The following is a 107,020-nucleotide window of genomic DNA, read 5'->3' on the forward strand; positions in this document are numbered from 1 at the left end:
TACAGACAAGCAACCAGACTGTAATGAAAAAAACCAAAACATGAAATAAATTGAGATTCATTCCAAGTATCTAGTATGGCGTTCTGCACCCTGAAAATGCAGTACCAATAAAATTGAATTTATTAGGTGTTTACTATATGTCAAGCACTGTACTAAGCACTGGTAAAATATGAAATAATCAGGACTAGACAGAGTCCCCTTTCCACGAGGTCCTAACAGTGTAAATAGGAGGGAAAACGTATTTAATCCCCTTTTTATAGATGATGAAATTGAGTCACAGAGCATTTGGGTGACCTTTCCGAGGTCACACAGCAGGCAAGTACTGGAGGCGGGATTAAAATTCAAGTCCTCTGACTCCAATGCCTATACTATTTGCACTAATCTTGATGATTCAGAAAACCCCTCCCAGGTGATGATAGAGCAGTGAACCTTCCCTATGATGATGATGATGGTAATTGTTAAGTGCTTATTATGTGCCAAGCATTGTTCTAAGTGCTGGTGTAGATACAAGATCCACAGGTTGTCCCACATGGGGCTCACAGTCTTCATCCCCATTTTACAGATGAGGTGACTGAGGCACAGAGAAGTCAAGTGACTTGCCCAAAGTCACACAGCTGATAAGTGGCAGAGGTGGCATCTCTGACTCCCAAGCCCGGGCTCTTTCCACTGACCCAAGCTTCTTCTATTGGGCTGTTGATTCCTCAAGGACAACAGCATGACTTCGAGAAAAGAGGACAGGCTTGGGAGTCAGAGGTCGTGGGTTCTAATCCCCAGTTCTGCCATTTTTCAGTTGTATGACTTTGGGCAAGTCACTTAACTTCTCTGTGCCTCAGTTAGCTCATCTGTAAAATGGGGATTAAGACTGTGAGCCCCACGTGGGACAACATAATTACCTTGTATCTACCTCAGGACTTGGAACAGTGATTGGCTGTTAGTAAGAGCTTAACAAACACTATCATCATTATTATTATTATTATTATTATTATTATTATTATTATTACTTTCATTGTACTTTCCCAAGCAGCTAGAACAGAACTCTATTCAACTAATAATAATTATTATTATGATATTGGTTAAACGCTTACTATGTGCCAAGCACTGTTCTAAGTGCTGGGGTGGATACAAGGTAATGAGATTGTCCCACATGAGGCTCACAGTTTTAATCCCCATTTTACAGATGCGGTAACTGAGGCCCAGAGAAATTAAGGGGCTTGCCCAAGGTCACATAGCAGACAAGTGACAGTGCTGGGATTAGAACCCGTTTGCTCTGACTCCCAAGCCCGTGCTCTTTCCACTAAGCCACACTGCTTCCCATGAGTACTACTCTTACTAATAATAATTATGACTTGGAACTGTAATTATGGCAATTATTAAGTACTTGCTTAATAATGCTAAAAAATAATGGTATTTGTTAAACCCTTAGTCAGTGCCAAGTACTATTAATCTGCCAAGCGCTTAATACAGTGTTCTGCCCAACCTAGAGGCTAAATAATTACCACTGATGGATCAACTCAATACAGTGTTCTGCCCAACCTAGAGGCTAAATAAATACCACTGATGGATCAACTCAATACAGTGTTCTGCCCAACCTAGAGGCTAAATAAATACCACTGATGGATCAACTGGGTGAGGGTAAGTAACCAATTACACTTGATCGAGTCCTGGCAACTAATGAGGTCAGGATGGGGAAGGGGCGTGGGGTCCCTCCCTGCCACGCCCACTCCACCATCCCAGGACCGGCAGAGGTTGGGTTTTTTTTTTTTAGGTGGTTTTGTTTTTAAGGGGTGGGCGGGGGCGTTTCGGGGCAGTCCTGGGGGTGGTGGAGGTTACTTGCTGGCCAGTCTGAGGCAGGCATTCATTCAGTCGTATTTACTGAGCGTTTACGGTGTGCTGAGCACTGTACTAAGCGCTTGGAAAGGACAATTCGAGGCCCCCACCTCCGGCCTCCGCAGGGCCCGCATCGAGTCCTCACCTGTTCCCGGCAGCTTCGTCTGCAACAGCAGCAGCAGCAGCAGCAGCGGCGACAGTCGCGACAGGTCGCCAGCGGAGGCCGTCATTTTGGGCAGCTTGAAAATGTACTGCGTAGAGCTCCCGGCCGGCATGGAGTCGGAGCATTCATTCGTCCATTCATTCATTCATCCATCCATCCATCCATCCAGTCATCTTGAGTGAGCGCTTACTAAGTGGACTAAGCGCTTGGTTAGTACAATTGGGCAACAAAAAAAGACCATCCCCGCCCAACAACGGACTCACAGTCTAGAAGGGGCGGGGAGCGGGAAACGGGCAACAGAACAGAACAATTCGACAGGCACCAATAGCATCCCTAAATATAAATAGAATTGTAGATATTTAGGGCAGGCCTAAAAGAGGTGGGGGGGTCTCCCTCCCTCTGCTCTACCCCCTTCCCCTCCCCTCCGCACTTGTGTATATTTGTATATATTATTTATTACTCTGTTAATGATGTGTATTTATCTACGATTCTATTTATTTTGATGGTATTGATGCCTGACTACTTGTTTTGTTTGGCCGGCGGTCTCCCCCTTTAAAGCTATGAGCCCGTTGTTGGGTAGGGATTGTCTGTGGTGGTGAATTGTCCATTCCAAGCGCTTAGGACAGTGCTCTGCACATAGTAATCGCCCAATAAATATGATTGAATGAATAAATAATATAAATAATGTTGGTATTTGTTAAGCAGAGCACTGTTCTAAGCGCTGGGGGAGATACAGGGTAATCAGGTTACCCCACATGAGGCTCACAGTCTAGGGAAGCAGCATAGCCCAGTGGAAAGAGCCTGGGCTTCGGAGTCAGAGGTCATGAGTTCGACTCCTTCCTCTGCCACTTGTCAGCTGTGTGACTGTGGGCAAGTCACTTCCCTGTGCCTAAGTTACCTCATGTGTACAATGGGGATTAACTGTGAGCCTCACGTGGGACAACCTGATTACCCTGTATCTACCCCAGCGCTTAGAACAGTGCTCTGCACATAGTAGGTGCTTAACAAATACCAACATTATTATTATTATTATTATTAATCCCCATTTTACAGATGAGGTAACTGAGGCACAGAGAATGAATGAAGCAGGGTAAGCAGTGGTGGAGGGGAAAGGGGTGAGGACCCGGGAGAGGCTCAAAACGGTGCGAGGCCCTCAGAAAAATATTCCCGGCCTCCGGAATGAACTTTCTGACTATCCTGGATCAGAAAGAAAAAATTCCTGCTCCGGAATTAACTGTCTCTTGGCGCCGGAATTAAATATTTCTAGGGTCCGGAATGAACTATTCCTGGGCTCTGGAATAAAATATTTCCGGGCTTAGGGATGAAAGGTTGCTGGGCTCTGGAATAAATATTTTTAGGGTCCGGAATGAACTATTCCTGGGCTCGGGAATAAAATATTCCTGGGCTTCGGGATGAAAGGTCGCAGGGCTTAGGAATTAAATATTTCTGGGCCTCTGAATGAACTATTCCTGGGCTCCGGGATGAAATATTCCTGGCTGCAGGGACGAGGAAGCAGAAAGAGATAAGGGATAGACACAGGACCTTCCCGCAGAGAGCCAGACTGGGGCTGTGGGGCAAAAAGACCCCCGAAAGATGAAGAAATAACAACATGGTTTAGTGGAAAGAGCATGGGTTTGGGAGTCAGAGGACGTGGGTTCTAATCCCAACTCCGCCACTTGTCACCTGTGTGACCTTAACTTCCCTTTGACTCAGTTACCTCATCTATAAAATGGTGGTTAGGACTGTGAGCCCCACGTGGGACAACCTGATTACCTTGTGTCTACCCCAGAGCTTAGAACAGGGCTTGACACATAGCACTTAATGAAAACCATAATTACTAAGAGGAGGAGCATGGCCTAGTGGCTCAAGCACGGGCTTGGGAGTCAGAGGTCGTGTCCCGGATCTGCTCTTTGCTGTGTGACCTTGGGCAAGTCACTTAACTTCTCTGTTCCTCAGTTATCTCATCTGTAAAATGGGGATGGAGACTGTGAGCCCCATGTGGGACAATCTGATGACCTTTTATTTACCCCAGCGCTTAGAACAGTCCTTGGCATATAACAAGCACTTAAATACCTGTTGTCCACAAGAACCGACCGACGGGCAGCCAGGCCTGTGGAACCTGAGAGAACAAGAGTGACTCCATTTTAGTGAATCCAGGACTTCCTTCCATTTTATGATCCTCTCCAGTTTGTGAAATTGTCGACCCCCAGACAAGAAAAATAACCACAACATTCTTTTAACTCCCATGTCAAGAATCCGTGATCATTTCATGTCGTTAACCCTGACTGCAGCTACTAATTGTCGACTGCACATCTGCTTATCTCCGGAAAATAGGAACTGAACCCAGGAACTGATGGCGAACTCCCCCATTCCTCCCTTCCTCACTGAGTGGCTGTATGCTTCAATAAAGGCAATGTTCTGAGTGAGGCTCGGGGCCACACGCCATTCGTATCCCACTGGGCTGAACGGACGTGTAGCCACTTTCCTCCTTTCTTCTCTATCACCACCTGGGGTAATCGAACCCTATGATGGGAATTGCCGATCTTCACTCTGACACTTTCAGGTTATTTTTCGAGGACAATACCATAATTAGTATTATGGAGCCTCGGTGTGGGTTGGTGCTGAAGCTGGAGTAGAGTTGGCAGACCGGGAGTGCCACAGATCCCCAAACCAAGAATAGGGGATGGAGGTAAGGGGTGTGGGACGGGGGCAAGGGGGTGACGGAGGGAGCATCCTCTGTGTACAGTGCTCTGCACAAAGTTAGCCCTCGATAAATTCCTTCTCCGTGTCTCTCACCGGCTATTCCTCTGCCTCCCACCTTCTGATAGTGGAAGTTCCTCAAAGCTCAGTTCTGGATCCCCTTTTACTCCATCTACACCCACTCCCTTAGAGAACTCATTTGCTCCCGTGGCTTCAGCTACCATCTCTACACAGATGATTCCCAATTTATCTCTCCAGCCCTGACCTTTCTCCTTCTCTGCAGTCTCACATCTCCTCCTGCCTTCAAAGCATCCCTATTTGGATGTTCCACCTATGCCTCAAACTAAACATGTCCAAAAAAGAATTCCTTATCTTCCATGTATGCCCATTCCTCCGTGGTCTCCAGTGGTTGCCCGTCCATCTATGCATCAAATAGAGGCATCTTGCCATCAGCTTTAAAAAACTCAATCATCTTGCTCCCTCCAACCTCACCTGGCTACTCTCCAACTACAACCCAGCCCACACACTTCACTCCTCAAAACCAACCTTCTCACCGTACCTCTAACTCGTCTATCTCACTCCCGACCCCTTGCCCGTGTCTTGCCTCTGGCCTGAAACGCCCTCCCCTATCACATCCAACAGATAATTTCTCTCCCTGCCTCTAAAGCCTTATTGAAGGTACATCTACAAGTGGTCTTCCCTGACTAAACCCTTCTTTCCAACTTCTCCCACGCCCTTCTGTGTCGCCCCAACTTGCTCCTTTTATTAATTCCCCCCATCCCAGCCCTACAGCTCTTATCAGTGGAAAGAGCATGGGCTTTGGAGTCAGAGGTCATGAGTTCGAATGCCAGCTCTGCCACTTGTCAGCTGTGTGACTGTGGGCAAGTCACTTCACTTCTCTGTGCCTCAGTTACCTCATCTGTAAAATGGGGATTAAGACTGTGAGCCCCACATGGGACAACCTGATTCCCCTGTGTCTACCCCAGTGCTTAGAACAGTGCTCTGCACATAGTAAGTGCTTAACAAATACCAACATTATTATCATTACATATCTGTAATTTTATTTATTTGTATTAATTTCTGTCTCCCCCTCCAGGCTTTAAACTCATTATGCGCAGGGAATATGTCTGTTATATTGTTCTCTTGTACTCTCCCACCCACTTACTATAGATCTTGAGACAATAAACATGATTGATTGATTGATTGATTGATTGATTAAAGTTTTCCTGCCTTTGAAGCCCTTCTAAAATTACATCTCCTCAAAGAAGCCTTCCTTGACCAAAGCCTCATTTCCCTTTCTCACCCTCCCTTCTTTGTCATCTATGCACTTTCATCTGTATCCACTAAGCACTTTATATTCACCCCACCCTCTAAACACTTGATAGTCACTCCACCCTGTAAACACCCTCAAAGCTACAGCATCTATATATATATAACCTTACACTCTGTCATTTCCCATGTAAGTAATTTATTTTAATGTCTGTTTCTCCCTGTTGACTGTAAGATCCTTGAGGGCAGGGATCCTGTCTACCAAACCTACTATATCATACTATCCTAACCACTTACTACAGTGCTGTACATACAGTAAGCACTCAATAAATACCATCAATTGATTGTGTGGTATCCAACATTTTCTATGAGAGGGAGTGCTAGACCATCCTCCAAAAAGCACACCCAACTTCTTGGATTGTTTTATCATACCTCTATTGAAGCCGCCTGAAGGGTTGCCAGAGTGAAGTCTTGGAATGCATTAATTTATCAACATCAAGGCAGTGCTCATCACAAATCACACTCCTTGTGGGCAGGAAGCAATCTACCAACTCATAGTTTTTGAGAAGAGTGTGGCCTGGCAGATAGAAGCACCAATTTGGGTATCAGAAGGACCTGGATTCTAATCTGTTGTGTAACCTTGGGCAAGACACTTCACTTCTCTGTTCCTCAGTTACTTCATCTGTAAAATGGGGATTAAGAGTGTGACCCCAATGCGGGACTGGGACTGTGTCCAAGCTGATTAGTTTGTAACTACCCCAATGCTTAACAGTGCCCAGCGCAAAGTACTTAGCAAATACCATAAAAAAACTCATACAGTACATTCCCAAACGCTTAGTAAAATACTCAACACCCAGTAAGCACTCAATAAATACCATTGATTGATTCACTGTTTGGCCACAGAATGCAATGCACCAGCAACTGTTCTATGGTGAAATGGAAGGCAAGAAGGGCAGAAGAGATGTTTGTTTCAAAAAAAATAATCAGGCCTAGATTCAAATAGTGTGAGAAGCAAGCAAACTGGTGGGGCACCTAGACCATCCTGGGGTAGAACATTCAAAAGACAAATTGCTCTTCTTAAGTAAAGGCCTCTATGGAATCAAATTCCAAGAAGCAGTCTAGAAAGCAGTGTCAGGAGCAGAGAAGCGGCGTGGCTCGGTGGAAAGAGCCCGGGCTTGGGAGTCAGAGTTCATGAGTTTGAATCCCGGCTCTGTCACTTGTCAGCTGTGCGACTGTGGGCAAGTCACTTCACTTCTCTGGGCCTCAGTTACCTCATCTGTAAAATGGGGATGAAGACTGTGAGCGTCACGTGGGACAACCTGATTACCCTGTATCTACCCCAGCGCTTAGATCAGTGCTCGGCACATAGTAAGCGCTTAACAAATACCAACATTATTATTATTATAAATGGCAAAAATAGCATGGCAAGGTACTACCTTTTCTTCTAATATGCAATAGACTGTTAGTTACATGCACACCACAGGACTGGCAGTCAGGGTACCTGGGTTCGCAAACCAACTCCTCCACTTTCCTGCTCTATGACCTTGGATGAGTCATATTCTTCCCTCTGCCTCAGTTTCCTCATCTGTCAAAAGGTTATTACAGATTACTTTTCTCTCTCCTGCTTAGACTGTGAGCCTCTAATGGATCAGAGACTGTTTCCATTCTGGTTGTCCTGTATCTATCCCAGCTCTTAAGAACAGTTTTTGTCACATAGTAGGTTCTTATCAAATACCTCAAAAAATGATAATTTTTATCATCACTGCTATCATTATTACAGCCACATCATGATGGATTACCATCTAATTTTCATAAGTCATCAAATTTAAGGGACAACTATTTATAATTTTCTTTCTCTATACACACACCAATGAAGCAGTCAGATCAAAAATACCCCCAAAAAACACCTCCTAGCTTCTCCCACCAAAAGAAAAATCCAACAGTCCCCCACATCCTGTGTGGTAGACCAGAGAAGGGAAACCCAGCTCCATCAGAAATGAAACACAAGGAAATTATTTGAAAATATAGCTATTTATTATTAGCCACATCCCAGTAGATTCTGCATCCCTTCAATTATTCAGGTGATGTAATCGTTTTCCTTATTCCATAATATGCGATACAGTGATATAATGAGGGGAGAAATGGGAATTTGGAATCCAAACTGGACTTGATGAAGAAGACATCCAGTCCTCAAGTGAAGATGAATGAGTGCTTCAAGAAGTGGATTCAGCTACCATTAGAATCATGTACCAATAGGTACATGTCCCTACCTTGTAGTAGTAGTAGTAGTAATCGCATTTATTGAGTATCTACTGAGTACAATGCATTGATCAAAGTGCTTGGCAAGTGCAAAACAGAGAGGTGACACGATCCCTGCCCACAAAGGGCTTACACAGTAATGGGAGGCTAGAGCCATGATTCTAGACTGTAGTTAGAGATTAACTGGTATAAATGTATAAAATACATTTTCCTCATTTTGAAGCGGCATGGCCTACTGGACAGACCCCAGACTTGGGGGTCAGGAGAACTTGGGTTCTAATCCTGTCTCTGTCACTTGTCTTTTCTGTAACCTTGGGTAAGTCACTTCACTTCTCTGTGCCTCAGTTACCTCATCTGTAAAATGGGGATGAAGACTGTGAGCCCTACGTAAGACAGGGACTGTGTCCAATCAGATCACCTAGCATAGTGCCTGCCACATAATAAGCGCTTAACAAATACCACAATTATTATTTAAGATTCAGAAAGAATCTCCCTAATACTTTATGTCCTTCTCAGAGAAGTTGTGCGGATGTTCTAGTTGGATGACCCAAACAATGATAGTGCCCTTCCTGCTCATCCTGCTCTGGTCTGTTAGTCTGAGCTGGGAAATGAAGGACTGCATAAGTATCTTGGGGCTCTATTATCGATGGTCCTTTATTCCTTACTTCTTCAACTTCTTCATAGATGGTTAGGCATCTTTGTGGATGACTTTGCGTACTATGTTGTTCCACACTCAGAACCTAGATTAAAACACAAGAATTCAAGTGAGAATCAAGTTCCTCTGGCTCCAATGTAAAAGGGAAATAAGAACATATAAAGTGCCATTATTCATTAATTCATTCGTATTTATTGAGCTCTTACTATGTGCAGAGCACTGTACTAAGTGTTTGGAGTGTGCAATTCGGCAACAGACAGAGACAATCTCTGCCCAACAGTTGGGCTCACAGTTTAAACGGGGGAGACAGACAACAGAACAAAACAAGTAGTCTGGCATCAGTATCATCAAGATAAATAGAATATATATACATATAGACATATGCACATCATAAACAAAATAAAGTAATACATAATATTTAGAGAAGCAGCGTGGCTCAGTGGAAAGAGCACGGGCTTGGGAGTCAGAGGTCATGAGTTTGAATCCCAGCTCTGCCACTTGTCAGCTGTGTGACTGTGGGCAAGTCACTTAACTTCTCTGTGCCTCAGTTACCTCATCTGTACAATGGGGATTAACTGTGAGCCTCACATGAGACAACCTGATTACCCTGTATCTACCCCAGCGCTTAGAACAGTGTTTGGCACATAATAAGTGCTTAACAAATACCAACACTAATATATACAAATATGCACAAGTACTGCAGGGAGGGGAAGGGCGAAGAGCAGAGGGAGGGAGAAGGGGGAATGGGGAGGGAAGGAGGAGCAGAGGGAAAGGGAGTGTTCAGACCACGATTCTCTTCTCTGAGAATAATAATAATAATAATGATAATAATAATAATGATAGTGGTGTTTGTTCAGCATTTGCTATGTACCAAGCAGTAAACTAACTATTTGGGTACTACAAGATTATCCGGTCCCACATGAGACTCACAGTCTAACTAGGTGAAGCAATGTTGCTTCTGAGAAGCCATGTGACTTAGTGGAAAGAACATGGGCCTGGGAGTCAGAGGACCTGGTTTCTAATCCCAACTTGCCTGCAGTGTGACCCTGGGTAAACCATTTAAATTCTCTGTGCTCCAGATTCCTCATCTGTAAAATGGGGATTCAATACCTGTTCTCCCTCCTGTTTAGACTGTGAGACCTATTATCATCATCACCATCATCAACGGCATTTACTGAATGTTTACTATGTGCAGAGCATGTGGGACAGGGACTGTGTCCGACCTGAATGACTTATATCTGCCCCACTGCTTATAACAGTTATTGACACCGAGTAAGTGCTTAACAAATACCATTTAAAAATACCTATGTTTACATTTGATTCCACTGTTACATATGTTTATGTTTGGTTCCACTGCAAGCTCTTTGTGAGCAAGGAACATATTTTCTATTCTGTATTTCCCCAGCACATAGTTGAGTGCATCACACCACTAGGCAATGAGTAGATTTTGCTATTACTACTATAATAATGGTATTTGTTAAGCGCGTCTTATGTCCCAAGCACTGTTCTAAGCACTGAGGTAGATACAAGGTAATCCGATTGTCCTACGTGGGGCTCACAGACTTAATCCCCATTTTACAGATGAGGAAGCAGGCACAGAGAAGTTAAGTAACTTGCCCAAAGTCACACAGCAGACAAGTGGCGGAGCCAGAATTAGAACCCACGACCTCTGACCCCCAAGCTCGTGCTCTTGCCACTAAGTGACTACTATACTTTTGGATGAATTTTTTCCTATGGTGGTCAAATTATACTTTAAAAGTGAAAGAGCTGCAGACATTCCTTCCCCTGAGAATGTGTGACGGATCACAGACGCCTCTCCGTGGGCAATGGTTCATCCAGGATTCTTCCCTTTGTTTTCCATTTCTGATCTTTCAAAATGGGAAACGTCTTTTAAAATGGCGAATACAACCTGCCTTTAGCTTTATTTATGCAACACCATGCAGCCTTTTCCTGTTTTGACCACAGAGCAGATTAAAGCAGACAGAAATATGTGCAGTACCTGTTTTATCAGGTGTTCATCAAAAGTTCTTGAAAATGGTCTTAATGACTAACTATCTTTCCCCAAGTGGGTGGTGGGGAGGCCCACGATCTTGTTCAAATAGACATACCTACAGTATAATTATATTTTGCATATGAAGGGGGCATTTTTGATAGCAAGATGCTATCACAAATGCATATTCTGCTGAAAAAAAAAGATGCCTGTGTCTCTTAAGCCACAGACTCGAGGGTCTAAAGAGAACTTCTAAAGAGCTGCACTGAACTACACAGCCTGAGCCTGTTCCCTGAGAGGATCACAGTTCCCTGGCAACATCAAAAAGCTTTGAGCTCCAAGCCCTGGCAAACCAGGTGGGTTAATGAAGCTGGGTGGAAGGGAAGCACAGAAAACAAACAGAGTGGAAAGCAAACTTCTCACAAATTACCTATCTGTAATTTATTTTAGTGGCCATCTTCCCTGCAGGATTGTAAACTCCTCAAGGGATCATATCTCCCAACTCTGTAGTACTCTCTTAATAACAATAATAATAATAATTGTGGTATTTGTTAAGCACTTACTATGTGCCAGGCACTGTTCTAAGTGCTGGGGTAGATACAGGATAATTTGGTTGAACATAGCCCGTGTGCTGCATAGGGATCACAGTCTTAATCCCTATTTTAAAGATGAGGTAACTGAGGTATAGAGAAGTTAAGTGACTTGCCCAAGATCACAGAAGAGACAAGTGGCAGAGCTGGGATTAGAACCCAAGCCTTTCTGACTCCCAGGCCCGTGTTCTTTCCACTAGGCCAAGCTGCACACAATAAGTGCTCAATAAATAGGATTGATTGATTTAAAAGCATTGATTTGGAATTTGGAAGTTTCCTCATCTCCTTGTTAATCCTTGGTTTTCTAGGGAACTGCTGCAGGCAAGGCAGAGATTGGTTTAAGAGCAGAAGAAGCAGTGTTGCCTAGTGGAAAGAGCACAGGCCTGGGATTCAGAAGATCTGGGTTCTAATCCCAGTTCTACCACTTTCTTGTTGAATGAACTTGGGCAAGTCACTTAACTTCTCTGTATCTCAATTCTCTCATCTATAAAATGGAGATTCAATACCTAACTTCCCTCCTTCTTAGACTATGAGCCCCATGTGGAACAGGTACTGTATCCAACCTGATTAAATTAGTAGATCTAGCCCAGTGTTTAGTACAGTTCTTGTTCTAGAGTAAGTGCTTAACAAATGCCATTATTACTATCATTATTGTTGTTATTATTATATAAGTCTGATGGTTTGTTCTTTATTCAGATACATAATACCATGCCCAAAACATCATTTTGTCTTACCCTTCCTTGTTCACTTTTCCTTTCCCTCTGAGGTTGAAATACGCATCCTGGGTAAATGTATACAGAAAAGAGATTGTAAAAGTTCAGTGTTTGGCTGATTATGACAAAGTCTCTGCCCTGGGAAAGATTAGAGAGTTTGGGGGTAGAGGGAGGGGGATGGAGAACAGTAGGTAAAATGGGGAGGCTTTGAAGTCACCACCTGCCCAGAATTACCTTCTCCCTATGCCTCGATCTTGTCTATCTCATGCTCGCCCACATCTTGCTTCTGGCTTGGAAAGCTCTCTCCCTCCTCAAATCTGATAAACAGTTACTCTTGCCCACCTTCAAAGCCTTACTGAAGGCACATCTCCTACAAAAGGCCTTCCCTGACTAATCTCCCCTCTCCTTTTCTTCCACTCCCTTCTGTGTCGCAGTCCCTTCTGTGTCGCACTGACATGCTCTTTTAGTTCATCCCCCTCCCAGCTCCACAGCACTTATGTACATATCTGTAATTTATTTATTTGTATTAGTGTCTATCTCCCCTCATCTAGGCTGTAAGCTTGTTTTGGGCAGAAAATGTGTCTACTGCTGTATAGTACCTTTCCAAGCACTTAGTACAGTGTTCTGCACATAGTAAGTGCTTAATAAATATGACTGAATGAATGATTGAATGAATCCTCCTTTTACGGAGGAGAGGTTCCTAGAATGTATTTACCTGACCAGTACAGCAACTGTATCCTGCCATTTCTGAATGTTTTCCAAAATTTCAGCAACCCTTTCCAGCCATTTCTTTTCCAACCTGGCCCAAATATCAACCCCAGCCTCATTCCAGCACTAGTTTAATTTATTTATTTATTTTTCCCCTCAAAATACATAATACTAAACTCTCAAGAGGAGCAGACGCAGGAAGATAGAAGGTTAAATGGGGCACCCCTCACCTTCCACTGCTCTCACCTTGGCCAGTTGTATCTACCCTGCATAAGCCTTTTGTAGGTGAGATAAGCTTCACAACCCTCTTGCTTTGGTTTATTTATTGCTTAGCTTAATAGATGGATAGGATGACCGAATCTCATGAATAGGCCAGGATGGTCACAGTTTTTTCTCTAATCAGTTGTTGAAAACATATACAAATGCCATGTCTCTGCTACATTCTATCCACATCATGCCCATAGACTTCATTCAGTCAAATTTATTGAGCACTTACTGTGTGCAGAGCACTGTACTAAGTGCTTGGAAGAGTACGATACAATAATAAACAGACACATTCCCTGTCCATAACGAGTTTACAGTCAAGAATGCTGCAGCATGGGCTAAAAAAGCCACAGCTGTCCTGACTCCATCGCTGAGTGACCGAGAATCTCAGTAACGGCTCTGCCTCTTGTCCGCTGTGAGACCTTGGGCAAATACTTCACTTCTCTGTGCCTCAGTGACTTCATCTGTAAAATGGGGATTAGGACTGAAAGTGCAATGTGGGACATGGATTATATCCAACCTCATCAGCTTGAACCTACCCCAGCACTTACTACATTGCCTGGCAGAAAGTGAGTGTTTAATAAATACCATAAATTTATGATAGAGAGCAACCTCAAAATAAGATAATGATGACAATAATAATGTTTGTGAAGCACTTACTATTTGTCAAGCTAAGTGCTGGGGTACTAAGTGCTGGGGTAGATACAAGATAGCAAGGTCCCATCTGGGGCTCACTTTCTAAGTATGAGGGAGAACAGGTATTGAAATTCCATTTTGCAGATTGGGGAACTGAAACACAGAGAAACCGACTTGACCAAGGTCACACAGCAGACAAGTGACAGAGCCAGGATTAGAACCCAGGTCTTCTGAAATCCAGGGCTGTGCTTTTTCCACTAGGCCATGCTGCCTAGTAGGCAGTGCATTCCTTTATTCCTTTTTTTGGGTGGAGGAAAATAAATTTTAACTACACTGTTTAGGAGTTGTCAACGGTTCCTGTTTTATTCTAGGGAATTGCTTCAGATCCCCCTCACGCCTAGAAGGGAAATTAAAAAGCAATGTCTCTCAATCCATGCTTTGAGAATGCTATTATTCATCCCTTCCAGATTCAAGTGGAGGATCAAGATAAATATCCCTTAGCTTGGAGACGAGTCATCCTATTTATCAAATGCTATACAAATATCTGCATTGTCTCTAAGTAAAAGTATAGAGTTCAGATTGGCTCACCCGTTTGCCATTTGTACCAGAAAAGCAGGAGCAGGATGAGAAAGATGAAACCACAGCAACTCCCAGAAATATAGATTATCAGCTCTATAAATGGAAGAAAAAGGTTTTGAATGATATACAAATAATCAGATTTCAGAAATGCCAATGTTCACCCACCTAAGATGATAAACATCGTAGTTGATCTGTGACAAAAGCATCTGCTCTAAAATCAATCAGTGGCATTTAATCAGTGGTATTTATTGAGCACTTTCTGTGTGCAGAGCACTGCACTTAAAAATTTGTAAATAGCAGCCAGAGACTTCTCCGTCTCCCTTATCAGCCAGGCAACTTTGAACCCCTTGGGGACCTCTGAAAAAAATGTGAAGGCAGCAGCTGTGTTTGTGTTAGAACTTATAATTATGGCTCCCTATTTATGCCTTCCACTTCCTCTAAAATGAACAGTCTCAGAATTCAGTAGCAACTGGTTTTGTGGCCTCAGAGACAGCTCAGTGTTCTCAGTGATCCCTCCCTATCACTCTGTGCCTGAACTTTTATAGTTTATAACAGGTTTGGACCCTCTGGCCGTAATTCTTGCAGTGAGATTTGTTTCACTGTTGTGACTTGGGTCTCTTGGGGACCTCAGAGAGACAATGTAAAATGTGGATGAGAAAATCTGGAGACCTCTCACCCCAAGGACCCATGGCAGCCAAGCATTTCAGCTCCCTTACCCCATCGTTCAAGTTGTTTTCCTTAAGGGCCAAACACTGAACCAGCCAAATGGCCCTGGCAACTGGCCCAACCAACATCCAGCCAGCAGTGTATCCCTGAATAGAAGGGGGAGCTGCTACTAGTGTTTGCCTATTCACCTCCGTATCAAACAAAATCTCCTCACCATTGTCTTTAAAGCACATATCACCTCACCCCCTCCTACCTCACCTCGGCTTCTTTCCTTCTACAACCCAGCCCCGCACACTTGGCTCCTCTGATGCTGCTAACCTTCTCATTGTGCCTAGATCTGACCTGTCTCACCACCAACCCCTGGTCCATATCCTACCTCTGTCCTGGAATTCCCTCCCTCCTCAAATCTGCCAATTACTCTCCCCTGATTCAAAGCCTTCCTGAAGGCACATCTCCTCCAAGAGGCCTTCCCAGACTAAGCTCCACTTTTTCTCATTTTCCACTCCCTTCTTCCCTGACTTACTCCCTTTTCTCTCCCCCCTTCTCTGTCCCATAGCATTTATATATATATATATATCTGTAATTTATTTATATTAATGTTTATTTGTATTGATGTATGTTTCTCCCTTCTAGACTATGAGCTCGCTGTGGGAAGGGATTGTCTCTCTTTATTGCTGTATTGTACTTTCCCAAGCACTTAGTACAGTGCTTTACACATAGTAAGTGCTCAGTAAATACGATTGAATGAATACTAGTGTTCCCCAGCTGAGTGCAGTGGGATCACTCCAAGCCAGGGGTTTGCAACTTTTGCATCCAGAGCTGTTTCTGGCTCTTCTTGGGGCTAAATGTGGCTCTCAAGCAGGACCTGAGGCTAAGGGACTCCTCTGCTGGATCTCCTATAATGTGCGGTGTTGCTTCCATGAGCACCAGCCACCATTCATCTAAAATCCATGACAGATGGTGCAGTTCCGATGGCTCCAACTAGCCCAGCACTGCTGGGCCAAAGAATGGAAGGAGGGCAGAGGGAGTCAGCCTCAAGCAGCTCAACCATGACCCTCTCTCTCAGGTGAGGTAGTTGGGCACTGACCCCAGAAGGCCACAGATCTGGACCCTCACATAAGAGGCTCCCCAGGAGGGCTTCTACTAGTACTGGCCTGACACATGACCCTTCACCTTACCACTGTTCCTCTTTTCTCACCTTTTCTCCACTCCCCTGCTCTTTCTAGTTTTGATCTTCTCTTTCCTCCCATCCCTGTCTCTTTTCTTCTCCTCTCTGCTCTTTCTTCTTCCCTCCCATCCCTTCTCCCTTCCCTCCTTTTCTCTTCCTCTCCCCCCCTCACTATCCCATTAACACTGGTAGCAACAGCTGATGCTATAATGAAGCTACATGACTTAATGACACCATCACATTGTGTCATTCTCAGTGTGATGTGATAGAGTCACATGTCAAGTGGAGGAACTAAAGGTTTCATGGCTCTTCACGCACCAACTGCTCAAAATTTTCTTTTCATTTCTCTCTTCTTCAGAAAAACGTTATGGAAACTCTGGTATAAGGTGATTGAAGACTTCAGATTATTCCTCTTATTCAAAAGGTAGATTTGATACTGATAAAAAGGAATATGAGTCATTTGGAAGTAAGGGAAAAGGGACTTAATGAACTGTCTAGAGTGACTATCTCTGTTGGTTTTTTTTATGGTCTTAAGTGCTTACTATGTGCCAGGCACTGTACTAAACACTGGGGTAGATACAAGGTAATCAGGTTGGATATAGTCCATGTCTCACATGGGGCTCAAAGTCTTCCCAAATCTACACCACCCCCCAAGCCTTTATCTCTCTTCTTCTCTACGGTTTCACATTTCTCCCTGCCTTCAGGACATCTCTACTTGGATGTCCCACCGACATCTAAAACTTAGCATGTCCAAAACAGAACTCCTCACCTTCCCATCCACATCCTGTCTTCCCCTGTCTTTCCCCTCACTGTTGACAGCATCGCTATCCTCCCTCTCTCCCAAGTCCATAATCTTGGCATCATCCTCGACTTGTAGCTCAGTAGAAAGAGCATGGGCTTGGGAGTCCGAGGTCATGGGTTCGAATCCTGGCTCCGCTGCTTTTAAGCTGTGTGACTGTGGGCAAGTCATTTAACTTCTTTGTGCCTCAGTTACCTCACCTGTAAAATGGTGATTAAGACTGTGAGCCTCATGTGGGACAACCTGATTACCCTGTATCTACCCCAGCGCTTAGAACAGTGCTCTGCACATAGTAAGTACTTAACAAATACCAACATTATTATTATTATTATTATTAATCAATCCCCATTTTACAGATAAGGGAACTGAGGTACAGGGCAGTAAAATGACTTGCCCAAAGTCACAGAGCTGACAAGCGGTGAAGCTGGGGTTAGAACCCAGGTCCTTCTGATTTCCCAGGCCCGTGTTCTATCCACTAAGACCATGCTGCTTTTTTTCCACCTTTTAGCAGTTTTCTATTTTCCCTTTTACACTCTGGAAAATTACAACACAATTCTTAGTATGTTGTAATCATTATTTAAAGTTGAAAGAAACACTGATTATATCAGGTCTCAGTTGCAAGTTGCACCTGTTACAGTAACTTACAGTGACAATAAAGTCAAAGAAATAACCTAGTCCTTAGGCATCAGCTCACTGTTTTAGAGATTTAGAGAACAAAAGAACTGACAAAGCCACCTCCTCACCCCACAAAAAAAGTTAACTTTCTTTCCATGGTCTTCAAAATGCCTTAGTGTGGCCTGGTGGAAAGAGGATGGGCCTGATAGTCAGAGGACTTGGGTTCTAAACCTGGCTCTACCATTTGCTTGTTGTTTGATCTTGGGCAAGTCACTTAATTTCTCTTTGCCACAATTCCTCAGCTGCAAAATGGAGATTAAAGTACCTGTTCTCACTCTCCCTTCAAATAGGAGCCCCATATGGGAACGGGACTGTGTCTGACATGATTACCTTATAGGTATTCAGTGCTTAGTTCAGCACTTGGCATATAAAAAAGGCTCAACAAATACCATTATGCTTATTAAGGCCATAATTCTCTGATCTCGGACAAAACTCTTGTTTCATATTCCCAATCCCAACTTTAAAAAAAAATGGTATTTGTTAAGGGCTTACTATGTGCCAGGTACTGTACTAAACGTTAGGACAGATACAAGTTAATCAGGTTAGACTCAGTCCATATCCCAAACAGGACTCACAGTTTTAATTACCATTTTACAAAAGTAGTTACTGAGGCCCAGGGAAGTGAAGTGACTTGCCTAAGGTCACACAGCAGACAAGTGGTGTGCCAGGACTAGAATCTAGGTTCTTTTGCCTCATAGGCTCATGCTCTTTCCACTAGGCTATGCTGCTTCTGGTGCTTTTCATGCTGCTTCTCATTCTGCACCTTCAGAATGAAATGGCAGCTTCATTAGTAAGAAGGCATAGAAACTTTCTGATAGTGAAAAGATGTCTACGTTGAAATCTGTGAAAACCCCTCTCCATCAGAAAGCTATATTGTTACTATAGCTACATAGCTATAGTTCCCCACAGGTTTGGACACTCTGGTCCTAATTCTTCCAGTGAGGCTCGTTTCACTGAGTGAGGCTCTCTAGTTGTAGTTGTAGTTCAACTCTTAGGAAACTGCTCTGCACACAGTAAGCACTCAATAAATACCACTGATTGACTGATTGACTGTCGATTCACTGAGTTTCAGAAAATAATAATAACTGTGATATTTGTTCAGGAGCAGGGAATTGTTTGCATTGGTCAAAGAGGGACAGAACCAGTTTTGTCCCATATATACTACATCTATTTTCTCTGCCAGGATTCAAATACACATTGCAAATTCCCTATTGTTAAGGGTTTTGGGGACGTCTCGACCCCTCAGAACACACCCCCCCTTCCCCTCTCACCCCCCAGTTATTCCGTACTTGTACTGATAGTATGGATAGAAGGTTCCGATGTTGGTTCACTTTTTTTGCAGAAAACAGAGTCAGTCATGGACAGTATGATATTTTCAGTCTTCGTCACTCCGCTGGCTGAGACACTGTAGATTCCACTATCGTTGATTGTCAGGTTACACAGGAGCAGAGAAAAATCCTCAATGAAAAAGTTCACTCGGCCTTGGTACTTGGGACCACTGACAAAATTTGTACTTGCACAATAGTTGAGAGCAGCCCTGAACAAACAGTTCTTACCTGTAAAGGAGGCCACTGTTTCATTCCCATTGAAATACCATTTAATAGTCAGAGTAGAAGGAAGTAATTTCCTGAATTCTAAAGAAAGGGGCAGATGGACAGACTGACCGATGGTTCCATTCAGTGAAACCAAAGAGATTTCAATGAAAAAAAACTGGAAGGAACCTGCAATAAAGAAACAGTGCACTGAATGAATCATTCTCCCTGTGGCAAAACTTTACAAATCCTCATTTCTCTTAAATGTTCCCACACATTTCACAAATGTGAGTCCAAAGATTTGCATAGCATTACGTTGAACCCGGAATTCCATTAGGTTAGAGAAGTAAAAGTCTACTTGACTTTCCTTCCAGACTGCTCTCCCTGCTGCACTATCAGCAGCAATGGTATTTATTGAGCACTTATTGTGTGCAGAGCACTGTACTAAGTGCTTGGGACAGTGCAATACAACAGAGTTAGTAGACATGTCCCTGACCACAACAAGCTTGTGGTCTATAGACTGATAAGAACCTGAACACTTGTTCTGTGCCTTTCACTTCCAAGGGATTTTAAAGACACCAACTATTTAGGTCCCACAGGTTTCCTGAAAGGTGAATGTCGCTTTGGTTGTGAAACTGAGGAAACCAACTCTCAGTGTGGCCTATTTCTACTGTTCTTTCCAGAGTTCACTGGGCACAGGACTGCACACACCTGAGAGCAAAGGGCACAAATCTGAGGAGCACCAAAGTTACAGAATTGTGTAGGCAAACGATGCAGGGTTGTAGGACATGAATCTGGTTCAGCATCTTTGGGCTGGCTCAATGGCCTCAGTTTTCCCTTCCATGTACTTAAAAATGGATTTGTGAGGCCTCGTGAAAGGACTTTTTCTCCTTTGAGACCTCTGAACTCAAAGGAGAAAAAAACACCTTTCATTCCTTCCAACCTCTTCACGTTAGAACTTGAGGTGAGAAAAAAGGAAGTGAGGTGGTTTATTTCAACTGCAGAAGTAAGGAAGTGTGAACATCACCAAGATCTGCCCTTTCCTCTCCATCCAAACTGCTACCTTGTTGGTACAATCTCTCATCGTATCTCAACTGGATTACTGCATCAGTCTCCTTTCTGATCTCCCATTTTCCTGTCTCTCCCCGCTTCAGTCTATACTGCACTCTGCTGCCCAGATTATCTTTCTACAGAAACGTATCCCCTTGATTCTATAACCCCTTGATTCTATTTATTGCTATTGTTCTTGTCTGTCTCCCCTGATTAGATTGTAAGCCCATCAAAGGGCAGGGACTGTCTCTATCTGTTACCGATTTGTACATTCCAAGCGCTTAGTACAGTGCTCTGCACATAGTAAGCGCTCAATAAATACTATTGAATGAATGAATGAATGAATGATTTAGCCATAGACCCAAATTTAACCCCTCTCCTTCATTTCCCACTAAAACCTGATGGGGATGGCTTTTAGGGACTTCTGAAAAGTAGCAGGAAGCAGTCTGGTGTAGTGGACAGAGCACACGCCCGGGAATCAGAAGGTCATGAGTTTTTATCCTGGCTCTGCCACTTGTCTGTTGTGTGGCCTTGGGAAAGTCACTTCACTTCTCTGGGCCTTAGTTATCTCATTTGTGAAATGGGGATTAAGACTGTGAGCTCATGCTCACAGGGACTGTGTCCAACCTGATTTTGTTTGTATCCACCAGCACTTACTATAGTGCCTGGCACATTGAAAGTGCTTAACAAATACTACAACTATTGCTATTATTATTGTTAGGTCAGTGTCTTGTCTCATCCCCGCCCGCTTCAAGTACTGCAAATCCCACATTCGGTGCAGTGTTACAGAGGATGGTTCACACTCTCTATGTGAGTAAAAATTTCCTCAGTTTGAAAGAAGCTTTTAGATATACTCATACAACTATTGGTCAGCACATATGCCATTATCAACAAAATGTGCAGTGTACAGAAAAGGAGTAATCAGTGGTTTTTATTGAGCATTTAGGGGGTGCAGAATACTGTACTAAGATCTTGGGAGAGTACTCTATAACAGAGTTGGTAGACAAATTCCCTGCATATAATGAGCTCTAGAGGGAGATTTGACTGTTGTCCTCAGGAAACTTGCAGTTTAAAAGGGGAGAACCTAGACAGAAATTGATCAATATAACTTAAAGTGAGGCTACATATAAATTTTTAGACACAAATGAATAAAGTGATGAGTATCATAAACAGATAAATGCATGATAGAAGAGGTTATTGATACAGTGGTATGACTGGGGGTGTATTGGATTAAATCAGAATACTTCCTGGAAGAGGTGGATTTTCTGGACATTGATGGAGGGAATGGTCATGGTGTGGCAGAGGGAGGAAGAGGTTTCAGGGAAAGGAAATGAATGGGGTTAGCCAGAGATTGGAAGTGGGAAGATTGAATGGAGAATATACTAGGAGGTTTGCTTCAGAGAAACAAAGAACTGAAATTGAGCTGCAGCAGAGAAATACCACAGGGGAAGGTGATGGTGATGAGCAGCCTTGAGGGTGAATTTTAACTCATCTGTCTAGTCATTGTACACTATAAATGACTTATAGGAATCCTTCAGTCTAGCTGAGGGCAAGAGAGTTGGAAAAGTACAGAACACTATTAAGGATTTGGATAATTTTAGCAGCAGACAGGAAGAGCTGGAATAGCAGGGGAGAGGAGAGAGTAGTAGTTAAAGTGGATATATGGTTCTACAGACATCAGTAACCACCCCCACCCACCCCCGCCCCAGACTATAAGCTCACTGTGGGCAGGGAATGTGCCTGTTCATTGTTCTATTGTACTCTCCCAAGTGCTTAGTACAGCACTCTGCAAACAGTAAGTGCTCAATAAATATGATTGAAAGAATGAATAAACTAGTTCTTGGTTGTATAAAGTCAATATTGCATCCCAAATATCCAAGTAAGACAATATGGTAGTGGATGTGAACTGAATTGAAAATGCAGATTATTGACTGGTGAAAGATACTCCTTAAAGTATGGAATGTTTAAAATTAACAATGTGTTCATGATTGGGAACCATTTTTTACAAGTTTAACTTGTTTATCTCTAAAAGATAACACTTTAAAGATTGCAATACTACTAAACATAGCAGATAAAGAGGCTGTTTAATTATTCAATAGTTTTAATCCATCAAAACCTTGAAAAAAATTTCAGGAATAGCAAAAGGACAATAAGATGATCAAAAGATTCAGATTGGCCAGGGAGTGTGTCTACCATCTCTGTTATATTTCTATATTGTACTCTTCCAAGCACTTAGCAGAGAGCTCTGCTTGCAGTAAGCACTCAGTAAATACCATTGCTTGATTGATTCAATCATTAATTGAAGATAGCTAACAAAATATGACATTTAGGTCTTCTACCAGTTTTGAATGTAAATTAAAGTTGTAGTTATGGAATTCCAGAAAAAAATCACTTGAAGTTAAATAGTGATTAGAAAAAGGAGGGCAGGCATGTATGGTTATTGACAAATTACAGCAAGATCAATGGAAACTATAGAGTGGAAGAGACAATTTTGGATCTATAAAGTCAAACATGATGGGCAAAGTAAAAGCAAATGTAAATAATTTGAACTGGTTTATAAAACTAATACTAAATGAAGCTAGGGTTTATATTGAACCCAACTGTCCAAGAAAACCAAAGATTCACAGTATTAAAAATTAAACTAGAATTATTTGACTAAGAGAATATATAGATTCCCCTATTATATTTTAAATTCCTTAAGAACAAGGACTGTGTCTTTTACTTCTATTATACGCTCCAAAGCACTTAGTACTTCACTTGCAGCAGATGTTTGATTAATTACATTGATTGATTGAGATAATTTTCCCACTCTTGGTTTTTGTAATATAGCAGCACAATTTTTTACAAATTTGCACAATAGGAATAGTGCAACCATTTGAGGGATATGGTTGAGTTTAACACTTGGATTAAATAAGAGTGACTAGCTGTCACAGGAAGGTAGTGTATTTTGTAGAAAATCATCTGATTTAAATTTAAGGTTAGGAAAAAGCACATTTCAGTCATATATGCTTTAAAGGATGTGCCTAACTTTAAAGGCAAAATCAAAATAGAAACATAATAAACTTAAAATGTAAGGAATAATACAGACTAATAAATGACACTCATAACTAGCACATATATTAGTGATGGTGAAAAAATGCATTGTTTAGATCGTTTTGGAAACCCCAAAACTGAATAAGTGTATTAAAAGGAGACTTTTTCCTATTTCTAGAAGAGATGAAAGTTTTGGTCTAATGGACAGAGCCAAATTTTTTTTCCATTCTGGTAAGTACCATTAACAGAATCTAGTTATCAGGTTCAGTCAATATATCGACTGGAAAGTGTCTCTTTTAGAAAGTTACCTTTGGGGAAGTTTTTCATAAAGAAGTGCAACAAACACTTGAGGAAGTAGACAATACATTAGCATATGTTTATGACGTGTTGCTTAGAAGGGCGTAAAAGAATATGATAGAAAATTTGAATTGACCCTGATTAAAATATGCAAAGTGGGAATGAAACAGACTGAAAGAATGCAAATTTAGAAATTTCAGGGTTAACAAAAGGACAATAAGATGATTGAAAGATTTAGATTGTGTAGGGAATATGTTTAGATCAAAAGATATTCAGGAAGGAAGCTGTTCAGAGATCATGTAAAAATAGACTCAGTAATTCACTCATATTTTCTGCGCACTTATTGTTGGCAGAGCACTGTACTAAGCTCTTGGGTGAGTACAATACTACAATAAAGAGACAAATTCCCTGCCTGCGATGAGCTTACAGTCTAGAGGAGTGAGCTTAGATCAAAACAGAATATCAGTGATTACAAACATGACTATTGCAAAAAACAAAGAATGAGTTGAAGAAAACATTAGTTATGTTTAACTCTGTTGGAAAGTAAATTCCAAATCTGATTTAAAAGACCAGACACTTAAAATCTTTGCTAAGAAACCTGTGCCGTAGTGGTGGGAGACATATAAAAAAAAAAACAGTTTTACAGATTAAAATTGTTGATTTTAAGAATGCCAACTCTAAGGTATTTAATGCTAATAAAGGTCACAATTTTTTCAGAAGCAGTGCCCAAGCAGAAATATGGTTCAGAATAGAGAGACCAATTACATGTACCTCTAAGTCTATGGTAATATCAAAGTGTCTTTATGTTTAAATAGAAAATGCTATCATATGGTATACATGTTTAATAATAATGATGGTGTTTGTTAAGCGCTTACTATGTGTCAAGCACCGTTCTAAGTACTGGGGTAGATACAAGATCATCAGGTTGGACACAGTCCCTGTCCCACATTACCGTTTTACAGTTTTAATCTCCATTTTACAGATGAGTTAACTGAGACACAGAGAAGTTAAGTGACTTGCCCAAAGTCACACATCAAACGTGGCAGAGCCAGGGTTAGAACCCACATTTTCTGACTCTCAGGCCCAAGCTCTTATCCACTTATCCATGCTACGTCCTACTCAGTTGCATATTTAATTGCTTATTTTGATTATCCCAACACTTCCTAGTGTTCTGCTACAGTAAGCAATCATTAAATATCACTGACTGATGGACTGATACTCCAGTTATAAATAGCTTTATGTTTGTCTCTCCTTTTAGAGGGTGAGCAGAAAAACATGTCACTTGTTTATGTTCTTCTGAGGAACAATGGGCATTAAAACAATCAATCAGTTTTTTCTCTCCTACTTATCCACTCCCTTCTCCCTCTACACCCCCAGGTCGCACCCTCCATTCCTCTCAAGTTTATCTACTCGGGGTGCCTCATCCTCATTTCTCTTTCCTGAACTCTTGCTTATTCCCTTCCTCCTAGCTGAAACTACTTCCCCCTTAATAATTGACAGACCACAACTCTCCCCAACTTCAAAGTCCTTCTAAAATCACATCTCCTCCAGGAGGTCTTCCCAGAGTAATTTCTAATCTCCCCCATGTTATATCCTTTTATTGCCTACTTGAGTCCCTTCAGGTACTGGATCTACACCTGTACTAGCCATGTCAGAAAGGGGGCCACCAAAGGTGCTACCTTATTTGGAGAAGAATATCAACATGGAATGAGGTACAAGATCAAATGAGACTTCAGACAAGCCAAAAAAAAAAAAAGAAGAAGCCTGGTACCTGCTGATTAAATGAAGATTAACTTGGGCCTCCTGGCCTGCAAAATGAGAATGGTACTTCTAAGCATGTTTGTATGCTGAGGCATCAACGATCAAATTGTACATCTGGTAATACTTCTCATTTAAAAATGTAACACTGATAGGAATTCTACCTCTACTCTTTTTTTTTAGAAAAAGATGGGATAGTCCATGGGAGGGGCAGTAGAGTGGATATGAATGAGTTATTAGATTGAACATATAAATTAAGGAGTTATATATAAATATGCAGGTATATTTCTTACATATATCCTTAGTGTGTGAGACTAATCACTCCTCCTGCTCAAGTTACAGGAGAAATTAATATCATCCAGAGACCCTTGAGTAACTTACTCCTGTTGACTGCTTATTCTGTACATACTCTGGTTGTCTCCCTTTTTCCTGAGCACCTTGTGAAAAAATCCAACAGCTACCTCTGACACTAGGCAATGCCTAGTAGAAAATGGATGGGCCTGGGAGTCAGAGGACTTGAGTTCTAATCTTGGCTCCACCACTTGTCAGTTGTATGACCTTGGGAAAGTTACTTACCTTCTCTGTGCCTCAGTTATCTCATCTGTAAAATGAGGGTTAAGATTGTGAGCCCCAGGAGGAACATCGACTGTGTCCAACATGATTAGCTTGTATCTGCCTAGTACATAGTAAACCCTGAGCAACTAGGATTAAAAAAAAAATTGGATACTTTCTAGGATGCTTTCAGGGGCCATCTTTGAACCAGGTGCAAGAACCAAGGGTATCCACTTTCAATTCGCAAAACAGGGTTCTTTCCTGATGGAAGACTTCAAAAAGTTTTAACATTATAATATTCATGCTTGTAGCAACTGTTTTTCTGTCAGAATGAGTTCTCTCATATTCTGTTCTGAGGTAGCCTCAAAGCTTCAGTAATGGTTTTGACTACTTTAGAAATGTATGGACAATTGGGATTGAGGTAGCATGGGGATACATGAGGCACTGAAAAATCAAAATTAATGAAAAATAAAATAATTATAATATATTTTTGTATTTTGGAAAAGATTGATCATAAAAAAGAGCAATTTTGTTGTTGTTGTTGTTGTTCTCATTTACTTAAAATATTCCACCATAAATTACTCATAATTTCCATGTCAGCAAATCTCCCTCTAGACTGTAAACTCATGGGCAGGGAATGGGTCTGTTATATTGTTACCTTGTACTCTTGCAAGTGCTTAGTACAGTGCTCTGCACACAGTAAGTGCTCAATAAATACGATTGATTGATTGATTGGGTGGAGATCCTTGTTGGGAGGGAAATAGAATGATCAGCAGGCTGTATGTTGCAGAGAGTCTGGACCTTCACTGAATGAAACTGCTGGTGAAATGATTACAACACTTCGTAGGGGACTATGGAAATTGTCTAGCACTCTAATGCACGTTTAGGAAGAGCTCTGCTCCAATCAATCAATGGTATTTATTGAGCACTTACTGTGTGCAGAATACTATACTAACCACTTGGGAGAGTCCAATACAACAAAGTTGAGTCCTGCCCCATCAATCAACAATGGCATTTGGTGAGAACTTTCTGTGCAGAGCACTGTACTAACCTCTTGAGATAGTACAATACAACTGAGTTGATAGACACATTCCCTGCCCACGATGAGCTTACAGTCTAGAGGGCTTAGTACAGGGCTCTGCTTGCAGTAAACACTCAATAAATATGATTGATTGGTATTCAAGGGCACCCTCTAACATTACTAATGCAATGCAATAATATTAGGCACTAATGCTACATAACTATCTGTTTTAGGAAAGTTCCCTGCATCACATTACAGAATACTGAAAAGCCTCAGTCATGATTATAATCATCATCATCATCATAATTAACACCAACAGGATGTCTGTATTTTCTTTGGGATCTAATAAACATTAGTGTTCACTTATAAAACCACAAAAAAACATTCGGTACACTATTTGCCACCTAGCACTGTATCTAACTCTCTGGTGCTAAAACTAAAGGCAAAACATTTAAGGCAAAGTTACAGTGGGACAAACAAAACTGAATGTTTTAAATAGATTAATTCAACACATTCTTTTTTTTGAAGAATATTTTAAAGTGATGGTTAAAATACAGAAATGACTGTCTTTAAAACTTCTTGGTTCAAAATCTAGTGATCCAAGTCTCTATTCCTTCGCCCACACTTACCGAGGAACAGGAGGAGAGAGGAGAAGCTCAGGCTGCTGGGAGAAAACTCCATGTCTCACAGCTTTCTTGGTTGTGAGAAATTCTAATGCCCTCTTGATACCACTGCATCTATCTGAAAGGTCTTCTCACCTCAGAAGCTGAACTTCATCCTGTCATTATTGCTCTGATCTGACATCGCAAGTCCTATGAGTCACACCACTACCCTCTCTGTAGAGTTAAAATCAGCCAATCCTTTGGTTCATCTGAAAAGGGCACATATAGAACTTCAACTTATCAGGGTGAAGTTGAGCAGCTCATTCTGAGAGATCAAGGTAGTTCTTTGCTGCTTTTTATTAAGAGATCTAGGCAGAGGACAATTGCCTCTCTTCACGGTTTCTCTTCCTCTCTAAACCCCTCTTTCCATTCCACCCTCTCTTCCCTTTCAATCTCTATCTCTGTTTCCTTCCCGCTCTTCACTGCTCACATTTTGTCCTTCTCCAAAGGATGTAGAATTTTTGATGGAGTGCCTGGGAAACACTCAGAAAAAAATCCTTCTACAGCAGCTTACTAACTGTGCTGCAATCTCATCTCTCTCTCCATTGACCCCTTGCTCATCTCCTCCCTCCTGCCTAGCATTCCCTCCCCCTTCACATCTGACAGACCACCACTCTCCCCTTCTTTAAAGACCTACTAAAATCATATCCCTTTCACTGACTGATTGAAGAAGCCTCCCTGAGTAACCTCTAATTTCCCTCCCCTATTCATTCTGATACAGTAGTCGAGGTGGGAAATGATGGGTCAGCGTGATAGTGATTTGGATAGAGAAGAAAGGAGGATCTGCAGATGTGAGGAAAGAACCAATAGGATTCTGTGACAGATAAATCAATGTAATTTACTGATTGTGTGGGTGGAATGAGAGGGATGAGTCAAGGATAATGCTGAGGTTACAGGCTTGAGATAGGGAGATGGTGGCTTTGTCGACAGTCATGGGAAGATTTCTGAGAGGACAGGGTTTGGGTGGGAAGATGAGGAGTTCTGTTTTGGATATACGTTTGAGAAAAGAGAATGAAAATGGAAACAAAGAAAGCTCCTCAGGTCTTGGAGAAAGTAGGAGAGGTTGGGATAAATGAGGGAAGGAGAGGCACAGCCAGGTTACCAACAGTGGCTAATCTTAGTGCAGGACCACAGCAAATTGCCTAGTGGATAGAGTGCAGGCCTGGGAGTCAGAAGGTCATGGGTTCTAATCCTGACTGCCACTTGTCTGCTGTGTGACCTTGGGCAAGTCGTTTAACTTCTCGGTGACTCAGTTCCCTCACCCATAAATTGGGATTAAGATTGCAAGCCCTATGTGGGACAGGGACTATGTCCAACCCAATTATCTCATATCTACCCCAGTGCTTAAAACAGGTGCCTGGCACATAATAAGCGCTTAACAAATACCATAATTATTATTAGAAGCAACATGGCTTAGTGGAAAGAGCACAGGCTCAGGAGTCAGAGGATGAGGGTTGTAGCCCCAGCTCTGCCACTTGCTTGCTGTGAGACCTTGGGTAAGCCACTTAACTACTCTGTACCTTGTTTAACTCTCTATAAAATGGGGATAATAATAATAATAGTGTTGGTATTTAAGCCCTTATTATGTGCCAAACGCTGTTTTAAACACTGGGGTAGATGCAAGGTAATCGGGCTGTCCCATGTGGGCTCACAGTCTTCATCCCCATTAATTGATGTGGTAACTGAGGCACAGAGAAGATAAGTGACTTGCCCAAGGTCACACAGCTGACAAGTGGTGGAGTCAGTATTAGAACCCATGATCTCTGACTCTCAAGCCCGTGCTCTTTCCACTAAGCCAAGCTGTTTAGACTATGAGCCCACGTGGGACAACCTAATAACCTTGTATCTACCCCAGTGTTTAGAACAGTGCTTGGCACATAGTAAGCACTTAACAAATGCCATCATCATTATTTTTATTTCTGAAAGGATATCAGGGGGTGTAGTGCTTTCAGGTGTGTCAGTAGCCACCCAGCCTCCACTAGTGGAGCAGAACAGGGAATGCTTTAGGAGGGGAGTGGGCTTTCTCATAGTAGACCAGGCTCAGATCCCCTCTTCTTCAATTGGGAATGTCACAATCCAGTTGGATAGCAATGTTCTCAAAGAGGAGTGGGAAGGAGAAGGTTTTTTAGTATTTGGTAAGTGCTTACTATTTGCTAGTTGCTGTACTAAGAGCTGAGATCAATACATGATAATCAGGTTGGACACAGTCCATGTCCCACATGGAGCTCAAAGAATAAATCCCCATTTTACAGAGGGGTAACTGAGGCATAAAGAAGTGTAGTGACTTGCCCAAGGTCACACAGGAGACAAGTGGTAGAGCCAGAATTGGAACCCAGGTCCTTCTGACTCTTGGGCTTATACTTTATTATTATTATTATCATTATTATTATTATGGTATTTAAGCACTTATTATGTGTCAAGCACTATTCTAAATGCTGGGGTAGATACAAGGTAATCAGGTTGTCCCACAAAGGGCTCAGAGTCTTAATCCCCATTTATCTTCTAGGCTAAACTGCTTCACATGCGACTGAGGGGCTAGACAGGACGCTTTTATGTTAGCACCATGAATCCTTTATAAACAAACTGGAGAGAAAGGGGATGGGGTGGGAGGTTAGGGAGGCACCGTAATGCTGAGGTCCAGCTCTGTGGAGAATCGCTGCAGCAGACACTTGGAAGTTTGGGCCTCTTAGAGCAGCACCTTGAGTCAAAACGGTTTAGGTAATCCATAAACTACACTGGCAGCAGAGTAATACTTTAGAAAGTGCAATTGTGGGAAAATATGGGCGTTTCCCAGGAACTGGCTGTGAAACTGCAGATGTCATTTTATGGGAATCACAGAAGCAAAAGCTGGTTGTTGGGCAGGGATTGCCTCTATCTGTTGTCGAATTGTACATTCCAAGTGCTTAGTACAGTGTTCTTTCTGCACATAGTAAGAGCTCAATAAATATGATTGAACTGATTTTTTAAAACTAAACTAAAATGAACTTAAACTAAACTAAAATGAATTTAAAAAACTAAAATGAACTGATTTTTTAAAATTTGAAAATAGTATAATATTTACCTGGAATTTTTTTATATTGTACCCTCCCAAGCACTTAATATAGCGCTCTGCACATGGTAAGTACTCAATAAATAGGATTCACTGACTAACTCCAGTATCCCAAGCAGACACCAACTTGGCCTGCTTAGTGCCAGAAGCCCTAGCATTCAAGCTGCCACCGCTGTCAAGATCGCCAAGTTTTTCCAAATCCCTGACGTCCTTTGGGAAAGGAAACCACTCTTCTCCCCAGGTTGGCATAAGGAGGCTGGCATAGAAGTGCCCAGTCCAGGCTCCTTGGGTTGACTCTGCCCTAGGTGCCAAACAATGCCAAGCCTCCAACAGACCTCTGGGCATCAATCAATCCATAATAATGTTGGTATTTCTTAAGCGCTTACTATTTGCACAGCACTGTTCTAAGCGCTGGGGTAGATACAGGGTAATCAGGTTGTCCCACGTGAGGCTCACAGTTAATCCCCATTTTACAGATGAGGTAACAGGCCCAGAGAAGTTAAGTGACTTGCCCACAGTCACCCAGCTGACAAGTGGCAGAGCCGGGAGTCGAACCCATGACCTCTGACTCCGAAGCCCAGGCTCTTTCCACTGAGCCACGCTGCTTCCCATTGAGTGCTTACCATGTGCAGAGCACTTTACTATAAGCACTTGGAAGAGTACAGTGCAACAGAGTTTACAGAAATGAATCCTGCCTTGAATGAGCTTGCAGTCTACCGAAACATCCCAGAAAAGGAGTCTAGTTGACTGTGAGACTAGTGTTCCCAGCTAAAGGGCAGTGAGCTCCTGGTGACCTAGTTATTCTGCCTATGAAGCATTAAACTCTCACTTCCTTCAACCGCCAAATTGAGGCAGGAGTGCAGGTGGCTGATGGGGAAGTGCCAGGGGTTAGGGGGAGGGAGAGAAGGAATTAACCACCTCACCTCCACTCCAGGTTGACATTTCCTGATTTAGGATTTTTTATTTTAATAAGATATTGTAATCATCCATCTTGTTTGAAAAAAAAACTATTAACAATGGAATTCAACTCTGGGTGTCTGTGTGGCTGGAAAGGCCTATATAGAACCCACAGTTCTGACCACAAGGTGCACAAAATTATACTGCCCTTTAATGTACTGCTGTGTTTGTGCATTCCATGTTGTTTTCCCTTTTGCCACCTTGTTTTGTGGTCTTCCCAACGTTTTTGCCCCCAGAGAGCTGCTCCTTTATTGGTGGCAATGTGTTCTGTTGGTCAGCCCGCAGCAAATTGCCAATTTTCAGCTGAGGGCAAATTATTCTCAGGCTTTCCTTAAGAGGCTTGTCTGCCCTCCTTGCTTATCAATCTCCCTGTTTCACTTGACTCTGTCACCACTATAGAGCAGCTGTTTTGGTATCTGTCATCCATTGTCCTCACATGTCCAACCTGGTGAATCTTTATTTTTTTTTAAGAAAGACAGCAAGAAACATGCATTTAGCTTATCATTATGGGGCTGAGGTGCTTTAGATTTGGTTATTAACGATTTATCAATCAAACAAGGGTATTTATTGTGCACTGTACTAAGCACTTGGGAGAATACATTGCAACAGAGTTGGTAGACATGTTTTACCTTTCTTTCATTCTTTATTTTGAAAAACTTTAGAGCCAAGAAAATTATTTCCACTAAATCAATCAATGGTATCTATTGAGCACTTCCTATGTGCAGAGAACTGTACTAAGTGCTTCTCCCCAGTCACCCCTACCACCACCTCTGTCATTATCATAACTATTATTTCTGACTATAATAAATGCCTGTAATGTGCAAATCCCTGTTCCTTATGCTGAGATAGTCACCCAAAATTCACTTGAGGCATGATCACTTGCTCACAAGGGGCTCACAAGCTAACCTTGAGGTATGAGGAGTTTCTTAAACATTAAGAAAGGAAGGAAGACGTGGGGGTTCTGGGGAAGTGAAGCTGGAGAAATAACCATAATGTGAAAAAAAAAAAGAGAGAAGGTATCTTCGGAGACCCCAAGCAGTAAGAACTGACATTCTGCACTGTCAGTTGAGTCAACCACCAATCTTCAGCATCACATAGCAACCGCAGACCTACTTTAGGTAGCTTAACTCCTCAGTTCAGCTTCCGGAGAGTACATATGTTGTGTGGGTGTGAGAGGAAGACATAGTTGGCTCCAGGCACTGCAGGTAACAGGACTCCAGGGTAGCTTTATGTGCAGGTTTTGTGGAAAGTACTCTCAGTTACTTAAATAACTGTTAGTTTTGGAAATCATTTCTGATCAACCAGGCTTGCATCCTGCAACATGTCTCATCCCAAACGGCAGTGATATTATCAATCAAACATAATAATACACATGCAGAGGGAAGGAGGAGAGCAGGCTTTGTTCTTACTCACATGTTCCTGGGTTGGGGAGAGGATGAGAGACTGCAAGTGAGAGCTGAATGGTATGTATACATGACATGAAGCAGATGTGGAGGAGCAGGGAGTATGGGAAAGGGCAGGGAAGAGTGGGAAGCTTGGTGCTAGAGAAGTAAGAGAGTCCATGCCAATCTAGAATTTTATACTCCCTGATGACACGCTAAGGTGCAGGGCTGGGTTGATGGATTGGTGCATGTTGCACTTTGAGTCATTAATCAGGTGAAATCCTTCAAGACAAGAAACAGAGTGGGAAGAGCTTGGGCCCAGACAGAAGAGGACCTGGATTCTAACCACAGCTATACCACTTACTTGCTGTGTGAACTTGGGCAAATCACCTCACTTCTCTGTTCTTCAGTTTCCTCATCTACAAAATGGACATTCAATACCTATTCTCCCTCCTACTTAGACTGTGCCCCTGTGTGGGACCTAATGATCTCTTTTCTACCCTAGCACTTAGGACAGTGCTGGGGACACAATAAGGGCTTAACAGATAGAAAATACAGATAAAATAATATTGGCTCCTGATTGACTGCCTTCATAGAGAAGCAGAGCAGCTTAGTGGAAAGAGCACAGGCTTTGGAGTCAGAGGTCATGGGTTCTAATCCTGGCTCCACCACTTATCAGCTGTGTGAATTTGGGCAAGTCACTTAACTTCTCTGTGCCTCAGTTACCTCATCTGTAAAATGGGGATGAAGACTGTGATCCCCATTTGGGACAACCGGATTACCTTGTATCTATCCCAGAGTTTAGAACAGTGTAAGCAGTGTAAACTTTGTAACCAGTAAACAGTGTAAACCTCTTGTGCAAATCCCACTTCCAGCCCTTACCCCTATGGTACCCATGGGGCAAAGGCAAAAGGCAAAATCGGGCGAACTAACATTATTGACAGACAACTTCAGGTCAGCAACACTATTGCAAGCCAATAGTGCATTTGGTGAAACCCTTGCACTACCAGACTGTGAGCTCATCTCTAGACTGTGAGCTTGTTATGGGCAGAAACGTGTCCGTTTGTTGTTATATTGTATTCTCCCAAGTGCTTAGTACAGTGCTTTGCACAGAGTAAGCACTCAATAAATACAATTGAATGAATGAATGCTTCTTTCACTGGATGATTCCTTGCTATTTATTGAGCACTTACTGTGTGCAGAGCATTGTGCTTAGGTTATGTAAGGGGTTCTAAGATATAGCCTGGAGAGGAAGAAAAAGACATGCAACAAATGAAAATGAATTGGCTCCCTTGGTTGTGAGCTAAGAGGATACACCTTGGTCACAGAAAGCTTTCACTGGAGGGATTTTTTTGAGTCCCTTTAGCCAGACAGAGGCGGTGGCTTGTTCTATAGCTCCATCTACTGGGATAGAAGGGCTACCGCACTTACCGGTAATAAAATAGGGATTTTTCATATTTAAAAAAAGAAATGTGGAAAAACAGTATGGGCTAGAGGAAAGAACATGGGCCTAGAAATCAGAGGACCTAAATTCTAATCCCAGATCCTCCACATACCTGCTGTGTGACTCTGGGTAAGTCACTTACTTTTGCTATGTCTCAGTACCCTCATCTGCAAAATGGGAATTTGATACTAGTCTCCCTCCTACTTGGACATATAAATTTTAAATAGCAAGAATTTCTCTGGTATTCTTTTGTGGTTACTACAAAATGATATAAGTGATTAAACCAATGTTCAAACTCCTAGCTGTCTGTTGACAGTGTTAAGGAGAACTTGTTTAACTTAGTTTCTCAAACTTCAGGGTTAGTCCAAAATTTAGTAATATGGGTAAAGGCTTTATATTAAAACAAGAAGAATGACGACATTCACCTTAAAGTCTCATCCTTATATCAATCTTGTGTACACAAAAAGTTACCACAGGGACTAGTTATTCAAGGAAAGCTCAGAATGGAGAGAAGGGAAATCTCTCAGAAAAAAAAGATTACCTTGCATTGAAAATTTGAGTATTCCAAATATCACAGTTCAAAATACATGCCTGTTTTACTGATGACAATGAAGATATTGGTGATTCATCCTGTAAATGCACTAAATTGACTTTCTGACTAGCAGAATTTGGGTGTGATTCATAGTAATTTGAATCTATTTTGCCAGTGCAAATGTTGAGAAAATATTAACAAAACCTTAAAAAATGTAAAATGGGAGGGCCCTTTTTTTTTTTTTTGCAGAGGACATAGCAAGGAGCAGGTGGAGCCTTGACTCTAATTTGTCAAAGAAGATCCCAAAATAGAAATCCTCTTTCTTCTTTACTTTAGTCTTCTTTGATGTGGTTTTTAAATATTCATCCTAATTATCCTCACTCTCTACCGCCTTCATTTACCATGTCATTTGTAAAGGAAATAGTGGCAGAGTTGATTTGCTAAATGACTTTAGCAAAAAATGGAACTGAATTTTTCACAGACTGGTGCTGAAGTTACAATACTCTTGTAGGCCAGGAAAATTTGAAGGGTTGGAAGAGAAGCGATCAGTACAGGTTCCAACAAATGATGTAGAGTCATAGTGTGGAATCCATTATCTGTTGGCAGGAATTAAAATGATGATTTGGTGGTGATGGGAGAATTGGAGAGGAGAGGATTTTTTTTTTCAATATGGCTGAGTATTTTGTATGTGAGAGTGGGATCAATCAATAAATGGTGTTTATTGAGCACTTGGGTGTAGAGCACTGTACTAAGAACTGGGGAGAGTACAAGAAAACAGAATTAATGGATACATTCCCTGCCCATAACAAGGGGAGGGTGGCTATGAGTTGAGTGGGGTACTATGAGAGTTTGGCTTATGTCTTCGGCTTTTTGGAAGGGCCTAGGTAGACGGTATCCCCTGTTGGGAGACCCAAACCCCACACACTCACTCTTTCCATGTACTCCAAAACAGCAGCTTTGTCAATTAATCTATCAATCATATTTACTAAGTGCTTATTGTGTGCAGAACACTACACTAAGCACTAGGAGAGTGCAATATAATTGAGTTGGTAGACAGGTTCCCTGCCCACAACGAGTTTACAGTCTAGAAGGGGAGGCAGACATTAATATAAATAAATTATGGATATGTTCATAAGTGCCGTGGAGTTGAGGGAGCGTAGAACAAAGAGATGCAAATCCAAGTGAATGGGTGATCTTCGGAATATCCCTTCAGCTCCCAGGAGAGGAGAAAGTCTGATAGCAGAACAGAGAACCTGAACTCCTGCTTAGTCTCCTGAATGCTCCAACCCCAAGGCCTTGACTAGGCTTCAACAATTGCAGATCATTTCCAATGCCAAAGGCCCTGATCCTGTTGTAATGTGAATGGGCAGGTGTCCATCCAATGGTTGGAATTCTGTGGACACAGAGCACCTAGGGTATTGAGGCACTTATCAGTTATATTCACACAGGACTGATGTTGGATGGTTATTCAAATGAGCCTGAGCAGAGACCTGGTTTCCCAAGGTTTGTACCAATTAGATCCCTGCTTTTCTTGGAGGTTCACCCCAGATCCACCTTCCCTCCCTCCATCCAACACTTCAACTCACTTCCCAGTCCTTTACCAGACCAACAGGAAATGGAAATCTGGGCTTGCTACCTGGATTTTTCCACTGTAATCCCACCCTTTTAGCAGGAGACCAAGTGGAGGATGTCAGATTTTCACATATTTACAGGCTCTTTGTTGTCCTTTCTGGGCAACTATCAGGCTGAAGACTTAATGATGGAGTTGTAATGGCCCTGGTGAGACAGGGATAGCTAAAAGAAATTACCAGCCAAGATATTCTGATGGTCTGGCCTCAGAACAATAAAACAGTTTCCAGCTATAAAAGATTATCAAACAAGTGCCTGGTGCTGGTACAAACATGATCAAATGCTTTCTTCAAACTGCAGAGACAGCAGCCCCACCACCTGTACTCCCCGCCTCCAGAAGGCCCCCCTTTCCTTCCGGTTCAATGTGAAACTCTCACGTCCTCCCTCTTCTGGCTTATAACAGTAACCAACCTGACCTGTCTTGCCTTCCATCTTAGCTGTATTCTGTTGTTCATGACTTCCTGCCACCTCGAGCTATTTAAGCGGAAGATAATGCTGCAGATGGATATCCCTGGACGTGCACAGAAACCTAAAAGAAACAGTCTAAAATGCCTTGAAGTCTACAGTCAAATGAAACAAAGGAAACTTGGAGGAGAAATTACCAGCTAAGCAATCATGACACGGCCCTCGCTGGGATCACAGGTGAGGTCTGTGTCAAGCCTTGGAGGATTCTAAGTAACCAGGAGGCAGGAGTTGGCCAGAGAGTGAGGAGTTGCTGCTGTTGGCAGGAGTCAGAATAGTGATTTGGTAATGGGTTGCTGTTTGGGCAATTGGAGAGAAGAGAATATTAATTACTATTATTATTTAAAAGAAGAATTTGTGTTCAACATGGCCAAGTATTTTGTATGAGCCGGTTGAGTAAGTAGGTTGATGACTGGGGGAAAGATTCTGAGGGCTTAGTTTATTGTTTTACAGCCAGATTGGAAAGGCCTAGGTGGATGGTATTTCCCTGCATTTCCTTGGTAAACACCCCCCCATTCTTTCTCTGCACCCTAAAGCAGTAATGTCTAGTGACCCTGGTGATCACTTAATCAATCAATAATATTTATTGAGTGCTTACTGTGTGCAGAACACTGGATTAGGCACTTGGGACATTACAGTAGAATTAGTAGACATGAACCCTGCCCTCAAGGTGCTTACAGTCTAGTCAGGGAGACAGTTTCTGAGAGGGGACAGCAGAGCTGGAGAACCTGGACTCCTGTTTAGACTCCTGAGTGCCCCAGCACAAACCCTTGGCAAGGCCTCAGCAACTATTGATCATCTCCAATGCCAGGGGTCCTTAGTAAGCTCTACCCCTGCTCTGGCCCTAGTGTGAATGGGTGACTGAGTGGGTGTCCATTAGAATTCTGTGGAGCACCAGGGGATTTAGCTATTATATTAATACAACAAAGAGGTCGGGAGGTTTGGAGGTTATTAAAATAGGTATAAAATACTGCTCTCCCTATGTCTTAGATTCTGAGTCCTAAGTGAGACAGGGACTGTGTCTGATCTGATTATTCTGTATCTATGACAGGGCATAGCCCGGTGCTTGGCACATAATAAGCACTTAATAAATACCATCATCATTATCATCAGAAACATGAACACTTCTCCTGAGCAGAAGTCAAATTACTGGGGAGAGAAGAGGCCGGAGGAGTTTGGGTGAAAAGTGGCAGGGGAAGTGAAATAAGACTCAATTGTGGGAAGCTCTTTTTAACCTCCTTAACCCATCTCCAATGTCCTCACCATCAAACATTCAATCAATTAATCCACTATATTGATTTAACGCCTACTGTGTGCAGAGTACTGTACTAAGTGCTTAAAAGGGATGACGCTTGCAGTCAAACAGTTGACAATCTAACAAGGGAGACAAATTTACAAATAGGGGATGAGTGAGTGCTTAAATAATAGAGTATATAAGTCAATATGTACAGAAGTGACCTGGGTGGTTGAAACAGTGTGGGTTAGTGGACAGAGCCCGGGCCTGGAAGTCAAAAGGACCAAGGTTGTAATTCTGGCTCTACTACATGTCTGCTGTGTGACCTTAGCCAAGTCACTTCACTACAGTTCACTTCAGTTACTTCATCTACAAAATGAGTATTAAGACTGTGAGCCCCACATGGGACAGGGACCATGTCCGACCCAATTACCCTGTATATACCCCAGTACTTGGCACATAGTAAGCACTTAACAAGTACCATAATTATTATTCAAGTGCTTAGGTGCCAAGGAGGGGCAGTAACACTGCTCACAGTTGACAGGACCCTTTCTTGTGCTGTCAGTAAAGAATTGATCCTACTTGTAGATCCTCCAGGGCCAGTTCTCACTGAGCCTTGCCAGGTCTACCATGGGGGTGCGATTTTCATAAAGAGGCATTTGGTTAGCTTACAAATTTGTCTGAGTAACATATCAGTCCTCACAAATGGCCCAGCCTCCATCCTGCCCTGGAAGTGATACAGAGAGGTGGATCCTAGAGGGAAATGAAAGACAGTCAAAAGGAGGGTAGTTTCCTAAGTGCTTAATACTGCGCTCTGCACACAGTAAGCACTCAATAAATACAACTGACTGACTGACGAGGCTTGGAACCCTTCCTTTCCCTTGGTGAAGTTAGGGTGATTATTAAAGCTCCACACTCAGTCTTGCACCTAGAGCAGCACAGAGAGCTGGCTTTGGGAGAGACAGGAAAAACATAGTCAAAACATGAAAAACACACGCAGCTTCCTATTAACTAATTCCTAATTAAAAATGAAAGAGTGTAATTTAAGTATTTTTAAAAGCTATTCGCCTGCCTACGCTTCTTTCCTCCACTCACCCCCACCTTCCATTTCACTGTCGGGCGGGGAGGGGATATCAGCTACTAATCAGACGCTTCCCAGGTCCAAGCCCAACTGACAACGCCCTGGCCTATATCTTGCTCCAAACTGTAATAATAATAATGTTGGTATTTGTTAAGCGCTTACTCTGTGCCAAGCACTGTTCTAAGCACTGGGGTAGATACAAGGTAATCAGGTTGTTCCACATAAGGCTCACTGTCTTCATCACCATTTTACAGATGAGATAACTGAGACACAGAGAAGTTAAATGACTTGTCCAGGGTCACACAGCTGACAAGCAGCGGAGCTGGGATTAGAACCCATGACCTCTGCCTCCCAAGCCCATGCTCTTTCCACTAAGCCAAGGTGGAAAGAGTAGCTGCTCCAGGAGAGATACGAAAGACACAGTCAAGAAGTTTTCCTCTGCCAGGAACCCGAGATGGTTGTGGATTGTGTCATGTGACTTTCAACTGAAAATTCTGCTGCCCTTCCCCAGTGCCACCCGATTGGAAGGTATGGTGACTTTCATTCATTTTATTCATCCATTCAATCGTATTTATTGAGAGCTTACTGTGTGCAAAGCACTGTTCTAAGCTCTTGGGATTGTACAATAAAAAGACATATTCCCTGCCCATGATGAGCTTACAGTCTAGAGGGGGAGCAGACAGAACTATAAATAAATAAATTAAAGATATGTACATAAGTGCTGTGGGGTTAGTATGGGGGGGGGGGATGAATAAAGAGAACAAGTCAGGATGACGCAGAAGGGAGTGGAAGAAGAGGAAAGGCGAGTTTAGTGGGGAAAGGCCTCTTGGAGGAGATGTGCCTTCAACAAGGCTTTGAAGGAGGGGAGAGTCTTTGCCTGTTGGATTTGAGGCGGGAGGGTGTACCAGGCCAGAGGAAGGACATGGGTGAGAGATCGACAGTGAGATAGAACAAGATCGAGGCACAGTGAAAAGGTTGGCATTAGAGGAGCTAAGTCTGCGGGCTGAGTTGTAGAAGGAGAGTAGCACGGTAAGGTAGGAGGGGGCAAGGTGATTGAAAGCTTTAAAGACAAGAGTGAATTTTGGTTAGATGTGAAGGTGGATGGGTAACCTCTGGAATTTCTTAAGGAGTGGAGAAATTTAATTGTAATTTAAGGTATGCAGACAGCCAATCAGAAGACATGATAAACAATCCTGAAGGATGTTCGCCTGATTAATGTTTCCAACAGGCAAAAATGTGCTACTATTTATCATGAATCTCTAAACTGTGAGCTCGTTGTGGGCAGGGAATGCGTCTGATATTATATTGTATTCTCCCAAGCTCTTTGGACAGTGCTTTGCACATATATTAAGCGCTCAATAAATATGATTATTAATAATAATAATGAAACCATCTCATTCCGTTCTGTACTGATACTACATGGATTAGCTCCACCCATTTCCTGTGTAACGGATCAACCCAAAACTGCCGGTTTTTTTCTTTCTTTCTGCTTTTCCTCTTTTCGAACTTCACACTGCTGGTATGGCTTCCTCTAAACACATGCTGTGAATTATTTCTAAAGGTAAGCCAAGGGCTTCATTTTACTCCTTGATCACTGTGGGTTCAGGTAGTTTATCTGGGGAATATGGGTGAAGCAATTTGAACATTTTTAAATATTTAAGCAGAAGTGCCCTCTGGGATGTAAAATTTTAAAGAGTTCAAAAAAACCCCCAACAAATTAATCTTCTCATCCCTTCCGTTAGTAAAAAAAATTATTTTCCATCAGTATTTGCAGGGAGAATCAGGGAGAGCAGAAAGCCCAAGTACAGACTTCTCAATGCCCAGCCCACATGTGGATTAATAGGACTGGCTACCTGCTGATCTCCTGTAGCTCACTGATTTAGGACCCTCCTCTGGAGGGGACATGATTTTTTTATTGTAGGGTTCATTTTGTGGTGGAGGAATTTACTGGACCCTAGTTACAAGGGAAGTCTCCTGGTATGGTCAAGGTGTGTACACCAGAGATGGATTACATTTTGCCCAGTACTGGAAAGTTACTGAGGAATGGACTGCTAGGAATTACTTTAATCTCAAAAGCCTAAGAGCAATTACTTATTTGCAAAAGTGCACGCAAGACTGAGGCAGTGAGGGCCACGTCAGGGAAGCAGCATGGCACAGTAGATAGAGCACGCGGCTGGAAATCAGAAGGACCTGCATTCTAATCCTGGCTCTGCCACGTGTCTGCTCTGATACCACTTCACTTCTCTGTGGCTCAGTTACCTCATCTGTAAAATGGGGATAAGAGTGTGAGCTCCATGTGGAACAGGGACTGTGTCCAACTTGATTAACTTGTAACCACCCCAGCACTTAAAACAGTGCTTGGCACATAGAAAGCAATATGGCCATGTCTTCGTTAGTTCACTTTAATTTTCAGAGATGGCACGGCCTTGGGAGTCAGAGGACATGGGTTCTAATCCCAGCTCCACCACTTGTCAGCTGTGTGACCTTGGGCAAGCCACTTGACTCCTCTGTGTCTGTTACCTCATCTGTAAAATGGGGATTAAGAGTCTGAGCCCCACATGGGACAACCTGATTACCTTGGATCTACCCCAGCACTTAAAACAATGCTTGGCAAATAGTTAGCACTTAACATATACCGTAATCATTATTATTATTTTCAGGCCTGTGATGAGGCTTAGGTTATTTTTAGAAAATTATCGGCCACATGTTCAGGCTTATTTTAGTATGTCCCAAAACTGATTCCCTCAGCCAAACACCTAAAATTGGAGGACATCAGAGATGCCAGAATATGTCCAAACCTGGTTCAAATGTGCTCTGTTCATTTCTATAGTTACTACTATTGTCGTTGTTTTTATTGTGATATTATAGAAATAATAACAATTGTGGTATTTGTAAAGGACTTACTTTGTGCCAAACACTGTATTAAGCACTGGGGAAGATACAAGATAATCAGGTCAGACATATTTCTTGCCCCAAATGGGGCACAAAGTTTAAGTGAAGAGGGAAAGCATTTTGCAGATGAGGAAACAAGCCCAGTGAAATTAAGTGACTTACCCTAGGGCACACAGCAGGCAAACACTTAAATCTTTGTGCTGGCTTGACCAAGCAGCAAGCAAGTGCAAGCAGGACTCAAGATGCCCAGTAGCTCTCATTCATGCATAGCTGGTGTAGAACTCTTCAAGGATTCAGGTTTGTGGAAAAACATCCTGCCTGCAGCGATGCAGACAAAACTAGTTGTTCATTTGAAATGATTCTAGGATTTTGTCATTGTACCTTGGAAGAATAGATCATTTTCATTAAAAATGTGATTTTTCAAGCATAATTCCATTTTTTAATTACCCAAATCAGCAAAATAACTTTGACAATTCTCCCTCACTACACTTCTGAATATAATTGTATCATGTTTTATTTTTTCACCTGTGTAATTGAATCCTTACCTCCTAAGCACTTAGGTACTAACCCATCCCTTCTCCCCACAGAAATTATATACATAGCTTTATATTCTGTTGCTTTCCTATCTGTAATTTATTTTAATGCCTATTTACCCCACTAGACTGTAAGATAATTGAGAGCAGGGATCATGTCTACCTACTTTATCGTACTCTCCTGTTGTATTTAATATAGTCTCATGCACAAAGTAACAGATCAATGCATGCCATTGAATGATTGATTTCAGAATGCTTTGAAGCTGGGGAGAGCTGTGGTTTGGGAACTCCCTGACCTACGATCTTTCCATTAAACCACACTAACTCCTAAATGAGTCCAACAGTAAAATTAGCCATAAATCATTAAAAAAAAATAAAAATCAGCCAAACCTCCTACAACCCTCACTTGAACAAGCACATTACAAATGATACTCCTGAATGACAGCAAGGATCAGGCTTACTTATTTCACTGTACTTTTATAAGAGCTAACCCTAACAGTAACTCTAACCCTGTCTTCTGACCACAGTAATATAATAATAATAATTATGGTACTTGTTAAGTGTTTGCTATGTACCAAGCACTTTTCTAAGTGCTGGTGTAGATACAAATTAATCAGGTTAATTACAGTCTCTGTCCTACATGGGGCTCACAATCTCAATCCCCTGGGGTGGATCCAGGCAAATAGGGATGGATACAGTCCCTGTCCCATGTGGGGCTTACATTCTCAATCTCTATTCTTCAGATGAGGGAACTGAGGCACAGAGAAGTGAAGTGACTTACCCTAGGTCACATAACTGACTGGTTGCAGAGCTGGAATTAGAACTCAGTATCTTCTGACTCCCAGGCCCATACGGGATCCACTATACTATGCTGCTTAAAGCTGTAAATGTACATGCCATGCTGTAAATGCTCAATAAATAAATGAATATATTTATTGAGCCTTAACTGTGGGCTGAGAACTCTACTAAGAGCTTTGGAGAGTACAATACAGCATTGATTAATAGATTGATTTGTTTTTTTCTACCTGACAGAGATGAAAATGGAGAAAATGCCTGTCTGTGGCCGCATGCTTAGAGGCAATCCACAGGGCCACTGAGACTCAGGGAGAAAGCTATTCTCTTTAGGACCTGTGTATGATAAGACCGAGACTGGCTGTTGCTCTGAAAATACCAACAGTAGATTTTCATCCAAAAGAATATAGAACCTCACCCTATTTCCACCACCCACCCAACTTTTTTCCTAAATTGTGAGCTCCTGGAGGGCAGGAAACCATATCTATTTTTCATCATCTACCTCTCCCTGGTGCTTAGTACTTTGCGCATAGTAAATGCTCAACAAATCCTATTATTACTATTAATAATTATGGTACTCATTAAACACTTACTAATCCAAACACTGTTCTAAACTCTAATCAGGTTGGACACAGTTCCTGGCCAACAAAGGGCTTATAGTGTTCACCCCCCATTTTACAGATGAGGGAACTGAGGCCCAGAGAAATGAAGCGTCTTGCCCCAGGTTACACAGCAGATATGTGGCAAAGTAGGATTAGAATCCAAGTCCTTCTGACTTCCAGACCTGTGTTCTTTCCATTACGCCATGCTGCTTCTCTTCGACTACTACATGGTGTAGTGGATAGAGCACAGGCCTGGGAATCAGAAGGTCATGGGTCCTAATCCCAGCTCTGCCATATGCCTGCTCTGCGATCTTGGGGAAGTCACTTCACTTCTCTGGGCCTCAGTTCCCTCATCTGAAGAATAGGGATTGAGAGTGTAAGCCCCACATGGGACAGGGATTGAGTCCATCCCTATTTGCCTGTATCTGCCCCAGCGCTTAGTACAGTGCTTGCCACATAGTAAGCGCTTAACAAATACCATTATTATTATTATTACTCCTCCTCCTCCCTTATTCTCCTTCTTGAGTAGAGAAGACTCAGTGGTCAAGCCTCCATTTGCAAGAAGGAGGATGTTTCCTATTTTGCTCACCACAGACCACTGAGTTAGAGACCACTAACATCGAATCCAAAAGACCTCCTTCAGCCATCAAATTACAGCCTTTCATTTCTCTTCCAGATGCGCTGGCTAAAGCTGTGCCCGCTGCTGCTGCAATGCTTACAGAGGACACTTTATGGAAAAGGAGGCAGAGCCTCTGGGTGATGATCCCAATTATGTGTACGTATGACAGCCCTTAGGAATAAATTCCCAGAGCTTCCAGCTCTTGGTGTTGCAGGGTTTTGGTTGGGAGGCCGGGAGAGGAGGTAAGAGGAGGAAGAGGGAAGTGTTTTGGGATGGTGAGTGTGACCTGAGACAATTCCTTCCAGCACCAGGAAAGCTGTTAGGTAGAGACATAAGGGAGTAAGAGATTTCCAACTCAGTCTGATATGTCATTTTTCTTCAGTTCATACTAGAGGGGAAGGTCATCTTTAGTGATCCCAAATTCCTGCTTGGCAGGATAGAGGAAGGACAGTGCACATGAACAAATCTCCAGACTCCCTCTGTGTGCACCCTTCTACAATTCTACAATTCCCTGCATCATTTATTTGGAACTTTAGACAAGTGGCTTTCAAAGAATGAATGCAAATTCACCCTTACACTCAACTGAAACCTAAACTGTTAAATTTACTTTTTGCAAAAAGGTAGTGGGATCTGGCTTGTGCAGATCAATCAATGATATTTGTTGGGTGTTTACTGTGTGCCGAGTGACGTGCCCCAAAGGAGTGGATTTGTCCATGGGCACTTAGATCCGGGAGTGGAAGAATGAAACAGTGGGACCCATTGAGTTTTGCAGTGAAAACTATGGCTTTTGTTCGTAAACCTATGAAAGCTATAACTTTAATGCCTAAACCTACAAAAGCTATGGCTCCAGTGCACCAAACATTCACAATCCCCAAACAGAAGTTATTACATCCCCTAGGGTCTCACGAACAAAATTATTACATCTCTTTCATCTCACAAACAGTGTTTACCTTCTCTAGAGTCCCATGAACAAAGTTACTACATCCCCTAGGGTCCTACTGTCTCTCCCAGACATGGAACGGTTTGCAAACATGTACCGACCTCTATCTCAGATGGACAGGTCCTCAAACCCCTTTTCCTCTCTAGTATTCGGGGGGCCCTTTACGGTCCCTCAGATCGGGCATCCCTGGGTAAGCCGAGAACACTCCAGGCTGTCCCAGCCTCCCCTCTGGGTTGCAAGGAGAAGGAGTTTACCCAGATGCACATGGCTTTCATGGAGGGGATGGGTGTGGAAGCTGGGCATCTGCATTCCACTGATCAACCAGACAAGCATACTCTATCGCTGCCATATTTTGGAAAAGATTATCTGCTTGTATTGCGTGACACTGAGCTTCTTCGCGTGGGCCCTAATATATATAGAAACATTATGTGTAAATGGCAGGTGGGGAAGGTTTGGGGATTTTGAGTGAGATTCTTAGTCCCTCTTAAGTCCAATCTTGGGTCATATCTACATATAGTGGCCTTCTACCCACAAATTACAAGTCCTTTGTTGTACGAAACATTTCACCACACTTAACTAAGAGCATGTAGCAATTCCCGGAAACCATGAGATGGCAGGCCTCCGTGAAATGGAGTCAGTTTGGCTTGCTCTGGTCAGATGGCTCTAGGCCGGTCTCACGGCAGAGTACTGTACTAAGTGCTTAGGAAAGTACAGTACAATAGAATTGATAGATGTGATCCCTACCCATAAAAAGCTTACAGTCTACAGTGAGAGACAGACATTGAAGCAAATTACATGTAGCAGAAATAATAGGGAATAAGGATACGTATATAAGTACTCTGGGGCTGGGCTGAGTATCAAAGTGCTTAAGAGATATGCAGTCAAGTGTATGGTCAACACAGCATATAGGGAAACTCATTTGATTTTAGGCTGCCTGGGGGCTGGGACTGTGTCTTCTACTTCTTGTACATGCTATAGTTTTGCTTATTCTGCCAGGCACTAAGTGCTAGGGTAGACACAAAATAATCAGATTGGACACAGTCCATGTTCCGTAAGGACTCACAGTCTTAATCCCCATTTTAAAGATGAGGCAACTGAGACATGGAGAAGTTAAGTTAGTTGCCCAAGGTCACGCAGCAGACAAGTGGTGGAGCTGGGATTAGAACCCAGGTCCTCTGATTCCCAGGCCCATGCTCTATCCACTTCACTCACAGCAGATGCCCAACAAAATACTGATGATAATAAAGAATCTAGCACAGATAATTGCTCTCTCTTGCTTTAAAGCCTTATTCAAGGCATATCTCCTCCAAGAAGCCTTCCCTGACTAAGCCCTTCTCTCCTCTTCTCCCACTCCCTTCTGCGCTGTTCTTACTTGCTCCTTCATTCATCCTCCCTCCCATCCCCACAGTGCATATGTATATATCTGTATATATCTGTAATTGATTAATTAATTTGTATTATTGTCTGTCTCCCCTTTAGACTGTAAGCTCACTGTGGGCAGGAATGTGTCTGTTATATTGTACTCTCCCAAGCGCTTAATACCGTGCTTTGCCCACCGTAAGTGCTCAATGAGTACGACTGAATAAATGAACAGTGTTCTTGAGGATAACGGCTTATATCCCATTTTTAATAGGGTAAAGAGGAGGAAAAAACATCTCTTGTCTTTCTCTCCAATCTAGTGATATGGCAGATTTCCTATTGGCACACAGAGGCAATGAAAGATCAAGAGAGAAAGGTTGTCACTGTGGGTTCATCTGTGCCCCTTTCTGCACCACTAAGGACATCCTCCAGTCAACTCATCCAGTGGGAATTCATCGGCGACATCCCCCTCCAGGTCATCGTGGAGTACAGTAACACAACAGGCCGAATGACCGTCTACCCACCCTACAAAGGCCGAGTCCAGTTCAGTCCAGAGAATAGCTCCCTCTTGTTGATGAACGTGCAAGAGACTGACAGTGGCACCTACAAAGTGGTTTTCGATCTGAATGAAAAAGAAGCCAAGAAAACTCTACTGAAAGTCATCAGTAAGTGAATCAATAAGTGGTATTTATAGAGTGCTAATTATGTGCAGAACACTGTAGGAAGGGCAAAGGGCAGACTCAGAGCAGGGGCTGGAGGGTGGGATTAGCCCCACATGCCTTGGCAGCCTAAGCATTCATTCACTCAATTGTTTATTGTATTTATTGAGTACTTAATGTGTGCAGAGCACTGTACTAAGCACTTGGTAGAGTACAGTATAACAATAAACAGATACATTCCTTGCCCACAATGAGCTTACAGTCTAAACCCTGTGGATGGTGGCATCACCACAGCTGAAACAACTAATAATAATAATTTTGGTATTATTACCATTATTCCCATTATTATCAGCCAATGTTCTCTCTCTGAGTCAGTATCAAAAGTTTCCCGTGCTAGAGAAATAATACAAACAGGAAACAAGCATGGCCTAGTGAATAGAGCACGTCCTGGAAGTCAGAAAAACTTGGGTTTTAATCCTAACTCCACCACTTGTCTGCTGTGTGACCTTGGTTAAGTCACTTAACTTTTTTATGCCTCAGTTACCTCATCTGTAAAATGGGGACTTAGACTCTGAGCTCTGTGTGGGACAGGAACTGTGATCAATCTGACAAACTTGTATCTACCTCAGTGCTTAGTATAGTGTCTGGCACATAGAAAGCACTTGCCAAGTACCCTAAAAAAGTTTTTGCTCATTTCTGCAATATATACATTTTATATATATATATAAAAGCACACAAGCACTATGCTAAGTACTGGGGCATGTATCATGGGGCTCATAACATTAACTCTATGCAACTTTTCCCACTTCTTAGTTTTCTAAAATTCTCCCATGGTTTTCTTCCCCAATCTCTGGTGTCTGAGGATACTTCCCTAACTGTTGCCCACCATTCTCTCACCCTCTCTGATGTCACCTTGTCTGTCACCTGACATTAGCTGCTGTTTCTGTTCTGTCCCAGTTGGGCCATGGGGAGCTTGTTCCCTTATATGATAACTGATTCTGTTTCAGAACCCATTTCCAAACCCCAGATGAGGATCAACACCTCGCTCACAGGATCCGCTGCTAGACTATCCTGTGAAGTGGCAGAAGGCCAAGTGGATGCTGTTGTTTGGATGAAGGATGGGCAACCACTGCCGCCTGAGAAATGTTACCAACTTTCTGACAACCAGAGTGTTCTCTCTATTAAAAAACTTGAGAGATCAGACTGTGGGTCCTTTTCCTGCAATGTCAGCAATGAAATCCAGTGGCAGGAAGCTTCTCTAAATGTCTCTGTGCAAGGTAAATACTGAATTTTAGCAACTTCTTCTGCCGATTGACATCAGTTTGAATAGGTGCCTCGAGTACTAGCAACCTCCATGGCCTAGAGGAAAGAGCATAGGCCTGAGTCAGATAGGAAGCAGTGTGGCTTAGTGGAAAGAGCACGGGCTTGGGAGTTAGAGGACATGGGTTCTAATCCCGCTGTCTGCTGTGTGACCTTGGGCAAGCTGCCCAACTTCTCTGTGCCTCAGTTACCTCATCTGTAAAATGGGGATCAAAACTGTGAGTCCCACATGGGACAACCTGATTACCTTGCAACTACCCTAGTGCATAGAACAGTGCTGGGCACATAATAAGCGCTTAACAAATACCATAATAATAATAATAATGAAGAGAGGAGGGGACTGATCATTTCAGCACATAGAATAGTGCTTGGCACATAGTAAGCGCTTAAATGCCATCACTATTATTATAACCTGAGCTTCATCCTGACTCATACTTCTAATGGTTGAAGCACTTACTGTGTGCATTGTACAAAATATTAGGAAAGTACAAATGCAACAGGTATGATCCCTGCCCACAGGGAATTTACAGTCTACAGGGGAGACAGACATTAAAATGGATTAGGGATAGGGGAAGTAGTTGAGTCCGGAGACTCGAGTTCTAATACCGGCTTTACCATTTGTCTCCTGTGACCTTGGGCTATTCAGTGAACTTCTCTGTGTCTCAGTTTCCTAATCTGTAAAATGACACTATAACCACTAATACTAATAATAATAGTGGTATTTGTTAAGTGCTTGCTATGTGCCAAGCACTGTTCTAAATACTGGGGTACATATAAGGTAATCAGGATGTCCCATGTGGGGCTCACAGTCATAATCCCCATTTTACAGATGAGGTAACTGAGGCATAGAGAAGTTAAGTGTCTTGCCCAAAGTCACACAGCTGATAAGTGGCAGAGCTGGGCCATTCCTTTACACAGGTTCTCGGTCCTGAAGTCTCAGAGCTGAGGCTCATCCTGTATTCCTGACTGGAGACTCTCATCCATTATTCCCAACTGGAGACTCCATCATCCTTACTCTAGATACTGCAGCACTCTACCAAAAGTACATCAATGCAGAGGAAGAGGATTGTTCTAGCCATTGGCATTAACTGTGTAGGTTCAAAATTTGGAACAAGTACTCGTCTCCCTTTTTTTTGTGGAATTTGTTTAGCACTTACTGTGTGTTAAACACTGTTCTAAATGCTGAGGTAGGTACAAGTTAATCCGGTCGAACCGATTCCCTGTCACACATGGGGCTCATCGTCTAAGTAGGAGGAAGGACAGATGTCCTCATTTTACAGTTGAGAAAACAGGTGTATTGAGAAGTTGAAGTGACTTGCCCAGGGTCATACAACAAGCAATTGGCAGAGCTGGGATTAGAACCCAAGTCCTTCTGACTCCCTGGCTGGGCTATCTCCCCTTGGCCATGCTGCTTCTCCCTTTCCTCTTTTACCTCTTTTCTTGGTTTGTGGGTAGCAGATCCTCAGTGCCCAGTCTGGTCTGGTGAGTTCTAGACTCAGGGACAAAGGTGGGGACTCCAAGTCAGTTGGATCAACTGGACCTGGTCTAAAACATATCCCAGCACACAGAAAACAGCTATTACGGACCCCCGTAAGGGACAATCTGTAACCATTTGGTCTCCATAATCAATCAACCAATTAATTTCCATTCATTCATTTGTATTTATTGAGTGCTTACTATCTGCAGAGCACTGCCAAACGTATTTATTGAGTGCTTACTATTTGTAGAACACTGTAATAAGTGCTTGGGAGAGAACAGTATAACAGAATTAGCAAACACATTCCCTGTCCATAATGAGTTTACAGCCTAGAGGGGGAGACAGACAATATGAAGACGAATATTCTGAAATTATTATGAAATTAATTGATTAAATCACTGGTATTTGTTGAACACATTTCATTCTGAGCATGATTCTTGAGTCTTTGGACCCAGTGCAGGCTGCACAGACCTCCGAGGTCTGATGACTTGGCATGTAAGCTCCTCGTTGGAGAGAAACATGTCTATGAAATCTTTGACTTTGTACTCTCCCAAGCACTTAGTACAGTAATGGCTTGTTTTTTCTTTCCCATAATGTAGGTATCCCATCAAATTTTCAGTGGGCTCTGATATGTGCTGCTGTTGCCTTGGTAATTTTTGGATTCTCTGCCTCAGTTTTCCTTTTCCTCCTGTTTAAGCAGAAGCAACAAAGAAAAAGTAAGTGACATTTAAGTTACGCAATCTTGTTCAGGTTCCTTGGAACTGTCTGAGTCCCTTCTAACCTAACCTCCTTCTCTAACCCTAGTAGCCCAGTCCTACCTCTGAATAAGGCTTTTATTTTTTTATGGTGTTTGTTAAGCGCTTACTATGTGTTCTACACTGGTCTAAGCGTTGGGGTAGATAAATGTTTATCAGGTTGGACATGGTTCTTGTCCCATATGGGGCTCACAGTCTATGTAGGAGAATTCTTTTTGTCAGAGAATCTCCCCAAAGTTCCCCTCTAGTTATGCTACCCCTCCTGGAGGCTATGGAAGAAAGGCAGTTTCCTCCCTGGCAGGGGAGCAAGGTAAAGGTGTTACTTAGGCCAGTAACTCCAGGCTAGATGAGATGAGGAGCAAACAGTGAAACTCCCTGAGTGTTCTTCAACACTCAGTTCCCATTCTGAGAAGGTACCTGGCCTTGTGGATAGAGCATAGGCCTGGGAGTCAGAAGGACCTGGGTTCTAATCTTGACTCCACCACTGATCTAGCGTGTGACCTTATTAACAATAATAATAATAATAATGACATTTGTTAAGCACTTACTATGTGCAAAGCTCTGTTCTAAGCGCTGGAGAGGGTACAAGGTGATCAGGTTGTCCCACGTGAGGCTCACAGTCTTCATCCCCATTTTACAGATGAGGTAACTGAGGCACAGAGAAGTGAAGTGACTTGCCCATAGTCACACAGCTGACAAGTGGCAGAGCCGGTAGTCAAACCCATGACCTCTGACTCCGAAGCCTAGGCTCTTTCCACTGAGCCACACTTACTACTTGTCTACTGTGTGACCTTGAGCAAGCCAATTGTGCCTCAGTTATCCCATCTGTAAAATGGGAATTAAGACTGTGAGCTCCATGTGGGACAACCTGATTACCTTGTATCCACCCCAACACTTAGAACAGGGCTGGGCATATCGTAAGCACTTAATAAATACTGTAATTATTAAATAAATTATGGATATATACATAAGTGCTGTGGGCTGAGGGAGGGGTGAATAAAAGGAGCAAATAGGGCAATGAAGAAGGGAGTGGGAAAAGTGGAAATGAGCCCTTAGTCAGGGAAGGCCTTTTGCAGGAGATGTGTCTATTAAAGGTAGATATGTGCTTTGAAGGTGGGAAGAGTAACTGTCTTTCGGATATGATGAGGGAGGATGTTCCAGGGTAGAGACAAGACTTGGGTGAGAGGTCAGCAGCGAGATAGACGAGTTTGAAGTTCAATGAGTAGGTTGGCATTAGAGGAGTAAAGTGTGCGAGCTGAATTGTAGTAGAAGAGCAGCAAAGTGATGTAGGAAAGGACAAGGGGATTTGGGTAGTTTAAAGCTGATAGTAAGGAGCTTCTGTTGGTTGCGGAGGTGGATGGGCAACCACTGGAGGTTCTTGAGGAGTCAAGAAACATGGACTGAACCTTTTTGTAGAAAAATGATCTGGGCAGCAGAGTGAAGTATAGACTGGAGTGGGGAGTAGAGGAAGGATAGAGGATAAGTGCTTGGATTAACATGATAGCAGTTTGGATGGAGAGAAAGGGTCAGATTTTAGTGATGTTGTGAAGGTTGAACTGATAGGATTTAGAGACAGATTGAATATGTGAGTTGAATGAGAAAGACGAGTCCGGGATAATGCCAAGGTTGAAGGCTTGGAGATAGGAAAGATGGTGGTGCTGTCTACAATGATGGGAAAATCAAGCAGAGGTCAGGGTTTAGTTGTAAAGGTAAGGAGGTCTGTTTCTATTTCCTCTTCTTTGTCCCACCACAGCCCTCTTACCACCCCCCACCAAATTCTCTGTCTCTCCGCCTCTCCTACTCTTTCCCTTTCTTCTTTCTCCTAAGTTTCCTCTATCTGTCTTTTCCATTTTTCTCCCAATCCACTTTGAGCTCCTCCAAATACAGTCTACTTACACCTGTAGAAAAAATGTAAATTCAAAACACCTTCATTAGGCTCAATTTAACCATGAATCCACTTCATGCCCAGGACTATCTCAACATTTCCAAAATCACTGTCTCATATTTGTGTCAGCTTTTTGCGTCCAGTGATGTAACTGTCACTACTCTGTGGCCAAAATTTTCATGTCATGCTGGTATGTGTTAGTAGCTTATATCAGTACCCTTAACATTTTTCCTTCTCCTTCCAGCTCTTCCGATGACCTTGAATGCCACAGCATTTATTGGTGCGATCTTGTTTGTCATATCAATCTCTTTTAGTGTCAGAACCATCTATGACTTCCAAGGTGAGTATAGACTTGCTAATGACCAGAATCTCTTAACTGTTTCCCTTCAGTCAAAAAGAGCAATCAATCGCATTTATTGAGTGCTTCCTGCATGCAGAGAATTGTACTGTGTGCTTGGGAGAGTAGAATATAACAGAGTTGGTAAATACGTTCCCTGCATGCAGTGAGCATATGACGCACCAAGAAGGAGGGGTTTTGTCCCTGGGCACTTAGATTCAGGCACAGAGAAACAAATGGACAGGGAAAAACTATGATTTTAATGTGTAAACCTACGAAAAAGACTGACTTTCAAATATATAAACCTATGAAAAAGCCATGGATCCATTGCACAAAACATACCCAAACCTCAAACAAAAGATATTACATCCCCCAGGGTCCCACAGGCAAAGTTACTACATAACCAAACCTCAAACGGTAGCAGTTATGTCCCCTAGGGTCTCAGTGTCTCACCCCACCACAGGGCAGTTCGCAAGCATGCACCAACCTCTATCCCAGATAGACAGGACCTCAAACCCCTTTTCCTCTCAAGTACTAATTCCTTCATTCAATCGTATTTATTGTGTGCTTACTGCGTGCAGAGCACTGTACTAAGCACTTGGAAAGTACAATACAGGGAGAGACAATCCCTGCCCAACAATGGGCTCACAGTTTAAAGACTCTGCAGGTCCCTTATGGAGCCTCAGACTAGGAGTCCCCGGGTAAGCCAAGAACACTCCAGTCTGTCCTAGTCTCCCCTCCAGGTAGCAAGAAGCAGCAGCATGCCCAGGTGCATAAGGCTTTTATTGGGGGAATGTGGAAGTGGAAGCTGGGCATTTGTATTCCCCTGACCAACTGGGTGAGTAAACCATATCACTGCCATGTTTTGGAAAAAAGTATCTGCCTGTAACACATAACCTCAAGCTTCTACCACTTTGACTCTAACCTACATATTAACATTTTGTGGAAAAGGCAGGCAGAGAAGGTTTTGGGGAATTTGAGTGAGATGTCTAGTCCAGCGTGGCTCAGTGGAAAGAGCACGGGCTTTGGAGTCAGGGCTCATGAGTTAGAATCCCAGCTCTTCCACTTGTCGGCTGTGTGACTGTGGGCAAGTCACTTAACTTCTCTGTGCCTCAGTTCCCTCATCTGTAAAATGGGGATGAAGACTGTGAGCCCCACGTGGGACAACCTGATTCCCCTATGTCTACCCCAGCGCTTAGAACAGTGCTCGGCACATAGTAAGCGCTTAACAAATACCAACATTATTATTATTATTATGTCCCTGTAAAGTGCAACCTTGGGCCATGTTTGCAAGCTGTGGCCTCTAATTACAAGTCTTTCGTTACCCATACATAAACAAGTAAGAGCATGTAACAATTCCAGGATAACAGAGCAGATGGCAGGCCTTTTCAAAATGGAGTCGGTTTAGCTTGCTCTGGTCAGACGACTTTGGGAATATCTCAGTCCGGTCTCATTCTCTCTTTTCCCTGACACAGGACAAGGCTGCGCTGAGCTCTCTCACCTTACATTCAGCCTGGCCATTCCAGCTCTGATAACCTTTATTTTCTTCCTAGTCCTCTCTGTTGTGTGTAAGTATTATTTTGAAGTGTTCTATCTCAATTGATTATAATGAACCGGTGACCCTCACTGAACACCAAGACAAGGATGCAAAAGTCAGAACACTATAACGTGGTGCAAAAAGCAGACTAGTTGGCATAATAGTCTTTGAGGTCAAAGGGAAAAAAAGACATCTACAAGCATAAAGTTCTAAGAGAGAATCTATGTCCAGGGATTCCCAGCCCTGCTACTTGCCTGCTGAGAGACCTTGGGCAAGTCACTTATCTTCTCAGTGCCTCCGTTTCCTTTTCTGTGAAATGGAGATTCAATAACTGTTCTTCCTCCTCCTTCGATTGAGAGCCCCATATGTATCAGGGACTGTGTCGAATCTGATAAAGTTGTTTCTACTCCAGTGCTTAAAACAGTTCTTTGGCATTTTGTAAACCTTTAATAAATACTTCCGTTATTCTTATTACAATATAGTATAGCAAAATATATAGCAAAAAAAGAGGCGGCAGGTCCAGGTCAGAGGGGGAAAAAAAGCATGTAAAATTTGATTCAGTTCCATGGCCTAGTGAATAGAGCATGGATCTTGGAGTCAGAAGGTCCTGGGATCTAATCCCAGCTCTGCCACTTGTAACTTTAGGAAAGTCACTTCACTTCTTTGGGCCTCAGTTTCCTCATCTGTGAAATGGATTAAGACTATAAACCCAGAAGCAGTGTGGCTTAATGGAAAGAGCCTCATTTTAGGAGTCAGAGCATGTGGGTTCTAATCCTGCCTCCACCACTTGTCGCTGTGTGGCTTTGGTCAAGCTCCTTAACTTCTTTGTGTCTCAGTTAACTCATTTGTAAAATGGGGATTAAAACTGTGAGCCCCAAGTGGGACAACCTGATTACCTGTGTCTACCCCAGCACTTAGAATGTGCTTGGAACATAGTAAACACTTAACAAATACCATAATTATTAACATGGCTTGTATCTACCCCAGTATTTAGTATAGTAGTAAGAGCTCAACAAATGCCATAAAGTAAAAGTCATGAGTTCGAATCCCAGATCTGCCACTTGTCAGCTGTGTGACTGTGGGTAAGTCACTTAACTTCTCTGTGCCTCCGTTCCCTCATCTGTAAAATGGGGATGAAGACTGTGAGCCCCACGTGGGACAACCAAATTCCCCTGTGTCTACCCCAGGGCTTAGAACAGTGCTCTGCACATAGTAAGCGCTTAACAAATACCAACATTATTATTATTATTAAAATAAAAACAGAAACTGTGTAAACATGCAAGTGATTATAACCCTGTTTTGGAATAAGGCAAGGCATAAAAGTGGAATTTGGGAACTCCAATATTGCCATGTGTGTGTTCTGTCACCATGGGTGGAGTCAAAATATGTCAAAATTTGGGAGAGAGGAAGGGAGAGACTCCCAAAGTTGGGAGAAGGGGAATAGGGCTCCCCTTTGAGACACACACCCAGAGTTTGAGCATATCTTTTTTCCTTTTTTTAAATGGTTACTGCTAGGCACTGTATTAAGTCCTGAGGCAGATACAAGATCATCAGGTTGGACACAGTTCCTTCCCCACACAGGGGTCAAAATTTTAATCTCCATTTTATAGATGAGGTAATTGAGGCACAGAGAATTAATTAATTAAGTTAATTGACTTGCCCAAGGTCACACAGCAGATATGGGATTAGAACCCATGCCTTCTGACTTCCAGGCCTGTGCTTTTTACCCTAGGCCATGCTGATTCTCTAATTTTCATTTCATCTTCATTTCAAAGTACATCAACCTCTTGATGGCACCACTTGACTATTCCTGTTACATGATTCCTATGATAAAAAAGCCCAAAGAGGTACAACAACCCCATCCAAAATTAGACCATCATGGGGTGGCACTAGACCTCCAAACCCAGAAGGTTCTTCAAAACTATCATGACACTGTACGCCCCGGGGACTTGTTCATTGAGCAGATGCCCTGGAGGAGGGGAAAGGGGACGAATGAGAGACGCTGGTAGACATGGGCAGAAGATGTGTCTTGTGCATCTCTTACATCTCCCTAGCACTTTGTGCATTCTATAGGCACTCTATAAATACCATGACTGCTTGCCCTCCTCCAAATTTATCAAAATTCCCTACAAGATCCCACCAAATGAAATGTGGTCGGACCTAGAAAGAAGGGGAAAGAGAAGCAGAGAGTGGGATAGAGTAAGAATGACGGGAAAGAAAGATTTACCACCACCCCCTGGTCATCTGCTGCCTTCCCCAACAGGGCCAGAGCAAGCTCCACCTCTAGGGTTCAGAGTACAGCAGCAAAGATCTCACTGTCATGGCCCTGCTGGCAGCAGCTGAGGCTTTTGATAATTTAACTATAGCCATTCCAAGTGGTCCCAGAGATTTTCAGAATGTTGCGATTTACATCATGATGATTACACCAGAAACCACTGGGAATTGGACACTCCTGAGAAAGTCACTTAGAAAGAGAAGGCATTTAGCTCCTTCCTTAAAACCTCCATTTCCTGCTGTTCCTTTTAGGCAGCAGCCAAAACAGCTGTAGGCTCCCAGTTAAAATCCTCAAGGAAGCTTTTGGAGCAGGACCAAAATAATTTCCATCCCACCTTAAGCAGGACTTGTATCCTTTAAATAAGGGTTTCAATTGAACTATAGTTTACCTAAAGTCTAGAATACAGGGTGGGTGTATGAATTTTCAAGATGGTGAACTACAGCTCCAGCAAACAGGACAACAACTGGGTTTTATCCCCGCAGGATCTGACTGTGTCTGGAGGCTCCCTGCCACAGGGAGACTTCACTGCCTTTTCATTCATTCATTCATATTTATTGAGCGCATACTAAGTGCAGAGCACTGTGCTAAGGGCTTGGGAAAGTACAAGACAATAAATAGTGACATTACCTGCCCACAACTAGCTTAAAGCTCAGGTTAACCCCTAACCTTGTGCTTCCTTTTTTGAGTTGGAGAGCATCGTCCAGCTAATAACCTTTATTTATAGATTTCAGGAGGAAGAAAAGATCCATTTTGGAAAACCAGAAGACATGGAGCCACCATGTTCATGTTGGCATTCCAAATGACTCCAGTAATCAAGTCAAAGAAGTTGAGTTGAAAAATCTCAAAAGTAATCCTTAAGGGCACCACGTCAACTTTTGAAATAATGAGTATTATTGATGAAATCTTTGTCAATGTGATTTGTTTTTAAATAAAGTTTTTTTCACATCAACCCTTCCTTATATCATTAACTCTTTCACAACTGCTCAGCCAGAAGAGTTGCTCTTGAAGGAGATGGCATTGAATTGCTACATGAACTGGATGCAATAATTTTGTTAAAGGAGAAGTGAAACCTGTGGGATAGAATTTTTAAAATTAACTTATCGAGCTCCTTGTGGGCAGGAAACGTGTCTGCCAACTCTCCCAAGCACTTAGTATGATGTTCTGCACATAGAAAGTGCTCAATAAATACCACTGACTGATCGACTAAATGAATGAGTTTTATTTGTGTTGTGAAATTGAGGCACCTCACATATTGCATGTATTTTCTGGCAATGTTGATATGGTAGTAAACATATCTGCTATTTTAATATTTTCGCAAGTGTTGAGTGGTTGTGGATGTACACATTTTGATATTATATGAAATCCATTCATTTAAATATCATATGAAATGTGCAATATTGTCCTTCAAAAATGAATGAGACAATTAGTGCTCTCAAGTCAGATTGGTCTTCTGAAATATGATGCTTCAAATTGGAAAAATAATTGTAGATGGGGAATCATTCTTTTTCCCCCCAGGCTCTCACTCTCTCCATCTCCTTCGTGGCTTCTCTTTCTGTCACAGATTCCTGTCCCCACCCTTTCCAACAGAGGCCAGTGTTTCTATTAAGTATCAATTTCCTCATTTACACTAGCAAAATCCACTTTCTTTTCTATTTTGGAAGTCTGCTGACTGCCCAGTGATGGTCTGTTGGAGTCACATTTTCCATTCTTCAAGGGTCCAATTTAGCTCAGGGACTGTGAGTTGAGGAAGGGGACAAAGTCCAGAGAGGAAAAGACTTGGTGAGTATTAGTCTTTCCTCACTCCCCATCTCCTCCCTCCAAGCTAAAGCCGGTTTTGGAACGTTTTCTCCCCACGTTCAAACCCCTCCTAAAATTCCAAGACAACAAGCAGTTCCTGATTAATTTTCCATCGCTCTGAGCTCTATTACTCCTTCACCCTTCTCTAACGTTTATGACTTGAATAAAACTTTAAAGTGGAGGGGAGGGAGTAGTGGGCTGTCGGATATGGAGGGAGGAAGGGGTTCCAGGCCAGAGGCAGGAGTGGGCGAGATTGATAAAATCGCGGTATAGAGAGAAAGTTGGCGTTATGGGAGCGATGTGCGCGGGCTGTGGTGCAGGTGGAGACCGGCCCCGTGTCCGTGTTTCCCATCCCTTCCTCCTTGGCCTTGTCCCGCCGGTGAAGCTGTCCTGGAAGTCTCTGTGCCCATTGGCTTTGAAGGGGGATGGGTAGGGGGAGAATCCAGAGCTGGGCCAAAGGGGTGGCAATGGGCTGCAAGGAGCATAAGTGTTCGTGTAGAAGCAGCGTGGTCTCGTGGATAGAACACGGGCCTGGGAAGCAGAGGACCTGAATTCTAATTCCACCTCCGCCACCTGTCTGAGGTGTTAATTCACTTCTCTATGCCTCAGTTACCTCAAGTGAAAAATGAGGATTCAGTAGCTGTTCTCCCTCCTACTTAGACTGTGAGACCCTTGGGGGACTTCATGAGTTTGTATCTACCCCAGTGCTTAGTTTAATGCTTGACAGCAATTTCTTTTAACGGAATTCGTTAAATGCTTACTATGTGCCAGACACTAAGAGCTGGGGTAGCTACACTAATCAGGTTGGACACAGCTATGTCCACAATCTTAATCCCCATCTTACAAATGAGGTGAGGTACAGATAAATTAAGTGGCTTGATCAAGGTTTATTATTATTATTATTATTTGGGAGAAGAGGAGGTCGCAACTGATATCGTTGGGGGCGAGTTGAGAAATGTTTCTGGTCCTTTGGGATGTGATCAGTCAATCGTATTTATAGAGCTCTTACTATGGGCAGAGCAATGTGGCCTTTGAACACGTTGGTCTATTCACGACTGAAACTTCAGAAACTATAAAACAACATTGAATCCCACATTAAATGTGTGTTCCACCCCCTACCCCTCCGAAATAATAATACGGCGGTGGTGCACCCAACAGGTCTTTGTGATTCATGGAGATTCGGAAACCATGGGGACTTAGGGGAAGCCTCGTTGGCATTACGAACAAATGCATTCATTCAATCGTATTTATTGAGCGCTTACTGTGTGCAGAGCACTGTACTAAGCGCTTCGAAAGTACAATTCTGCAACAGAGACAATCCCTACTCAACAATGGGCTCACAGCCTAGAAAGGGGGTGACAGACAACAAAACAAGTAGACAGGCATCAATAGCATCCATATAAATAGAATTATAGATATATACACATTAATCAAATAGAATAATAAATACTACCTCATGTAGGTTAGAATTTATAAATTAAAAATATCTTACCAATTCAAATGAATTTGATTTGTGTTGTGAAACTCAGGCACTTTTTAACTTAACATATTTTATTGTAATACTGATATTAATTTAATGCATTAAACATTTAAATATCACTTGTATAGGTGTTGAGTAGTTGCGGATGCCCTCATTTTCAAATTTTCATTTCTTGTGGTATTTGTGAAATGCTTATTATATGTCAGTGCTGTTCTAAGCACTAGGGTAGATAGGAAATAATCAGGTTGGAGGCAGTCTCGGTCCCACAAAGGGCTCAGAGTCCAAGTCGGAGGGAAGAGGATTTAGTCCCCATTTTACAGATGAGGTAACTGAGACACAGAGAAATTGAGTGACTTGTGGGTCACTCAGCAGACAAGTGATGGAACCAGGTTTAAAACCCAGGCTCATGCTCTTTCCACTGGGCCACGCCGCTTCTCTATTCATTTCAAAATTACTTCCACACACTATATAGGGGTCTCTCTCGTTCACCCCACACATCCTATCCGTTACCAAGACCTGCCGGTTTCACCTCTACAATATCGCCAAGATCCGCCCTTTCCTCTCCACCCAAACGGCTACCTTACTATTACGGGCTCTCGTTATATCCCGGCTAGACTACCGTGTCAGCCTTCTCTCTGACCTCCCTTCCTCCTCTCTCGCCCCGCTCCGGTCTATTCTTCACTCCGCTGCCCGGCTCATCTTCCTGCAGAAACGATCTGGGCATGTCACTCCCCTTCTTAAACAACTCCAGTGGTTGCCTATCGACCTCCGCTCCAAACAAAAACTCCTCACTCTAGGCTTCAAGGCTCTCCATCACCTTGCCCCTTCCTACCTCTCCTCCCTTCTCTCTTTCTACCGCCCACCCCGCACCCTCCGCTCCTCCGCCGCCCACCTCCTCGCCGTCCCTCGGTCTTGCCTATCCCGCCGTCGACCCCCGGGCCACGTCCTCCCGCGGTCCCGGAACGCCCTCCCTCCTCACCTCCGCCAAATTGATTCTCTTTCCCTCTTCAAAACCCTACTTAAAACTCACCTCCTCCAAGAAGCCTTCCCAGACTGAGCTCCTCTTCTCCCTCTATTCCCTCTGCCATCCCCCCCTTTACCTCTCCGCAGCTAAACCCTCTTTTTCCCCTTTTCCCTCTGCTCCTCCCCCTCTCCCTTCCCATCCCCACAGCACTGTACTCGTCCGCTCAACTGTATATATTTTCGTTACCCTATTTATTTTGTTAATGAATTGTACATCGACTCGATTCTATTTAGTTGCCATTGTTTTTACGAGATGTTCTTCCCCTTGAGTCTATTTATTGCCATCGTTCTTGTCTGTCCGTCTCCCCCGATTAGACCGTAAGCCCGTCAAACGGCAGGGACTGTCTCTATCTGTTGCCGAGTTGTTCATCCCAAGCGCTTAGTACAGTGCTCTGCACATAGTAAGCGCTCAATAAATACTATTGAATGAATGAATGAATTTAAATATCATATGCAATACCCAATATTATCCTTGAAAAATGAGTGAGACAGTAGTGGTTTGAGATCACAATGCCCCTCCAAAATCTGGTGTTTCAGATTGGAAGAATAATCGCACATAGAAACGTACCTTTTAATCGACTCTGCCTCTCCATCTCCTTCTTGCCTCTTGTCTCTGTAACAAATACCCCTCCCCACCCTTGCAAATGGAAGCTTATCTGTTAAGGATCAACTGCTCCATTCACACCTGAAATTAACATTCTCTTCTTCAGTTGCCTCATTCACACTTGCAACCAACATTCTCTTCAATTGCCTCATTCACACTTGCAATCAACATTCTCGGCTTTTGAAAAACCTGATAGTCGTCCATTGATGGCCAGAGAGAGCTGCATTTTCCTCTTCTCCAAGGACCCAGCTTTGCTCAGGAACTGCGAGCTGAGAGAAGGGACAAAACCCAGGGAGGAAGAGATTTGGGGTGTTTTGGCCCTCCAAGCTAAATCTAATTTTGCATTTTTATAACTTTCTCTCCCACGTTCAAATCCCTCCGAAAATGCCACCCCAGCTCGTTGTGGGCAGGGATCGTGTCTGTTTAGTGTAACATTATACTCTCCCAAGCGCTTAGTCCAGTGTTTTGCAAACAGTCAGCGCTCAGTAAATATGACTGAATGAAAAAATGAACAAGATTATCCCAACTTTCCAGCACACTGAGCTGTCCGTTATTCATCACCCATCTCTTACACTTATGATAGTATTTACACCCACTTCAGCCTTCGTGAGCCAGGGGTTAGAGACAGGAGAACTCAAAGTGAAGTATCGTTAGACAAGGAGCTTGGGAAGGGAAAAGAATCCCAGCTAAGGAGTAGCGGGCAAAGGGAGCCAATATGCGCAGTGGGGACAGCTGGTGAAGGGCCTTCAAGGCAACTCTGAGTTGTTTGGTGGGGAGGAAAAAAGGCTTGTTTTGTTTTGCTATCTGTAGCCCGTTGTTGGGCAGGGATTGTCTCTATCTGGCGCCGAATTGTACATTCCAAGCGCTTAGTACAGTGCTCTGCACACAGTAATTGCTCAATAAATACGATTGAATGAATTAATGAATGAATAAAAGGGTCAACTTCCAGGGACATAGGTGCCAGCTTCTCATTTTGAGTGCAGGGATTTTACAGAGACTTATCAGCTGTGTGAATTTGGACGAATAATTTAACCTCTCTGTGCCTCAGGTACCTCATCTGTAAAATGGTGATTAAGACTGTGAGCCCCAAGTGGGACATCCTGCTTACCTTGTAATTACTGCAGCACTTAGAACGGTGCTTGGCACATACAAAGCGCTTAACAAATACCATCAAAAATTATTAGAACCGATTTAGGATAGTTTTCCAAGGCCCGATGGACCCAACATGGAGACGAATTTTCTTCCTGGCTATAGAAGATAGAAAGTTTGTGAGGGTCAATCATTGGGAGAGGGATAGAGTTACTGGGGAGCAAAGTTGAGAGGAATGGTTTATTTCAAGAGAATAAAAAACCAAGGGAAAATAAGTGGGGCAAAGGTGGTGGTGTGGATATTAATTCCTCTCTCTTTGAGGTTTTTCAGGGCCTAAGGACTTCAATATAGATGGCCAGGAGCCTCAAAACTCTGATCACCAACTAGGATCAAAGCCTGAACAATTTTTTTTATTATTATTGGTATTTGTTAAGTGCTTACTATGTACCAGTCACTGTATTAATTACTGGGGTAGATACAAGCTAATCAGGTTGGACACAGTCCATGCTCCACGTGTGGTTCACAGTATTAATCCCCATTTTCGAGGCCCAGATAAGTTACGTGACTTGCCCAAGGTCACATGGCAGCCATGTGGCAGAGTCAGGATTAGAACCCATGACCTTCTGACTCCCAGGTCCTTGCTCTATCCACTACTACAAGCTGCTTCTAGAAGTAGAAGTGGTGGCTCTCCCTCTCAATCCCTCCTAACTACCACATCAAGATTCATGGGCTCACAGCCACCCAAGCACTGTTAAACATATCATTTTGCCTACCTTATTATTTAAGCACTTAACTAGTAGCATATCCATCTGTTCCATTTTCACCTTTTTATCTGTAAAATTGTTTTATGTCCGTTTCCTATCATTCATTCGTGCCTCAGTGGAAAGAGCCCGGGCTTGGGAGTCAGAGGTCATGGGTTCGAATTCCGACTCTGCCACCTGTCAACTGTACGACTGTGGGCAAGTCACTTAACTTCTCTATGCCTCAGTTACCTCATCTGTAAAATGGGGATTAAGACTGTGAGCCTCACGTGGGACAATCTGATTACCCTGTATCTACCCCAGCGCTTAGAGCAGTGCTCTGCCCATAGGAAGCGCTTAACAAATACTAACATTATTATTCACTCAGTAGTATTTACTGAGCACTTAACTATGTGCAGAGCACTGGACTAAGCGCTTGGAATGTACAATTCGGCAACAGATAGAGACAATCCCTACTCAACGAAGGGCTCGCAGTCTAGAAGGGGGAGACAAACGACAAAACAAAGCAAAACAAGTAGACGGGCATCAGTAGCATCAGCATAAATATAGGTCATGTAGTGATAACTCACAAGGCACAAACACTCACACAAACACCCACCCACCCCACCTCCACCCTCACCGCCCCCGCAAGTGGCTAGTACAGTGCACCACAACAAACGGGTGCTCAATAAATGCTACTGCTACCAGAACATTCCCCCAAGTTCTCTCTTCAATCGGGCAGGAGAATTGTAGCATTTAGCGTAATAATAATAAAAAATAGTAATTATAGTATTTGTTAAGCACTTACTATGTGCCGGGCACTGTACTAAACGCGAGTCACTTCTCTGGACCTCTGTTCCCTCATCTTGAAAATAGGGATTAATGAGAAACAGCGTGGCTCAATGGAAAGAGCCCGGTCTTGGGAGTCAGAGGTCATGGGTCCTCAGCCCAGTTCCGCCACTTGTCAGCTGTGTGACTAACTTCTCCGGGCCTCAGTTACCTCATCTGTATCAATGTAAACTGCTTGAGAACCGGGATTGTGTCTTCTACCACTATTGTATTCTCCCAGGAATCAATCACTTTTTGAGTGGTTTCTCTGTGAGGAGTCGTTGGAAGAAATAAGTAAATATGATGATCCTCGCCCTCAAGGAGTTTATGCTCTAGCAGGGGTTTGAAGTTACACATCACAGATAATCCCTCCTCCTTGACTCGCCCCATTAAATTGTGAAAAGCACTTAGTACATTGGTCTACACACAATATGTGCTGAATACTACTGATTGATTTGACCTTGGTGAAGCAAGTGGGAAGGCAAGCATCGTGTGTGTGATCTGGGCAGCTAAAAAACGGCTCTGATTTTGAGCAGCAACTGAAGTGCCTCTTCTTTCTCTCCCCACCAGATGGCACTTGTTCTCGAGTTCTCGAGTAAAAACCGCCCTGTAAAAATTCCACACATGTTAGTAATGAGGTGATTATTATCTCCATCTTCAGTTTACAGTTATTAAGAAACCACACAATTGTAATTGATTTTACGAGCGAATGGCCACAAGAGGAAAATTCTCACCTCCTGAGTAGAAGATTTACTTTTGTATGTGTGTCTGGAGCCAAGAAATGAGTAACTAATCTGTTTGAGAAAAGAAAAAAAGCCTCTTTGTATCCAGCAGGTTTTAAAAATAGCCAAAGATGAGAACTTTAGATTGTGACTTCCATGAGAGGTATCTCTTTCTGAAGGGCACCTGCTTCTGACTGTCCCAGATAATAATAAACAATTAATAACTGTGGTATTTGCTAAGCGCTTGCTCTGTGCCAAGCACTGTACTAAGCACTGAGGTGGATACAAACAAATCGGGTTGGACACAGTCCCTTGTCCCACGTGGGACTCACAATCTCAATCCCCAGGTGGGGTTCACAATCTCCATCCCCATTTTAGAGATGAGGTTACTAAGGCACAGAGAAGTGAAGTAACTTGCCCAAGTTCACACAGCAGGCCTGTGGCAGAGCCAGAAATAGAGCCCATGACCTTCTGACTCCCAGCCCCTTGTTCTCTCCACTATGCCAAGCCTGTCTTCTTTGCCAGATTTTGGGGACTCAGACCAATTACAGGGAGCAATCAATGGAATTAATTGAACACTCGTTGTGTGAAGAGCACTATATTAAGCACTTGGAAGAGTATAATACAAAAGACTTGGTAGACGTATTTCCTGTCCACCAAGCGGTTGCTTCTATTTCCCATTATAAAAAAGTGAGAGGTACTGAGCACCTGCTCTCTTGCGAGCCATTTTATCACTGGTCTGAGCCCTAGAAGCCAGAAGTCAGAGGCAAAATGCTTAGCCATGTTCTCCTTGATACTGGACGTCTTTAATAATGTTGGTATTTGTTAAGCACTTACTATGTGCAGAGCACTGTTCTAAGTGCTGGGGGAGATACAGGGTCATCAGGTTGTCCCATGTGAGGCTCACAGTTAATCCCCATTTTACAGATGAAGTAACTGAGGCACAGAGAAGTTGTGACTTGCCCACAGTCACACAGAGATATTCCCCACACCTCATTTTGAAGAGAAGGCACACTGTGGGTGAGGAGTGGTGGGAGAGGTTGAAATGTAAGTGCTAGGATTTGGAGTTGAGCTGGTGAGTCCAGGGAGGCCAAAAATCTTCAGAGTCAATCCCTTTTCCACCCAGACAAGAGTTATAAGGGGAAAATCAGTTCCACTTCCAGCTGGGAAATGACTCTCCATTCTCCAGTGGTTGGGCCAGACAGATTTGGGCAATGTAAATTAAAAGGATGAAGAGCAGTTCCTGAATGATCTGGCCAGTAACCACCCTTGCACTTCTTGGGTCATGTAAAAATAGACATCTGTGTTGCCAATTTTGTCTCAAGAACTAATTGTTTAAATGTAAGAGCTGCTTAGTGTTTCCTGGGTCTTCTTGACACTGAGCTCTATTCTGTGCTTCTGGGGAGAATTGAGTTTATCTTAAAGGTAGGTGGAAGGCCTTTATTAAAGTCAACCAGTTACATCTCCCAAGTGGTGGGAAAGGGAGGGACGACAGGCTCTCGGCATCAATCTGGTTTCCGTTTAGCAGTGGGGAATACAGTCTGGAATCCAGACCCTCCTAATGCTTTTCCCAGAGTGCAGAGTTGCAATCTATTTTCTCTGCTTATACAGCCTAACTGTCTCACCAAGAGGGTCTTGTAAACCTTACTCAAAGCTAAGATGCTTAACAGGGTCATCCAAGTGGGGGATCTTATAGCCCAGCTGAGGGCTCGTAGGTCAACTGGGCTCCTTTATCTTTGAAACTCCTCCAATATGCAAACAATCGATGGTATTTAATAAGCGCTTACTGAGTTCTTGGGAAAGTACGATATAACAGAGTTGGTAGATCCATTTCCTGCCCACAGTGACATAACTAAGGGCCGGTATCCATTTGAACAGCCTGGATACGTCCCCATGGATCCAAAATGGATTAGTTTCACTACCCTAATCCATCCGATCTCAACAGGGAAGTTACCAGCTCACCATCTCAGTTCCCTTTGCAGGGAATTTCTTCCCACCTGCTTTGTTCTGCTCTTCCCACACCCTTCCCTCTCTTCTGACACCACCTCATGGCCACCCCTGCCTAGTCCATTTCCCAGACCAGTATCTCTTTGGCTCCAGTTCCTCTTTCCCCTCTACCACATCTGGCCCAGTTCTGAGACTTTCCTCACTCAAGGACCCTGAGGCCTCCCCTGGAACCTTAGGAAAGTGACTAGAGTGTCCACAATGGCCCTGATGCATTCCAGACAAGGAACTACATAAGCATTATGTTGGGCATGTGGCATAAAGGGATGACCTCAGGCTGCCTTTTTCCCCAAACAAATTTCAGAAAACTCTGAAACATTTCTTTGGGGTAAACTTTGACCCTCCCACCTCCACATTTGCTCCAGAGCATTCACGTTCCCCTCCCAGGTCTGGGTGAAGAGTCTGGGGGACAGAACCTGGTGGCAAGGGCTGCAATGGAGGGAGGCTCGGCACTGAAAATGTATAAATGGATGAAAAAGTGGCTGATTCTATTCCAAATCCAGACTCTTTAACATAAACCAGCTGACCAGCCACCCTAGTTGGGGTTGGTCAGCATCAAACTAGGCTTGGTTGACCCTAGCAATCCCATGTTTCAAGTAAGAGGGAGAAGTTGGGGGCATCATTACAGAATTGGTTGTAAATTCATTTCCATGGGGCAACTTTCCAAGAAGCTGTCTGTGTGTGGCTGCAGCTGGTACCAAACTTAGGTAGGCTGGGCCAGTACCTGGATTTCTGAGCCATTTTAAGCTTCATCCTGGGAAGACTGGGTTGTGTCTGCATCAACCCCAAATGGGATGTGGAAAAGATCTGCTCTCCCTGTGGCTCTGGGCTAGGGATAGCACAGGTTTGGATGAAAACTGTAGATTAAAGTGGATTTCTTAAGTCTTCCTCTGCTCCAGGCTTGCAGTCTCTCCCAGACCTGGACCAGATTTAGACCTGGATGAGGTGAGGCATGACTATTGATGTGCTGTTTAAGTGTTGGACTTTCCGCTGCTGCAGTGATTAAGACAGTAGGAATGGGAAAAAGGAAGGGGAGGCAAAGAAGGAGCTCCTTATGCACAGTGATCATGTCTGCTTACTCTACTGTAATCTATCAATTAATCTATCAATAGTATTGTACTCTCCCTAATAATAATAATAATGATGGTATTTGTTAAGCACTTACTATGTGCCAATCACTGTTCTAAGTGTTGGGGTAGATACAAGATAATCAGGTTGTCCCCTGTGGGGCTCACAGTCTTAATCCCCATTTTACAGATGAGGCAACTGAGGCCCAAAGTCACACAGCTGATAAGTGGCAGAGCCAGGATTAGGACTCACGACCTTTGACTCCCAAGCCCGTGGTCTTTCCACTAGGCGACGCTACTTCCTTAGTGCTTAGTATGGTGTTGTCAACACAGTAAGCACTCACTATATACCAGTGATTGATTGATTGAAGGTAGACTGAGATGCTAGAAAAGTGGGTTCGGGAAAGTGGAATTAATCGTTCCCTTCCTCCTAGTTGATATGTTCCCTGCCACTGACTCTTCATTCTCCTTCCAGCCCATCTTGTCTTCAGTGGGGCCGAAGCACTTTTGAAACTCAAGGATGGGAAGCGTCGTTCTCTCGTCCCTAACTCAGTCATTCCTCTGTTCATTCTCACAGACACTTTACTAGGAAAACAAGAGCCACTGAGCTATTGCTGGACAGGAGCAAAAGGCAGTGCAAGAAGGAGGCAAGAGCAGCAGTAGGGCTGACTCTAAGGTAGGGTCAAGTGGAGCAATCGCCTTTCATCTCATCACAATTGAGACTCTAAATAGCTGTCTCTGAACAGTGAAGTAGCCGGGGAGGGCAGGTCTCCAGGGTCTGCAGTTGCAAAGGGTATTCTGATCTTTTGCTCACATGCTTACTCCCATGTGGGGAAGCCCCCGTCTCAGTCAAGGAGATGCCAAGGGGAAGAGGTGATGGAAAGTAGGAATGAGGCGTGGGAGTCCACGTCTGTGATGGAGTCTCTTGTGAGCCCCACCCCGAATAATAATAATAATAATAATGATTGTGGTATTGGTTAAGCTCTTTCTATGTGCTAGGCAATGTACAGTGGTTAATACAATGCTCTGTGCACTGTAAGCACTTAATAAATACGATTGAATGAACGAATGAATCAATATAAGCAAGTAGGGTTGGACACAGTTCCTATCCTAAGTGGTGCTCACAGTCTCAATCCCCATTTTACAGATGAGGTAAATGAGGCACAGAGAAGTGAAGTCAAACTTGCCCAAAGTCACACACCAGACATGTGGCAGAGTCAGAATTAGAACCCATGACCTTCTGACTCCCAGGCCCGTGTTCTATCCACTACGCCACGCTGAACAATGTCAGTCTGGAAGCAAGGTGGATGAGAGATCTTAGGTTGGAATTTCTGGTCTTTAAATACCCCTGGGCAGTGGGCCTCTCTCTCAATATGTGGCCCTGGGGCCCCCTGATGGATAGCTCTGTTAGAAGAAGGATGATCGGGTGGAGAATCAGGATGGAAGGGGAACTGGGAGAAAGGGGATGATGAAGGAAGGAAACAGTAGGAGAGGAGGGAGTGGGAGGGCTGATGGTAATTGAGAGGAAGTGAGATGCAAGAATTCTGAGCCAAAGTCATGGAGATTGTAGCAAGGCAGAACCAACACTGAAATTAGCTCAAACAACAGATATCTATACTGCTCCACCAGTCACCTTATCAGTGCCTAACAGAAGAAATAGCTGGAATGCCCAGCTGATGCTGAAGCCCAGGCCGGAACTCACAAGTCGAGTTTAATGAAACTTCAACAAGAACATGAACTGCTCTTCGCCATCCTAACTCAGAAATACTCAAGATATGTATTAAAAAGCACTATTTCTTCCTCCTTTTTGGTAAGAAGACCTAAGAATTTCTTAGGGAGCTCACTTAAATATCTATCTTATTCTCTTTATATATATAATTTTCCATCCCCCTTTGTTTCTGATACATTAAATGGACACATCCCTCCAGTATCTGATTCTGGGTTGTTTTTCCCTTTTAACCATGTCAAGTTGCCCACCCCCAGAGGATCTGGAGATTAACTGTAATCCTTAGGGTTCCTAAGGATTCACCATGACTGTCCTTGTTTCCCATATGGGACAGTTTAGCCCCAGAATGGAAAGGGTCTGGGACCCCAGTTTGGGGCATAGATCTCCAAGTCTCCCAACAGCCTCTTTGATGTTTTGCCCACCAAGATGTTGGGTCAGTCTGAACTTGGACAGGAAATGGTCAGAAAAAATGACTCCTCCCAGGATAAACCCCCTACACAAGGTATCACTTCCTTTATATGAGAGGCTGCATCTAACTTTGGGGAGTGAAACTCAAATTAGAATGTAAGCTTCTTGTGGGCAAGGAATGTGTCATTTCATTCATCTGTGTTTCCCAACCATCTAGTACAGTATCCCACATCAATTGGGTGCTCAATAAATACTGGTTACTGCTACTACTACTAATCAATTCGTCATTTAGTACTATTCACTGAGCACTTACTGTGTGCAGAGCACTGTACTAAAAGCTTGGAAGAGCACAAAAGTGTAAGTAAAAACGATCCTTCGCCTTGAAAAGCTTATAATAATAATAATAATAATGGTATGTGTTAAGCACTTACTATGTGCCCAGCACTGTTCTAATCGCTGGAGTAGATACAAGGTAATCAGGTTGACCCATATGGGACTCTCAGTCTCAATCCCCATTTTACAGATGAGGTAACTGAGGCACAGAGAAGTTAAGTGGCTTGCCCAAGGTCACACAGCAGACAAATGGCAGAACTGAGATTAGAACCCACGTCCTCTGACTCCCAAGCCTGTGCTCTTTCCACTAAGCCACACTGGCTATGTTAGCTTTCAGCCTAATGGGGGAGACGCAACCCAGTATAAAGATATATACATAAGTTCTGTATGTGTGGGGTAATTCCTCAGTGCTTAGGAGGAAGATTAATACATTTTTAGATAATGCAATGGGTGGGGAGATGAGAGATTATCAAGGAAGGTGTTGGTATTTGTTAAGTGCTTACTACGTGCAGAGCACTGTTCTAAGCGCTGGGGTAGATACAGGGTAATCAGGTTGTCCCACATGAGGCTCACAGTCTTAATCCCCATTTTACCGATGAAGGAACTGAGGCACAGAGAAGTTAAGTGACTTGCCCACAGTCACACAGCTGACAAGTGACAGAGGCAGGATTCGAACCCATGACCTCTCCCAAGCCCATGCTCGTTCCACTGAGCCAAGCTGTTTCTCCAATAGTAGGAGATGTACTACTATTATGACATATGAAGGAAAGCACAAAGTAATCACTTGGAAATTTGCTGTCCGTTTTATTAGTTCTCATCCCAGTAACAACGAATACAACAAAACTTTCTACTGATTATATAATCTGAAAGCAAAGCACCAAAACCAGAAATAAATTAGACATAAAAGACAATTCTTAGCACTTCTGATTGCCAAGATAAATTATCAACTCTTTTTCCAGTAAATAACGTCACTGGCAAGTTCCCTAATTCACCCTACCCAAGAAATGATTACTTTCTTTAAATATATAGCATGTGGTTATCTCTATTTTAAACAAGGAATTATGAAACCAAACACCTATGTCCAATAATCGCTGATCTTAATGTTGCACATTTATCTTTAAATCTCACCACATCCCTGGAGAAATAGAGGCATTATTTAAATTAAATGGAAAAATGATAATTGGAAATAACCAATATCGTTGAAATGCTTTTAAGATTTTGTACCTTGGATTGGATATCCAGAACTTCAGATCAAACCATGTTCATAAAGCATGAATCAATCAATGGTATTTACTGAAAGTCTACCATGTGCAGAGCACTGTACTATGTGCTTGGATAATTACGCTGGTTTGCAGAGGCTTTCATTTCTCTGGTATCCTACTTAAGGCATATTAGGTAAGTTCCCAACTCACACAGGATGGCTTTGGGCCCTATACAACCAAGCAAATAATCCCAGTCCTTTCCCTCCAGAGTGTAGGGGCAAAGGAGGAGCTTAGGGGAGGCAGGAGAGAAAAAGCAAACTATGACTAGAATAATTTTAGTCTCTCTTAAAGTCAAAGTGTGGCTTCCACAGCTATAGAAAATATAGATTTTACCCTCCCTGATTTCACTCATCCTACCCTCACAAGTAATAATAATGATAGCATTTATTAAACATTGTGTGCAAACACTCTGTAAGATACAAAATAATCACACTGGACACAGGTGTCCCACACAGAGCTCAGGGAGAAAAAGGATTTTATCCTGATTTTACAAATAGAAAACTGAGGCACAGCAAGTGAAATGACCCACCCAAAGTCACACGACAGGCCAGTGGTAGAAACAAGAATAGAATTTAGGTCTCCAGACTCCCTGTCCTGGGCTCTTTCCCTTAGACAACACTGCCTCTCTTGCCTTTTTTAAAGGGACCCTCTCCACTTTTTCAGCCCCCAACACACAACTTCCAAACTCGTGGCTTAGAGGATAGACCAAGGACCTAGGATCCAGAAAGACCTGGGTTCTAATCCAGGCTCTGCCACTTGTCTGCTGGGCGACCTTGGGCAAGACATTTAACTTTTCCGTGCTACGGTTACCTCAACTGAAAATGAGAAGCCGTGTAAAAGAGTGTGAGCCCCATGTGGAACAGGGAAGGGATTAATTTGTACCTACCCCAGTACTTAGAACAGTACTTGGCACATATTAAGCACTTAACAAGTACCATAGTTATTATAAGACCTGTCCCTAAACCTCTGATAGTCCATGTTCAAGAGTATGTAAAGAATAAAAAATATAAAATGGTGGTGCCAGGAGGAGGAGTTGCTGTTCAATGTCCTCTGCCAAGGCTGTCCCAATCCTTCTCTCCCCCAGCAGTTTGGTTTTTTCCATTTACAAACTTCTGAGAATAATTTTGTAAGGCTCCACCTGACCAGCCTCGCCCTAGGAGTTCACATGTGTTCTGGAATTTTTGGACTTGTGATGGCATCCTTGGCCTGGATCTCACTTGGATTGGGAGTGGCCTGATTGACAGACTGTAAACTCTCTATACTGTAAACTCACTGTGGGCAGGGAATGTGTCTATCATATTGTACTTTCCCAAGCGCTTAGTAGAGTGCTCTGCACACAGAAAGCGCTCAATAAATACAATTGAATGAAAGAATGAATGACAGCTGATACCACCCTTCTCCTTTGCTCTAATCTGTTGTTTGTAAGGGTTTGCAATCTACATTTGTTCTCTGCCTAGTAGACTTTTTATCCTCTTTTCTTTGTGGGAGGAGCAGTTTCTCCCCTCCCACACCCCTGACTCCCCCAAGGACAGTTTCCCTTCATTCACTGCCCACTGGGTATCAATGGAATGGTCTTTTAAAGTTTGGAAAGAAAATAGCAATTGCTCTGCTTTCTGTGCACACAGTCATCTCTCTCTCTCTCACACACACACACACACACACTTTTCATATGAGTAGTTAGAGGAGAGTCTGTTCGGGTGAATATTAACACAGGTCTAGTGGAGCAGGTTAATGGATTAAGGTCTGTTGAGAGTTAAACTAAGACTAACCCATACATCCCTTCTGCAGCCATCTTCTCTGTTTGTTGCCAGGCATCTGTCTTCATCCTGTGCAGCTTTGGGCAAGAAACACATTTCCACAGACTGGAGACATACAGATTTAGCCAAAGAAATTCTAAGCCCTGCTCATCTTGAGGACAACTGTATTGACCGTGGCTGTGAGTATTCAACTGGCAGCTGGACTGTTGAATACAAAGTCAGTTGATCTGAAGTGGGAAGGTATTTCATCTGGTCTTCTCTAATTGTGTCATAAATTGCATCAGGTCCGGGTGGAAGGTTTTCTAGGCGGAGTTCTATGGGACTTGGTTCCTAGATTAAAACACAAAGCGGAAGTGGGCACCCAGTTCCTCTGAATTCATTTTTTTAGAGAAAGGGAAGGCCCTCCCCACCCTCTCTCACCCCAGAACTGAAAAGGATAGGGCAGTTGCGTGAGCTGTTTGGGTTTGATTCACATTCGCTGCTGAGCCTAAGGCCCACACTGGGCTATGGGGCCATAACGAGCTTTGAAACGTGAGGTCTGCATTAGAGGCTGAGGAATCTTCCCACATTCACTCCCAGAGGCACTGAGACACACAGGGGAATGTCAGGCAATGGAAGTGAAGTTGGATTGTTCAGGAGGACCAAGAACTAGGAAAGATTTGTCATGGCAAAGTCAGACAAGCATAAGAAAAAAGTGACAGAAACTCTTAGATCTGGAGATAGGTAGATACACTAAAGAATAACCCTTCCAGGACCAAGAGTAGTTATTTAGTGGATCTACCTACTTCCAAGTAGGACTATGTGAACCATCCTGGAGGAGAGGAAGGGGATTCTCCAAACCTTCTCCATAACCTATCCCAGTTAATAACCTTCACAAGCAGGACTTTTTCTCTTTCATCTAAACTAAACTCCTTAATCATTCGGTGTTTCTGTACTTGGGGAACATGGAGAAAAATTGAAGAGTGTTGGGCCCTATCACTTACTGGAAGACCATTATTAAAATTTTCCTCAGCCTACTCTTAGAGTCTAGTCATTTTATTTCCTTTTAACTTATCCTCAGAGATTTCCTTATAGATTTTATTTTCCAGTCCTTTTTCCTATTTCTGGTTCTCATTTATCTTCACCTTTTTGGTTCTTGAACTTCCACATCCAGGTTTATATATGGAGTTTAAAACAATTAAGGGTCTGACTGAGCTAAATGTGGTAAGAGAACTACTTCACAATGTTTAAAGTTAGTGTCCAGGATCCCATTTTATGTTGTAAAGTCAGTTCTTATAATTTTGTTCATGGCCCACTATGATCCCTAGATCTTTTCCAACTAAGAAGAAGAAGAATTGTGGCATTTGTTAAGCCCTTACTTTGTGCCGAGCACTGTATCAAGCACTGAAGTAAATGCAAGATAATCATGTGGAACACCATCCCTGTCCCTGTGAACCCCATTCTAACTAGGAAGAACAAGTATTGAATCCCCATTGTACTGATGAGGAAATAGAGACACAGAAAAATTAAATGACTTGCTCACAGTCACACAACAGGCAAGTAGAAGAGCCAGGATCAGAACCCAGGTCCTCTGACTCCCAGATCTTTCTGACTCCCAGATTCTTTCCACTAGGCCATGCTGCTCCTCCCATGATCAGTTCTCCCCATGATATAATTTTGCCTTTAATTTTCCCCAATGACTAGACTTGTACTGCTCCTGCTGACCTGTATTTGTTTTCTGATCATTTCTCCAAGGCCATTTTGAAACCTGATTCTATCCCCTAGTTACCGCCATCTGGTGACTTTTCAATCAGATCCAGATCCAGATTTGTGACTGGAAATATTAATAATCACAAAAATAATTGTGGTATTTCCTAAGTTCTCATTATGTGTCAAGCACTGGGTAAGATACAATATAAGCAGATGGGCCACAGTTCCTGTCTCACTGTTCCTCCTCCCTAAGGAGAAGGGAGAACTGGTATTCAATCCTCATTCTACAGATGAAGAAACTGAGTCATAGAGCCGTGAGATGGCTTGCCCAAGGTCACCCAGCAGGCAACTGGAGGAGTCAGCATTAGAACCTACATCTCTCAACTCACAGGTCCATGCTCCTTACAGTAGGCTGTGCTACTTCTCTTGTTCAATACACTGCTCAACATGTTTCAACCAACCTTTCTTGTTCTGACTCTTCAAATTGAAGAGATATTAACAACACTCTGGTCCCTTCAGTATTAGAATGTAAGATTTTCAAGGGTAGGGTCTGTGTCTTTTTACTTGAACTTTGCTCTCCCAAGAACCTAGAATAGTAGTAGTGTTCAGTAAATACTAGTGGCAGTATTTATTAAGTGCCTACTGTGTGCAAAACACTGCCAATAAGCACTGGGAAAGAACACACGGGTAGAAATTAGGCACAGTCCCTGGCCCTCGGGAGCTCATATTCAGAAAATTAAAAGTGGGGAAAGGGAACTGGCTACAGACCCATAAGGAAAAATGAAATAAAACACTAAGGCAGCAGAAAGACAGCCAAGATCGATAGGGTCTTTGGCTAGATGGGCAGAATTTCAGTTACCTTGCGGCTCAGAAGAGTCCACAGTTGCAAACACAGTCAGATGAATGTTTGCCAAATTTGCCATGGACTGATAGAGAAGCTCAAGCTCATGTTAAAATGCAAACATGTGGGATTGAGGAGAGCTATCATTCTACTTCTCTGAAGAACTCAGAGAGGAAGAGGTGGTAGCTGAGAGGCATGTCTGTAATGCCACTCCAAGTATCAGAGCTCAGATGGGGAGATGGGAAACAAGAGAATGCATGTTACTTCCCGAGAAAATCTTCAACCCAGACCCCTTTTAACCACTAACATCTCACTCAACTCCTAACCTCACTTCTTCCAATTAATATAGTATTTCTTCTCTTTGAGTAAACAACTGAAACCTGGGTGTTTGCTTTAAAATATGTATAATGCTTCGACCACAAGCTGTGGGTTTGCTGTGAACAGAGGCCACAAGCCCTGTTACATCAGCTGCTGTTTCTCAGGGGCAGTAAAAGAACAGGCCCCAGAGACCAAAACTCATCTTGCTGGGCAGAAGTGGGATTTTTATTTTTGTACTAGCAGCTTGTGGTCCCTCTTTTCAATTAAGCGGCAACTTCAAGACTGACCTCAGTGAACAAGAATACAGAACTGAACCCTGACATTAGCAGTACTTTGGTAATCCCTCACAGCCGGTTGAAGGTGATGATCAGTTTTGAAAGTCCTCTCTCCACCCCCCGTCACTGTTCTTTTCATGTGATTCTCTCCAAACCAAGCCATATCATTTGAGAGATTGAGCCATTTTCTCTTGGGTGTCTGGCTGAAAACACCCTCTTATTCAGGAACCAAAAGATTCCTTCTTTTACTCTTGCCTGTGCCATGCTTCCACCTCCAGCTTCCTCCATTCTCCACCCCAGTCGCCTCCTCATGGTGCTCCAGAAGCAAAAAAGAGGAAGAGGTGGCTTCCGGCCTTTGCCCCTGGGTTTGGGGAAAGTCCCTGAGGTGAATGCCCAGCTTGGCATTAACCCCACACTGTCACCTCAGGCTGCCCCAGTCCCTGATACTATGGCACACCTCGGGTATCCCAGGACAGGTCCAAGGTGGGCACTGGCTGAGGGTGAGGCTCAGGGTGTGGGCTATAGAATGAGCAGATCATGTAAACCTGCATGGCACCATGGATGAAATGACATGGTGTAGTGGATAGATCCCAGGCCTGGGAGGCAGAAGGTTATGGCTTCTAATCCCAGCTCCTCCACTTGTCTGCTGTGTGACCTTGGGCAAGTCACTTCACTTCTCTGGGCCTCAGTTACCTCATCTGTAAAATGGGGATAGAGACTGTGAGCCCCACATGGGACAGGGACTGTGTCCAACCCGATTTGCTTGAATCTGCCCCAGCACTTAGTTCAGTGCCTGTCACATAATAAATGCTTAACAAATACCATTATTATTATTATTAATAAACCAAAACTGCCCCTTCCTTCTTTCCGCTCCTTTCCATCCTCCCCCAGATGGAAAGTAGTAGCAGCAATGATTCTTGAGGGGTCACAAGGTAAAATGCACTGCACTAAGCATTTGGAAAAGTACAACAAGACATGTTCTCTGCTGGATGGGTGCCCTTAGTAAATGGAAGATATTTTGCTTTGAGAAGAGGACGATCTTATCTTTAACTCTATTGCACTTTCCCAAGTGCTTAGTAGGTGCACAGTAAAGGTCCACAATAAATACTTTTGACTGGTATCCGGGTGTGAGAACACAACATAAAGCCCTTGTCCTGAGTGCAAAATTGTACTGCTCCCAAATGCTTAGTAGAGTGCACCGCACACAGTAAGAGCTCAATAAATACCATTTATTGATTAAACCTATATCAGAGCTCAGATCTCATCTCTCAGGATATTAAAGTGAGGTTGTTCGATATGAGGAATTAGCTGACCATTTAGCTGGCTCAGAATAGAATCTAATTTGGCCTTCCAATCAATCAATCAACCAACGGTATGTATGCACTGTACCAAACTCTTGGGAGAGTACAAAGGCTCAATCAATGGAATTTACTGAATGCTTATGTATAGAGGATTGTACTAAATAACAATGTTGGTATTTGTTAAGTACTTACTATGTGCAGAGCGCTGTTCTAAGCACTGGGGTAGATACAGGGTAATCAGGTTGTCCCACATGAGGCTCACAGTTAATCCCCATTTTACAGATGAGGTAACTGAGGCACAGAGAAGTGAAGTGACTTGCCCACAGTCACACAGCTGACAAGTGGCAGAGACGGGCTTCGAACCCATGACCTCTGACTCCCAAGCCCAGGCTCTTTCCACTGAGCCACGCTGCTTCTCTATGCTTGGAAGAGTAGTCTCATCTTATTTTGGAAAATGAGTGGGTATGTTGAGACAATCGTCAGTATCCAACTACCACTAAATGTGAGAAACATATTGTGAGGGCTATATATTATGCTATAATAATAGTAATTGCATTTATTAAGTTCTTACTATGTGCTAGGCACTGTACTAAGAGCTGAGATGGATACAAACAAATCAGATTGGACACAGTCCCTGTCCCATGCTGGGCTCACGGTCTTAATCCCCTTTTTACAGATGAGGTAACTGAGGCCCTGAGAAGTGAAATGACTTGCCCAAGGTCATACAGCAGGCAAGTGGCCAAGCCGGTATTAGAACCTAGGACTTTCTGATTCCCAGGCCCATGCTCTATCCACTATGCCACGCTGTTTCTCTAATGATTTGTACTTATAAATCATATATCATAAATTTTTCATTTATATTAATGCCTGTCTCCCACCTCTAGACTGTAAGCTCATTGTAGGTAGGGAATGTGTCTACCAACTATATTGTATTATACTCTCCCAAATGCTTGGTACAGTGCTCTGCACACACTAAGGACTCAGTAAATATGATTGAATGAATGAATACCATAGAGAATGATGGAGATGGAGCAGTGAAAATGGTGCTAGGTATTGTGGGTAACAAATGCTACCAACTCTTTCATTCAATTCATTCAATAGTATTTATTAAGCGCTTACTATGTGCAGAGCACTGTACTAAGCGCTTGGCATGTACAATTCGGCAACAGATAGAGACAATCCCTGTCCATTGACGGGTTTACAGTCTAATCAGGGGAGACAGACAAAAACAATAGCAATAAATAGAATCAAGGGGTTGTACATCTCATTAACAAAATAAATAGGGTAATAAAAATATATACAAATGAGCAGACGAGCACAGTGCTGAGGGGAGGGGAAGGGAGAGGGGGAGGAGCAGAGGGAAAGCGGGGGAAACAGGGCTTATTGTATTGTACCTTCCCAAATTCTTAGTGCAGTGCTTTGCACACAGTAAGTGCTCAATAAATGACACTGACTGATTACCGTGCTGTAGAATGTGAACTTCCCATACCTACAATTGAAAAGGATTAATTATCAGTCACACTCACACATACAATGCATTCTCACTGCCAGGAGCATCTTTGTTCCTCCCCCAGAAGACCGCTATTTATTCACTACCACAAAGTGATAATTCAGAGTACCAGCAGGTCTTACCTTTCTTTGCTTTATTGTCTTAGTCTCCAATGCTAGCTTTGCACGAACTGTAGAAAGAACAAGCAAAAGATGAGTGATAGAGTGGCATACATAGAGTTGCACTGTCCAGATCTTCAGTTTATGTAGGCCACCTCAGATGACAGAGAAATTGTAGCTCAGTTATCCAAGTGTGTTGCCTATCTAGACTGGTCTGATCTTTGTACATTTTAGGTAATTGAGGGGACACTGTAGAATCACCTTGTTCTCACAGCGTTACTAACACCATTTAGCATTCTACATTTTCTTCCTGATTTTTATCACATATTGAGGTTCTGGGAAAAAATCTATTATACATTTGCCATTTATGATTCCTTGTCTCCCGCATCAGACTGAAGGCTCCTCAAGGGGCAGGGACTGTGTCTCTCACTTCTGCTGAAAATTCCCTAGGGTATGCTTTAGTAGGCATCCTTAAATTCTGTTGCATCTAGTGATAGGTGGTGCCGCCAGGGTCTACTCGGCCAGACTTCACAGGTTCTTGTACCTATTGTATTTATTATTAAATGTTAGGGGGTTGGATTGAGAAGTGGAGGTTCTGCTGACCTGAGAGCGCAGAGCTCTTTTTTTGTTGTTGTCTTTCTTACGGTATTTGTTAAGTGCTTACTTTATGCCAGGCACTGTATTAAGCACTGGGATATTAAGCAAGCTAATCAGGTTAGAGACAGTCAATGTCCTACATGGGGCTCACAGTCTTAATCCATATTTTTCAGATCAGGTAACAGAGGCACAGAGAAGTGAAGTGACTTGCTCAAGGTCACACAACAGGCAAGTGGCCAAGCCAGGATAAGAACCCAGGTCTTTCTGACTCCCAGTCTCATGCTCTATCCCCTAGGTCACACTGCTTCTCCAACCTGCTATATTGTTTTGCCCAGATGCAAATGGCTCCCTTACGACCAGCAGTTGGACATTCCTAGCAAACTCCTCTTAAGTTTCCCCTGCCTATTTGCTCCTAGCCACTGGAGGTGTTTCCGCCTTAAAACAGAGAACAAAGCCTGTGGATTTGGGGGGGGGGGGGGGTGATGGAGAGGAGAGAGGAATGGGTGATGACAAATGGGAGGAATCAGTAAATTGGCTCACCCTAGCAAAGACTCCATATCCTGATAGGGATCCAATGCCTTCTGGACCCAGAGGACAGGGTCTTAGGGAGGAACCTGTCTTCCCATGGCCAGCCAATTCAAATATCCCCAATTTTGGCCAGTTTCCTAGAGCTCCTTTTTCCCAGAGGAGACAGTGGAAGAAGGGGAAGAAAGGAATCTGCTGGGCCCTTTTAGTTGGCTTTCTTATGATCACAAGAGTCACAATTTGGGCACACAATTTGGGCAACCCATTTGGACATTCTCCTGTTGGATAATAATAAAAATAAAAGAATAATAATAATAACTGTGGTATTTGTTAACTGCTTACAATGTGCCAAACACTGTGGTAGATACAAGTCAATCAGGTCAGGCACAAGCACTCTCCCACATGGCATTCGCAGTCTAAATAGTCAAGAATAGGCTTTAATCCCCATTTTACAGGTGAGGAAACTGTGGCACAAAGTTAAGAGACTTGCCTAAGGTCACAGACCAGGCAAGTAGCAGACCTGAGATTAGAAACCAGGTCTTCTGACTCCCAGGACATGTTCTTTCCACTAGCCCACACACTCTGCTGTCCCCATATAAAGATCTTAATTTTTCAATTGTTTGCATAAAATAATAGCCTTCTATCAGTACCTCAACAATCATCATAATTATTTCTTAAAAAGAACTTAGGATGGCCAAATGGGGTTCTGTGTAACTACAACATATCAAAGAAGCTGGATTAGGGTCAGTCACCTCTATCTCACTATCCTGGGCCATCTGTCAAAGATTGCCCTGGTCTGCTTTTTTCTGAATGATTTAGGAAACATCAGAAACCCAGATGTCAGCACAACCCATTATGCTTCATCTCCATTTTTTATTTCATTTCTTTTCTCTTCATCATTAGCATCACTAGCATCATAGCTGTTATCCCATCATCTTTAGTGAAATCTACATGATCTTCCAGCATTTGCAGGGGTCATTGCAAAAAAATCAAAGACTGCTGATCCACTCACCTATGGGGCTTTGGGAGACCAACAGAAATAGCAGGAGAACGGAGAAGATGAAAATACAGCAGATCCCAACAATGAGACCCAAAGACAGGGCATTGTTTCCTAAGAAGAAAAAATTGTGCTCTTTGAATTCTTCATTTGGTGTATTTACTTTTCAAAAAGAAATATAGACATCCATATGTGCATGCATTCATATGGATACCCAATCAATAAATCAGTAGCATTTTCTAAGTCCTTACTGTTTGTAAAAGCATGGTACAAGACACTTTGGAGAGTGCAGGTGAAGTTCAAGACACATTCCTTGCCTTAGAGGAGCTTACAAGCTAATAGAAGAGATAGGCAGACACGAATTCACAAATGGTGGAAACAGGGGAGTAACTAGGATGCAATCGTGGAGGGAAGGAGAATGGAATAATGAGTGCTTACTATGTGCCAAGCACCATTCTAAACACTGGGGTAGGTACAAGGTAATCATTTTGTCCCTCATGGGGCTCACAGTCTTAATCCCCATTTTACAGATGAGGTAACTGAGGCACAGAGAAGGTAATTGACTTGCCCAAGGTCACACAGCAGACAAGTGGCAGAGGCAGGATTAGAACCCTCATCCTCTGACTCCTAAACCCGGGCTCTTTCCTCTAAACCAGGCTAATTTCCCAGAACACTGAGCTTTCTCACCCCTTCAGCCATCTTGAGAACATAAACTCATTTATAACCTTCTCAGCACTCAGGTTATGTGCATTCAATTATTTATTTTAACCACTCTAGTTGTAAGCATTTTAGCTATTTCCTATGTTAAAGTGTAAGCTCCCTGTAGACACTCTGTCACTTCTTTATTGTGTATTTCCCAAGCATATAGTACAGTGTATAGCATCAAGTGGACTCTAAATAAATTCTTTTACCACTAATACTTTTACTACCATTACTGCCCTTGAGCAACTCCAGACCACACAAAATGGAAGCTTCCTTGTCTTGACTGTTTCATATCTGAGTTCTCCCTATCCCTAGGTTTTAATTTTGAGGTGGTTCAGATGTTGAGCTTACTATCAACGATGTTAAAATAAACTGCATTTTAGGAGACTAGGTCTGTGACAGCTGCTTTTGTCTAAAGTCACTGAACACCCAGGAGAGAAAAGGAGAGAAAACAAGGGAGAGAGAGAGAGAGAGGGAGAGAGAATGTGAGAGAGACAAAGGAAAGAAAAAGAATGAAGGGAAGTTAGTTCCATTGCAAGGTAGAGAATTAAATAGATATATTACTGAAACCTCCTTTTCTCTCCAAAGTATGTTTATAGCAGGATTTTTTTTAGAATACCATTGAGATGCTACTTTTCCCCAATCCTGAATTAATGAACACTCTAGCAGGAGTGGGGATGCCAGGCTAATACAAGTGTTTCTGGGACACAGACAACTTTAACTGTGAATCACCAGTTCATAGAAATCCATTTGTTATCTAAAACAGGTTACTCTGATCTGTTGGTACTAGAGCAAGCACTATAGTAGTTTATTTAAGTGGCTTGGATGGAGAATCTCCGAAGTATAGTTAATAGTTCTTGAAACAGTGGTTTTAATGCCACTTTTAGTTCACTACCATCACCAGTAGCATTTATTGAGCACCTAAAGCAATCTGAATACTGAACTAAGCACATAGAAGCACTAAGCACTAAGCACATCCTCACCTCTGCCAAACTACTTCTCTTCCCCTCTTCAAAACCCTACTTAGAGCTCACCTCCTCCAAGAGGCCTTCCCAGACTGAGCTCTCCCTTTTCCCTCTGCTCTCTCTGCTCCTCTACCCCCCACCTCCCCTCAGCTAAGCCCTCTTTTCCCCCCTTTCCCTCTGCTCCTCCCCCTCTCCCTCCCCCGACCCAGCACTGTACTCGTCCAATCAACTGTATATATTTTCATTACCCTATTTATTTTGTTAATGAGATGTTCACCCCCTTGATTCTATTTATTGCTATTGTTTTTGTCTGTCTCCTCCGATTAGACTGTAAACCCGTCCAAGGGCAGGGACTGTCTCTATCTGTTACTGATTTGTACATTCCAAGCGCTTAGTACAGTGCTCTGCACATAGTAAGCGTTCAATAAATACTACTGAATGAATGAATGATAATAATAATAATAATAATGTTGGTATTTGTTAAGTGCTTACTATGTGCCAAGCACTGTTCTAAGCACTGGGGTAGACATAGGGGAATCAGGTTGTCCCATATGGGGCTCACAGTCTTAATCCCCATTTTACAGATGAGGGAACTGAGGCACAGAGAAGTTAAGTGACTTGCCCACAGTCACACAGCCGACAAGTGGCAGAGCTGGGATTCGAACTCGTGAGCCCTGACTCCAAAGCCCATGCTCTTTCCACTGAGCCACGCTGCTTCTCATGAATGAACATAGAAAGCATTCAAAAAAAGCAAAAGACATTATTATTGTTATATTTGTTAAGTGCTTACTATTTGTCACTAAGTGCTGTGGTAGATCCAAGAAGCAGCGTGGCCTAGTGGAAACAGCATGGGCTAGGGAGTCAAAAGGACTTGGGTTCTAATTCCGGCTCTGCCAACTGCTTGCCATATCATCTTGGGTGAGTCACTTACTTCTCTGTGCCTCAGTTTCCTCAACTACAAAATGGAGATTAAACACCTGTTCATTCAATTGTATTTCTTGAGCGTTTACTATGTGCAGAGCACTTTACTAAGCGCTTGGGATGTACAATTCTCCCTCATACTTGGATTGTGAGTCCCAAGCAGGACAAGGACTGTGTCCTACTTAATTAACTTGTACCTACTCCAGTGCTTAGAATAGTATTTGATAATAATTGCTTAACAAATACTATAAAAGAAAAAGATCAGGTCAGACATAGTCTGTGTCCCATATGGGGCTCACAGTTTAAGAAGAATGATCCCTATCCTTAAGAAGCTTTCACTCTAATAGCAGATACAAATTGCCAAATATACAATAAGTGAAAGATTGCAAAAGTAATTGGTTGTGGTATTTAAAAAGCACTTACTATGTGCCAAATACTGTGCTAAGCAATATAAATATATTAGAGCAGGCAAAGAGCCTTCCCCATGAGAAGCACACTGTCTAGATAAAGTTGGAAGACAAAGAGAATGGTAACAATAATGGATTGCAAACAACAAGCAAGAAGAGCCAACCAGTCAAGAGTACAAAATCAAGCAAATAAAAAATTGGATCTGAAAGATGGAAGTCCTCAAACTTCCTACTGTACTAGGTAAACAGTCCTTAGTTTAGATACAAATGATAAACAAAGACAAATACATAAAAAACAAATATATAAGCAGATATATATATGAATGCTCAGATGATTGATGAGACAGCATGACCAGGAGGTGGGGGGTTAGTCAAGGAATGCTTTGTCCACCTCTAGACTGTAAGCTCACTGTGAGCAGGGAATGTGAACGCTAATTCTGTTGTAGTGTGCTCTCCCAAGCACTTAGTATAATGCTCTGTGCATATTAAGTGCTCAATAAATATGACTGATTGGTTGATTTATTAATTTATCCAGAAGGTGAATTTTTAGGAGGAAAATGTTTTATCAACCATAGCCATTCAGGGTTTTTGTAGATGGGAGTGAAGTTCTTCGATCATGTAAAAATGAGAAAAGATTGAGGCTGAGAGGTTATAAAGGGGCTGCTCCTTCCAGTAACCCTGCTCGGGGGTGGGGTAGGGGATAGGGAGGGGAGTGGTATGGGCTTGAACCCAGGTGGTAGCAAGAGTAGAGAGGAAGGCGCAGATCTTTGAAATATTACAGACTAACAGAAATACTTGGTGTTGTCTGGAAAAGATTTGATCAAAGTATGGGAAGAATGTTATCTGTCAGTCAGTCAACTGTATTTATTGAGTGCTTACTGTGTGCAGAGTACTGTACTAAGCACATGGGAAGACTGTAATACAACAGTAAACAGATACATTCCCTGTTCATAATGAGCTACCTTGGCCCCAAGAAGGGCCCAGAGAAAGCAGCGTCTGGATTTACACCACTTAAGAAGTGAAAGGCAGCTCCCAGTTGCCTATCCCAGGCTTTCATCCCTGCCCCCTCCTCAAATGGGAACAGGAGCTCACCAATCCAGGCCCAACATTCCTGTGGAAGTGGATCTATAGGTGGGAGTGGAGCAGCTGATTCCCTATTGGGATGTGGGACTAGGACGGGATAACCCAGACTCACCACCCTGGAGCCAGACCTGCTGGATCTCAGCCCCTGTTGTCTTCAGGGGGAGGCTCTTTTTCTAATCTCTTCACAACCACACAGTCCTCGCCATATGATCCCCTCCCTCTCTTCCTTCCTCCCCTCAGCCATGTGAAGGGGCTGAGGAAACATCTGCAGTTGATTTGGGAAACCAGCCAATGGACAGTGGGCATTAAAAAGTGCTCAAAGTTGCATCTGCAAACTGCCCCCACCACCACATACACACACACACACACACACACACACACACACACACACCAGTTCATAGGCTCTCATGATGTAATGGATAGAACATGGGTCTGGGAGTTAGAAGGTCATAGGTTTTAATCCCATCTCCACCACTTGTCTGTTGTGTGACCCTGGGCAAGTCACTTCACTTCTCTCTGCCACAGTTACCTCATCTGTAAAATGAGGATTGAGACTGTGAGTCCCACATGGTATAGAGACTGTGCCCAACCCAATTTGCTTGTACTTACCCCAGTGCTTAGTACTGTCTGGCACACAGTAAGTGCTTAACAAATTTCACAATTATTATTATAATTTAAACCTTTCATTGAGCATATTTGGAAATAAAAAATAGTGCATCCAGCTAGATGGCAATCGACTTGGTGATAAGATTCTATTTACAAAATATGTAATCCAAATTAATCCAAAAATAAAAATGTTGGTATTTGTTAAGTGCTTACTATGTGCCGAGCACTGTTCTAAGCACTGGGGTAGACACAGTAATCAGGTTGTCCCACGTGAGGCTCACAGTCTTAATTCCCATTTTACAGATGAGGTAACTGAGGCACCAAGGAGTGAAGTGACTTGCCCAAAGTCACATAGCTGACAGGTGGCAGAGTGGGGATTAGAACCCATGACCTCTGTCTCCTAAACCTGTGCTCTTTCCACTGAGCCACGCTGCTTCTAGCAGGCAAAAATATATTGTATAAACTCTTCAAATGATATAATTTGGGAATAACTGACAGAATTCCAAGTCAGACTGACTGGGAGAAGTCAAAGATGACTCCAAGGTTTTGTTATTCTGGGACAGGGAGGATAGTGGGCTTGTCCACTATCAGAACAGTTAGGAAGAGAAGGAGGATTAGGAGGGAAGATGAAGATGAGGAGTTGAGATTTGGCTATTCAGTTGGTGATGTCTTGAAGTCAGGAGGAAATATGGAATTGTGAAGCAGTGATGGATAAGTACTGTAGATGTGGATTTGGTAAACATCTCCATTCAGAATATTTAGACAGTGGGTGAGATTAATTTATTTTCTCTATTCATAAATCAAATTTTGGACTTAAGATAGATTTATCTGCTGTTTCATGTTTAATTCTACTCTGTGCCTTTCTGCACTCAGAATTAGGGCTAAAGTTGTCAGATCTAGGGGCTCCTACTAGTGCAAGATTTAAATTGGGTTGTTTTTTCTCTTTCCTCCCCTCCCCCCAATTCAACCCAAAAGACAGACTCCTACTTCAGACAACCTTGTCTCCATGGTCTCAGTGGCTGTTTGGTCTTTCCAGCGCACCCCGACTCCCCATCCTCCCACTCACTGTGTACCTGTATTTCCAGATGGCTTGGATGTTGCACTCTCTGTGGTGGAAGCAAAGTCTATCACCATCAGTGTGATTACTCCGAAGTTATTTACTCCACTAATTGTTACATTGTAGACTCCACTGTCACTGAGTGTCAAATTGTGGAGGAGAAGAGAAGGGATTTTAGGGGACAAATTCACTCGGTGTTGGTGGCGAGGACCCTGAATGAACGACTCGTTTGCACAGTGGATGAGATTCCCCTCATCAGCACTGATGGAGCAGTTTCGGCCTGTGAAGGAGCCAAGTGTTTCATGCCCATTGAAAGTCCATTTAATAGTCAGAGGATCAGGAACTGGTGGCTTGAGTCGGAAGGGAAAGGGCAGACAGGTAGACTGACCAAATGTTTCATTGAGCGAAATCTGATAACTCTCAATGAGAAGCACCGTGGGTAATTCTGAAATAAAGAGAAGAACATCATCCAACAGTCTACACATGATAATTTTAAATATTGTGTTTGCTCACAGAATTATAACCAAAAATATTTTTGTTTGTTTGTTGCACGGGTGGGTCAAAGCACATGCTGTTTGTGAAGAGGGTTTTCAGGGCTGATGGAAATACCAAATAGCAAAATAATGTGAGACATGTAACACAAGTGAGGTCATGGACTACTGAGTTTTTCACCTTTTTCTAGACCAGAGTTTTAAGTCATTTAACCCTTATAATAATAATATGGTATTTGTTAAGCTCTTACTATGTGCCATGCACTGTACTAAGCACTGGGGTGGATATAAGCAAATTCCTTTGGACCCAGTTCCTGTCCCACATGGGACTCACAGTCTCAATCCCCATTTTACAGATGAGAAACAGAGTCACCTGCCCAAGGTCATACTGCAGACATGTGGTGGAACCGGCCTTAGAAGCCATGAACTTCTGACTCCCAAGCCCGTGCTTGATCCACTGTGCCATGCTGCTTCATCCTCCAAAAGTGAAGAAAACAATACAGTGGTTTTATCTAAGAGACTTCAACCAAGTTCAGATAGTGATATAAGATGTTTCAAATAATTACACTGGTTAAAAAGCTAAGAGCTGACTTTGGCTGTTGCAGTAATCATACCACTTTCAGAGTATTGGAATGTAAAATAATTCTGCACAATAAGCCCAATTGCTCTACAAGGTAAGCATCCCTCTGATTGGAGACAGTGATCATTTGGGGCATCTTCTGGGGTAGAAACTGGCAAGGATAATGCATTTTGCACCTATACATGTGGAATATTCATCCCATATCCAATCCATATTCATTAAGGGTCAAGAGATCCAACCTGACATGATCTGCCTTTCTGTTTATAATTTAGATTCCCAAGAAATGTAAGCAGCAGAAAAACTTTCTCAGGCTTCCAGAAGCCTTGATAGGTAGACCTAGAAGGTGTTAATTAAAGGCACAGCTCCTCCTAAAAGCCTTCCCCAACTAAGCCCTCATTTCCCCTACTCATTCGCCCTTCTTTGTCACCTTTGAACTTGGATCTGTACCCCTTAAGCATTTGATTTTCACCCCCCCCCCCCACCACCACCGGCGGACATGTCCCACAGCACTTATGTATATATCCTTATACTCTGCCATTTCCCCTTTCTGTACTTTATGTTAATGTTCATTCATTCAATAGTATTTACTGAGCGCTTACTATGTGCAGAGCACTGTACTAAGCACTTGGAATGTACAATTCGACAACAGAGACAATCCCTGCCCTGTCCCATCCTCTAGAATGGAAGCCCATTGTGGGCAGGGATCAAGTCTACCAACTCTATTTTCTCTCCCAAGCTCTCTCAGTACAGAGCTCTGCATACAATAAGTGCTCAATAATCATCATTGCCTGACAATTATGTGGCTGTCATAATTGTTAATGACTGAATTTGTCTTAAGGGATAAAGTCAAATCTCACATGGGAGATACTTGTCCTTCCTAAACTGAACCTCTCAGTTGTTCAGATTTCTTCCCAGGAGATATAAATTGATACTCCACCTGGTTTCTCCTCATTTTATTTCAGGTGAAGAGGTTCAGGTTTTGATGGCTGTCTTTTAAAGAATAATCACCACCCACTCTTTTCCAGCCCTCACCCTTCCTCACCCAGAAACTCCTATTACCTGCCTTGTCCTTTTACTGGGGGCATCACTGAGGCAAGTCAGGTCAACTGAAGGTATGCAAGTCTCTCATCTGGGGTGCTCTAATCATTGTCCCTCAGGAAAACAGGACGGAAGGTCCTCTAAGAGTCCCATGGCAAAGAGCATCCAATCACAGAATCGGACCCAGGCATCTCATCCCTTTCACTCCTTGATATGCTCATGAACTGAACCCCGAAACTTAGCTACAGCTAGCATGTGTAGTCCCTTTTCTCTGTCTCCCCTAGAATGCAGACATGGTCATAGGCGCCCTCTCTACAGGGGTGATGAGGGCAAAGACCCACACAGCTTTTTGAGCTGGACTTTCAGCATTGTGTTTTAATGTTTCATCGTTCCTGATGTGTCTGTATCCAATCCCTTCACCTCACTTAAACTCTTATACTGTGAGCTCCATGAGGGACAGGAATTCCCACCTGTGTGTTCTCTCCTGTCACTTAGTACAGTGTTTTGCTCACAGTAAGCACTTAATAAATAGTATAACTACCATTGCTCATCCTAGATCTCCGACATGAGAGAATCAAAATGGCCACTCTGAGACCTGTTAGCTCTTTGAAATCTGTTCACTCCAAGTCCTCAGTCCCCCTATAATTTTTTCGCCCCTCCTGATCACAATTCATTCATTCATTCATTCAATTTTATTTACTGAGCACTTACTGTGCACAGAGTGCTGTACTAAGTGCTTGGAAAGTACAATTCAGCAAGAGATAGAGACAATCCCTACCTAACAATGGGCTCACAGTCTAGAAGGTAGAGACAGACAACACAACAAAACAAAACAAGTAGTCAGGCATCAATAACAGATGAAGAGAATTATAGATATATACACATCATTAATAAAATAAATAGAATAATAAACATGTACAAATATACACAAGTGCTGTGGGGCAGGGAAGGGGGTAGAGCAGAGGGAAGGAGTGGGGGTGTTGGGGAGGGGAGGAGGAGCAGAGGAAAAGGGAGGCTCAGTTTGGGAAGGCCTCAATGAAAAGCTGTCCCTTATGAGCAGGAACATAATCAATCAATGATATTTATTGAATGCTTATGGCATGCCAAGCACTATACTAAGAGCTTAGTGCAATGAATAGGCAAGAAAAAAATGAAGCGAGCAGGATGCACAGAATGCATGGATTCTGAAACTCTGCTGTAGTCTCAAGCAGTATGGCACAATGGATAGAGCACGGACCTGGGTGTCAGAAAGTCATGGGTTCTAATCTGAACTCTGCCACTTATCTGCTGTGTGACCCTGGGCAAGTCACTTCACATTCAATAGTATTTATTGAGCACTTACTATGTGCACTTCTCTGAGCCTCAGTTACCTCATCTGTAAAATGGGGATTGAGACTGTGAGCCTCATGTGGGATAGTGACTGTCTCCAACTTGATTTGTTTGTTTCCACCCCAGAACTTAGTATAGTGCCTGGCACACAGTAAACACTTAACAAATCCATTCAATCATATTTATTGAGCACTTACTATGTGCAGAACACTGTACTAAGCGCTTGGAATGTACAATTCAGCGACAGATAAAGACCATCCCTGCCCAACAGCAGGCCCACAGTCTAAACGGGGGAGACAGACAACAAAACCAAACAAAACAAGTCAGGAGAGTGTGTGACTGTGACCTCCAGAACCAGAAAGAGAGGTAAATTAAAGCTAACAATAATCATATTCTGAGAATTAGCAGAAAGATCTGATCTGAGCTTGGGTGTCGCTTCCCTGACCCTGTTGCCACCTCTGCTTCTGCACCTCTCTCTGCCTTGACAGTGTTGCTGCTCTCCAACAATACCTGCCCCTACTCTCTCTGCGGCTGGATTCTCTCTTAAGGGGGAAGATTTTCTTTTGCTGTATATTTTCTGTCTCCAGCTCTTCTGCCTGTCCAACTTCCTCTTTCTTATCTTCGTCTTCATCAACAGTGTTTATTGAGCACTGACTATGCATAGCTCTACATTAGGCGTTTGGGAAACGTAAAGCCAAGTAAAAGATGCATCCCCTGCCTTTGAGAAGCTTCTTTATGATGTGCTGTAATCATCCTTTTCCCCACTGTTTTCCACCCACCTTTTCCCTCCAACTGTAAACTCCTTGCAGGCAAAGAACATGTCTACCAACTCAGTTGTATTGTTTTCTCTCAAGTGCTCAGTTCAATGCTCTGCACACAGTAAGCCTCAGTAGACACATTTGATTGATTTATTGATTTGTCCCTGTTCCAGTTTCTAGTCACATGACCACCTCCAAGGCATGTCCAAGGCAACTGGAACACTACGGAAGCAACGTGGTCTAGTGGATACTGCATGGGGCAGCGAGTCAAGAGGATCTGGGTTCTAATTCCTACTCTGCCACTTGTCTGCTTGAGCAAGTCACTTAATTTTTCTGAGCCTCAGTTACCTCATCTGGAAAATGGGGATTAAGATACAGAGCCCCGTATGACACATGGACTGCATCCAACCTGATAAGCTTGTGGCTACCCTTGTGTTTAGTACAGTTCTTGGCACATAGTAAGCATTTAACAAATACCATTTAAATAAACTAGTTGGTAAACCATATTTAAAACTGCACGTTAGAAGCAATAGCTTAATCTCATTTAAAATTCTGAAAAATAAGAATTTTTTTACAGAATTTGTCAAGTGCCACTCATATTCTCCCAAATTCTTACAGTGCTCTGCATACAGAAAGGGTTCAGTAAATATGATTGATCTTTCTTCACCCTCCTTGCTATCACCTCTCTCATTTAAATAAATGGGGATATTAGCAAATTGGGTTGGACACAGTCCCTATCCCACATGGGGCTCACAGTCTTAATCTCCATTTTACACACGAGTTCACTGAGGCACAGAAAAGTTAGGCGACTTGCAAGAGATTATACAGCAGGCAAGTGGCAGAGCCAAGATCAGAACCCAGGTCCTTCTGACTCCCAAACCCATGCTCTGTCCACCAGGTCACACTGCTTTTCTACTACGGAAAGCAGATCCCTCCCCTCACCCCCATCCTCTGCTCTTTCCCCTTCACCTCCTCTAAGCACTGTGCTCATTTGTATATATTTTTTATTACCCCATTTATTTTGTTAATGAGGTGTATATCTCCTTGATTCTATTTATCTTAATGATGTTTTATTTTGTTCTGTTTTGCTTTGCTGTAGGTCTCCCCCATTTAGACTGTGAGCCCATCGCTGGGCAGGGATTGTCTCTATCTGTTGCCAAATTGTACATTCCAAGTGCTTAGTACAGTGTTCATAGTAAGTGCACATAGTAAGTGCTCAATTAATACTACTGAATGAATGTATCCAGACATCAATACCGGTCTAGGCCAGGCCAGGTCTACACAGTCTAGGCAAAGCTGAGTGAAATATCTATGTGTATAGCTTAGTCTGCCTGGATGGATATATTGTGACCTAAAATAGATTTCTAAGTCCCTGCATCAGCTGGCTTGGCTGTCTTCACAGCCTGAATTCCCTGAATGACCACAAACTCTCCTCTTCACTTTGGGGCCAGGTCCAAGGGTATATCAGTCCAACAATGGTATTTGCTGAGTGCTTACTGTGTGCAGAGCACTACACTAACTTTTAGGGAAAATACAGTGCAACAGAGTTGGTAGACATGGTCCTTTCCTACAAAGAGTTTACAGTCTATAGGGGGAGATGGGCAATAAAGTAGATTAGTGATAGTGGATATAGTACAATACATGGGGACTGAAGTAAAGATTTGGATAGTTTAGGTCAAACTCCATCCCTCCCCCCTTGATACTGAGCATCCCTCTCTGATTTGAAATATTCAGGTTGGCTGTGCACATTGGCAAAATTATTTGAATAATTACTCAACTTTCCATTTCACTGTGGCCTTGTATACAGCAGCAACGAATGCATTCTAATCATCAGCTCTGCCTAGAGGAACCTTTCAGAAACCGCCTTACCCTGTCCGGTGAAATTTAATTAGGGACATGCCCTTAGAACTCAACCAAGACTCCTATACTTACCACAGAGCCCTACACCCCAAAGAGAATCAGCCAACTAAATCAGAACCATGTTCATCTTGCACAATACTGGCAAGTAAACTCTTCATAATGAAACTCTACACATCTACTTAAAAAAGTCAGAGCTAACTAAATAATATTTTCATTGTAAGAATTTAAGCTTCTTTTTTCAGTACTAATTATGAAATAGCTCCAAATAGGTGACCATTAAAGGTAAAATTCCCAGGCCTCAATACTTTGGGGCTGAATTTAGCAGCTCCCACAGTTCGGAGGGCCTGGGCTCAGTCTATCCCCACACTTACCGAGAAATAGAAGGAGGAAGGCGAAGCTCCAGCCGCTGGAAGGAAGCTCCATGTCTCCCTGGGGCAGCAAGGGACGACAGCAGTTCAAGGCTTGGCCTTCATCGGTCCTTCTGGCAAAACTCTGACAGTGTCATTTCAACACCCTCAGGCCAACAAGGAGATGACTTGTTATCCTGTTGCTGACCCTAGTATCACAAGACGTATTTGTCACTGGCGGGCCTCTCTGTAAGCCTAAGTCATCTGCAGCTTCACTTCTCTGTTTGTAAGGTAATGGCCTTTGGGGAGCGGTAGGCAGGGCCTGCACCCTTCAGGAGGCTTGGAAGCTGTTGCTTAAAGAATGTGCTCTTGCTGTCTTTCTCTCTTTCTCTTTCTCTTTCCTTCCCCTCTCTCAGCTCCTCTTACTCAACCTCTCTCTCCCTCTCTTTCTCTCCAGCTCTCTTCCATAAGCCTCTCTTTCTTTCTCTCTCTCTCTGTCTCTCTCTCTTCCCTCATCCCTCTGCCTTCAACCTCTTTTTCTCTTTCTCCCTCCCCTCAACATCTCTTTCTCTCCAGCCCCTTGGCCTCAACCTCTCTTTCTCTTTCTCCCTTCAACAAGAATAGAAGAGAGGGACAGGTGAAGGAGGAGGGAAAGGGCAAGAAGAGGATTGGAAAAATATCAGCCAATGTGTCTGTTAATTCTGTTGCATTATAGTCTCCCAACCATGAAATATAGAGTGGTCTGCACATAGTAAGTGTGCATACTGATTGATTGATATCCAGATGAGGACAATGCCACCAATCTCAGAGCATTTGATGATACTATTCCTAGAGATGTTTGTTCCCACTGTGGTATAAGGGTGATCCAAAGGAGTTTTGGACTCCCCTGGAACTTAGAAATAAGGGGACCAATGAGCAGTTCTAACCATAAATGGTGCAATGATCCATGATGTTCACAAGGGGTCAGAAGCTCTTTTTTGAAGGGGGGACCCATCGATAACTGTTGAAAAGTTACCAAGACCCTTCTCCATATAGTGGGTGGTAAATATCTGCAATGCCTCACTTACAATGTTGGTTAGAGCAAAAATATAATAAGGTGCAAGGAGAATTTGGATTAAGTCATGGGTGAGAGGTCCATAATGGTTCCAGAAGGAACTAGGCACAAGGTACAGTGCTTGAAGCACAGAAAGCTCTCAATAAATGCCATTGGTTGAATGATTGAAAGTTTGGGATATAGAGGGAAAAGTTAGGGATGCTAGATGATCCATCTTTAAACATTAGAATGGAGGTGAAGGATCAATATCACAGAGAAGCAGCGTGGCTCAGTGGAAAGAGCACGGGCTTTGGAGTCAGAGGTCATGGGTTCAAATCCCGGCTCGGCCACTTGCCAGCTGTGTGACAGTGGGCAAGTCACTTCACTTCTCGGTGCCTCAGTTACCTCATCTGTAAAATGGGGATGAAGACTGTGAGCCCCACGTGGGACGACCTGATTCCCCTGTGTCTACCCCAGCGCTTAGAACAGTGCTCGGCACATAGTAAGCGCTTAACAAATACCAACATTATTTCCTCTAAACTGTAAACTCGTTGTGGCCAGGGAACATGTCTACCAACTCTGTTAATATTTTCCTCTCCCAAGCACTTAGTACATGTCTCTCCATATAGTAAGCACTCAAAAAATACAATTGATTGAATCCCAAACTATGTGGAGTATGTGCCTCCCTTTTAATAATAATAATAATAATAATAATGATAATAATAGTACTTGTTAAGTGCTTTACTCTATGCCAAACACTGTTCTAAGCCTGGGGGTAGATACAAGGTAAGTCAGTCCCTGACCCACATAGGGCTCACACTCTTCAATTCCATTTTTCTATGAGGTCACTGAGGCCCAGAAAAGTAAAGTGACTTGCCCAAGGTCACACACAGGCATGTGTCAGAGCTGGGATTAAAACCCATGACCTTCTGACCTCCAGGCCTGTGCTCTATCCACTGAGCCATGCTGCTTCTCTAACACCTTCTCCCTCTAATACCTCTCCTTCCCTGGACCTGATTTTTGGCAAACCCTGCCAGTTCCAGTATTGTTTCTAGCTCCAAAACAGAAGTCTCAATCAATCAGTCAATGGATGATGATATTTACTGAGTGCTTGCTGCGTGCAGAGCACGGTACTAAGGGCTTGGGAAAGTACATTACAACAAACTTAGTAGATGTAATCTCTGCGGCAGCTACAGGGGGAGTGTGAGAGAAGGAATGTGCTGTGTCAGAGTAGTAATAATTATTATGCTATTGACTGTGCAACTACTGGGATAGATACAAGATAATCAGTTGTGAATCCTAGTGGAAATAGCGCAGGATTGGAATTTAGGCGACCCAGATTTTAATCCTGGTTCCGCCTCTTACAAGCTGCATGACCTTGGGCAAGTCACTGAACTTCTCTGTGTCTCAATTTCGTCATTTGTAAAAATGGTGCTAATATGCTTATTGAAGGCATGTCTCCTCCAAGAAGCTTTCCCTGTCTAAACCCTCCTCTCCTCTTCTCCCACTCCCTTTTGTGCCACTCTTACTTGCTCCTTCATTCATCTTCCCTTCCAGCCCTACAGCACATAAATACATATCTGTATATATCTATGATTTATTTATTATCTATTTATTTATATTAATGCCTGTCTCCCCCTCTAGACTATGAAGTCATTGTGGGTAGGAATGTGTCTGTTGTTATACTGTACTCCCGCAAGTGTTTAGTACAGTGTTTGGCACACAGTGAGTACTCAATAAGTATGATTTAAGGAATGAAGGAAGGAAGGAATGAATGAATGAATGAATGAATGAATGAATGAATGAATGAATGAATGAATACCTGTTCTCCCTCTCTCTTAGACTATGAGCCCTACGTGGGATAAGGTCTGTGTCCAATATGATCATTATATTACCTATTCCAGGGCTTGGCACATACTAAATGTTTAACAAATATTTTTATTTTAAATATTACATTGAACATAATCCCTGTCCCACATGAAGCTCACAGAGAAAGCAGGTATTTAAGCCCCAATTTGTAGGTGAGGAAACTGAGGCTCAGAGAGGGGTTCAGTGGTTTACCAAAGCCACTCAGCAAGTCAGTGACTAAGCTGGAGATGGAACCTGTGTATCTGGACTCCCGATGCCATGCTCTTTCCAATTGGTCACACAACTTAGGTGAGTTACTAGTTGAGCCCCGAGTTTCCAAAACTACATGATTATCTTCTTATGTGGCCTAAAGGACGTTAGTGCACATGCTCCCCAACTCCCCATCATCAAGAAAGACCTCCTCCCTTCTCCTGGCCCTGCATTCATTCATTCAAGCATATTTATTAAGCACCTACTGTGTGCATAGCACTGTACTAAGCACTTTGGAAAGTACCATACAATAAACAGTGATATTCCCTGCCCACAGTGAGCTCACAGTCTAGAAAGGGGGGAGACTGTGAATAAATAAAATTATGGACATATACATAAATGCTGTGCGTCTGGGGGCGGGGAGGAAGGGCAAAGGAAGCATATCAGGGTGATGCAGAAGGGCGAGGGAGATGAGAAAAAGTGGGACTTACTCTGGGAAGGCCTCTTGGAAAAGTGCATGAACCCTGTGGGTGCTCAATTTATGGATAGTAATGATGATGATGATGGATATGGAAACCCAAACTCAAATAATGTTGTCTGATGGCAGGGAGGGTGCTGTATGAGCCAAACCAGAATTCTTGAATTCCTACTCCAGTAGCAAGCTGTCTCCAGCTCCCTGGACCCAGTGGAAGCCCCTCCTTGGAGCTTGGGAGATAAGCAAAAAGTTCTGTCCATTGAAAAGCAGTGTGGTCTAGTGGATAGAGTATGGACCTAGGAGCCAGAAAGAACTGGGTTCTAATCAGGGCTCTGCCACTTGTCTGCTGGGTGATCTATCAGGGCTCTGCCACTTGTCTGCTGGGTGATCTTGGGCAAATCACTTCACTTCTCTGGACCTCACTTACCTCATCTGCAAAATGGGGATTAAAACTGTTAGCCCCATGTGGGACAAGGACTGTGTGCAACCTGATTGCTATATTATACTTTCCAAGCTCTTACTTTGGTCCTCTGCACACAGTAAGCCCTCAGTAAATATGATTGAATGGATGAATGAATTAATTAATGTATATCTAACCCAGCCCTTAGTATCAGTGCCTGGCACATAGTAAGCACTTAACAAATGCCATTTTAAAAAAGCACAAAAGTCCTGCATTTTCTGTTTTTATATCACTGTGGTGGTTGAAGGAGCTGACAAGTATGCCCACCTAACAAGGTTCCTCATTGAGTGGCGTTGTTGGATGACAGGGGTGGGGGTGGGGGGGTAAAGGGGCATCCTAGAGTCCACCTGGAAGGGAAGACCAGTCACATGTTACCCAGAACCCCACAAGAAGCTGAAATTCAGTTCCTCTATTCTGTAAGCTCATTGTGGCCAGGGAATCTGTCTGTTATCTTTTACTCTCCCAAGCGCTTAGTACAGTGCTACACAGTAAGTGCTCAATAAATATGTTTGAAGGATTGATTGTACATCCTCATAGGTTTTCCATTCTCAGCTTCCCTACGGGGACAGGATCAATGCCAGGACAGAACTTCTGAGTCACAGAATAACTTCCCTGTGCAGGGAGGATGTGGAGAGATATTATCAGTTAGTCTCTCTGAGACCTTGCTGCCTGGGTCACAACTGCTACTACCTCATTCTGGAACTGAGGAGGAGTAGAGGAACTTCCCCCAGTAGCAGAACTTCTGTCTTTGGGGAGGAAGGGAAAGGATCAGAGGTTAGTATCCCACACCTCTCCTTTCGTCCCGACATGGCAAACGAAACATGCCAGGCAACTACCGGCCACAGTAGCTTTTTGGTTTCTACAAGCCGAGGAAGTCATTGAAAGAAAGAACAAGTTGGAAATAATATTTCTAAGGAACTTGTAACTACTTACCTGAGTGTACTGTACTGTTTTACTGTTGTTGTGAGAAGCAGCGTGGCTCAGTGGAAAGACCCCGGACTTGGGAGTCAGAGGTCATGGGTTCTAATCCTGACTCCGCCACTAGTCAGCTGTGTGATGTTGGGCAAGTCACTTCACTTTTCTGTGCCTCAGTTACCTCATCTGTAAAATGGGGATGAAGACTGTGAGTCCTACATGGGACAACCTGATGACCTTGTATATACCCCAGTGCTTAAAACAGTGCTTGACACATAGTAAGCGCTTAACAAATACCAACATCATTTATTATTATTTTCATGCCAAAGACTTTGAGAAAGAATGTGTACTTACACAACAATTTGTCAAGCACTAGTCAGTCAGTCTGTCAGTCAGTCGTATTTATTGAGCATTTACTATGAGCATTGTACTAAGTGCTTGGGAGAATACAATATAACAATATAAGGCACATTCCATGTCCACAGTGAGCTTACAGTCTAGAAAGACAGACATTTTATTTACAGATAAATAAAATTACAGAAATGTACATAAGTGCTGTGCGACTGGGATGGGCAATGAATAAAGAGTTAAGTCAGGATGATGCAGAAGAGAATGGAAGAAAAGTAAAAGAGGGCTTAGTCAGGGAAGGTCTCTTGGAGGAGATGTGGGAAGAGAGTAATTAACTCTTGAATATTAGGATGGAGGACGTTCCAGACCTGAGACAGGATGCAGGCAAAAGGTTGACGGCAAGATAGATGAGACTGAGGTAAAGTGAGAAGGTGGGCATTAGAGGAGTGAAGTGTATGGGCTGGATTGTAGTAGGAGAGTAGCAAGGTGAGATAGGAGGGAGCAAGGTGATTTAGTACTTTAAAACCAATGTCAAGGAGTTTTTGTTTGACAGGGAGGTGGATGGCCAACAACTGAATGTACCTGAGAAGTGGGGAAATATGGTTTGAACGATTTTGTAGAAAAATGATCCAGGCAGCAGAGTGAAGTAGGGACTGGAGTGAGGAGAGACTGGAGGCAGGGCGGTCAGCAAGGAGGCTGATACAGTAATCAAGGTGGGATAGCATCAATGCTTGGATTAAGCACTAATAATAATAATAATGTTGGTATTTGTTAAGCGCTTACTATGTGCGGAGCACTGTTCTAAGCGCTGGGGGAGACACAGGGGAATCAGGTTGTCCCACGTGGGGTTCACAGTCTTAATCCTCATTTTACAGATGAAGTAACTGAGGCCCAGAGAAGTGAAGTGACTTGCCCACAGTCACACAGCTGACAAATGGCAGAGCCGGGAGTCGAACCCATGACCTCTGACTCCGAAGCCCAGGCTCTTTCCACTAAACCACGCTGCTTCCCACTGGTGACTCCACCCAAGAAGAGTTAATCTTTAACACCAAGGACTTAATTCTAATTTCACATGACTACTGCATTAATAATGCTGGAAAAGATTAAGCCTTGGGGACTGGAGGAGAGGATAGGATGATAGGTCTCCTCTTGGCTCCTCCTGGCAGAATTATTCTCCCATCCCACTTATTATACTTATTAAGTGCTTACTATGGTCCAAGCAATGGGTTATACGCAAGATGATCACATTGGACAAATTCCTTGTCTCACATGGAACACCTTCTCCAATATGATCTCTCCACCCAGCCCTTCAGCTGCCCCAGGAATATTGGCAGGAGAAAGATCTAGACTGTAAGCTCATTGTGGGCAAGGGAATGTCACTATTGTTGTACTGTATTTTCCCAAGTGCTTAGTACAGTGCTCCTGCACATAGTAAACACTCAATAAATATGGTTGAATAATTCAATGACTCAAGGGTCTCTTAGGTTAGATGTGAACCCTCCTGGATTAGACAGGGGATCCCCTCTGACTTGACTTCACTTCCCTCATATTGAGGACAGAGATCACCTCCTACCCCACCACAAGACTAGACAGACATAGTTATATCTCATGAGCAAGATTGACTTTCCCCTCTCCTCCTGCTACTGCTTATTCGCTCTCCCCATTGAACATTGGAGAAGTGAGAAGGATGAGAATTTCATGAAGAAATAAATGATTAAAAATCACCGGGCAAGTGATCCAGTGGTTCTGTCTCTTTATTTCCATATTCTCCCTGACTTTTCTTGCTGAACACTCTCTTGGTCGGCCAGGGTGTCCACCAGCCTATTCCCTTCACACTTCATCTTTTCAGCTCCTCTCTCTGGCTACTAAATGACGTTTCAATGCCGGTGTGAACCTTTAGGTACCTTCTCTGGTGAGAATTCTTCTGCCAAGATGGATTGGACAGGTCTCAACCTCTAAAGGAGGACCAACCGAGCACTGAGACAGTGGAGATTCAACTTAGTACAGTGCTCTGCACACAGTAAGTGCTCAATAAATATGATTGAATTAATGACCCCCCCAAAACTCTGCTCTGAAGGGATCGACACTAGCACTTGTGAATTTTATTATGCTTTCCTTAGTATTTATGTGTTTGAGTGTGTATGTATATATGTTTAACTTATTTGATTGTGCTTAAAGTATTTTAATGTCTTTCTCTCTTTCCTATTACAGGGTAAACTCCTTTTGGACAGGGATCAGATCATTTCATTATCCAATACTTCCCAAACACCCACACCAAATGGATCCACAGTGAATGTTACCACTACTACTGCTATCAATCAGTTGTATTTAATCCATGTATATATCAAGTGCTTACTCTGTGCAAAGCACTATACTAAGTGCTTGGTACAGTACAATCCAACAGAGTTGGTAGATACATTCCCTGCCCTCAACAAGCTGATACTCTAGACAGATAGACATTGATATAAATAAATAATTTATAATATATAATTTATAGTTATGTACAGAGATAATTCATAATAATAATGATGGTATTTGTTCAGAGCTTATTATGAGCCAAGCACTGTTCAGAGCACTGGGGGAGATACAAGGTAATCAGGATGTCCCACTTGGGGCTCCCAGTCTTAATCCCCATTTTGCAGATGAGGTCACTGAGGCACAAGGCAGTTAAGTGACTTGCCCAAAGTCACACAGCTGATAAGTGGTGGAGGAGGAATTAGAACCCACAACCTCTAACTCCCAATCCAGTACTCTTTCCTCTAAGCCATGCTACTTCTCCAATTCATACATCTGTACATTTGTACTACTTACTAGTAGTACTTACTTGTATTATTATCCCTCCTACTACTCTAAGTGACTGTATAAATCTGGTCACAAGCCGGTGAATCTGGAGAGATCACACTCTCAGTGGTGGAATTCAACTTGGGGCAGGGGAAGTGCAGTATTACTTGAACCTCTTCTTCCCTAGTAATACTGGGCCTTTGACTCATTCATTCATTCATTCATTCATTCATTCTTTACAATAAGTGGGCACTAGTAACCCTGGGCCATACTCCTTTGCCACCTTACCCAACTGAGGGTTCCTGTTATACAGCATGTGTGCTTCAAAGCTATTTCAAAAGATGGGAAATTTCAGAAAATGCAGAAATGAAGTAACAGAATGAAGTAAAATTCTTTCTTTAAAAATACAATTATTTTATTCATGGTCCTGAGCTGGGGATGACTAGGAGATGGAAAGCTGAAATATTGGCTAGGGACTGAGCCCAGACAAATTTATGTCTTTTGCAAAAGCGCAAAGATCTTTTATATGGGCAGCAGCATGGTTTATAGGGAAAGGCCGTAGCTATGCGATGCGGAGGCTAGATGCTAATCCCAAATCTGCCACTGGCCTGCTGTGTTACCTTAGGCAAGACACTTAACTCCTCTGGGCTGTAATTCCCCTATTAAGTGGAGAGAAAATACCTGTTCTCCCTATCGCTTTGATTGCAGGACCTATATAGGACAGGGACTGTGTCCAAACTGATTGTCATGTATCTACCCCAACAGTTATTTAGCAAAGTACACAGTACCTAACGAAGCACCATGGCTCAGTGGAAAGAGCTCAGGCTTGGGAGTCAGAGGTCATCGGTTCGAATCCCGGATCTGCCACTTGTCAGCTGTGTGACTTTGGGCAAGCTCTGTGCCTCAGTTACCTCATCTGCAAAGTGGGGATTAAGACTGTGATCCTCATGTGGGACAACCTGATTAACCTGTATCTACCCCAGAGCTTAGAACCGTACTCCGCATATACTAAGCGCTTAACAAATACAACATTATTAGTAGTAGTAGGTAAAAATGAATGACTATGGTTGCAATAGTCATGGTATTTGTTAAGCATTTACTATGCATCAAGCACTATGCTAAGCAGTTAGGTAGATACAAGTTGATCAGGTCAGACATGTCTAACATGGGGCTCACGGTCTAAGAGGAAGAATATGAACTGAATCCCCATTTTACAGATGAAGAAACTGAGACACGGAGAAGTTAAGTAACTTCCTGCCACCCGTCGCCGGGGACAGGTTCTTTTGGAATCGGCACGGCGAGAGAGAGGCTGGGGACGGAAAACCTGAGTTCTGTATAGAATTTATTCCGCCGGGCGAATTGAATTAATTAATTATTTAGACATGACAATCGATCTTCCCTTTTGGGGGGAAATATGGTGTTACAGCTTCCCCTTTGGTAGGAATATGGTGTTAGAGCTTCCCTAACGGGAGGAATACACTAATATGCTACTCGCTTGTGGGCGGACAGCCGAGTCCACTTATGATTTACTCACAACATGGTGCTGCGGCTGGCTCCCGCCATGTGCTCGCCCCACCCAGGAGGAATCCACCTTTGCATTAAATACACTTACGTGTTAAACACTAATGAGTTACATACACATATGAGTTACATACACTTACGCGTTAAACCCAGTTATGCATTACCCACTTATGGTTACTGGCACTTGGTGAGGCGGCTAGCTCCCACCCTGTTCACGTCCCCCTGGGGAGACACCCACTTAGACATCAAATCCATTTTAAACGTTACACACCCATGGTGAAGCATCTGGCTTCCAACCCCACGAGCTCTCAGCGGGACAGGACACTCACCCATTCCACGGCTCCTCAGTCAGTGCAGGCAGAGCGGCCTTCTCACTCTCTGGACAGAGGCAACCTGCAGCCGGCTGCTGCAAATCCCATTCCTCTGCACAGGTTAGAGGCAGCAGGTATTTATCAACTGTGCCCTTAGGCCATTCCAGCTTCCGGCCTGAGTTTATCCAATCTCTGCCCTCCCCACTCCTCCATTCCTAATTTGATTGGCACGGGGGCACCTTCTGTATTCCCAACTTGGCCTGTCAATCTGGCAGTTTGGGTTGTGGAGGCGGTGTCCCACCCTCACTTCCGAGTTCCGCCTGCTGGCTCAGGAGGTCACGAGATAGCATTTGACCTTGAGATGGTCGGTACCCCAGGGTCACCTGGGACACTTGCTCAAGGTTCAAAGCAGGCAAACGTCAGAGCTGGTAGTTGCGCCCAGGTCTTCAGACTCCCAGACCTTTCTATCAACCAATCAATTGTATTTATTGAGTGCTCTTACTCTGTGCAGACTACTGTACTAAGTGCTCGTAAGAGTAGAATATAACGGAGATTACAATATAAAGACCTACACTCTTTCCACTAGGCTATGCCACTCTATAAGTAAAAGCGTAGTGAATGCTATCATAATAAAGTGCGACACAGAGAGGAAGTTGGTTTGTCAATTTCACCCCATTCTCTGGCTCTACATATTATGAAAAAGAGGTTGAATCCCTGGGATGACTTTCACTCTCAAACTTTTCATAATGCTGACATGTGTCTAAAGAATTTTGCAATTTCTCTTGGGGAAGATGCCACTTTAAAAAACAGAAACAGGCCTGCTTGTTTGACTCAACCCACGTCGTTATCACATTTATGGCAGGTGGTTTGTTGCTCTGAAATTCACAGAAAGAAAACTCTGGTGTAAACCAAATGAGGAAAGAGAGAGAGGAAACACCAACCTCTAGCTCAGACCCTGTTGTGCAATGGAGGTGGGTTGCTGCAAACGGGGTACCCTAAACACCCCAGAACTCCTTATCTTCCCTCCCAAACCTTGTCCTTCCCCTGAATTTCCATCACTGTAGATGGCACCACCATCTTTCCTATCTCACAAGCCCATAACCTTGGCATTTTCCTTGAATCTTCTCTCTCATTCAACCCACATATTCACTCATTAAATCCTATTGACTGGACCTTCACAACCTCGCTAAAATCCATACTTTCCTCTCCATCCAAACTGCTTCCACATTAATCCAAGCACTTATCCTATCCTGCCTTTATTACTGTATCAACCTCCTTGATGACCTCCTTGCCTCCTGTCTCTCCCCACTCTGCTGCCCGGATCGTTTTTCTACAGAAACGTTCAGGACAAGTTTCCCCACTCCTCAAAAACATCCAGTCATTGCCATCCACCTCTGCAGAAACTCCTTGCCATCAATTTTAAAGCAGTCAATCATCTTGCCCCCTCCTACCTACCTCACCTTGCTACTCTCCTCCTACAACCCAGCCCACACACTTCACTCTTCTAATGCTAACCTTTTCACTGAACCTCAATCTCATTTATCTCACAACCTACTTCTCGCCCACGTCCTGCCGCTGGCCTGGAACACCCCTCCCTCCTCACACACGAGAGACAATTAATCTCCCCACTTCAAGTCTTATTGAAGGCACCTCTTCTCTACACCTTCCCTGGCTAAGCCCTTTTTTCCTTTTCTTCCATTCACTTTTGCATCACCCTGACGTAACTCTTCATTCACCACCCCCAACAGTCCCACATCACTTATGTACATTTCTGTAATTTTTTTATATTAATGTCTGTCTCTCCCTCTGGCTGTAAGCTCACTCTAGGTAAAGAATGTGTTTTATATTGTTATATTGTAATCTCCCAAGCACTTAGTACAGTGCTATGTACACAGTAAGCTCTCAATAAATATGATTGACTGACTGACTTCAGGGAACTTCTTTTTCAGGCTTTTCTCAGGCTTCTTTTTCACTTCCTATATGGCTGAGTTAATTTTTCAAGTTCTCTGGGATATTCATCAATGGGAAAAAAGTAAACTCCCAGAATGTCCTAATGCTGGTCCTCTACAATTCATTCATTCATTCATTCATTCAATCGTATTTATTGAGCGCTTACTGTGTACAGAGCACTGTACTTAGCCCTTGGAAAGTATAATGCAACCTAATGAGGCAGGGAGGAGATGTCCATTGAAATAATGAGAATTGGCCCTGAGCAACTAAAGAAGGAGCTGTTTCCAGAACTAACTATCCTGGATTTCTCAGTAAATATGGAACTGATCTTCCATCCGCCCCCACATGTAGTAACCTTGGTTCACTTGTGCAACTGGATACTAATCCCAACTCGGCCACTGGACTGCTGAGTAACCTTAGGTAAATTGCTTAGCCTCTAGAGTCCCCCCAGAAAAGATGTGGGGAGGCTCTGAGCTAGAGTTGTGCTCTTGCATCTTTCTTTGCCTTTCAAAACTAAGGAAGATGGGAGATAAGGAAGAAAGACAGATGAAGAGAGAGGTGCTCTTGCAGTTGAGGAGCAGTGAGACCTAGTGGAAAAAGCATGGGCTTAGAATTCAGAGGATTAGAATCCTAATCCCAGCTCTGCCTCTTGCCTGTTGTGTGGCCCTGGGCAAGTCACTTCACATCTTTGTGCCTCAATTCCCTCATCTGGAAA

General features: G+C 43.1%; 4 protein-coding genes across 11 annotated transcripts in view; 1 reads left to right on the forward strand and 3 right to left on the reverse strand.

Annotated features, from left to right (window-relative positions):
* The window catches only part of LOC103171088, a 21,330-nt gene extending 19,142 nt beyond the window's left edge, over positions 1-2,188 (reverse strand). For 3 of the 4 annotated variants that reach the window (XM_029066979.1, XM_029066977.1, XM_029066981.2), the window contains exon 1: positions 1,973-2,188. In XM_029066979.1, the coding sequence (XP_028922812.1) occupies positions 1,973-2,115 (143 nt within the window). In that variant the 5' untranslated portion in view covers positions 2,116-2,188. The remainder of the gene's footprint in view (positions 1-1,972) is intronic. The other variant, XM_007671558.2, reaches the window with a different exon arrangement.
* Positions 2,189-7,971: 5,783 nt separating this feature from the next.
* LOC114812908 lies at positions 7,972-27,764 on the reverse strand. Its single transcript, XM_029067833.2, has 5 exons — positions 27,534-27,764; positions 18,951-19,382; positions 14,363-14,446; positions 12,188-12,234; positions 7,972-8,958 (listed from the first exon to the last, which is right to left on the reverse strand). The coding sequence occupies exons 1-5, from the start codon at positions 27,583-27,585 to the stop codon at positions 8,731-8,733; spliced, it is 843 nt and encodes a 280-aa protein (XP_028923666.1). The 5' UTR covers positions 27,586-27,764; the 3' UTR covers positions 7,972-8,730.
* An 11,883-nt stretch (positions 27,765-39,647) lies between these two features.
* On the forward strand, positions 39,648-58,267 carry LOC103171089 (SLAM family member 9-like). 3 transcript variants are annotated; one of them, XM_029067089.1, is made up of 8 exons: positions 39,648-39,864; positions 44,832-44,930; positions 47,394-47,738; positions 48,740-49,009; positions 51,129-51,245; positions 53,414-53,509; positions 54,982-55,074; positions 58,043-58,267. In XM_029067089.1, exons 1-8 carry the CDS (start codon positions 39,696-39,698, stop codon positions 58,174-58,176), a joined length of 1,323 nt encoding a protein of 440 aa, XP_028922922.1. In that variant the 5' UTR covers positions 39,648-39,695; the 3' UTR covers positions 58,177-58,267. The 3 variants fall into 3 exon arrangements, with proteins under 3 accessions (XP_028922922.1, XP_039768399.1, XP_007669749.2); XM_007671559.3 differs by lacking the exon at positions 39,648-39,864 and adding an exon at positions 40,817-40,897; XM_039912465.1 differs by lacking the exons at positions 54,982-55,074; positions 58,043-58,267 and adding an exon at positions 54,250-54,548.
* Positions 58,268-73,710: 15,443 nt separating this feature from the next.
* LOC103171097 lies at positions 73,711-99,503 on the reverse strand. Of its 3 annotated transcripts, XM_029067143.1 has the most exons (6): positions 99,413-99,503; positions 94,478-94,662; positions 88,067-88,495; positions 82,325-82,423; positions 80,215-80,261; positions 73,711-74,488 (listed from the first exon to the last, which is right to left on the reverse strand). In XM_029067143.1, exons 2-6 carry the CDS (start codon positions 94,527-94,529, stop codon positions 74,306-74,308), a joined length of 810 nt encoding a protein of 269 aa, XP_028922976.1. In that variant the 5' UTR covers positions 94,530-94,662; positions 99,413-99,503; the 3' UTR covers positions 73,711-74,305. The 3 variants fall into 3 exon arrangements, with proteins under 3 accessions (XP_028922976.1, XP_028922975.1, XP_028922977.1); XM_029067142.1 differs by lacking the exon at positions 99,413-99,503 and having other exon boundaries at positions 94,478-94,799; XM_029067144.1 differs by lacking the exons at positions 82,325-82,423; positions 99,413-99,503 and having other exon boundaries at positions 94,478-94,799.
* Between the last annotated feature and the right edge of the window lie 7,517 nt (positions 99,504-107,020).

Source organism: Ornithorhynchus anatinus, chromosome 6 (assembly GCF_004115215.2).
Source record: "Ornithorhynchus anatinus isolate Pmale09 chromosome 6, mOrnAna1.pri.v4, whole genome shotgun sequence".
In the NCBI taxonomy this organism is placed as follows: Eukaryota; Metazoa; Chordata; class Mammalia; order Monotremata; family Ornithorhynchidae; genus Ornithorhynchus; species Ornithorhynchus anatinus.

Bases quoted from the DNA above. Each gene is read 5' to 3' on its own strand.
- LOC114812908 (XM_029067833.2), bottom strand. From the start codon at position 27,585: ATGGAGTTTTCTCCCAGCAGCCTGAGCTTCTCCTCTCTCCTCCTGTTC. The intron at 14,447-18,950 runs GTACGGAATAAC...TTCCATTTATAG, and splicing joins TATCCATACTATCAGTACAA to AGCTGATAATCTATATTTCT. The intron at 8,959-12,187 runs GTAAGACAAAAT...GTTTTAATCTAG, and splicing joins GGAAAAGTGAACAAGGAAGG to GTTCTGAGTGTGGAACAACA.
- LOC103171089 (XM_029067089.1), top strand. From the start codon at position 39,696: ATGCTCTTTCCACTAAGCCAAGGTGGAAAGAGTAGCTGCTCCAGGAGA. The intron at 39,865-44,831 runs GTATGGTGACTT...TTTCTCTTCCAG, and splicing joins CAGTGCCACCCGATTGGAAG to ATGCGCTGGCTAAAGCTGTG. The intron at 44,931-47,393 runs GTACGTATGACA...TCTCCAATCTAG, and splicing joins GGTGATGATCCCAATTATGT to TGATATGGCAGATTTCCTAT.
- LOC103171097 (XM_029067143.1), bottom strand. From the start codon at position 94,529: ATGGAGCTTCCTTCCAGCGGCTGGAGCTTCGCCTTCCTCCTTCTATTT. The intron at 88,496-94,477 runs GTAAGTGTGGGG...TCTTTATTTCAG, and splicing joins CTTCCTCCTTCTATTTCTCG to AATTACCCACGGTGCTTCTC. The intron at 74,489-80,214 runs GTAAGACCTGCT...GTTTTAATCTAG, and splicing joins AGACAATAAAGCAAAGAAAG to GAACCAAGTCCCATAGAACT.